Here is a 144,179-nt window from a genome sequence, read left to right as displayed (position 1 = left end):
ACTGTGTGGGAGGAAAAAAAGCCTTTTTCCCTTTATTTGTTTGGAACTAGGTAGTAAGTTCTACTCAAAGTTAATTCCAGTGTCTAATAGTGCTCATTGGTCTACAGGAACTGGTGTAACTTCTGACTTAAACCACCAGTAATAAAGATGAAATAGTAAGCATTTATTGAGTAGTTAAATCTATTTTCTGGTTAATTCTGCCACTAACCACAAAACAGCTGTATTTTGGTTAATAAATAAATAAATAAATAAAATAAAAAAATAAAAAGCAAATTGTTCCCAGCATTGCTGCACTCTGTTGCTTGTATGTTCAGTCGTAAGCACACAAATTTCAAACCATTTGTGCTTCTTTTTTGGTTCTAGGTTAATGTAAGATAATGTTGGTCGTTGGTGTAAGCAGTGCAGAGGAAATACTGAATAATACTGAATACTGAATCACTCTTATCATTACTCTCAAGTGCTGCTGTTTTGCAGTACCCTGTGAAAAACAAAGTCTCCAGTTCTCCAGGGTGTACTGCGTGGACATATTAGTAGTCCCTTTCCAACATGGCTCTGTGTCACTGTGGATGAAGGCAGCTGTTTGGTTAGGTGTTTCTGCTGTTTTCTCAGTGATAAGCACATCCACTGTAATTTCTGCAGCAGGCTGAAAACTAATTAGGCAGCAGTGATATTCTCCCTCAGTGTCACAGAGAGAGGAATATTCAAGAGGCTTTTTTTTGGTGTAGGATTTTTTTTGGAATTTTTTGGAATTTTTTGGAATTCTGATAGAAAGATAAAGCCTTAAGGTGGCAGATATCTGGCTTTCAACCCTCACTTTGAGGTATGCAATTTACTATTATAGATTGTCTCAACACTGCCGTACTCCTTTTGTTTTGAGATATATATATATTTTTTCCATCACAATGTCTGCAGACAATGGAGAGATAGTTAACACACACCTAAAATGCATTTTTCCAAGGTTTTTGCCTTCCTATTTTTTATTATTTGGTTAGCTTTGGGGAAAATGACCACAATCCAAAAACAAAACAAGGACAAAACAAGACAAAGACAAAACAAAACAAAACAAACAAACAAAAACTTAACCGGTCCTTATAAGGATTTAGTGAAATCAATGGAAAAAAAAATTTAAAAATTCAAAAGCCAAGTTCGTGTGTGTTTGCTCATAAGAAGGAGCTTGCAACTTCCTTTACCAAGTAGTTTTCATGGGGAGTTCTGCAGATATTTTTAACAGTACCAGGTAATTTTTTTGCATTCATGAACAGAGATGCATATTTTGATATGTAACACATATGAAAGTAGCACATTTGGTACAATTGTTAAAAATAGCTCACAGGCTCTTCTTGAAATGAGAATTGATTTCCTGGCTTTTTACATGTGGGGCAAAGAGACAATAAAATACTATCAGCCTGATCATTTTATGAGAGTTGATACTGAAGTAAGAGTGAGGTGTATGCTAAGAGACGCACTGAAATATGTTTGACTTTGTTTGCCTTTTAAATTCTAAGAAGTCAGTGGGTCCGAGAGCAGTACCACAAAAAACATGTCTGGACCATCCATTTTCTCTCCCAGCCTCCAGCTCATGTTTTCAGTTTAGGTTTCAACTTCAGTTTTTGTTATTTCCTACTAGCCAGCAGACTTTTCGTGGCCTAGAAACCCACAACCTCCCTTCACTGGCAGTACATGAAAATGTTCTCCTCGTGTAGTGTGCAAAACTGGGGGTGGAACTTGGAATTTGTAAAGGGGCTATTCAGACAGAACATTTCTTACAAAGTTCTTCAGTTAACAAACATAAGCAAAAAATTTTTTTTTAGGTGAAGGTTTTTCCAGCTTCTTTTCCTTCTCCCTGATTTAGTGATGTAAACAGGAAAGTAAATCCTTGATTCTGTGTAATAAAGTGAAAGAAGCAGCAGTCAAAGTTTGCACAATCTGGAACAAACCAGAGAGGCAGATGAACAGGCCTCAGGGAAAATGACTGTTTACCTGAAGCAATACGAGAAAGGAAATGAGTAAAGCAAAAGGGGAAAGGAAGAAAAATGTCTTTAAAACTTTGTTTTGCTGTGCTGCCTTTATCAACCGTGCAGAGCCATCCACTCTGTTCCTGTCCAAACACACCTACCCTCTTTTATCCACCTCTGTTTCTCATAATTAAATGGTGAGTGCACTGGAGTAAGATTGATCTTCCTGCTTTGTGTTTGAACAGCACCTTGCACAAACTGCTCCCACATCTTTGGCTAAGAACAGTAAATGCTACAGAGATAAAAACAAAATCTGGGCTCAGACACTTTGATAAAGAGGTCTGATCATGACTAGGCCCAACATCTTGTAAACCCTTCCCATGGTACGTAGGTCTGCGGTGATGGAGCTGCCATGAAGGCTGTTCATGGGAGCCAGAGGTGCTGGGCTATGGAGCCATGTGAAGAAGGCACCTAGAGAGCTGGTGAGCAAATGTGTAGGGGAGGCCAGGATTAGGCTTGGTGGGAGAAAGGAGATCAGAGGACTTGCGAGACCAGTTGCAGTGCACTGAAATTCAGTGCTGGAACAGTACACGTGCTAAGGATGAGGAGAACATGTGGATATGCAGCACTGTCCTATCTGGTCAAACCCTTTGCAAGCAGGGTTGGAAGGAGAGAAGAGAGGGGTGATGGTTACTAGAAGAAAGGTCTATGTACATACCAGTAAAAGCACCTTTGGCTCTGGAGTTCAAGTATGTAGTCCCTACTGACTTCAGTAGACTTTTACCCTCACTGGTATCAATTGTATATTTTGCTGACAGAAATTTTTACCACATTTGTTTATTTATGAACAAAATTCTTTTCGCCTCCCCAGGTTAGACAGATTCTGCACTGGATTCAGGAGTGAGTTATGCCAGTAACCTACTGAACAACAAGCCTACAGCGTGCTGATAAAGGAAGTAAAATCACTGCAGCAACCCCAAAGCAGGCAAAAGGTGATTCTTGTCCTGCACACAGAAGAATTGGCAAGCACAGGACTAGATAGATTGAAGTCCTCAGGCTCTGGAAAAGAAATCAGCCAAAACACCCATAAAACCAAATAAACCTAGAGCTTCAAAATCAGTCTGATTAGAACACTTGAACCCAGTAAGAAGCAAAATTAATCAATTATTGCTTCTACATATAAAAATCCTTTATCATTTCCAAAGAAAAAGCAAGACACCCATTTTGCAAAGACTTGCATGCCAGATTTCAGGTGCGCAGTACTATTTATTGCCTTCAATAACCATTGCCACCTATGTGGTTAGTGTAGGATCCAAATCCATACATGTAGTTTGATTCTGGAGTATATTAAGCATATTGAAGGAGTAATAGCACTAGTCTTATTACATTTATGGCAGAAATACACTCTGATGTCCTAGGTGTTTAAATAAACATAGTCTGTACAGGAAGCTCTTATTATTCTGCAAACAATGGGGCAATTTCCCGGAGTGAACAGTGCTGTGACCTCTGCGTGATTGATAGCAAGGAGCAAGACATGATATTGCCAGCATCCAGACAAAAGCAGAGTATTGGCTAGGAGAGACTCCAGCACTTTTTCATCCAAGATTCAGGCTGTCTCAAAGAGATAGAACAAAAGTAATTAAATATCATAAACCAAAATCTTTAGGAGCAGTGTTGCAATGTGCTGAAGTAACACAGGAGCTCTGAAATGCTCTCTGAGGTAGCATTTCTCCCCATCTCCCTCTCTCTCTCAGGAGCTCAGATCCCTAACTGTGGATACTGTCAACAACACGTTACTTAAATGCTCTTAAAATAGGTGCCTGATGAAAACATATTTAGAAATCTTGGTGATAAATACAGGGGTCCTAATTAATGAGTCCTAGTGATGAGCAACAAGTTATATGATCCTGATCCTGTCTTAACCTGAGCCAATGGAACCCTGATTTTAGTGGATTTAGGCTACATTTTTGCTCTATTTAGCAGCTAGTTCCAGCCCACCATCAGTTAGACTGGGACAAAGTTTTAGGTTTCAGGTGTGCTCCAGTGCACTGACACCTCAGAGGAAATAACTTAAGCCCACAGTGTTCCTTGTCATAGCTTGTTGTCACCCTGGATTATTGAGTTGGGTCCACACACATACTACTTGCGATGCACTCTGTTGACAGTATGGCACCGTACAGGGCTGTCAGGGTGCAGATGGTGCATCTTTTTTTTTGGCATATACTGCAGCTGAAGTACAGTACAAGCATGGACCGCAGCTCACTGAGGCCAGGGTGTGTGCTTCTCAGTGTCCCTGTGACCACAGTTTGTCAAACAATGATCAAGGAAGAAATAAAGACTTATTTCAAAGATTTGACACACTGTGTTTGTGTTTTGGAGCTACAGCATTAATATGTTTACATTAGATATCACAATTAAGGCTCACTTTCTGTGAAGTTATTCTGGAACTTTTTGTGACATTTTAACCCCGAGCATAAGTCCACTGTGCTGGTGTTGTTTTCCAGGACATGGCCGTGTCCTTCTGGTGTAGTTTATTGCACTTGGAATGAACCAAGTGCTCCTCCTTTGGAGTAAGGGTGGCCCTACTTGCAATTGTCCAAGAATAGCAATTTCTTTCTGAATTCACTCTCTAATCTGAGCCAACTTTCAAGCATAGCCAAGCCATTTAGACATTCCACAGGGTTGTCAGGAGGAAGATACCCTCTTTGAAGAGAGGTGACCTGGCTGTCATGCCAGCTTCCACCTGTGGCTCAGATAAATATGCAGACTGACAATCTCTGGTGTGCTGTAAGCGCCCCTCTAGAGCAAGCCCTTTTGCCATTGCAAAGAAATGCTGTGACAGTGCTGATATTCCAGTACCCAAATACCTCCATTCCTGTGACACACGCATGAAGAGATCAAGCTAGCAATATATAAATGCATACAAATATCTCAGCAGTGGTTTTACAGGAATAGCTAGGCCTCAGGAATTTCCCTATATGCCGTGCCACAACTATTGAAATTCTGTGGATGTAGCTCAAATATTCTGAGACTTTCCTTTCTCCCAGTGTCTGCAATTCTGTGTGCTCAAATATGGGGTAAATTTATAGATCTGGCATGTGGTTAGGATTAGGAGAGGGTTCCTGGCATATGGCTGCACCTCTGAGAGCAGAATCTCACACAGACCATGGGCTCCAGATGCAACGCAGATCTGCAGTTTCTTCCACCCCCTGACTTCAGCCTCATCTACTCAGCACGTTGCAGGTCAGGCCAATGAAAAGAATTTGGTGGACAGAATAACAGCAGGAAAAAAAGTGCTATGCTCTACTGCTCTAGGCCAGAGATGCCAGGGGGAAATTAAGGCAGGAGCTGACTGTAAGCCTCATGGTCAGTGTGAGGGGGTCAGCATGAACATGCCCCTGGATGTTGTGAAAAGTGCCTATGATGCTTTTTGTTGTTGTTGTTGTCAGCCAGAAATTTCCATTATTGGTGATTTTCAGTGCCTACCATGAATCTTGTTGATCATGGTGGCAGCAGCTTGCAATGTCTTCTGTAAATTGGGCCCTTCAAATGACTACACCCTCAGGCACATTGAGTCACTCCAAAAAATCATTACACCAACACTTCCTGTGGCTTGTTTAATTCTCAATTTGTCTCTAAATTATTAACAATTTGTGACTGGAACAAGTGATCAGAGAACTGCTGGGGAAAAATGTCTTGTTGTGTATCTATGCACCAGCTGATTTGTATCGACTCACATCCTGTCATTAAAAACAAGTTAAAAAAATTGTGCTTGATAGAAGTTTTGTGATTTTTTAGTGAGCTCAAAAGAAGTTCAGGTGTATCAGCTGAAAAGGATATTGATATTGGTTCAGCTGCAATTTTTTTTTTCATCAGAAGACTGGAATATGCTTGTATTCAAGTGCACAATTCAACCACATGTTGATTATTCTCAGAGTTGCCCTTCCTAGTTTATATGAATGCAGCAGTGATCAGGTAATTAGGTTCTTTTCTCCCAATAATTTATGTTTTTACAAAATTTGAATCTCTAATTTTGGATAAACATAAGACTACTTTAATCTTTCTGTTAGTTAAACATTATTTCTATTTATTGTCTTGAATATAGCTTGTGATTTTCTTAAAAGATGCATTTGTGCAGCTGTGTCAGTACATCCTTATGTTGTACTGTTGTACAGTACAAGGCTTGGATGCATAATGAATGACATTTATAGTCCAAAAAGGAGATTCCCAGGTAACTTTTTTGCTTTAAAATTAGTGATTCAGATTCATGATACAATTCTAAATACTTCCTCACACAGAATTTAATGTATAGCACATATCCAGGTCAAATATAAACTACCATATTCATATGAATTAAAGGTATGGACACATCTTTAAATCTCTACAAAATTTAATATGAAGCCAGTTCAATGTCAAAGATGTCTGGCTGGAAGTACTACCAGTCTTACAGAACACAGTCCATTAGCTGAAAATATAGTACATTGGCTGGAAATACTATCAGTCTTATAGAACAAAGTTCAAAGCAACTGCAGTTTCTGGACTCATTTTGCACAGGAAACTTGTATAAGATGCTTTCATAAAAGACAAGGTGGATTTGATTCAAAGTAGAGAAATAGGGTTATTTTTGTTCTTGGAAAGTAGCCCTTGTATGTTCACATTTGTGGAATGTGTCTCCCCTGCAATCAGGCTGTGGAATTGTCTTCATAATTCAAGTCAGTGGGGAAGATATGAAAGACACCAAAAAATTGCATCCATTTATCAACAAAATGCAATTGATTAATAAATACAGACCTCAGTCCCTCTCAACCTCCCTCAGTTCCTTGATTGTCATTCCTGAGACCAAACTGAAGAAGAGTTTATTTTCTTGTCATCACCATTAAATATTTTAACAAGTATGGTAGGTGTTTGTGGGTTGTCGCCAGCCTTATTTCATAATGCAAAACTTTTCAGAGCTTGGAGAAATGCACTTCTGGGACAGTATCAGACTAACATAGTCCCAGACGCTCTCTTTCACCCATGACCAGTTTGCCAAACTATGCAGGAATTTATTTAGAGGCTCTGAGACTCACAGTATTCAGCTTTTTTGATGGAGCAGATGGCTTGATTGATTTCAGCCTTCACAAAAAGACTGAATGGCTTTATGTCATGGTTTTTTTGTTTGTTTGTTTGTTTTTTCTTTTTTTTTTTTTTTCTCTCCCAGCAGATGACTGATTCTGCGTGTTGTCATGGGCAGGGCCGGTGTTTCCAGAGATACAAGAATCCTGGTGCAAGGACAGCCAGAATTTTTGCAAGTGTGCATTCAGTGGGTAAATGGGTTCTTCAGGAACCTCCAGATGCTGAGCAAGATAAATGCAAAGTCCATCATCTGGAAGGGAACACGATGGGTCAGAGACTGGTTTGGGAACTTGTGGGTCTGAATCTGGAGCACTGTGTCCAGTTCAGGTCTGTGGTGTGGTGTGATTATACCCTATAGAGAATCCAGTACAGGACAGCTGAAGTGGTTAAGAGTGGGGCCTGGGAAGGGAGGTATAGAGAAAGTAAACTTAATGCTGGTGGGGAAGTGAGCTAGTGAAGGAGATCATCCAGCCTCGCTGGTTCTTAAATATACCCCTGTGTCCAGAGCCACTGCATTCTGCTGCTTGCTCTGTCTCTCTCATTGAACATCTCTTCTGTACAGCTACTTCTATCCTTCATTTGTAATTTCATCCTCCCCAGGGAACTGAGAGCAGCCTGTGTGCAAACATCTGACCTGAGATTTAAGCACAAGCTCAAACTCTAGCATCGCCTTGTCTAATTGGCCCAAGAATATAATTTCTTCACTCTTCTACATAACAAGGATATCTTATCCAGAACCACTCTTGCTAAAATGGCATGAAAGACACACTAAATCACTGGCTTAAGCTTCAACCACCTCTCAAAGATGCCAGATTTCCATGCATCCTCCTGACTGCAACTTGCTTTAATCAGAATCCTTCCGTACAAATTGGTGTCAATACCCACCGGACTGAAAGCAGGGGCATCAAATTCCCTCTCTATAACCCTTTGAAAATCACGCTGATTGTTCTCACAGGCTTTTCTATAACTGCCTGTATCTGAGGAAAGTCAGAGGGACGGGACCCCTTGAAGCAGCTTTGCCGCAGGTGCGAGGTGCGGACCGGCAGTGCCATCCAGCGGGACGCGGTGGGGTTGCGGGGAGCAGAAGGTCCCCGCCGGGGCGCTCGGCACCGCTCGAGAAGAAGCCGAGAGACGCCAACCCGGTCCTGGGGCACCACCGGTGTCCTGTGGACTCGGCAGGTTCCTTCACTCCACCTTCTTTGGAGTAGACAGCAAGCGTTCCTGTTATTCTCGATTTCAAAGACTATGAAAACCAGCGCCCCCACGGCCACTTCCTTTTTTTTTTTTTTTTTTTTTTTTTTTTTTTTTTGCTGGGGGAAAGCTGCTCAGAGGAGGGCCCATTAACAGATCTATCATAAATTAGATTTACTGTCAGTTTATTCTTTTGCTTTTATTTTGTGAACGCTTTTTAAATAAGCATCCTGTGTCAGTGGACAGGAAAATGATTCTCTTTCTAGCAGTGTTAGAATCCTTCTTCTCTGCGAGAACAGGATCTCTGGGAAACAAATTGCTGAGTTTTATTTCTCACAATCTCATCACAGTCATAATTGCTGCTATCGATACAAATGTAAAAACCATATTAAAAACAAACCAACAACAAATTAAAAGCTTGTTTTAAAATAAATTTTAGTGACGTTCAAATATTCAATATCCAACTACTTTTATCCAAACCTAATTGCCTTATCATGCTTCTAAATTCACCAGGCTCAGGAATTTAAATAGTGTATTTTCTAGGTGAAATACAAAAGCCACTTCTAAATGACATCGGCAGTGCCTCTCTGCAATACTTATTTGGCGTATGAATTCTCAACAGGCTGATTGCTTATTTCATGGCATATCTGCCTGCACCCAAGCCGTTGATTTGCAAAGCACACACTCCACTCATCATCTTCCTTAGTCGTATTGATCTGCCACCGACTGCACTATCATGCAGGCTGCCCCCCCAGCTCTTGGGATTCCAATGATGCAGCTGCACGGACTGCCAATTTCCATGGTTCCAAGGCTGTGCCCTTAAAAATCTCAAGATATTCTAAGTTAATGTAAAATATGTCCCCCCGGTTATGATAAACTGTATTCCCTACGTTATCTTGACCTTTTAAAATGACAATAAATTAACATCTATTAATTAAACATTTAATAACATTAGTCACTGATGAAAGCAATGCTGCAATTATAGTTATCTGTTCTGGCAGCATGACTGCAGACAGTGCATGTTTGTGTGTTTGCAGACGGGGGGAGAGCTTAACACAGAGAAAGACTGGAAATACTTTTTAAAAAATAATTTATTCCATACGAAGAAGGCAGAATAAAGATCTTGCATAAACAATCATTTGTAATAGCTAACACAGGTTTCTGCATTCAATTCTCCTTAACATAGACAGATAACAACAGAATTATTATAACTAGCAGGAAGGTCACAATCACCCAGTCACAAAGTGTCAATTTTTTTCTCCTATTGTTCATGTTTTGCATACTATTTTAAAGCACAGAGTACACATATTATATTAAATTCAGGATAATAAACACAGTTAGCATAGTATTGCTTGTCACAGATCCTCCCTTAGAACATCTCCTGATATGAAGTCAGACAAAAAGCCTAGAAAACTGTTAATCCTGTATAAAGATGAACAAAATAAGATTACAATTCCTATCTCTGTATTAGTTCATTAAACAAACAAACGTAGACTTCTCAAATGGAATGTTTCTGAAGTAGCTGTGTTAAACATCAAACGTGTATACCAGAATGAAGGTAGTTGCAAGCTGGATGTGCACCATGTGCAACATTTATCTATGTAACAACAAAAAACTGTTTTTGAGACTATGGCACTTTCATGTAGCAAACAAAAGAAAAAAACAAAACAAAATAAAACAAATACATGCATAGGCAAAAAAAAAAAAAAAAAAAAAAAGCCAAGGGAATTTTCTGAACATTCATCCAATTATTAAAAAATATTAAAAAGGTGGAAGAATAGGAGCAGAACTATGCCAAAATACACCAATATGAAAATGACATTTTGGATCTAAAATGTTGTCTACTTTTTATAAAAATATTTACAGCTCTGTAGAAAATTTCAAGCCCAATACTTCACATCTGCAAATGGCCACAATTATCTGAGTAAACAATAGGTCCTGGAGATCTACGTATTTGATAAATCTTTTGAAATACTAATAACTCCATTTTACATTCACTCATGGCAACGTGTATGTCAGTTCAAATTAATAATTTCACTGCAGCAGAAAGCAGATGTTGAAGGGTTTCTGTAGTCAATTGATAAACAAGATCACAACCAAGAAATAACTGATTCATGCAAGGTATTTTGCTTGTTTGCTTGTGTGAGTTTTGGTTGGGGCTGTCAATTATGCCTCAAGCACTATTTCTTGTCAAGGTCTTGTGGTTTCTGAAGAAAAAATAGACAAAAAGGAAAATCTACACTTCTGAAAGAGATACTGTCTTTCTGTCAATCTACTACAAAAGATGATGAGTTAGGAGCATAATACAATGCACAGTGTATTTTCTTTGGTTAGGAACTGTCATTGTCGAGACATCCACTGAATGTATTTACTAAATGTGTGATGCGTGCCATACAGCTGCATTGATAAACTAACCTAGTTCGGTATATTTACAGATGAGATTAGATTATCAGATATACTGAGAAGAGATTGCACCTTAAAGGCCTCATTTTAAAAGAAAGAAAACTAACTATGTTAATTATTTATGTGCAGTGAAATGTATGCAGGTTTGTCTTTTAAATCTCCTTTCTGATGCGTCTGTGTCAGGACAAGATTCTCAATTCATCTAACTGCCAAACACCAAAGTCTCTATACAGTAAACCAAAGCAAGTTCCATTATTGCGTATTTTTACAATCTGCTTCCTCTAAGAGCCATTCGATTCCACTTAGCAATCCAGTTAAAGTTGCAGCTACAGTATCTTGCACCTGTAAAAATAAAAAATGAAAAATAAAAAGTTAATGTATTACAAATAACAGGCAACGTAACAATATTTTAGTAGCACTGCTTGTCTATCTTTGAAGTCAAAAACACTCCTCAAATCTAAATTTTCACCACTGGCTTCTATATCCCTTAAACAGGGTTCCTGAGAGTATGGTACAAAACAAAAACACTAAGGTTTACAGAATGAAGTATAAGACCCATTAAAAAAAGCCTTGCATTGATATCCAGGTGAATTTTATCTTAATCACTCCATTGGCTATTCTAGACAATTTTCTTTACAGATGAGAAGCCACTTGCAAATTCTTCTCATAACTCTTACAGGAAAATTGTCACCGACTTTAGAATTCAAGGCATTACTACTTCTCAGATTTTGTAATGTATTTTAAAGCATCTATTAGAAATGGTATACTTTTAAAGCTTGTGAACGTTTTCTTTAATGAAAACAAAGGAATTATCTCAAATTGGGATTTGATCAGCTGGTCAAGAGGTGATTCTCCCACTATATTTAGCATTGGCACAACCTCACCATGAATATTGGTTGCAGTTGTGGTCTCCACCACATAAACAGGGTGTTCAGGTCCTTGAATACATCCAGAGGAGAGAAACCCCCTTCAAGACCCTTCCTTACCTTGTGGCTCCAGCTGAAGTTTCTTCTGTGTACCTAGGCAAGCCACTTACCACTTACAGGACCAGAGAAATTAAATTATTCATTTAAGTGGAGTGCTCATATAATACTAGTGTTGAAAGCTTGCTTAGGTGGGTACAGTTCAGGAACTACAAATTACTTAAATTACATTTAAGCCACATGGAAATGGAAAATAAAGGTTAAAAAGCAAGTACCATCCAGGGCTGATTTAGCAGATTTAGTTGCAACTGATGTGCCACATAAACACAAGGAATTCTTTTCACATCTTCTTGAGAGATGCAAGACAGAACTAGCAGAGGTCTGTTCGGAGGTCCAAGGGTTGGATCAATCATTGCCAAAATATGAGCCAGTTCCTCCTGACGATCATGTTCTAAGAAACAATTTGCAAGTATTACATATATGCAAATCCCAATAAGAACAATTTTTTTTTGTCTTAAATATTTTTCAAATATTTAAGATCTCAGAGGTGAGGCAACACAGAACTAGAAGGGGTATAGGCAAATTATCTCATTCTGCTTAATTCAAGGCCAGATCATCTGTCTTCATGTCACACTTAGCTGTTATTTAAAGATCTTCAGAGATTTCCACAGATGGGCTATTCCAGTCCTTAATGACAGAGTATTTTCTAGGTACCTCTAACTCCAAAACAACAACAAATCACTAAAATATACTGACACTCTGTACAGCCAGCAGCCCTTCCCTAATGACTGTATTTTTCGTTTTAGTATATCCCCTCGCATTTTTTACCCTCTTCTTTCCTGAGCTAGACCTTTCCATCCATTTAAAACTAATGAATATAAAGAAAATTAACATGATAGTTGTTTGGATTATTCTTATTATAGGACTGTCCTGATTTGAGCTAATTGCATCTTTTTCTGCACTCTTTCTGGTGGAGGCTCTCTTTCCAGGCCATTATACCCCTAGCACCATTCCAGGCTGCTTCTCCTAGCCACCCCCAACGATTTTTTATTCAGGTTGGTTTAGTTTTGCTTTTTTAAAATCCAAAATCACTTCCCAGATCTAGCGTAGAGAGCAGACATATAAGTACCAGCCATAACTGAAAGAATGGGCTATAACATCTCACAGGGAGGTAACAGACTACTTAGACAAGCGACCTCTTGGACCGGGTAAGAAATGAAGAAACAGCACTAATGAAGTTGATTTTGAAATAATCAGAACATGAATGTTGATGTATTCTATATTCTGCATAAATCTTTTGTGACATGCCAACCTTTCATAAAATATGAGTAAAGAGAAAAACCTTACTTTTATGAGCTTCTGCATTAGCAACATAAATGAATCCATCAACTACTTCGCACACCTTTTTAACTTGAGCTATTACATTGTAGTGCACAGCTTGCTGATTTCCTACTACACTGTTTTCTTGGTAGAACATCTTATTCACAACAGCAGCTTGCTCCTCCCTTGCTCTCTTTCTTTCCACACTGCAAGGTATTAAAATATTTCAATAGTCAGATTAATTAAATAGAAAATGCAAAAACAGGATCTAGGCAGCATAGCACAGGGGCAGGAAAATAGTTTAAGCCAGCATAAGTTTCATTCCTCACACTTTTTTTTTTCTAGTGTATGTATTCAGATAGCTAGCAATTTGCAAGAACTCGTGAAAATACACTCCAGGATGAGTTTATACAGTGTTTCAAATGGGAATTAATCAGGTTATCAAGATAGACAAGAGCACCTGCTATGTCTTTGTCGTATACATTTGTTATGTATATGATTTGAAAAATAAAGTTATTACTTCCATGTGAAAATTCATAGCTTGAAGAAAGGAAGGCAAAGACTGAAGGTATGTATTGAAGCTTCAGTTTATAAGGAATATCCATGCATATGAACACAGGCATAAAAAACACATCACAAAACTGTAAGGAGAAATATGAAAGAACAGAGAAACTGTCCTTTTTTGTGCAGAACAAATCTTACCTGGTGGTTGAATACAATGTCAGAATATTGAATTTTTGATTGTTATTAAACTGAAAACTGACTCCTGATCCAATTCCTACATGGGAAAAGAATGAGTATATGAGGTTACAAATACTTAGTCACTGGATATGACTAAGTGGTAGGCTGAAAATCCCAGTGGTGCTACACAATGGACATATCCAAACTTAGGTGTTGCTGTTAAGGGTAGCATATACATTATTTCACGCTGAAATTTTATACATGCTCTAAATTTGTAACACGGACTATTAATTTAATTAAAATAAATAGAACTGAATTAAAACAAGGAGGTATTTGCATGTTGTTTTTTTTTGGTTTGTTTTGTTTTTGTTTTGTTTTGTTTTGTTTTTTATATATTTAGATTAGAACCTAGAAACCTAGGTCATAGGGGAGTTAGATTTGCCTCTATTAGCCTAAATCAGCACAGAAAATGTTCTGCATTTACAACAGGCTGCATTAACAATGATACAAAACAAAAAAAAGATGACAATTCTAAGAAGTTCTATTTTCACACTTCCTGTAAATACAAAGTAACCATTACAATTGTACTGTGCTTAAAGGATATAAAGTAATGTACATTTTTGTCTGGTTTGGATTTAAGCGGAATTTAGGATTTAAAACAGAAGTAAAAAGAGCAAAATCTTGATATGGTACTGTACAAATTAAATCATTACATTTACTGCAGCTACAACATGATCACAATGTTTATTGCATTTATCGTTTTGTACAAATACAAAGGGTGATTTTTTTTATTTTTTTAAAACTATGCTATTGATTTTCAAGGGGAGTATTTATTAAAAAGCATCATTTTTGTTTTCCATTTCTCCCCAATGTTTTTGTGTTTAAAGATTTATTTAAGATTTAAATAAGAATTAAAAACAAAACAATACAAACAACAACACCACCATCATTACCATGAATTCGTCTTTGAGGTAGGCCAGCCACTAGCAGAATTTCTGGGCATGTCATCATCTTTCGCACTAAAGAGTTATCCAGCTCTTCCAAACCTGGCCCAAACATCGCAAAGCGAGGTTCTGCCTGAGTGACCAGTGACTGCAAAAAGGAAGTTACAGCCCCGTACCGGGGACGGCTTGATTTCCAGCTTCTTCTGCTCTGAGGACAGCTTTTTTTGTATCTGTAAAATAGACCCAAACTAGAAATTAAACACAAAATACAGAATAGGTAAAAATCAACGTTTACTCAGGTCCCACACTTCTCATGCATTATTACTGGTACAACTCAAGCACAGGTGAAAAATGACCGAAATAATCAGTTTTGAACTTCAGCAACGGGTTAAAGCAGACAAAAGAATTAGTCCTTCCAAATTCCAAATGCGGTCTTGTTGGACCTTTAACGTACTTCCATGGGATGGAATATTTAGTTTAAAAAAAAAAAAAAGTAAAATTAGAAACTCTCCCAGCCTCACTGCACACACAGCATTGGTAGAATAAAATCAAAGCTGTTGTGTTGCAAACAGCATAAAAAAATAGGAAAATTCTGAGTGCACTTCCAACCTTCATTAAACTGCCTCTGTGTTTACTAATTGTTCACTCCACCTGGAAAGGACCATTTCCTATTGAGGAACAGAGAACACATGTTATGGAAGTAGACAAGCTGTTGTCTGCAGCCTTATGCATTCATTTGATGGAGAAGCTGGAAGGCATGAAATGACTTTTGTAATCACAGGGAAAGAAGTAACAGTGATGGAAGAGACAGACTTCCTGGAGAAGCAGGTTCAATTTTTGCTTTGTTGGTCACTGCACTGTGATGCTGGACAAATCACTTCCAGAAAATATTAAATGTGTGCTTCACTTAAGATCAGCAACAATGTCAAGTGCTCACAGACACAATGAAAATCAGTGACAGGTGATTTCCAATATGTGATGCTCTGAAGTACTTGGACCTGAAGACATTTAAATGCAGTGCTCAAAATCTATGATATTTTGCACTTCATGTTCAAAACATCTCTTTCCCAGCTGTAAAATGGGGATGAAGGGCACAGAGACCACAGGATTCAGTGCACTTTTTGTGAAGCAAGTTTCATGAAATCATCTTTGGAAAATGTAACTGCAAATTAATTAACTTTGACTGCAAATTAATTAAAAAAAATTGAATGAGTTTTAAAAAACACAAACACCGCAGAATAATCTGCTTCTCTTGGAGGACTTTTCAATCACCCAATCATCATATTATGAGTGTTGCTGTGCTTTTCAGCTACACTGGTTGAAATTACAGGCTCTGTCTTATTGCCACTAACCATTAGAGCTAAAGCAGTATTAGTACTTATTCAGCACACATTCAAAAAGTACATTTTATTTTTTACTAGGTCTTCCAGATAAGATATAAAACAAAGCCAACAATCATTCCACTCGCTGTATTTTAAACACTTTTTAGTTCTTTTATTAAAACAATACATTATTTTTCATTGCACTGAGAGTGAAGAGCATTTTCATCAGGATCAGTGGTGAACACCGCTTCTCCAGTGCAAGATATTTCATGGCACAGTAGGCAGTTTACAAAAGGCTTTGATTTTTTTTTCGTAACATCTTACATTCCTGTTGAATTCCAAGGAGAAATACAGGGCCAAACCGTTGCAGAGCAGGAAATTAAATTTCTAAAATAAGGGGCAGGTTTGGGAACCCATCGAAATTTGAGCAGTGGCTTTCAGTTTTCTGCAGTAAATATGAAGCCTGGCTGTGGGCTGTAAATTGTGCAAGAGAACACTGAGGCACTTACATTGCCATGTAGTCATACAGCGTGTTATCGCTGACTTCTGAGAAGGCTTTATTAAAAATCTCCACATCCGGGAGCGACTTCCAGTCAACGGAGGTCCAGAAGGGGAGATCCCGCAGCAGAAAGTACCTCCAGAGCAGCGGGTCCTGCACGGCCGCCCGCCAGTAGCAGCTCGTGCTCCCCAGGTGGCACAGGTCTTGCGGCGAGAGGAAGGACATGATGTTCAGCTGCACGTCGATCTGAAAACACCGACACCGGCGCATCAACCCCGGTAGCCCGGATGGCTGCGATAAGGAAGAGGAGGAGGACAGGACAGCGGGTCCGAGCTCACCGGCAGCACCTGCAGGGCGCTCGCTTCCTCAGCCTCCCCTTCCCCTTCTCCGCCCGGGGGGGCCGGCGGTGAGGCGGCCTCAGCCCGCTCCCTCAGCCCCCGCGCCCAGCGCTCCTTCAGGCCCCGCAGGCGGCCCCGCACGGCGGCCTCCAGCCCGCCCCGCTCCGCCGGGCCGCTGCCCGCCGCCATCCCAACCCCGCTCCGCACCGCCGCGGCCCCGGGCGAGGAGGAGGAGGAGAAGGAGGAGGAGGAAGAGGAGGAGGAGGAGGCGCCGCTGCGGCCGTCCCCCGGCCACGCAGGCGGAGCCCCCGCGGCTGGCGTGGAGGGGGAGGCTGAGAGCACGGCGAGCTCGTTTATTTCTTGGTCCCGAGGTAACACAGCATTTGCTTGGCGCTGCTGGTGCTCCAGCCCTGGCCGTGCAAAGGTCCCTCGCATACAGACACATACTTCGTCAGCATGCTTTTGCCCAGTTCTCGGAAATCCAGGGGTGCGCTGTGTGATCTGCAGCCCGGGCCGCTGTCGGGCGCTGGGTCTGGGGTCTCCAGGCTTTCCTGCTCGCCCTCGCCACAGAGTTTCAGTCCCCAGTAGCACATTTCTCCACTGTACACCATCGCCAGTAAGTGAGTGTCACTAAATATACCTGCAGAAATAATTCGTATCAAGCTCTTTATTCTTCTGCTGTGACCAAGTATGCAGCTTGTTGACTACATCCTTTTCTTAGAAACACAGCAAAAAATTAAAAAAAATGGTACAGACAACATAAGCCTATTAAAGAGGTACACCAAAGAGCAATTTTCTGCCACCGTATGACCGATGATGCCCACAGGACAACCTGGACTGAGGTCTTGCTCATTGCTCCACCTATTTTGCCCTTCCATAATACTAAAATATTTAAGGACTAGCATATACATATAAATAAATAATATATATAATATAAAATATAAATAATATAAAAATGTAATATAGATAGGTAAGATAAAAAATGTTTGCCTATTTCTCTTAGACATCTTCAGTATTTCTGAATCCATTAAGTGCACGTATGACCATGTATTAGAATTGACCACGAGAATACCTCTGTGCCTCCCACAGTTTAAGCCTACTAGAAAATAGCTTTTTGAACATCATCTTAACTCAGGTTAAGCAGCAACAGCTTTTGTATTTGAATAGGAAACACATTAAGTGTCCGTGGTCATTCAAAGCAAAGAAATCCTACTGAATGAATGTACAAAATCAGTTACTGAATTTGTTCAGTCAAAGTAGAGCTGAACTAGAGCAATCCCACTTTTGGATGAAATTAAACAAGATGTTTTGCTGCCCCCGTGAGCATTTGTTGCACAGAACCAAAGTAGAAGTAGTTTTGATAAGGTATAATGTGAACATCCCATTTGTATCACCAGCTGTTTTACTTTGGAAATCCTCTCCTGCTCCACCACCATACCAGCACCACTGATGTAGTCTCAGATGCTCACATAATTGCACTACAGTAATGTAACTTACATGAAGCTACAGTGGATGAGAGAGAAAGTTTCCCAACTCTAACCATCTTTGGTTATACTTTCTACATGGGTGAAGTCAACAATTCATCGTATCTTCTTTTTTCTTCTAGATCTAAACAGGGACATTAACATGGAAACATTTTGTGCCCTCTGTAATTGTGTTTGTGCTTTCGACATTTGTCCACTGACAACTGTATGGTTATAAACCACAAACACTGTGCACACAGTGTATAAAGCCTCAGTTCACTTTTCTTCAGTGCACTCAAAAATACAGAGAAAATGAATGTTACCAACTCCTAAAATCCATTACTCAGAAGAAGTTATAGGGGATGAGGAGGGAATCAGGAAAGCATGCCTGCTTCTTATGTCTGCTAGTTTTTGATTTGCTGTAAAAAGATAGTTTTGAATACAAATGAAGTCAAATGACAAAAATACACAATAAAGCATTTCAGAAAGTGGAGTAGTTATTGGGGGCGGGGGTTGTGCTTTTTTGTTTACCTTCACTGAGTAATCTAGCTGTGTCTTTATCCTGAAGTGAGTCATCTTCATTTATTCGAAGAGGGCATCTAAAGCTAAGCATCTTCATCAAGTAACGAACTCCATCATTAAGACACTGAACGCAGTTACAAAATGAGGAAAAAAAACTTTTAGGTAAATTCTAATTAACTTAATGATAGCCAGAAATATTTCCAGACATGAATTCCCCCAAACCTTATTTAAAATTAAAAAAATGTATTTTAAAAGAAAAAAAGAGTCACACTTTAAAACTGTATTTATGGACATTCACATACTTGTAGCACTTTATAAACTCTCCTTTACCTTTTTAAATATGGCAACGTTTTCTTGTAGCCATTCACTCCTTTCTTTTACTGTATGACAATACATGTAAAGCAGGGCTCCTCTTCTCCAGTAAAGACATTCTACCAGCTCTGTACCAAGGATGTTAATAGGCTGGAATAAAATCCAACAAATTGTGCTAAGCAAAAAGTAAACCATCTACACTACTCATACACACACACACACAGTGTCATATTAAGCCTCCAGCCTTAGAGACTGTACTTAACAGCAGAGGTCACAAACACAGACCTCATACTTCAGATTTGTATTGCTAAAAGCTTCTGTAATCATGAAACATTAGAAAAAATGAGTGTACAACATGTTCTTTGAAAGGTTATTTTGAGTTGTATTTAAATAGTAATCCCTAAGACATTATTTGTTTTCCAAATATCTTAAACTTTGTCCATTAAAAATGCAAATACTGCTATCCTATCCGATTTTAGATTTTTGATTTTTAAATAATATTTAATTCTCTCACTGAGTAACACTAGTACTCACATCTTCATTTATGCTGCATTCTGTCACTAGATCTTCTGGTTCTGACAGAACACTAGTAAGTTCTTTAACTTTTTCCAAAGAAGTTTGCTCTGGAAAATCTTCATCCACAAGCTGGCTTTCCTCAAAATATGTAATGTCTAAAACAGCCTACGGAAACAAAAAGATATAAAATGCAATACTACTACCTGCAGACTAATCAGATGGTAGCGTGCAGTAACATATACGTTTGAGTTTATGAAGTATTACAATTTTATAGTAATTTCAGCACTTAATTTACAAAAGTAACAACCTCAAGGTATTGTAAGGGTGTTGATGGTGAACATAAACTCATAACCCTTTCTGTCTTCATGGTATCAGTACAATTACTATCAACTTTAACTTCTCTTCTACTCCAGACAAAAGCAGCGCTGTACTTCATAGATGTTCTGTAATTACCACAGGAGTAACAGAAATCCCTCTCTGTTACACCCTCTCTCATACACCAAACCTTCTCCTATACACAGCGGATGTATTTAAACGGAGCTCTGAATGCTTTGAAGGCGCTACCTGTGTATAAAGCTGCAAAAGCTTGGAAGGGTGTGTGTTCTCGCTCCCTTCACCACAGAGTGCCTCCAGTTTCTCCAGAGCAGCAGAGCCCTTTGCGAGGAAGGTACCTGAGGGAAGAACACAACGCTCCCTTAGCGCTGACAGCCTCCCACCGACAGCCCTGCTTCCTCCTCTTTTCCATTATGTTTCACCCCCTTGGTAACAGCAGCAGAACAAAGCACCAAAACCGCCCCGCTGCCACAAGCCCCGACCGGACCGGACACCCTTGGTGCCCGTCTCCTCCTCAGGCACACCCCGGGGGCGAGCCCCCCTCACGGGGGACCACCAAGACGACCACCGCCACCATCCCGCCACCGCCTCGCTCCCTACCGCCGCCCCTCACCGTCGCCTCCCGCTCCCCTCGGCGCCTCCAGACGCCGGCCCAGCGCCGCCAGGCGCCGCCGCAGCCCCGGCACCGGCCCCGTGCCCCCCACCCCCTCGGCCGCCATCATCCCCGCCGCCGCCGCCGCCATGGCCCCGGCCGTGCCCGCGCCTGGCACCACGTGACGCGCGGCGGCCATGTCGGGGCGGGGCGGCCCCGCTGCCGGCTCCGCGGGGGCGCGCGGCTCCTGCGCGTGCGCGCTAGCGGCGGGGCCGCTGCTTCCCGTCAGGGGACGGGAGCCGTTAGTGGCGGTTGGTGACGTTACGGTTGAGCATTTTTACTTTTTTTTTTTTTTTTTTTTTTTAGGTTTCAGTTTGCCGTCCAACTTAACAGCAGCTCTCCTCCTGACCTCCGGAGATGGGCAGCTGTCGTGTTGTGAATCGCTGTCAATCGTCTGTTGCTTTTTATATTCAATAAACGCAGCAATGTTTGATCTCAGTACGTTGTTTCTCTAGCTCTTAACTGTTTCTCTTTCTGGAAAAACTAATGCATCAGCGCTCATGTGAGCACTGCGCTCATGCAGTGCTGGATTTTATTTTAAACATTTTAAGAGTGACTGGAGACATTTTCCCCTTCTAGCTCGCAATCTCTTCCCAAGTTAGTTACTATGTTAGTGCTTATCTCCCACAGGGGTGCGCTAAAAAGCTGCCTGCAATTTACTGTGCTTGTGAACTCGTAGTGGAAACCTGCCTACATAGAGACACCAGTGGTTTTGCTGTTGCCTGTGCTATGTGCATTATGTAAGAGTTATCAAACAGATCAAATACAATGAAAAAGTAAAACCAAAAAGCCAAAAATACCTGCTTCCAGAAATGGTTTGGTTTTATTTTATTTTATTTTTTTTTTAGGAGAAATCCTTTAATATTTTTTGTGCATACTGTTATTTACTCCTGCATAGTCCACATCCAAGCACAATTTTTTCATCTAAAGAACCTTTTTTAAAGAGCCTTAATAGTGAAAGTATTAAGGTAAATAATTGCGTCATTCCTGAGAGTCAAGGAGATACTGCTTCATGTTTAAAATGAAATGCAATACTTGCCACGTTGACAGCCTGGGGACTGAAAAATGGCTGCATGTCATTAAGTTCCCTTCTGCTGCCCCAGATTCTCTGCTTCCGTGGTCCTGCCTTCAATTCTTTGTTTCAACATCCAGTTATGATTTATATTGCTTTCCTCGTGGCTTTCTTTACAACTTGGCAAGCGGGTGAGCTCTTAATAGTGGAGGAGATGTCAGGTAGTCTTTCAAGATGTGCCTCGTGGAGAAACAAACAAACAAACAAACCTGTAATGGTTGTGTGTTGACTCATTTGATGAAGGAAGTGGTATGGTTCTTCAGCCTGTGCTTGGGCACTGCTGCTTATTTTATCTGTATCTTGTTTTAGCTGTATCTGTTTTGAAAGAAAGCTAAATGTATATGCAGTGACTTCTGCCCAGAAACAGTTACACATTGTTTCTTTACTTTTGTGTCTGGATTTGACCTTTCTCAGCAGTGGTTTAGCTGGAAGAGAGGTGTTTCTGTTAATACCAAGCTGGCAAAGTAGAAAGCTGCTAGAAATGAAGAGAAGAAAAAGAAGAAAAACAAACACTGGAGACACACACTTCTGAGGAAAAGAGTACCTCAAAGTTCTTTAGTGTTATAATCTATTTATTTTTCTCCCAACCTGGTTTTGCCATTGATGCAGTCTGTGAGTGGAAGCTGTAATGTCTTTCAAGCATTTCGCTTGTTCTGTACCCTGTTGGGAAGAAGCTTATAAACACAGAGGGTGTCAAGAGTTCTGGGCAAACACCCGTGGAGCTGGGAAGAGAGGGCTGGGCTGAGCCTGGTTGGGATGTTGCTGCCGTGCTGCTATGGACAAGCTCAAACCTCTGCTTGGGCTCAGCCTTGCTCCTGGCCAGGGTGGCCTCTGAGCAGCTCCAGCATCCGTCTCTTCTCCAAGCTGCATTCCCTCTGGCAGTAGACTCCTAAGATGTGTGTTGCAGCTTGTAGAGCTACTGTACTAATCTTCGCCACACACCCTGCAGAGCTCTTTGTTCATAAGACAGATAAAAGAATATGCCTGATTTTTTGAGAGAGCAATGATGTCAATATGCCTGATACTTTGTTTTTGCTTAGAACCTCCTGGGATAAAAGCCCTGACAAATGTTTGGAAGATAATGTCCTGGTTTTGGGTTTGCTACCTCTCCCTATTATTGTCAGGGCTGGGAAGTCTTAAAATCTAATTTCTCCAAGCTTCCCACAAAGAAAGTTGCATCCCATATTTTTTGGAAAATTTTCCATGTTTAAGAAGAATGCTCTTCCAAGATGACTCTTAACATACATTTTTTTTTTGAAGCAAAAAACATTTTACTGTGTAGAGCTACTTTAAGGAATCGTTGCAGTATGGTAAAACAGTCTTAGTTAAAGATATTTAAGTGGGGTTTGCAATAATTTGCTGCTTAGCATCTCCATTTTTAAAGCTGCTGTTACTACTAAGGGAGGACATGTGGTGTTGGCCATTTAAAAACAGTTTCTGCTCTTAAATTGATAGAAGCACAATAGGTAAATTGAGAAATATCACAGTGTGTGAACAGTTTAGGTTGACAGAAGCAGGAGACCTGTTACTATTTCATTCTTCAGAGCCAAGCAAATGGCATTGCCACAACTGTCCTGTCATTTGGGTTTTATATATAAATATGTGTGTGTGTGTGCAAGTACATATGCAAAGTGTCAATGTACATGCATGAAACACATGTTTAAACATTGGTTTTGTGCAGTATCTGTAGAATTACGTAAGTAATAAATATAGCTATGATTTTTGTTTTGCAAATTTGTAGCTCCAAAATATACACTACCATCTGTTTAAATTCGGTATGTTGCATTATTATTATTATTAGCTACAGTAGAGTCTACAGCTGCTTTTCTTCCAAACCACATTCTTTTCAATCCTTCTGAGATTTGTGTGTAAATGTGCATGCTGTTAGAGAAACAGACTATCTGTAACCTAGTTACCAGTAAGGAATTATTTTTGTCCTGTGGTATTCCACCAGCACTCCTAACTATCATGATAAACATGGCTGGGAAACAGGGCTTGCCTGAAATCTCTGAATATGTGAAAATTTTGAACACATTAGAACAACTAAGGTCTTGAATATACAAAATATACTTTGCTTTAGTGACCTTCTTATTTCTGGAGGTTAGGGAAACAATAGTTAGACACAAGTGCATTTTTCCTCTCTATGTTTAGTGTTACCCAAACTAGAATTTAAAGAGAGGAACTGGAATACCATGGAGGCAGGAAAATATTAGCTTTAATTAAAAATACAGACTTCTCTATGGAAAACAGCTTTGTGCAGCAATGAATGGTATATTTTTATCATTACCAGCAGTCTCAAGAACTTTGCAGTTTTGCAGACTGTGCAAATTTTCTCGAACTGTGGCACATAAGTGGGGTGATAAAGAAATCATGCTAATTCTTGGAGAAAATATCCTGAGAGGAACTTTTTGGATTAAGTGAACTGTATATTTTGATTATGTGGTGTTCTGATCTCTAGAAAGAACATTGGAAGAAAGAGGCTTTCCTTTCATTAAATTTGTTGCCTGACCTAACGTTACTAAATCTGGTGATGAAGACAGCATTGGGTTACTTATGATTTGCTTTGGTTATAAACTAACTCTTCATGTGAAGGAGAATAAAAATAAAAAATAATAAAAAATAATTTTAAAAAACTGTGAGGGAATGAAAGCAATTTACAAAATTTTTAAAAAATAATAATAAAAAAAAGAAAAGATAAAGTTGCACAGACTGGATTGAACCTGATCAAACAAGCTACCAGACACTACTCCTTATCCAGCAATTCCTAGCAGTTTTAAAGTCTGTGGTCAACATTTGGCTTTGAAATGAAGACTGAACACAACATGGATATTAATATAGATGTGCTTGGCTGATTTCAGTTTGCAGCAGCATGCTTCAAGTCCTGTAGAATCTAGAAAGGTTTATAATACAGTATTTGGTAAGTATCTTAGAATGACAGTAAATTACCATGACTTCAAGGATAAATCTATGCTTTTATTTTACCTGGTAAATTACTGAAGCTTGCTGTATATTTGTAAAATGTTAGGTAGGAATGGCAAATTTTCAAGAACAAGGAAATGAGAAGTGACTAACTTTTTTTTTTTCTTTTTTTTTTTTCCTTTTTTTTTTTTTTTTTTTTTTAATGTATATATATATATATATATTTAGGTTACAAACTTTACAACATACAAAAGCACAATAACCCAAATTAGGGACAAATACCATTTTACTTGTTGTCAGTGTAAATTCAGGATTTATGTGTGTGGTGGATATTAGATTGATTTATCTGTCTTATAAAGGGTGCTCTTCTAGTAAGTTGTGCTTCCAGTAACTAAGAGGCATTCTATAAAAAATAATCCAATGTACTTGCTCTTTCTACTAATTTGTATCAATGATATTTACTCACACTTATCTGCTATGGGGCTGAATAATACAAGTTTGCTCAAAATGTATTACTTGAGGTCAGTCTTGGTTTATTTATATGAGCATATTTGTAGCACATGAGCTTCATGACTTTGTTTGTCTAAAAATATCTATAAGAAAGCTTCTCAATATTGTAGTACTGCTTTTCAAATGTCTTTCTGATTCACAAAGGGTGGTGTGTGCTTTTGCTCTGTTTTATAGAGTGACGTTAGAAGTACCAGGGAAGGTGAGCAAAACTGGAATTTAATCAGAACAGTGCTAAAAGAGTGGAAAGTAGTTACCAAAAATTTCCTCCATACTTCTGTGGAATTAAACTCTATGAAAATGATTTCCAGAGTTCAAAGTCATAATGGATAATGTCATGTAATCGATTTAGGAACTATCAAATTAAGTCAGCCCTCTTAAAATGAAGCTATATATTCAGTCTGAAATACATTCAAGATAGAGCATTTGATATTCATATTGATGATGCCAAATGTGAAACTGGGCATAAGGGTGATCTGTAATGGAGTTGTACTTTGTTCGATGGATGTGAAATAATTAATTCCGGAGAGGCACGTGACTGCCAACTATTCATAGCCTCCGTAGGTGTGTCATATTTTTCTTGTCTAACCTTGCATGACTGTTCTTTGTTCTACCTGCTTCCAGTCTGTTCATATTTTGGGTGGTGCACTGACAAAACAAAAAACACCTGCTTTCATATGATGTGGTCACCTGCGTGTGGGACAACATGGTACCTGACCTGCATTTAAGTTTAAGTAGGCTCAGAAAATATAAGATGATCTAGCAGTCTGATTATTGGTTGTTAGGAAGTGGCACGTGCTGAACTTTGAAGTTGGAACTGCTCTCTGGAATGATCTCCCTGGAAAAGGAGAACGTTAGAGCCTGACAAATAGGGATGGTTTCTTGCAGCTGAAGACAGAATTTAAGTAGCTTTTTAAACAGCTTTTCCATTATATGGTTAATGATCAAAGAGCTGTGTGTACTGTGGACAGCTTCATCATTCTGCCTGGCATATCTAATTTATGGGTTCCTGTAGGTGTCAGGCTAGGAGAATTTGCTTACAGTAAACTTCACCCCAGCCTCCAACTGTTACAGATTACTACATTTGTAGTTCAGGGTATTATTTCACAGTTGACCTTTAGCTAACATAGAAATAAGGATATTTGGTCAAAAAAAAAAAAAAAAGTGTCCCTACTCACATCCCTACTTGCATGTTCCCACCACTTCATTGTATTAATCTAAGAGTCACATAATGGTTTGGTGTGTGAGGTTAGCTAGCTTATCTGACTAAATGTTGCCTTTATTTATTTTCCCTACAGACTGAGTATCAAGCTTATCTGTGTGGCTGTAAGCTGCATAACTGGCAATTCTGATGACTGTCCCCCAGACAGAGACTAACTTCCTTTTGAGAGTGTTATGTGAAACTTACCTTTGGAGAACCTAAGTCAGTCGTGTAGTAAAGTTTTGTTCCACTGTAAGAGGCTTTATACCGTTAATTCCTTTGGATCATAGCAAAATTAAATCTACTAACTGGGATTTTATATTAATCATTGTAGTATTTAGTAATAAAGCTTTCCTGGTTATTTTGGGGCTGCTGGAGGGGGGGGAATTCTGAAATGGGGTGGAGAAGAAGAAACATGCACTTGATAAACTTTTAAACAAGGCAGAGGTGTCATGCCTTATTTCGGCAAGCATTTCTTTTGGAAGAGTGCTAGTTTAAACAGCTGCTCTGCTTTCTTGCTCCTTCTGTCCACTCTTTTTAGGCTGCCTTGTAGGTTGTGCTCATGCAGTAGTGCATGATGGACATGGCTGGGAAGCTCGTCTGTGTTCAAAGCCTCCCCCCCCATTTTCTGGGCTACACTGAGTGTTCACACACGCATGTGCTTGCTTTACCTGGAAGAGTGACTGCTGGTACAACCTCTTGGACCTATGATTAACCAAATGCCAAATCTTTCAAACCCATAAGAAAATAAATGCAAGCATACTGATTTTGAAGACCAGTTCTTGTCATAGGTAGCTCTTTCATTATGGCGCACAACTGTTGGAGTGGCAAGCCATGATAACAGTGATCAAGGTTTTATTCTGTGTGGTATATAGGAAATATAAGATTACTATCCCATCATAGGTTTTCTGATTCCTGTTGTGGATAGCTTTCAAGTTGAATGAAACTCTGGAAGTGCTTGCTTAAAGATTTTAACACTTTAAATACACTACAAACAAGAAGCACAACATTATTTATTGGATGAACAATTGAGAGTCAAGTGAATTATATATCCTAAAGGCCTGTTAATGTCTTATGGGAATCTGAGGCTCTTCTTGCCATTCCCATAGCAATAACTTTCAGTTCAGTATGCCCAGTTACTGTGGTTACTTAAAGACCTCTGTGCCAAGCTTGGTACAGATGTAGCACCTAATTGAGGCCTTATAGTTTTACATGAGGACAGCCGTTGTTGTTGGAGGAAGATAAACGTCAAACTGCTCACTCTGCCTGTCTGAGAGTTCAGCGGGATGCCACAGGGTGTCTCCACTGTCCTCAATCCACTTCAGGCTTTAAATGGGGATGTTGCATAGCACTGATGTCAGTCTCGAATGAAAAACTGTACAAACCCCCTACAGCAGAGTAGTGAAGTCCCTATGAACTATTGCAGTATGGCTTCAGGCTGGCATCTGGAGAGAGAAAAAAAAAAAAGTCCGGACCTTTGAAAAGCTGTTTGGAGCTGGTCAAATTAAGAGCAAGAGGCCTGAGAGCTTCTCAACAAATATCTGTGTGCTTGCAAATGCAGGAAACTTACCTGCTGTTTAGGTTTAACAGGCATCTAGCTCCCTTTTTGTGTCTATTTGTGGGACTGTATCTAAAAACAGACTGTTATATTTTGCCAAAACCAGGGGAGAGCTGAAGGAAATCCCCAAATTTTATGACTAAACAATTCTAAAAGGCCTTTTAAAAAGTTGGATGAGTGAATAGTAAGGCTTATTTTTAAATCACCTGATAAAGAACTTATAATAATATTTTCAGATATTGCCATCTATCCCATGTGTAAGATTAGTTGCCTTCCTAGTTCTTCTGTTCATTTGATTGAGACTAAGAAATGAAATCTAACAAGAAATGACTGTCACATTTTCCTTTTGCATGTTCAGATCATGCTTCCCATGGAGAATATTGACCAAGCTATTGATGGACTGCTCCACTGTACAGGGAAGGTCTGCGCTGCAGAGAGTTGTTCTTCCAGCAGCTGAATTAGGCAAAGCAATGCAGATGAAAATATATTGGCACCTGGTTTTGTCAGATCATGCAGGGAGCTGGCTCCCTAGAGAGTGGATGATAAAATCATTATGTGGGCTTGGACTGTGTGTGTGGATTTGCATGCCAGACTCCTGTAGCCAAGAACTGGTGCTTGACACTTAAGCACCACACCCACGAAATGGATGTCAAAGTCCAAGTTTCACCTGTAACTCTGTTTTCCTCTTTGAAATTTGCAGTCTAGGCTTGTTGCTTTTCTCCATTTCCAGCTCCACTGGCTGTCCTGTAGTCTCATGGTGCAGGACTAGATGCACTGAGTTTGAAGGTGTGTGATTTGTTTACTGCATACCATGTTTGCAAATGTGGTTCTGTGTTAGAATCACAGAATGGTTTGGGTTGGAAGGGACCTTAAAGGCCATTCAGTTCCACCCCCCCGATATAGGAAGGGACACCTCCCATCAGATCAGGTTGCTCAAAGCCCCATCCAGCCTGGCCTTGAACACCTCCAGGGATGGGGCACCCACAGCTTCTCTGGGCAGCCTGTGCCAGTGCCTCACCACCCACATAGGAAAGAATTTCTTCCTTGTATTTGATCTAAATCTACCCTTTTTCTATTTAAAAACGTCCCCCCTTGTCCTATCACTGTATCCCCTGAGAAAGAGTCCCTTCCCCAGCTTTCCTGTAGGCCCCCTTTAAGTACTGGAAGGCAGCTGTAAGGTCTCCCCAGAGCCTTCTCTTCTCCAAGTTGAACAACCCTAGATTCCTTATCATGTTAATGTTTTATACTTCTTTCTATCATTTACGTATCAAATACAAGGAAACTATTTCATCAATAGTAGTTCAATAAAGTCTTCCTGGGCTCTGAGTTTTAAATGCGTACTGTTTGCTTACAAGGTTTGCTTGAGCATACCCCATGCAGCTTATTAATGTAACGTTGAGTTGCAGAATCTGGAAAAGCCTGTTACAGTAGTGCTAACAACATGTGCTGACACGCAGAGTGTCAGCTGCTCAGGATTCCTGTTTCCAATTTGTTTCTGTAGCCCCTTATGCTGTGTTTACCTTTAACCCTCAACAACAATAGGATTGGAGTGTAAAATAACCCCATTCTTTCTGCTTGGCCAAAGGGGAAAAAAAGGACTTTATTGTTCTGTTACACTCTTGCAGCAAAAGCTTCTTCTCAAAAATGAAGAGTGAGCAATTAAAAATAGCATTTACTGAATAAGGATTTAAACCATCCTCCTTAAATATTGATAAACAAACATATGCCACTTCTGCAGAGGATGTCTGCCAATATCTGCTTAATTAACCTTTTTTTTTTTTTTTTTTTTTTTTTTTTTTTCTCTTTTCTTCTGTAAAGGAATGATAAATCACTTATCCCCTTTCCTGAACTAGGAGACATACTGTCAGTCACTGTTGAAGGTTAATATGCTTAACTAATTAAGACAGTGTTGATAACAATTACTAAATATGCATTACTAAAACATGAATAGAAGTGCCAAGGATCATGTTGAGTAATAGACTTTTGTTGTTGTTGCTGTTGTTTGTTTGTTTGTTTGTTTTTAATAAAAATGATCCCAATTTTAACTACTTATATCTTGTAAGTACTCCAGTGTTGAATGGAGGAGTAGCATTTCCAGTGATCAGAAGGATTGAAGTTCTTTATTTTTAAGACTATCATATTGCATTTGAATTTCCTTTTTGGTCCTAAGCTTTGGCCCCTCAAGAGAAAATGTTGGCAGAGTTAGTTGACAAAAGGATTCCTCAGCAGCTCCACAGGTTTTCCATCCACAGTCTTGGCACTGTGATTCTCTCACTTCCTTTAATTTCCATAACTCTTTAGAAGGTGGCTTTTTGTTTTCCAGTTGATTTTTGCCTTTGGTTTAATTTTATGCATGAACTTTCATTTGCTAACTCCCTACTAATTTTTATCATGTATAGTTTTCACTAAACCCTCAAGTGCCCATTTTACTTTGTAAAGAGTGTTTTTTTTTTTGTTTGGTTTTTTTTTTTTTTTTTTTTTTTTTGTAATTATTTCTTTTCATTTGAACCTTATTAATAAGTTGAATATGTAAGTTCACATTGCTTACCAGTGTAATTATTGGTCAGGCAGGTGGCAGCCCTTTTGTCTTCCTCTAGGTAAATACATCTCCTGTAAATGCTATGAGTGTATCCTAAAGTTTTGAATGGTTTTGCACAGGAGCTTGCAGTTATTTTCATGTTCTTAGATGAAATTTATTTATAATTATCCAATGCTATTATGTAATTCTCAAAAGGTGTCTTCTTTTTATTCTTCCTCTAATTGCTTTTCCCTATGATATTCCCCTCTTGTAGGAAGATGGTGATGTTATAAAATTATCTTGTTGAAATTTTCTTTGACTTTCCATACGAAGGGATTTAGATTAATTTCACTATATCCAAAGATAAGTTTCTTGTGCTCTTGAATGATTAATGTAAAAAATACCCCAGTATTTCAAGTAAAAGTATTTAAACTCCAAACTCTTGTTTCAGAATTGGGAACTATTAATGCATTGGAGGTAAGTTCAGGTGTTCTATGTGTATTCTAGATGCTGCATAATTTAAAGAACATTCCTTTCTGCATGGTGCAGTGTGTGATTTTTTATGCATCAATAACTGTGGGGTTTTGTGAAATTTTAATGGATCTGAAAGAAAGTAATTTGCTAATTTTTAATTAGCTAAAATCTAGGTCAAGTACAAACATTACAGAACTTGTATAGAAGTTGCTCATTTCAGAGCTCTGGTTCTCCACCCTGTATAGATGGATGAAATATATAAAAAAAGTCTGCCTATTTGCTAACTTTGATAGCTTTTGCTGGAGTTGGGGAAATAAGTATTTCACTGTATTGTAGTGCTGACTTCATCTTAATATACTTGATAGTAGTATTACTAAGCTGGCTGTATAACGTTATACATGATGATTAACCTCCAAAATACATACCTACTGGCTTGTTTTTGGCACCAGGTGCTCAACACTCTCCCTCTACCCATTCATAAATGTAAAAGTGACAATAGTTTGACTTGCATGCTACCACTGGTACTTGGTTTACTTCATTGAACAAAATAAGATCAAACAAACTACAGTTATCTTTGATTATTTTGGAGACTTTGGCTATCTGGTTATAGTCCCTTGTGTGAAGAGCTCGAAATCATCTAAGAAATCAATACAAAGTAGATTACCTACCATCTTTTATAAACTACTCCAGAATAAATTATCTGCTCATTCAGCTACGTCTGGAACTTGCCAAAATAATATGCTTATGCTCAAAAATGTGCAGACCTTGCACAGTCTTTTTTGAATAAGTTGTTTTTATAAAATCTATAGCACCTCATAAGTAAAAGTTATATCCTCCTAAATTCCTAGTTCATTAACTACTTTATATAGACAGGATTATCAGCTTGGCATAATAGATGTTCCAAGGAGGTATTATTACTCATGCACTTTTACCTACTGCATGCAGTTAGCCCCCTTTCTCCAACCTATTGATAATACCCCCTTGGAATCTCCAATAGTCCAAAACCCACGTGAAACTAGCTGAGTATCTAACACCTTCTCAGAAGTGAACAGTTTGGCATGTTTGTAACTGCACATTGCTGGTTTAAAGGAAGGTACTTACTGAACTGAAGAGAACAAACATTTAGATGAATAAGTTTTGCAATACTTAAAGGAAAAAAAATCATGGAAGGAAAAATGACATTAAGTATTTACATGTCTATATGAAATTTACGTAGAACTGAGGTGCAGAAAAACAGTTCTGTAGAACTTGCCTGCAGATGTTTAGCCCTGAGAAAATACAGACCCAACTGTTCCTGCAAGTTCATCAAGCCCCTGTAAATGGCAGCTTTTGCCACCTAGAAGTGCCCCAGACCTAGCTGTCTGGCTGAATCCAGTGGCCTGGGAAGGGGGGAGGATGCTAGTGCCCTGGAGCCCAGCAGGGACATGACCTTCACCACACACTTCGCTGGTGTCTGCAGGGTTTGTGTTATGGGACCTGTCACTACGGGTGTCCTTGAAAGCGTGTAGGGGGCACTTACACATCAGGGTGACACGGCTGTGCTCTGCTCGTGGGCGCCAGAGGCCCGTGTGTGCGAGGCTGGACCAGCACTCTGAGACAGAAGAAATGGATGTGCAGGGAACAGCCCTCTTTAAAAACTTGCCTCCTTTGTGTTAAATTACCCTGCCGCGCGTTTGCACAGTGTGAGAAACACTCCGTAGCCAATAACTTAGGCTCAGGCAAGGATCTCAGTGAAGTAGTAATTTATTCGCGATTGCAATGGCGGGCGCCCCACAAGCAGGAGAGAGCGCATCTACTAGTTCCAAAACACAGTTTATATACCTTTTGATGGCAGGACCCTCCCCTGTTTCCCCACTGAGTGGGTAATCCAGATTCACAGTCTATCTGATGCTTCACAAACAATGCATGGCCTTCAGTCGCCGGCCTGTTAAATTTCAAATTTCTTTTGACATTTTTACTGCTTGAAGTGGTAATGTTTCTTCACTTATCTGACTTGACTTGACACCGTGATTTTCACCTAATTGTCCTAAGGAGTCTGATTGTCTGCATTTTACAAGGTCGCCTGCTAAACTTTCTTATCACTGTAAGCATATCTCAGTACCACATTCCCTCCTTCTAAACAATGTAACTCTGCAAAAACAACATTTCTATTCCCACAATTCCCCCCTTTTCTTTTTTTATAAACTGTTGATTTTTGCAAAAACTCTTTTTATTTTTATTTATTTATTTATTTTAAGTGTAATTTGGTAAATATCTTCCTCTTCTTCACTTTCTTTGCTCTCCATTTCCTCTAATATCATTTTATCTGAGTAGGGTGGTGGATCTATGGTCATTTGTTTCAATAATGTGGTTTCAATTAACCGCTGGACAAGTCCCCTTACACAGGGGATAACGCAACAGCCAATAGCTGTCAAAACTCCTGCTACTATAATCAAGGATGTAAATATGGACATTACCATCCCTTTCCATTTACCAAACCAAGATTTCAACCATCCTGTGATGGAAGTGTCTGCTCCCGAATTTTCTGCCAATTCATTGGCAAGGGTGGTAAGCCCTTGCAATGCTCTTGTTACTGTGCCATCCGGGGCAGTATTGTTACGGATAAAAGTACAACGGTTGCCCAGCATCACGCATACACCACCCTTCTCCACGAGCATCATATCTAATGCTATCCTGTTTTCCCAAGCCATTTTGCTGATGGCATCTAGTTGTTCAGCGATTCCTCTCATCGCATCCTTGGTATAATTGATGAATCTCTGCTGATTATAATAGAAATAATTAATCCAATCCACATTTTTATTGATTGTTACCCACCAGAACAGTAACTCAAACCCTGCAGCAATTTAATTTCTGGCTTTATGTTCATCCGGAACTCCTCTAGGTACCCCAATAGAATCTATGTATACTCTATCATCAAATGATACTCCTAAGCCTCCTTTACTTCTTCTGGGTATTTGTGATGTTTCTCTTTCAAATGCCAGGGTGAAGGGTATAGCTGATTGAACAAGTGCACAAGTGCCTTCCCAATTAGATGGTAGGGTGGACCGTAAGATCTTCCCTCCACTGTACCACCAGAGATCTGCCCTGGGGATCTCTAGTCTTGAGCAGTTTCCCATCAAGTCCTTGGTAGCACAAGGCAAATTCTCCCAGATGCCAGGTAGCACTCACACCCTGCCGTGAGAGGCAAGCTGTATGGTTACCTATAGCTGTAGAGAATGCAGGGGGAACTGTGATATTGTTATCATGCAAGAAACAGCAAAGAGAGACTTACAGGCCTCATTTCCCCAGGCAGTCTTTTCTTGGTACAATGCAATCATACATCGCATCCCTTGGGAGTCTTTGGTCCACCCCCATGGGAAGGGCACTATCTGGGCAATCGGTCATCCCGAGGCACAAGCATAGCAGTAGCTACAGTTGAGACTCTGGACAGTATATTTGACCCATTCTATCCAGGCATTCACATCCCCATACCCTGTTTGAATCTCAAATGTTTGAACTGCCACATTTCAGAGGGCCTCCTGTTTACTCTCCTGTTTTCTCCTTGAGTTTCTCCATTTCTCTGATGGCAATAGAGGATTGTTTCCATACAGCTATTCTCAATCTGGCTGTTGTGTCTCTCCCAGTTATTTGTTCTTTCTGCTCAATTGTCATTGGGCATTTAAATCTCCACAAGCTAACACCTCACAAGCATCAAACGTGACGGCTTGTGGTACATAACCCTCTGTCACAGTCACCCATATTTTGATGGGGTATCCCGTTTTTGCTATTATCTGGTCATGCCTTTTCCAAGTTACCAATTGACCGAGGCCTTCTCTGAGGCCTAGAATCACTAAAAACAAAATTAGTAATCAATTTTTCCCTGTCATTATTTTTAAACCTTAGGTTTCCAAATAATTATCGATACAAAAATAAGGTGTACACTACTACTATAACAACCCCCCCCTTGGGAGCACTGCAGTTCGCTATAGGTCTGTCCTTTCTCTCAATCACAAGTCACACTCGTTAGTTACCTGTGAAAATAAAAGGTTAGTTTACAATTGTAAGCTCTTATCCTGCTCAGAGTCCACTACGAGATTTTTCTCTTCAATTTCAACTTCCAACAAGTCTTTTGTAGGAACAGCTTCCCAGGTACTAGTGTCGACAGATGCCTTCACTCAAGTATAGTGAGTCCAACCTTTTTCCGCAGTTCTTACGGCTGTTTCAGTGGTCAGTAATTGTCCTTCCCATTCAGGCCGGAGTTGACTCTTTCCAGGTCCGAATCAGGACCCAGTTTCCTGGATGATGGTGGTGAATGGGGAATTCCAAAGGTGGGGTTTGAGCCAACAACCCACAGGTCCTGAGAGATGACAAAGAAGAAGACAACCCCAGAATACAGTTCTTAAGGAAACTCTCTTGTTTTGAATTGTGGTATCTCATCCCTTCTGCCCAGATAGGGCAATCTGAACAGCATCTCATATGGTGAAATTCCTATATCCTTTCTTGGTGCTGTTTAAACCTGTAGGAGTAAGCATTTTACCAAAGGAAGTTGGGTTTCTAACACTAGTTTAGTTAATTGCTTCTTTAATGTCTGATTCATTCGCTCCACCTTCCCAGAAGAGGAGGGGTGCCAGGGGCTGTGAAAATCCCACTCAATCTCTAAGGCCTGCTTTAACCCTTGCAGGAAAGCTTACACCCATCTAGTCACGTGGTCAATTAGGACAAACAAGTAACTCAGTAAAGTTTACCTGTATACTTTGGAAAGGTCAAACCCCTGGCTCCCGTCCCCCTCTAGATGGGTTACAGAACACTTTTTTATTTACCTTTTGACATATGGTACATCCTCTGCATATGTGCTTCCCTAAAGTGTATATTCCTACACAGACATACTTTCTTAGCACAATATCACACATTGCTTGCACCTCCCAATGACTCTTTTGATGTAAAACAGTTAATATTTGCCTCATTATCACTTTATTCAGCATTTCTCTCCCATCAGGGAGTATCTGTTTTCCTTCAGACTTCATGGCTCCTGATTCCTTAAAAAAATCATTCTTTTAAAACTTTTTAGTTCTTTCTTAATTTTCAACAATTCCCTGAATCCTCTCTGGATTTATTCTTCATTTTCCCTCAGACATTAGATGCCTTAAATACCTGACTTCTCTTTCTCCATATTGTAACTTTTTTTTTTTTTTTTTTTTTAATACTCTCAAGCCCTGCTTTCCCAGAAAGTTGAATAGCTTGTTAGTAGCTTTCTTCACAACTCTTTTCTCCTGTCCTGACAATAGAAAATGATCCACATATTTGTAACATTAATACCTCCTTGGGAGGTTGTAATTGCTCCAAAATCTTTTTTAAAACTTACCCATATAGATAGGTGGCCCTGTAAACCCCCCAAGGTAAAATTGTCCACCTATATTGTTGCTTCCGCCCCCATTTCAGGGTCTTTCCAGTCAGAGGTGAATATACATTTGCTCTCAGGGCCTGAGAGCACTCCATTAATTACACTGTTATTCCAGTCTAATAATTTACTAGTTGAATGCCCAATTTAATCATCAAATCCCTTCCCAACAGATTAGTCCTTGCCTTGGGTACATACAATAATTACCCAGTGATCATTTTATCCCCTAGTCTCAGCTTGGTATCCCCCCCAAAGTGGCACTGTTATCCCAGCCCCACTTTTTAGGGTTTCATTAGTTAATTTAATCCCTGATACTTTACAAGTCAGTAATGACCTAGCTGTTCCCCAGTGTATTGGGTTTGATGGCAAGGTTCGGGGGCTGTGAGTAGGGGGGTGGGAAACTGCAGTGGCAGCCCCCGTGAGAAAAAAAAAACCGGAAGCCTCCCCGTGGCAGATAAGGGACAATTTCATCTGGCCCTAAGGGGCCCACTGCTGCCCAGAGCCAAGCCATGAACAATACAGTCCGTGCCTCTGTGAGAGCACATCCACGAAAACAAACAAACAAAGAAACAAACAAAAACCTGCTTCTCAACAGCAGTTGAGAGAGCGAGAAACCCCCCCGCAGACACCAAAGTCAGTGCAGAAGGAGGGGGAGGAGGCGCTCCAGGCGCTGGAGCCGAAACCCCCCTGCGGCCGCTGGAGAGGCCCCTGGTGGAGCAGGCTGTTCCCCCCTCCCGGATGCTTGGGAAACTGAACAAACACCACAGCAAATATGCAAATATACCAAAACTTCTAGACTGTTACTTAGATAATGCCTACATCCTCTTTCCCTGCTCATTCAACTTCAAACAGCTCTGTTAAATATTACATGCCACACCTTTAACACCTTCAGCAACTCTTTTAACACTTCCTTTATCTTTCTCCAGCCCGCACTTTTCTAATACCAGCACCAAAGGCTCAGTCAGAGTCCAACTTAATTCCATACCTTTTCCCTCCAAGATACTGAAACAACATATCAATATAGCATATTTCATCCCATTTTCCTTCTTTCCTCCTTCTTCCACTCCAGATATTCCTATTCGAAGTGGCCAGCCTGGCCACACTTAAAACATCTTATCAAAGCCTGTCTCTGCTAGGACTCGGGCCACAACACAGGCAGCCCTCTTTGCCTGCCATTCCTTCATCTCTCTTCCTCTCCTTTCCATCCTGGCACTGACTCCCCCTGAAGATTTTCTTCATCTTTCTCCAACCCTCTGCCTCACTACCCGCTGCACTGTCAATACCATTAGTTTCGCTCTCTGCTTTTCCTTCTCATCTCCCCTCCGGACACACACCTCCAGGGCCTCCCGCAGGAGGGTCCCCCAGTGACTGTTCACTACATCCCCCCACCTTCTGAAGCATTTTCTGCATATTTTGCAAGGCTTTAATCACACAATGAACTTTCAAGAGCCCTTGGGATACTGGGTCCTCAGGTCTCATCCCCAAGTACTTTCTCATTCTGACCCCAAGTCTCTCATATGATTTCTGTGTTGCACACTATTATTATTCCAGCCAGGATTGGCAAGTGGGTATTTCTGCCCTGCCGGTATTACCCCTGGTCCTGGAGGATGAGCTCTTTCCCATTCTTGTATAGCAGCTCTCCTCCTGATCATTCCCATTTCTTTCCCTGTAAACAACATACTTATAGACATAATTCCCTCCCCCAAGAGTATAAATCAGGTCGTAGGAACTGGTCTAATTGTTCAGCTAGGCTGTTGGGGTTCTTGAATAAAGACTTCCTCTCCTTCTTAAAAGTCCTAACCTCTCTGCTGGTAAGGAGGAGGGGGTAGTTCACCTAAGAGGATACACAGTTAGTGTTAGTACTGTTAGTATCAGGGAAGGCAAAATTCTCAACATATCTTCTACCTTGTTCTAATTCTTGCCAGAGCCTAGAGTACGATCCTTCTTTAGGGACAGTGTTAATTACAGTCCCTGTCTCCCTTCCTGGAGTGACTGCTGCTGCCACCAGTTCAATATTAAGATTATAGGGAGCATAACTTGGCTCCTTCTCTGAAAAAGGAATCTCATTGTTTACACATAAATTTAAAGCCTGAATTTTCATCAGACCCGTATTTTGGCCAAAATACTGCTGTTTCCTTAATTGGTTCTTTTGTCCAGACTGATACACAATATTTAACCCTTTTTTTTTTTTTTTTTTTTTTTAATTACTTTTCTTTTACAATCCCTCTAATTTTGGGATTATGTTTCCAATTTCTTATCATTTTTCAGGAAGAACTATTAGTAGGCACTCCCCCAGGGATATCTCCCTGTCCCCTGGAACTCATATTTTCCCATTTTTCCTAACCCTCGCCAGTATGTGCTACAGAAATTTCCCTTCTGCAGTGTACCACACACCAACGTACTGAAAAATGGGGGTGTACCGCCAAGCACTTCCCCGTGCAAGCGTTACCGCACACCTATGAGTTTACCAGATTCCCTGGAACTCGTACTTCCCATCTTTCCTAACCCTCGCCAGTATGTGCTACAGAATTTTCCCTTCTGCAGTGTACCACACACCAACGTACTGAAAGATGGGGGTGTACCGCCAAGCACTTCCATGTGCCAGCGTTACCGCACACCTGAGTTTACCAGATTCCCTGGTGTACTTCCAAGCACTTCCCCGTGCAAGGATTACCGTACACCAGATTCCCCTGGTGTAGTGCCAGCACTTCCCCGTGCAAGGGCTTACCATACACCAGATCACCCGACCCCCAAGGCAATACTTAATATTTCTTACCTTGGTCTGTGCACAGAGTTACCGGATCGATTCTTAAAAACCCGGAGTGCCTACCTTCTTCCTTTCCCCACTACTTCACGGATCCTGCCTCTTTAACCAGTCTCGGGCCCTCTGTCAGCTTTCCGCAGAACCGCCACCGTCGATGCACAGGACCGCTGAAATCAGCGGGGCATGCCTTCCTGCTGCTGCGGCGGTGGGGCTCCCCAGTAGGTGACTGGATCCCGGACGAGCCCCCAAATTGTGAGAAACACTCCGTAGCCAATAACTTAGGCTCAGGCAAGGATCTCAGTGAAGTAGTAATTTATTCGCGATTGCAATGGCGGGCGCCCCACAAGCAGGAGAGAGCGCATCTACTAGTTCCAAAACACAGTTTATATACCTTTTGATGGCAGGACCCTCCCCTGTTTCCCCACTGAGTGGGTAATCCAGATTCACAGTCTATCTGATGCTTCACAAACAATGCATGGCCTTCAGTCGCCGGCCTGTTAAATTTCAAATTTCTTTTGACATTTTTACTGCTTGAAGTGGTAATGTTTCTTCACTTATCTGACTTGACTTGACACCGTGATTTTCACCTAATTGTCCTAAGGAGTCTGATTGTCTGCATTTTACAAGGTCGCCTGCTAAACTTTCTTATCACTGTAAGCATATCTCAGTACCACATTCCCTCCTTCTAAACAATGTAACTCTGCAAAAACAACATTTCTATTCCCACACACAGCCATAGCTGAGGAGGACAAGGCTGGCAGCTGCGCTGGAAAGGAGAACAACGGCGGGGAGCGTGACCTCCCGTCATGTGCCGGGGGCATTTCTCCTCTCCTGCATCCCAGCCGCTGCTCGCATTCCTCTGCCAATCTTTGTTCCACCGGGCATCGCCGGCGCACGGGCTGATCCCCGGGGGTATTTTTAGGAAGCGTCAGGCACGGTGGAGGCGTGCTTTGAATTCTCCCCCTCGCAGCACGGCGAGGTGCCAGCGCTGAGAGGTGCACGCCATGTGACGGCCGCGGCCGGCGCGCGTCTATTCCAGTCACATTTTCCACACAAACAGCATCCGACGGGGGACCGCGGGGGGCCCGGCCAACCTTCAGGAGCCCCGTTGGCAGCCCACGCCCCGCTCACACCGCCTTATCGCCGCGGGGCCGGACCCTTCCTTCCCCCTTCCCTCCGCCGCCGGGCCCCGCCTCGGGCGCGGCCACGTCAGTGGGCGTCGGGGCCGAGCCCCTCGCCCTCCCCCGGCACGCCTGAGCCCACGGCAGCGCCTCTCCCGGCCGGGCCTCGCTCAGCCGGCGCCGGACAGTAGCACCAGCCGCCCCCTCCTCCTCCTCATCTTCCTCCTCTTCTTCTTCTTCCTCCTCCTCCTCCTCCTCCTCCTCCAGAAGATGGCGGCGCACAGACTCCTCCTGCCGCCGCTCGCCCGCCGCATCCTCCTGCCCGCCGCGCGGACACGGGGCGCCGCCGAGGTGAGGGGCGGGACGGCCTCTGTCTGTCCGTCCGTCTGTCCGTCCGTCCGTGTCACCCATCCATCCATCCGTCCATCCGTCCATCCGTCCGCGCTGACCTTGGCGGAGACGGGGAGAGGGGATGCGGGGCTCGGCCCCGCAGCGCGGCTCAGCCCCTGCCCGCTCCCCTCGCTTCCCCCTCCCGCCCCCCCCCTGCCCTCGGTATCCCCTTCTGATCCCCTTCTGGGTGTATTTTTGGGGGACACAGCGCCTCACCTGCTGCCTCCTGCCGCACGTGTCGGCTGCCCCGCGTGTCTCCGCGGGCAGGGGGGCCCGGCTGCTCCTGCCTTTGTTTTGTCGGGTTGTGGCTTGCCCCTTCTGCGAGGCGTCCTTCCCCTTGGCTGGCCGCTCGGGTGTCCTGGTTTGGGCTGGGGTAGCTGATTTTCGTCATAGCAGCGAGAAAATGTTGTCATGCTTTGGCTCTAGGGTAGGAATAAAGCCATAAAGCCACCGATGTGTTGGCTGTTGTGCAGTGCTCACACACAGCCCAGGGCATTACAGCCCCTCCTGCTGCCCCACGAGCGATGAGGGGCTGGGGGTGCACCAGGAGCTGGAGGGGACAGGGCCAGGACGGCTGGCCCTAGGCTGCCCAAAGGGATGTCCCACACCATGCGGTGCTGTGCTGAACGATAAAATGGGGCAGAATTGGCAGGGGTCTGCCATTGCTCAAGGACGGGTCGGGCAATTGCGCTGTGCATCGCTTGCTTTGTGTATTCTTTTTTTCCCCCCACTTTTTCTTCCCTGTTAATCTCCCTTTATCTCGGCCCACCACTTAATGCCCGCCTTCCTGGTTGTGTGTCCCCCTGCCCCTCGGCAGGGGACAGCGGGTGGCCACCGTGTGTCACCAAGCTGCCAGATCCACGGCCACCACCTGGGGTTTCGGCTTCGTGCCCTGGTGTGCAGGGACACACTTTGCAGTTCTGAAAATGTGTTTCTGAAGGAAATAGCCATGGGGCTACTGAGCATGGGGAAAAGGGTCTTATTTTCAACCAGTACGGTTCCCACTTAATAATGTTTTTCTGAGCCCCTCAAAGCAGAGGAGCATCGATGGCAGAGGAGCATTGGGAAGGAAAGAAACCTCCATTTAAAAAGGTTTTCTTAATACTCCATGCAAACCCTTCTAGCCTTAGTTTTATAAAGGAGGCGGTTTGTGTAGTTTTGAAACTGAGCCAAAATTACTGCACTGGTTGTAACTGGATCTTAAGACAACTCTGCAGGGAAGAATACTGCCATTCTCTTTATGTTGTGCATACATTAGCTCGATTATTATTCATTTACCCATTCTTCTCCTCCTTTCCCAGTCTACAATTTCTACTTCCACATCAAATTAGAAGTGGAAACAACATCAGCTAGTATTTTGACCTCCAAATATGCTCAATTTTTCAAGACTCTGTAAGTATAGTGTAGTGGTTTACATGTCAGTTGCTGCTGGAGCACTGACAGTACTTCATTAGTATTAATCCATGATAATATTACTGTGAAACGCTTCAAGGGGAAAAAAAAAAGTTTTAGGATAGCTGTGATCTAAGAATACAGCAGAGGATTCATGGTGGTTACTGTTTAATGGGTTTGCGCTATCAAGTCTTGATTTTGGGGTGGAAGTCCTATTAATTTCCCTTTTGTCCTCCTATTTCATATGTTTGTGGCAGTCTCCCTGACTGAGGGTGGTTCTCCAACAATGCATGTAGTGCTAAGAATGCAGGACGAAGCTGGGCATCCCTGCTTACTACACGGCCAGCACAGTGCTGTACTTCACATTGTTCCTTGGCCTCCACTCAGAGTTTGTGGTGATGTTGGCCCTCTGCGTCTGCGCCTACTGATTATCCTTGGTGTCCAGATACTTCGGAGCTACAAGCAGTAATGTTGGGTTGGAGCAATCTACATGTTGCTCAAACTCATGTTGAGGAATTGCATTTTTGAGTCTGTTTACACTAAGTCACGACTTCTCAACAGTTTAAGATGGAATTCAGAAACTGTAAATCTGTTTGAATATAGTCTAATGGATGCAGTTTATATTAGTCCTAAAGCCTTTATAACACGCATGAATGTAGCAAAACATGGGTGATATGATTTGGGGGATAGAGAGACAGCAGAGTCCTTGTTCTAGACAGCCTAACCCATATATATGTCCCCCTACCCTTCTATCCCTCTTTCCACAAATATGGAAGCTTAGTCTTTGTCTTAGCAGTGTCTTTTTTGTACATCTTCCCCTTTAGTTAGCCAGAGGAATGGTCGTTATTACAGAACTACCATATAATACATCGTATTCACTCACTTAACCTCTTTTAATGTTGTTCTAGATTTCTGGATGCTATTTTTCTACCAGCTCTCAACGCAACACCAAATTTTATACTGATCCTGTTGAAGCTGTAAAAGACATACCCAATGGGGCAACTATACTCGTTGGTGGTAAATATTTAAATTCTTTATGGATGAAAACTTGTATTCTATTAATGAGATAATTGTGGTTCTTTTAACGTTATCTAATTTGAGAATCCATATCTTTTGTGTAGGTATTTTAAACAAGTCATTTCCTACCTTACTAATCATGGGACAGACCTTATCAGTAAGCAAATCTTGGTTTCTTAGTTGAAGGAAATATCCTCAGGAAAAAATCATTAGTTATTTTTCCCCATTAATAAAGCGTTAGACCTTAATTGCGTCAATTTGAATGCAGAAAGTTAATTTGGTCTTTTGGATCATTACTTCAGATGGTGAAGAAAGGCATTTTAGCTTGATTATTTTTATGCATTCTGTGCTCTGTATTTGCCTTTTCGCTGGCTCTCTGTGACCTTGAACAAATCACCTGAGCTGTTTGACTGTTGGAAGTCAAAATAACTTACCTATTATTCAGTTATACTGAATGGTTATGTGTAATATTTCCAGAAGAGTCAAGAAATTGTATCATACTGGCTTTCAACACGACTTGAGCTCTTAAATATTCTAGATGTTTTTCACAGTTTCATGCTGTTTAACCTCCTGAAAGAAAAGGCAGTCTCTTTATTTAACGTACCATATCTGATTTTTAGTACTGAAGAAGAGTAGTGAATGTAATGTTGTAAAACATGGGAAACATCACTAGAGATCTGTAGTAAGGCAAAGAAATGATAATTCTTCCTATTTATCATTTTGCCTTACTACTGTCTATTTTTTTGTTGTTGTTTAGTAGGAACAAAAGAAAAGATGCAATGGTTGCAAGTAAAATGCTAGTAGTCATAGTATTAAGAGTAAGACTGGTGCTTCAAATGTGCTATACTTCATTTTAGGAGTATGAGGTTCTTACACAATAGGCAGGGGTGTGAGGTGCTTCAGCCTGGGTGGAGATCTGGGTTACTGTGCTTCCAGTTACTGGTCTTACCCAGAAGTTTAAGATTTCCAGATTCTTATCACTGACTGTAGGTTATGCTGTATGGGAGAACTCTTTGCTCCTCTTGTTTGACAATGTTAACCATTCATTGTTACTGATGGTTAGTTGCCTGGAAAAAAAAAAAAAAAAAGAGGAGTAATGTATATAAGGGCACAGGGCATGGATAGGACACACACCAGGATAGCCAAGGTCTTGGAGACCTTATCCAAAGGCTGTTTGCATATGAGCAGGTATCTGATATCTTCATTGCTTTAATATTGCTAAATTGCTTTAATCCAAACTGGGAAGCATCCAGTGACTGGGAGATTACAGTACTAGGGCACACCACGCTTTCCAGAAGTATTGGTTTCTTTAGTCATCTAAAGTGCTCATTCTATTCAGGAAAGACTTAACTAACCAGTGCTTCTGATTAAACTGTTTTTCAAACACTTGTGACATATTCAATTTTATTTCATTATACACAGGTTTTGGATTGTGTGGGATTCCTGAAAACCTCATTGGGGGTTTGCTGAAGACTGGAGTAAAGGGAATTACAGCTGTCAGTAACAATGCAGGGTAGGTATACGTGTATTTGTGGCTTAATTCTGTTCATGTGAGAAGGCTGGTATGTTTAAAAAAAATACTACTTTTCATCATAAGGTGTCTGAAAATTAACATGAAAAAATAATATAAAAAAAATGAAAAATCGGTATGAAAAATAGCTGTGTCAGTTTTATTTTTGGACTGAGTCCAGAGAGTACAGTCCTGTGTGTATATATACCCCGATTTGTCTGGGAGCAATTGTTGCTGTAGAACATAGCAATTACGTATATTTACATATATTTAACCGGTTGATTGTAACTGAAAATATCAGTCATTTGTGTGTCTGTAAATTTCGAGATGGGAATTTTTAATTACATTTTGAGGCTTTCTGACAAAATTTTATTATAGCTCCGTTACTTTAAAAAAAAAAAAAGGGGGGGGGGGGAGGAAAATAACCCCACAACAATAGAGAATATTTATGATAAATCAATGGAGAGACTTTTTTTGTGAGTCTAGAAATTATCATTTTGTTAAATATTTGCCCATTAAGAAATTCATGTGAGATTGACAAAATAATTTTTACATGCAATTTCCCAGCTTCTCATTATGGTTATTTTTTTTTTTACACAAGCTGCTCATCTAGTACACCTAACAGTCTTCATGTAGAGAAATACAGCCACAAGTGCATTGATGGAATAGAAACAAAATTAAATAAAAATTCTGACATGCAGAATGTAGTGACGTGTATTTGAAATTTGCCAGGTCAATAAGATGGATGTTCTGCTCCTTGCAGCATGTTGGATGAGTAGCATATGCAGGTAGCCCTAAATTTGGTGCAGTAACTTATCATATTAAATATCACCCACAGCAACAAAATAATCTCAGTATAATTTGGTTCACTGTGGATTTAAAGAATATTGAAAACCATAAAAAATCCTCATTTACTATTTCCTGTCAAATGCAGCATACAAAATTAAGTAGTTCACAAAAAAATGCACTAACCTGGGATTTTCTAATTGCTGAAATTACACATCATTACAGAAAAGAAAAGAAAAAAAGGGAAAGAATGCTCATGCACCATGCTCACACACCAGCTTGCTTACCACCTGGGGTGTATAATCCTATAACCCCAGTAGATCTAGCTGTGAAAACACTCTTGTTTCACAAGGCAGGAGTTTAGGATGAGCCCTCTTAAAAAAAAAAAAAAAAGTTTGCTAAAGGTGCATCGAGATACTTGCACCAGAATAAGGGAGAGATGGGTTTATGTGAAACAGAAAGGTTGTTTGGGTATGAAGAGCTTGGTTCCTAGTGTGAAATGAACGTAGATGTCAAACACTGCTTCCTCAATTCCTCCAGCCTTGCCAAAGAAGTGAATTAAGTTTGATTTATCCAGTAATGCTTTGTGCTCTTGTCATCTGTGTCATTACATCTCTCCTATGGTCTCCTACGTCTATGGTTTTGTATCCCAGTCTGTTTTAACTAGACTGAAATTAACATGATTTAAAAACAGAATATAATTAAAAAATACAGATAAAGTAGCAATTATAACAATTAATAATTAATAAAAAAAAAATATGTTTTGCAAATCATTGTCTCTTCTCACTTAAAATATTTCAGACATGGTTTCTTGGTCATAGAACAAGGAAACACCTGAAATCTCCATGTGGTCTTTTTCACTACCTTTTCAAACTCAGATTTAAACATTAACAAGAAAAAGTACTTTCTTCTGTTATCTACTGTTATCAGCTTTGTTTCCTGGTTAATAAGATAATACCAACCTGTAGATTGAAATTAGCAGTGGTAACAGGGAAAAGTGTTTCAGAAAATGTTTTTTCTTTAAAAGTTTGATATTGTAAGGGAAAAAATGTGTTGAGCAAAATCAGGCAGTATTTTTTTTCTCAGATATATAATCTTACGAATTTTGGAATATTCTGTTGAGCAATCATTATGGCAATAGTGAAGTTTAGTTGGAGTTTTCACTTCCAACTAAATTGGCAAAGTATGTGGCCCTCCTGCTGCATCACAAAACTTCCGACGTTTGATACAAGGTCACATAGGTACTGATTGAGTTCTGCTAGATATAGCAGAGATATTTAGTTCTGCTAAGGTTCTCACTTCTGTTTTCTCGTTTGAGTTCTTTGGACCCCATAGAAATAAGCCACCAGTTTTATTTTTATGTTTACTTTAATTAAATACAGTTGTGGTTCTCTTTTTATTTATTTTTTATTGCTTTTAGAAGAAAATTTGTTCCTATATATGTAATCCAGGCAGCTGAAGTTCACAATATGTTAATCTTATTTTTTTCCAGTTCCTCGTGCTTGCCATTGTGCATGCATAGTAATGGATATAATTTGCATTAGCACATAGGGAGTCACACTCAAACCCTTCACTATCCTGTTGAAAACAATTTCTGTTGGATGCTAAAAAGGAGACAAAGAGATAGAATTTATGAAAGATCAATCATGTAGAAGAGATCAATCACTTTCCTTATACCCTTATTTCTGAATGACATGCATATGTGTCAACAGAGTAAGTGCATAGATGCTTCTAGCAAGTAAAGGTTTAAATGTGAAAAGAGAAGCATTGTGGAATGGAACTCAGAAGCAGACACTTTGTATTGTATTTTATAATATAGAATATTGTTGTGGTTTAACCCAGCCAGCAACTAAACACCACGCAGCCGTTTGCTCACCCTCCCCCCTCCCTCTCTGGGATGGGGGAGAGAAACAGGAAAGTGAAGCCTGTGAGTTGAGATAAAGACAGTTTATTAAGACAGGAAAATAATAACAATAATAATGATGATAACTGTACTACTACTACTAATGTGTATGAAACAAGTGATGCACAGTGCAGTTGCTCACCACCTGCTGACTGATGCCCAACCTAACCTTCACCTAGCAGGTGAAAAATCTTTCACCAAGATTTTTGATGGTATTGTAGGCCAGGCTGGATGGGGCTTTGGGCAACCTGCTCTAGTGGAAGGTGTCCTTACCTTGGGCAGGGTTGGAACTGGGTATTCCTTAAGGTCCCTTCCAACTCAAACTGTTCAGTTCACTAATTCTGTATTAGGTTGGAATTAATTTTGCTTGAAAGAGTTGCCCTGAAAATTCTTTGATCTTTGAAGCTGGAGAGATTAGTGTCAAACGTTTTGTTTTCCATGAATGTTCATGGAAGTCTGATAAACACCTCACAGAAAAGTATGATGATCTGTGCTTCCTTTTAGGCATACTCAAAGTGTTGGTATTTGAATTTGTCTCCAGTGCAGGCTTCCACCTCTACAGATTTTAAAGGCACTTCAGACCTGCATCCTCATTTCTTGTTGTATACCTGCTAATGGCTGTTACCTTTGAGGGGCTGTTGGAGCAGCAATTGTGCTAAGGCTTTCCTTGTAGGTGGTATCAGATGACTTGAAAATGCCCAAGAACATCTGGGTTTTTCATGAAAGCTAGCTTGTAAAAAGCCTGGTTTTAATCTCATATTAAACAGTATTGTCTATTTTGAAATTAATTTAAGAATATGGCCTCATCTTTTGTTTTTATTTCTTAACTATTATATGGAATTTAGCCTGCTATAATTTGATAGGGTTTGACATCTGAATCAAATCACAGATGTTGTCAATAATAAAGTCAAAATCCTCATCACAGTGAGTGAAACCATTTAAACATATTAGAATACCATAGCAAAAAGCATAATGATACTACCAAGTATCACAATACTAACAAATAGATTTGAAAACTGAAATAGCAGAGCATTCATATGCCCTGCAGCACTAGTATTCAAAGGGTGAGTTGTTTTTTTAATCTTGGGATGTCAAGTACTTTGTGAAATGACTAACTTGCCACTTTCCAAGATGCCTCAGGATTCAGTATTTTGCTCTGGTGCTGAGTGCTGTGCTGTAGCTAATACCCTGCTGTGTTTCATCTTCCTGACTGCAACTGCTTTCTGTTCTCCAGCTCTTCCAGCACACAAGAGGTAATTGGCTGTGGTTAGTGTTTTTTTTTGTTTTTTTTTTTCATCCGGCAGTGGGGTTAGAAGGCAACTTGTAATTGGAGCAGAGAAGGAGCCAAGTATGCAGACAGGCAGCCTCTTCTAGAGAACAGTGCAGCAACATGGTTTAAGTCACATGTCTTTCAATATGTGTGAACCACAAAATGTTCTTACAGAGCGATCTGTTTGTGACTTAAAGAGCAGCAAGGGGGACAACGTTTCACTTGCATCTAGGAGAGAGCAAGAGGAAGTCCTGTCGCACTCTTACCAACTCCTTTCTTTGAGCTGGAGAGGAGGTTCAGCCAAGTTTAGAAATGCTTGGCACTCTGGGGAAACAACTTCAGAGGAGTATGTGATCACAAATTCACACCTTATTGTGCTGTGCTACAGTGCAACAGGGAGGAGATTCCTCCTGCACGTCCTTCCTCGGTTCATATGGCTGCTAGCAGGTCAAGTCCTTGTTTTGAGCTGTGAAAGCCTTGCCAGGGAGGGGATGTACAGTCCTGTATGAGGTGCTCTTGGGCACCTGAGTTAGAAATATGATCCTGCTCAACACACGGCCTGTTGCTGTGCGCTTCTGTAGTGCGTAAGCTATGCACTAGCCAGTGAAATGGCATATTTAAGAGTAGTTACTCTTTTGCCAAGCCAAACAAAGCAAAGCGTTTGAAAGGGAAGCAATACAAATATTCCGTATCTCTGCTATTTACACAACGTGCTGCGGATGAAACTGGGGCTTGTGAACCATGGGAGATACTGAAAGGTACTATGGTGGGCAGGTGTGCTTTTAAAATGCATACTCTCACACCTTCCCTTATAACTTGTTTTGCCTGTGTTATTCATATTTTAAGTATTTCCTTTACAATGTATGATTACATGCCCGTTAAATTTAGAAGATTCTATTTCAGTAACCTTCTAGAATCCATTTTATTTTGTCTTTGCTGCATTGTTTAAATTTGGTTAGCTACATATACATCAGTGCACCCTTATTTTAAACCTTGACTCAGTGAATTCCCAACATAGCTGTGATTGACAAACAGTACCTTCTTGCATGTGGCTGTTGTTATCTGCACTATGACTTCATAGTACCTGTTGCATACTGACCAGGTTATAGTAGACTTGGACATTTCAGGTCATCTTACACCAAAGCTTCCATTTTGCAGGTTTACAGGCCTATTGTTTCAGGATCTGTGTTGCAACAAAACTAATCTTGTCATTAACAGTTAACAAAGCCAAATATTTAAAATGAAAGTTTAAGGAATTGGCTCCAAATTGTTATTTTTCATTAATTATGCTTCATGAAATGGTTAACTAATTTTGGGTATAATCACATTCTGAGATGAACACCTTTATTCTGTCTGTACTACCTCAATAGACTGACTTTGTGCTAGGTAAAAATGAAGTCTGTTAGTTACTTGTACTAGCTGCACATGTGGTCTGACTGTTGTTACAAATGGTCTGCTTCTCTCTGAGTTTTGTCTGCTTGTGAGATTTAAATATGCATTCTTTTTGAATGCAATAGTATTGAACAGTAGGTTTTCACTTACAGTAAAAATAGAAAAGTCACAGCTAATATATCTTAACTACTAATCACCTGGGTGACCATTTTAAAGGAGATTGACCGCATGCTGTCAGATTATCAGAGGTTCAAGCTATCTGCTAAGAAGGCATTAGCAGCTTTTTAAACCTTTAGTTTCTGTGCTAATTTAGGAGAAGTTATTTTTATGTTACGATATTATGCATTTCTAAGGAGAAGATAGCCTTGTGATAAATATTTGGTCAATGTGCCTGTGTGCACTAAGTTACTCATTGTATGACTGTGCACCCCATATTAATTCAAAAGTATGAAAGGTACTTTTCTAGTTTTAGCAATTAAATATTTTGTTTTTAAGGCAGGTTTAATAAACCTTAACATAGATAAAATTTATCTTGTTTGTCTGTAATTACTTTGAGCTGTGTGCCATCTTTGACATAGACTTCCTATTTGTTCTTGTGTATGTAATTCCTATGCCCTAATTCCTTCCTTGTATATTAATGTATATGTTTCTTTCCTTTTATGTTTTTTTTTTTTTTTAAAAAAAAAGTTTCCTGGTAGAAGTCGCATCCCAAATTCACAGAAAGTTGAGAAATTTTTCCATGTAAAATATCAATAAGGTGTTGAGTACTTCTAACGATCATAAAAGTGACAATCACTTGATTCAGAGTGAAAAATGTAACTGAAGAAGTTTATGGAAGAGTGTGAAGAAAGCTTGTATGTCACAAAGATACAATCAAAATAATGCTCAGAAGATCTTACATTGTGATGTAATTTCTGCATATATAAGAAATTCTTTGAATATCTCAAACATTCTTTCACAAGTGAAACACAAGGTCACCAATGACTCTTATCTTTCTTGCATATGGGAGGTTGCCACAGTAATGGGGGAAAGGTCTGTAATTTATTTTTAGTGTTAAGATGAATATTTGGGGCAGTTTACTTCTTTTTTCCTCTAATCTTTTTTTTTTTTTTTTTTTTTTTTTTTTTTTTTTTTTTTTTAAGAATCTATTTGGATGCTTTATTACAACCGTTAGATTGTTGACCCTCTTTGAACTGCAAATCACTCAAGATCTGAAGATCTGACCAGGTCATCTTGCTAATTTTAGTGCGGAGGTTATTTAGGATTTTGGCAGGGCGAGTTGTACTAAACTTTGCACTACATAGAACTATTGAGAAATCAGCTCAGAGGATGACTTGCAGGTTGTGATTACAAATGAAGAGGACCAAGTAGGTAAAGAATTCAGTGTGTTTGAAGAATTGTGTCAACTTCATTTTAGAAAAGTGTCAATAAAAGTTAAACTTAGCTTTCAGCCAGGAGATTGGAAGTATGATGCATACACGATGAAATTCAAATATTTAATGGATTAAGTGTATACTATTTAACTTCACTGCAAAGGAAAAATAGGGCAAATTTTAAAAGCTCTGAATGGAATTTGCTTTATTTGTTGTATTAGAAACATGATATGCTACTTCATAGCAAAAAGAAAGATGGAGAGAGGAGTCCCTGCTGCTGACCTAAGTTTCCAATGTGCAGTACCTGTCTTTCTCAAAAATTGTCTGCCTTCACAGCATTTTGATGGACCTGGCAGATATACATATATATATGCACTAGTCATTCGTACAAGCAGTGGTGCATCTTTTTTTTATGGAAAGGAAGGATGGCAGAGGAACAATACTGTTATTTTGCTGTGAGGTTGAAGCTGAAATGGAGTTACTGGAGCAGAGAGGATGGAGTTTCCCTAAGAAGGCTTTACTAGTGGAGGGAGAAGAGTGCAGTGCAAGCAGTGTGTAGAGTGAGTGGAGGGAATTTAAAGCTCAGTCATGCTGATAGCTTGCCAGCAGGGCTTCATGATTTCAGCAGCCATGGGCTCCTTTTGCTTTCATCTTTTTCCCCTCAGAGTGAAAGGGGCAGTGTCAGTCTGCTGAGCTGAGAGAGGTTCAGTGCATCATTTTTTTTTGTCCTTTGCCATGGGCTAAAAAAGGTGGTGAGACAGATGCTATGGGTTCTGGACCCTGTGATCTGCCCTGCTTTCTGTCCTGCCTCTTCCTTCTGACTGGGAGTGCTTGAGCATACTGAAGCTCCAATACTTCTCTCTTCCTCCTCTCTTCTCTGTTATCTTCCCTAAGATAGATTCTACCTCTCCTTTCTGCCTTCCATTAACCAGTTCTTAGATGGAAAAATGTCCTAGGAGAAGGGAAATAAAAAAAAAAAATTACAGTTTCCCTCTCTCTGCTAGTTGATTCCCACCCCACCCCTCATGTTCCTCTCATTCTCCATGTACTTTCTTGGTAGTGCAGGACAGAAAAGAAGCAAAACCAGCATATTGGTTTATCTGGCTCCTCACTAATCTTTTAACCTAATGTGTAAGGGATTACTGTGGGACATGCTCTTACAGCTAGATGACTGGACAATGCAAGACATCAAGTGCTGCTAGATGAGTGCCCACATTTATTTTATCCTTGATTGCGTGCACTTAGGTGTCTTCTGGCAAAGGCCATTCACTCGTTTTCTGCACAAAGGGTCATGTTCTGATGCTGGCAGGATTGCACTTTGATGACTTTTGTGGGGCTGTGAATGTGCATCACTAAGAACTTGGACGCTTTCTTCAGCCTTTTTTCATGTTGGTCAAGTTTCATGCTGTAGTTAGGGCAGTCCCTGAGCATGCAACTTTAAGGCTGTATTACTGACAAACAGACAGTGGTCAGTACATAGCTCTCAGCTTGGGAGCCTACCTGGGCTTCCCCTGGAAGTGTGGACCTAGTGGGAGACATGATCTGTGTAACTTGGAGCAGATCCTTTTAAGGACTGTAAAGTTAAAGTTACAAAGTAAAAAGAGACTAGATGAATCCTCTTTTAAGTGGACAGAGATGGAAGAAATTATTTCTCTCTCCCACTTCTAGCCTCTTGCCAGGAAAATTTCTAGCTCTGGAACGGATCTGTACATTATCAGGTTTCATGCGTAGCTGTGCAACGCTGTGACCTGCCGAATGCCTAGAGAGAGACTGCTCATGTATCTCCAGAAGCTGACTAGTGTTTTCATATAAAGCACTCTTTAGAAAAATATCTCTGTCAGAAACCTTGGGACTACAGAAGGAATAACCAAAATAAGAGGACGAAGAGAAGTATGCTTTTTTGCAGCAACAGCAAGTTTCAAGAAACTCTAGTTTCTGCTTGAGGACAGTCCTTGCCTGAGTATTTTTATTACATGGTTTTCTTTCTCAGTCTGTGTTCTCCAGGGATGATGTAGTTGCCCTCCTGTCCTTCCAATCTCCAGACTGTAGGAGGAGGAAGGTCAGGTATGTCATTATGTTAGCTCCTCTTTGGCCAGCATATTTTTATACTACAAAACCCAAATATACACGTTAACCTTTCATATCCAGTGACTTCTGGTCTTGGTGAGATCTTCAAGGAATATCCACCTCAGGTCCCGGAGAATTCTTGTGCAGCAAGAACGGAGAAAAACTTCTCTTTAAGAGACATAGAACAAAGCCATGGAGTTAACTGATGATGCTCACTAGCAGTTTCCAGTGTTCACAGAAAGAGCAGCCAGTCCTTTATACATATACTTGTGCTTTTCTTTGGTACATGTAAATGTCTCTACAAAGGCAGAGAGGAGAGTGTAATTAGCACTGTTTACTCTAAAGGAATGAAAAGCCATCTCATGGCTTGCCAGAGCAGTGTGACATCCCAACTCTGCCTTTTTGTCTGAATAATAATGCAAATTTCTGTTACCTGCTTCATTGGGCTGTGTAGGGCTTGTTGGTGTGTGAAGCTTGGAAACTTCATGAACTCATCTTCCTTGTGATGCTGTAGAATGTATTTTATTTGAGACTCCAAGGAAATAAAGGTAGTTTGCAGTTCTCAGACCTTTATCTGGAGTGCAACATAGGCATGTTGTCGAGACTATTTGAAGTGTATTTGAGATTTGCTAGATCTACCTGGGAGTCTTCTTTGGCTAGTTTTCTATTACAAAAGCCTGACACTGGTTTTTGACAGGAAGATTTTGTAAGTCTGAGAGGGACAAAACAATAGAAAGGAATTCATTACTGGACAACAAGACCTGCTGAATTGTGATTATGTTTTCCGGTCAGCATTGGCAAAACAGAGACCGTGAATTTGGGTCACCTGTATTCTTGATCAGTGTCATGTTAGATCTCCTTTGCTGTATTCATTTCATGTATTCTACAGATTCAGATTTCATCCTAATATAGAACAGGAAACTTAAAAGAAATCTTGATGGCTATGAGGGTAAAAGAAAACATTCTCTGTCTCTGTACTTTCCTTCTTCTGACAGTATACGTAAAAGCTGTAACAACTTCCACCACGCCTCTTTCCTTCCTGCTCAGAGCAACACATTTTTATTACACTCACCTTTGTTTAAATTGTTAAGGGACTGAACCCAGTTTCGGGATGCATTCTTTCCATTCCCTCAGTGAAAGATTTTTCTTCTTATGGCTATTATCTGATAGCAAGGGCACTGCCTGCAGGAAAGATATTTAGGGATAACATTCTCAGTATAAACAAAGCTTAAAAATTCAAAGCAACTTTTGTGCCCAAAACAAAAAGACCAAGAAAGCAGTAGAACATGGAAAGGAAGAACAAGCAATTAACAATTGCCCTAAAACAATCAAAAAAGTTACACTTAATGAAATTTCCCTAAATCAGAAATTATTTTTTACTTTAATTCCAGAATAGAGATATTAAGTAAAGGGCAAAGCATGGGGAAAAGGGGAATGATAACAGCTTTTTGACAATTGTGTGGAAATTTGTTTTCTTAGGATATTCTAGTATAAGGAAAAAAACAAACACAGAAAACAAATTAGGATGAAGTGTTCCAAGTGAGATTTTGGAGGGAAATGAAAAACAATGTGCACGAAAGGTTGCTGATGTGCTTGAAAGGTTATACAATGTCCGTGAAAGAGAGTTTTTCAGCTGGAAACCTGAATGCATGTTGCATATAATTGACATATGATATAAACATATAGGAAGAGTAACAGCAATTGGATTTTGCTTCTCTGAAGATGAAATCCCTGGGAATGGAAGTAATTCTGTGTGGCAGGCAGGCAGAGCATGACTGTCTGAAGGCAGAATGCCTCTTCTCATTGTGCTAGGAAAAAAAAGGCTGCATGGCCTGTGCGCTCTGTGACAGATCCTCACTGCAGTTTTATTTTTGAATAAATTGACCTCCTTTGAGATATGGAGAAAGAGTGACTTAGAAATACCTTGGTTTGAATGTGACAGAATAACTTTTTGTTTAATTCTCACAGGGAGTTTTGTAACCACAGAGTTTTATTTGAGAGGTGATACTTTCCTGCAGTACATGAGAGAAGCAAACATATCTGTATGGGATCTTGCATGAAGATATTCAGAGTCCTGCTAAGGACCAGAGCGTAAGGACTATATGCTCCAGTAGCTGCTGCTTAGCCTGTGGAAGCAGAGAGTAGATGTCTTGGTGAAATGAAGCAGAAATATCTTCATAACCATTACAAATTAGCTTTTGGCCTTCTGCTGCAATTCCTTTCCTATGTGCATGTGCAAGTTTGCTTGCATGCAGAAATCTCATGTCTGCCTCTTTCTGTCGGATAGCTTGAAATTTCTGAAACATTAAGTGCTGTGTTACCCTTGTGGATGATACACAGGAGTAGCAAACTCCAGTTTGTAGACAGTTAAATACACTGCCCCCAGTAAAGCTCTGCAGACTGTTACTTAATGTACCTTCTTTCACTGTGCAGTACTCTAGTTATACAACCCCTTTAAACTGCTGTCAGATATTATCTGGTCTGTTATATTTGCTCATTATTATCTTTTATAATAATAAATCGGGGTTTGATGGTTTTCTTTTGAGAAGGATTTTCCTGCTTTGACTGACACAACAAAGCAAATTGTGGTGCTTGTATTTTTATTTATTTTTAATCCCTTTCTTTGCCTACAAGATTTCTTGTTTTACTCTGTTCTCAGCTTTTTTAGTTCCAAGCCTCTGGAATCTTTTCTTGTGGGGAGTTAGAAATATAGGTTGTTTCCATGTGGCACAGATTTTATTCTCAAGGCTTTGGCATGCTGGAACACTTTTGACATTGTATGGTATTGCATCAGAGCTGGATTTCTTTTATAGGTTAGAGTTAGAGAGTGGAGAAAGCTTTTTTTTTTTTTTTTTTTTTTTTTTTAAGTCAAATTCTTCACATCTACAGAGCAAAAAGTAAGCTTGAAGAATCATGCAAGAGAATTTTGTTTTACTTCCTCATGCATCGTTTCCAAATTGCTTGTGTATGCATAGAAGCAGGCTGCCAAATCTTAAAATAGTTCTCATTATACATGCAACTGGGAAGTCTTTCTGACTGCACATCTTGCTCTCTGCAGCTGTTGCGAGCACTGTGATAGGGGGGGAATAGCTGGTCCTGGTACTGCTCTGCTCAGCCCCTTCTCACTTTGCATGCAACACTGCAACAAATGCTGCAGTGCTGGCAAGCAAGAGGGTAGTTGTGCTGTTGTACGGAGGGCAAGCTGGGCCTGGTACAGCCTGGAGAAGAGACAGCTTGGGCTCTTGTGAATTTGGGTTAATCACTTAGGAGAAGAATTCAAAAGCATCCCCTAAGCCACCTCATTCTGCTTGAAACTTAGACTTTCAACGCCTCAGTGTGTGGAAAAAACAGCCACTGTGAGATAAGCTTATGCTCTGCATTGATCTGTGGAGCTGTCTGAACAGTAAATGCTGGGAAATACTATATATTATGTACCACAACAGGAATACTGCATTGGTCCAAGTTAATTAATCAGAATTAAATTTAAGAATAAAAATGTATAAGCATGTGGATTATGTTCACCATTACTGCTTTTCTGTTAGAAAATAAAGACTGATGTGCTAACTTCTTGAATCTGGCCTTTTGAAAGGATGCCAGGAGGTCACAACTGAGGTGTGTAAAATGGAATGTTAAGGGGTGGAGTATTAATATGAATTGAATGAGGTCCAGTGGGTTATTTCATTTGAACTATACTATTCATTGTGCAAAACAAATAACACTAGGCACACTCAGCATCAGTACTCTTTTTTTTTTTTTTTTTCCCTTTTTTTTTTTCCCCATTGCCATACCAGGGCTAGGGGATATACTTAATGATAATTTGGGTAATGTATAAAAGAAAGTGGTATGATGCATTAATTTCTTCATGTGGTCATTAGTGGAAAGAGTTCATTTCTGACTATCTAGAGAAGGAAGAGTACTGTAGACATCATCATGTAAGAATGCTAAGAGTGTGAGATTAGTATTGGGAAGTGATATATTTCATTAAAGCAATTAATGTAATTAGAAAATACAGACAAGCTTTTGGAATCTTTTTCAGGAGTGGTGTTTTCAGTAGGATGCCTATATTGTAAACACTTGCATGCTAAGTACAGTGTGCTGGGTACTGGCTTTGGTTTCTCATAGAACACTCATTCAGTATTTCTTATGCTCCGCTGTGTGGATAATCTTGTTTTACTGAATTGAGACAGCTGTTAGCAAATACACCTCACTTTTGTGAGGTGCCTCTGGGTTGTGGCATCTTTCCCATGTTGTGTGTGGAGGGTCTGAGTTCTCCACTCATGTTACAGAGATCAGCACAGAGGTAGAGGAGCTTCACACACATGTACCAGTCTGCTGATATCCTGCATAATGTGGGAATGTGAAAGAAATGTTTATTTGTAATATGGTTTCTGTTTATTTCCGTTTTTATATTGTCACAAAAAACCTGAAGTATGTTGTTGTCCTACCAGTACACAATACATGTTGGCAAAAATCACAAAAGTGATAAAGACTAATAAAGACCATCTTTAGGACATTAGAATTTAGGAATATTTTGAAGCATTGGCACAGGAAAACATCTGTTACCTTTGGCATTCAGTTTAAGCTGGCATTGTGACAGACAAGAATATCTTGACTGCAATTTTAATGTCCAATGCAATGTTGCTGGAGTAGGTAATTTCTTAATAAGAAAGTGGAATACTTACTGTAGTAAGAAAATTTAAATATAAATATTCTCTTGCTTTGGGTATAATCCAGCACTATAAATGTGAATGCACCTTTCTCCTTGAGCTGCTAAACAATCACTTTAACTGGTCTTCTCCCTAGGGAGCAAGAGTTCAAACAAAAAAATAAGTCTCTGTTTACTAAAAGCCAGGTTGTGCCTTGTCTGAGTCTTTCTTAGTTAGCAAAGCTTTTTAAAGGTGCATGTATGTAGCATAACAGCACTTGTTAAGCCCATATTTGTAGCTGTGACATAGGAAATGTCATTAAAAATGAAGTTTTGGGTTTCTTCAGTGCTCTCGAAGAGAAGAGGTGTGAGCAATAGACTCCTACATTTCAGTTTTAGCTTTGATGCTTTTTTTTCCCCATTAAAGCTGTAATTTATCATTATTTTTTTAATCTACAATTCCTTATGGCAGAAATGGGGGAAGATAACTTTGTCCTGTCTAGTTAAGTCATAAAATTTATCAGATACTTCGCATAAAACAAAACAGTTATAAATGCCCAGTATTGTCTTCTGTTTTTCTACACAGTGTTGACAATTTTGGACTTGGTCTTCTGCTTCAGACTAAGCAGATAAAGCGCATGGTATCATCGTACGTTGGAGAGAATGCTGAATTTGAACGCCAGTATTTATCTGGTGAGCTTGAGGTTGAGCTTACACCTCAGGTAAGAAGACTGGTGATTTATTTTCATCTAAAATACTGATTTGAATGTTCCTTAAGTGGTCTTTTAAATTAATTTGTATTCTTAATGTTTTTTCTCTGTGCAGATGTGCAGTAGAGAAAGATGGCAGTTGCCAAGTTAGGGTCATGAGCTGTAGACTGCAACTGCGCTGTTAAGATCTAACTGGTCATATTGTGTGAATTTGTGTTATGGCGTGGTACATTGCATTCATTTCAAGTAAATATAAGTACACTCATACATATACACATATATGCATGTGTGTAAAACATATATAATATGTTTTACTGTACAATGTCTGTCCTTGGTAGTTCCTCCTGGGTGACAGAAAAACACATGAACTATGGCTGGCCTACTGCTGTGGCCCATATAAGGGGAAAAAAGTCAGAGAATCCCTGGATTGATGGTAGCTGTGGTGTGTTATTTGGGGAAGTTGTGTATGCAGTGTCTGCCATCTAGTGGGTAAGAAACAAAAGAGGAGACCATTTTTTTCTGAGATGATGTTTAGAATACATTGTCTTTTGTTCTTGTTTGTTAAATCTCAGTGAGTTAGTCTACAGTGTTATGATCCAACATATACAACTTTTTAGCACTGGCAAGGTACCTCCATAGCTGGAATATAATGAGATCCTACTCCTATGAGCATTGGTGTTCCACTGGGAACTTGTTTTATAAAATAGGTACTATAACTTTAAAACCTACAGCATGTTATTGGGAGGCATTTCCAAAGGTGATGCAAAGCTTTTGGACTTGAAATAGCCATTAACTTAAGTCTCTAGGCAAAGCTACAGTATAAAGATTTTACAGAAAATAGTCCCTTGGGCTCAATCTCTTGGGATTGTGTCTAAGACTCCCAGGGATGAACAGGAAATATCCTTTTATACCCAGTCATGGAATGAATCTTCCTGGAAACGATGCTAAGGCACATGGAAAATAAGGAGGTGACTGGCGACAGCTTATGTGCCTGACAAATCCGGTGACCTTCTATTAAGGGGTAACAGCTTTGGTGGACAGGGAATGAGCAACTGACATCACCTACGTGGACTTGTGCAAAGCATTTGCACTGTCCCCCATGATATCCTTGTCTTTAAATTGGAAAGACAAGGATTGAACAGATGGACCACTCGGTGGGTAAGGAATTGGCTGGATGGTCACACTCTAAGAGTTGCAGTCAACAGCAAGTGGAGATCAGGGATGAGTGGTATTCCTCAGGGGCTGGTATTTGGGACCGGTGCTATTTAACATCTTTCTTGGTGATGTGGACAGTGGGTCAAGTGCACCCTCAGCAAGTTTGCCTATGACACCAAGCTGTGTGGTGTGGTCAACAAGCTGGAGAGAAGGGATGCGAGGACCTGGGCAGGCCTGAGAGGTGGGGCTGTGGGAACCTCATGAGGTTCAATTAGGCCAAGTGGAAGGTCCTGCACCTGGGCCAGGGCAATCCCAAGCACCAATATAGTATGGCTAGAGAATGGATTGAGGGCAGCCCCAAGGAGAAAGACCTGGGGGTGTTGGTTGAAGAAAAGCTCGACATGAGCTGGCAATGTGAGCTTGTAGCCCAGAAAGCCAACCTTATCCTGGGCTGCATCAAAAGCAGCATGAGGTGAGGCAGCTGATTGTCCCCCTCTACTGTTTTCTTGTGAGACCCCACCTGGAGTCCTGCATTCAGCTCTCAGGCCCCCAGCACAAGAAGGACTTCAACTTGTTAGCACAAGTCCAAAGGAAGGGCACAAAGGAAGGGCTGGAGCACCTCTCCTGTGAAGACAGGCTGAGGGAGTTGGGGTTGTTCAGCCTGGAGAAGGTTCTGAGGAAACCTTACAGAAGCCTTCCAATACTTAAAGGGGGCCTACAGGAAATCTGGAGAGGGACTCTTTGTCAGGAGGTGGCTTTAAACTAAAAAAGGGTAGATTTAGATTAGATGTTAGGAAGAAATTCTTTCCTGTGAAGGAGTTGAGGCACAGGTTGCCCAGAAAAGTTGTGGATGCCCCAACCCTGGAGCTATTCAAGGCCAGGCTGGATGGGGCTTTGGGCAACCTGATCTCGTGGAAGGTGTTCCTGCTCATGGCCGAGGAGTTGGAACGAGGTGATCTTTAAATTCTCCTTTAATCCAAACCATTCTGTGGTTCAGTCAGCTGACATGGAAATAGCCAGGCACTTGTCACTTCTCACATTTCAAAAGCCTCAAATCTCACCTCTCTATCACCTTGCAATTCATTTTTTCCATCTTCCTACTTCATGCTCAGTAGTTCCATCCAGAAGACCTTCAACTCCTTAGTCATGTGATTTGCTTTGTGGACTGCATAGACAAGCTGTGTAAATCTTCATGGCAACGGTAGGTCTACAGTCTATGTATGTACACTGGTGAACAATAAAGTGAATTAATAACATGCAAGGAAATACAGGGGTCTGAAATATTTATGTTAAGATAAATGTTATGTTTCTGTTTTGGAAAGTGCCATTTAAATTTAATATGACTTTAGACAAAATTACTAGCTCTTGAATGTGTTTTCCCACAGGGTACACTCGCTGAACGTATTAGAGCAGGAGGAGCAGGAATCCCAGCGTTTTACACCAGTACTGGCTACGGGACACTGGTGCAGGAAGGGGGCGCACCTATCAAATACAATACAGATGGCACCATTGCCATTGCCAGCCAGCCAAGGGAGGTAAGATCTGTAAATCTGTTTTCAGGATGCCTTCTGCTTTGAAAACTGAATTTCATACTATTTCATACTATTAATCCAACATACCAAGTTTAACCTTGGTATGTGTTTAACCTTGGTATGTTGGATTAATAGTATGTCTATAGTACCAGGTAGAATAATTTTCCTCCCCCTGCTCATTCCTGCCCCCTGTAACTGATAAAAGCAAGATGGGGAAGAACAGGTTCTTGAGGAAGTCACACGTGGCTGTGGGATCTTGGATAGTTTCAGGCTCCTCGACAGAGAACATGGAGAGGGCAGAGACCTAGTCCAACTAACTTCTCTTTGGTGGATTTAACTGGATACATAAAAGCACAAAAATGTCCTCATGTTTCTTAAAATTTATCTAATAACATGAAGAGGAATTCCTTTTGTCTACTCCATTGCTGTCTGTTTATTCTTCTTTTAAAGATCTAACAAAGTCCTGAACTTTTTACTTCATATCAGTAATCTGGTGGATACAAAAAAATATATCTTGAGTTTGTGCATATTGAATATTCCATTCGGGTTCAATTCTGCCTCTGCCTTATACAGTGGTTCAATAGTGAGCTTTACTTGTGACTGCAAAGAAAATGCAACCATGTATGAGAAAACCTAGTGATAAGTTTGCCAGAATACTTTTTTAGACTTAATTTTCTGCATGGAATGTAACTTACCTGCTTCCCAAGCCCAAGTGTGTTATGAGTGAGCTTGTCAGTGAATCAGAAGAATTTTTACCTTGGTTAGAAGAAATTGTGAATTTATTCTTGAAAAATGCATTTCATTTTTACGCAGCTGTTAAAACAGTATCTGTTTGTCAGTTAGTATTCAGGCTTCATGAACACTATCATTACAAATATTAATCATAAAGGGAGACAAAACAAAATTCAGCCTGTCAGATGATCTGAATTCAGTGCTTTGTATCAAATTGTCTTTATTTAAATTTGGATTTTCTGCTGATAAGCAGTCATTAGGAACCTTTTCAACAGTTCTGCTTTAGCAATTTGATTCTTAATTAGCTAGTAGATATACAACAAAAAGCATGTCCAATACCGGTAGATGGAGCAGCAGGAATATGTATCTTGTTCTGTTCTGTATATGCTTCACTAAACACACACTGGGATAAGCCTGGGATTTATTACAAGCTCTGTGGCTACACACACAAGCTACAGTTTTTCAGATAGAATTGTACATAGTGCAAAAAGACCAGATAAAACAGTCTGTAAAATTAACCTTGTAAAATGAAAATTACATAAGATGATTGTTTGAAGAAACCTATATCTCAATAGTGTACTTTACCTCTGTAGGTGCGAGAGTTTGATGGTCGTCACTTTATCCTCGAGAAGTCAATTACAGGAGACTTTGCCCTTGTGAAGGCATGGAAGGCTGATCGTGCAGGAAACATCATTTTCAGGTATGACTTGTTTATCAGTTGGAAAAGATTCTTTAATGATTTTGATAATGAAAGTGAAGGAGAATCCTGTCTTGTGTGTGATGACAAAATAAAGTTTTACTGATTTCATTTTAATTCATATTACCTTTCCCTAATGTCAAATTACACTTATCACACTTATCAAAAATTAAAAACAAAGAAACAAAAAAAAAACAACCCTTTTTTTTTTCTAAGGACTTCTGAGAATTAAAATACAGCTGTTCAATAAAATATTGGTAGTTAAAAATAATGTATAGGAGAGTCATAGCCATAGTATCATCTGTGGAGAAAGGTAGTAACATTGTTCCTGTCAGTTTTTGTGTTAGTTTGGGTCCTTTTTCTTGTGTGACTGAAGGCTGACACAAGTATCATATATGCCAGAATAGAAGGGAGTTGAGTCAGTCTCCTGACCAGTCAATAATGGGAAAGCTTGATTTTGTCCCCAGAAAAGCGTGTTTAAAGTCTATTTGATCTCAGTGGTGTAGGGAGAGGCATCACATGACTTTAAACATCTTTTATAGTGAAAAACTTGGGCATTGCACTAGTGATAACATTTATTTCGGTAGTTACATCTGTCCTCTGGTTTGTCCTAAATTGAAGCAGAAGAGGTTTGCTTATGTTTAATGTCTGGTTTTTATTTGTTTGTTTTATGGCTATCAGATGAAAAGGTAAGCATTATAACAATCAGTTGCAGTTTATTATATGAAGGGTCTGAACAATGTAGTCTGACTGTATGTATTGAGAAGAACAATGTGTTGAAGAAGCAACTGAAAAATATGGGGATAAAAATGGGGAAAAAGTACAGTTGCTTTATAGGTGGCTCCATCAACAGGATAGAAAGGAAAATTTATTTTTGGCATTGTGACACATTCTGGATTTGTAGTCACTGTCACTGTGACCCTTCCATACTTACTTCTATTATGCAAATTCTGTTTTTATTTTCCAATGTATGCCAAGATAGATGTAGACTCTTCATTTACTGGCATCTGCCACTGCTTTCACAACAGTGTGGCACTATTTATAGTTAATTTCCTATGACTCTGATACCTGCTGAGCCAATAGGAGTGGAATAACTGCCAAACTGTTAGTCACGCTCAAGCTAAGAGCTTCTTTTAAATATAAAGGATATACTTCAGGTAGACTTATTAGAATCATGCAGGCCAGTGTGAATTTTTTGTCTGTTCTCCTGCATGAAGCTATACAGTTTTCTTGGGATCCTGAATGGCACTAGTTCCTTTAGGAAACAGCTTTTAAAACAGGGTTTTCTTCATGTGACTTCAGGTTCCCTAGTGCATTTGTTCCATACAATATGCTGTCTTTACTTTTGTTCAGGCATCTTTACGGTGAGCAGACAGTTTTGCATCACAGCTCTTTCATTCTTCAATACGATACACCACTACCAAGACAAATAATCCAAAACTCCCTCAAACATAATGAAATAACTTCACCTTGTTCCTGTGCTAGCTGTAAGGGTGTATATCTGAGCATTTCACTGTGCTAGTCTGATGCAGGTACTGGTTTTGCTTAGCAGGGGCATGGATCTTAAAGCTTCCATGGGGCTTTGTTAGCAACAGCAGGCAGCTTCACTGCTTCTGTGAATATTCCACCTGATTTGGCTGCACTTCCTTTTCATCTGGTTGTATTCAGTTTTGGAATTGTCTAGCCCAATATACTCTCACACAGTCTGAGGTGTGGTTTGGTGCCCATAAAAGTACACTCCTGACAAAAGAACAGGGCAGTGAAGAGGATGTCCTGTGTTAGGCCCCCTGCTGTCACAGCCAGCCATGTCAGGTCATCTCTTCACACATCAAGCGGTTCTGTAATACATAAATTCATCAAACAGCTAAAGTGTCATTTCAGCTTGGCAGCACTAGGTGGATGTACTTGGTTATTCTAGTTCTCTGTGAATTAGTTTGCTGTCTTTTGTCTGTGGGGGGAAAAGACATTGCCATGTGTTTGGATCAGTTTATGAATCTAATGCTGGAACAAAGGAATCCATATGCTTGCAGTGTCTAGATATCTAGAAATCTATTGTAAAATGAGAAGGTAGCCTTTGCTAGATAGTTTTTGTTTTTCAAACTCCAAAAACCAGAATGCTATTCTGTGTTGGAAAGTAGGATTAGTATTCCTGAATTTTCTTCTTCTGGATTGATGTACCCGTTAGAAAATACCTTTCATCTCGTAAACTACAACTACTACTGAAACATTTTATTAACCAAAAAGCACTTTCAGCTTTTGTAAATAGGGTCAGAATCAAGCCCATTAACTCTTCTTCATATGACACTGAAATGTTGCTTCTAGTACCTCCCCCCTCAAGTGACAATAATTTTATATTGGTTTCTTTTACTGGCAGACTAACCAGTACAATCTTGAAAAGGTCTTCGGAAAAAAAAAAAAGTCACTTGGGATGAAATACTGAATTCTTTGTTTCCACATCTGCTTATCCCATCTGTATTCATTCTCCTGCTATTTTAATTATATTTTTCTTCTCATCTTATACTCTACCTAGTTTAAGGGTATATTTCTCTACATGACTTCTTCTAGTACTGCATTCAAACATTAAGAAAAGGATATAAACTCAAAGGCTTTTTTTTTTTTTTTTTTTAATAGAATCATAGAATCATTTAGGTTGGAAAAGACTTCCAAAATCACGTTCAGCTGCTAACCTAGCACCGCCAAGTCTATCAATAAACTACAGCTCTAAGGACCATGTTTACATGACTGTAAATACGTCCAGAGATCAAGAGACTCAAGCCCTTCCCTGGGCAACCTGTTCCAATGCCTCACAACCCTTTCAGTGAAGACATTTTTCCTAATATACAAACTAAACCTATTCTTGCATTTGTGTTCATGCAGCCACAAATCATGCCTTCTGCAGCCTCTTGTTAAAGACTTCACAGCTGCCATGTATTGCCAATAAAACAGGATTGCTCAAGATACATGTTTTGGGGTATAGTTTGCATTCTGTAGGTCTTTGCATTAGGTCCTAAATGCATGGCAGATGAGGATTTACACGTTTCCATTTTCTTCCTTCCCCAAAGCCACGAGGTGGCAGCAGCATGCCAAAGTTCATTAGGGTTGTAATGATAAGTATGGCCGTTAGACAAGAGGGTGCAAAAAAGAGGGCAAGACGTTGGGAAACAAGGATAATCTGGAAAAAAATATTTGTGTGGAAACGGGAAAAAAGGTCTTGAATTATTTGGAACTCTATTTTCTTGTATTTTGAAGAAAAAAGAAAACAAAAACAAACAAAAAACCACAACAGAATTCTACCATTACAATAAGTGGTACCCCACCAATATATGTTTTTTTGTTTGTTTGTTTGTTTTTCTTACATGTTATACCTTACAATTTTGTTTGTTTTCTGGAAAATACAGAAGCACTGCAATGGGTCACTTGTTTATGCTTGTGTCCAGTATGATCCAGGTGCAGTTATACATACCATGTCTTACCTTACTTCCTAGCAGTTCTTTTTCCTTGTAACAGAAATATGGTGTGGGAATACTTAGGAAGAATGCCAGAGTCTTGAGTGAGTGCCAAAACTGGCACAGCTTTTTTAATCAAGAGAATTGGATTAAATTTACTACCATGCAAAGTGTTAGCCAAAGTCCATATAGCTGCCTAGTCTAAATTATGAAGGCATATGTGGGATCTGGGAGGTTGTTAGGCCCTGTGCTCACTCCTCCGTGGAGATGAAATTCATTCTTTGTGTGGTGAAGTAATGGGAATGTACCTTGTACACAGCTCAGCTTGCTGCTTCTCTTGAATCTGATAAATGAAGATATCAGTAGCATACCCAATTTCAATTAGACAAAGTGCTGATTAAAAGTCAAAAGAGCTGTAATAAATACTCTCCGATGTAGGAAAATATGATGTAATTTCATATGCATCTTATACAATTCCACAGTACTTTTTCTTCCTTCTTGTTTTTATTATTCTTCTAGCTATTTGGCAGAAGGATTTGTGATGTTCATGTTACAGAGATACTTGATGTAACTTAGTTCTGAAATGTCTGTACTTCTACAACTTTTAGTATTTACTCATTTTCTGTTCTTTTGCAGGAAAACTGCAAGAAATTTCAACCAGCCAATGTGCAAAGCTGCCAAGACAACCGTGGTGGAGGTAGGTAGTTGAAACGTAGTAAGCTCTACACACCTGTAGGCAGCAGACCCCTTCGTTTTGCATGCCATTCTGGGGACAGAGTTCCTTTTCTTGACTCACTTGGTGAATTTTCAATGAGGGATGGTGGTCTAATCTGTCTTCAGATTTTTCTGAATTCTGATTTTTTTTTTTCTACACTGTGTTCAGTTGTAGTGATTAGTTTATCATCGTTCTTCAGTTTATCACTTTTCGTCTGATTATGACCAGGACTTCATTTTTTGTGATCAGCCTTTGAAAGGTTTTGCATTTGTTAAATAAGACAATAAATATATGGATGAAAGAAGAAACAATAGGCTTAGGCTGCATGTGAGAAGATTCATGTAAGACCTTATGCAAAACTTCCTGATAATGAGGATAAATGTGTAACAACATAGATTAAGCAGATCATGAATCTATCACAGTTGAGATCTCTAAAAATAAATTATATAATTAACATGCAGGAATTAGATATGAGCATTTGATTATGCCTTGAGAAAGAGGATGGGCTAGGTAATCTAGAAGCTTCTTCCAATCTTTTTGTCTTTTTGCCTTGTAGTCTGAAACCATAATGTTTGAAAACATGGAGGAGCCTGTACTGGAAATATATTGGTGACTGGAGAGTTGTTAGGGTATAGTAATATCTGAAAGATAGACTGTTGGCTTTTTCTCACTGCCTTTTTCTCAACTGACTGTTGGTTTTTTCTCACAACAACTGGTAGTTGTTGTTGTTGTTGTTTTTTTGTTTTGTTTTGTTTTGTTTTTTTTTATATGCCTAAAAAAAAAGCTAAATATGATTTGAGTAAGATCAAAAGAAATTCTTCTAGACCATTTTCAGTAAATTCAAAACAGAAGAGCCTTGGTCTCTTCTGGGTTCATGTGCTTTTGTTTGTTTGTTTTTGTAAAAGCATATCTGGAAAATGTTATATAAGCATCTCTACATAATGCATTTGGGAAGTTATTTCTTTCTGTTGTACAGAGCTATAGCAAAATATACCATAGAATTTGTTAAATGACTTTTAGTGACCGTTCGGCAATAGTACATGAATTTTCACAATTGGTTTTCAAGAAAGGCTTAAAATATTTTTCCATTTAAAAATGAAGTAAAGAATCCTTCATCATTCCCCTTCATTCTAGTCGCTCACCCTTCATACTTTGTTCACTGTCTGGTGCTTAGAGAATTTGAGTAGATCAAAGCCTTCCACCTACATTCCATCTCATTCTCTTTCTCTGCTCTTCTATCCACATTTGATAGGGTAGAATTTTCTTGTCAAGGAGCAACAATTATGTGACATCCTTCTTGCTATAATTCCACTTAATCTTTGGAATATCTGTCTTTAACTTTGTCCACCTTGAGTCTTGTTGCAATTTCTATACCATTTTAAAACTGCTTTTTGCAAGATAGCACATTAATGTTACTTTACAACTCTAGCTTTTTATCAATTAATTAATGGGTGAAAAGCAGAGATTTAGGACAAATAGATATTTCAAGCCAAATGCAATGCCTTGGGTTAACTTTTAAGTATTTCTTCCAAAGTAGAATTCAGGATGCTGTGTTAGGATTTAAGAGTTCAAACCCAGGGAACAGAAAAGACCTATCTCAGTATACCATCTAGTACATCTTTGGTACTGAAGATTGCCAGCCGTGCAGCTGCCTAGAGCAAATTGCTAAGTAACTGAGGCGACTGCAAAGAGTTTCATCAGGCTCCTTAGTTTTGTTGCTCAAAGCTGAAGGGTAAAATTCTCAATCCCACTTACAGTGAGAAAGAAAAAAAAAAAAGGGGAAAAAAAAAAAAGAAAAAGAAAAAAAAAGAGGTAGTCTAGTAATCCGGATACTTCCTTGGCAGCAGGGATTTCTGAGTTCTGGTATCTTTCCCTAAAGCTCTGTTCTTTTTTCACTCACAGACCATTTAACTTAATTTAAGCAGACAGTCTTACGAGTACAGATTTGAAGCCATCCCTGCTCCTTGCTGTCACCACTAGCTACAGGTCAGACTTGTCTTCAGAGTCATGCAGTGATTTGGGATTTGCAGGATTATAATTTCTGTTTGGCACTCATATTCTGAGTTTGAATTTGTAGCCTTGTACTTGTTATGTAACCAGACTTCTGCTGGCAACATCTGCTTGTCTAGAAGTACCAAGCTGAGGCAGGTAACTAGCACACCCTCCACACACCCCTGCCCCATGTTTCTAGTTTTTAAGCTAGAAACTATTTTTTATGGCATTCATTAAAATTTGATGCTGTAAATACAGAGGCAAAGGGATTTGCTATTTCTGGTAGATACTCTGGTGAGTTACTATTTTTTTTTCTCTGCTTTCTTTTATACATCGAGCTTTACCCATTCCTTTAGAAGCAATCTTTTTTAGAAACAGAACTTAATTTGCTAAATCATTAGGTTACAAGCACAGATACTAGGCTATTGAATTCAGTTTGTAATAAGTTCAGTAAGTATGTTGAATCAGTGTAACTTGAATTTTGGAAGGTAGGTTTCATCAGAAAATTTATCCTGCCTTGTTTTGAATGAAGCAAGAAGTAGAAAACCCATCCTTGTTTTTGTGCCTGTTCCTGTGGCAAATCATCCTCACCGGTATAAATATGTCTTCGTACTGTAATTAGTCTGGCTTTAGGTTCTTTCCAATGCTTTTGCTCTCTTTTGCTAGATTAGAAACCTTTCTGTAGCTGACATTTCCTTCCCACGGAGTGACTTCTCAGTGCTGCTGATATGATAAGCAGATTGAGGTCTTAATGATTCTAACAGTAAAACATTTTCAGCTCTCCTATACATTTTATCTCCATCTCCTTCTGCCTCTGTTGTTTTTCTGAAAATTTACAGATGTTACCAACACGAGTGTCTTCACATTATAATGCTGATACCACTACTGTCACCTGCAAAAGTAGAGTTACCCTTTTGTCCAGTCCTGCTGCGGTCATTTTTTGCACACCCATATTTCTTGATGATCAGGGGTTTCCTTTAGACCCCTTACAGAGGTTTCCTTTAGAGTTAGTTGTGTACACCTTGTCAATCCTTTTCTGGCATACTTCAGGAAAGGTGTAATCAATGATTTCCAGCATGCATTCTGGAAGTATGGTAGCTATTCCTTGTCCTTAGTTGTCTAACTTTGTGTTAGAAATATGTTAAGTTTGAAAACACTCATTTTACCTGGTCTGGTAAAATTTTTAAATTTTACCACTCATTTTGTAAAAAACACTCGTTTTACTCAGTCTGGTACTGCTGCTTCATTCATATGATTTCTTACTGCACCGGTCTTTCCGCAGATTTATTTTAGTTTCTGTTCATTGATAAAAATATGGAATGAAACTGGATCCAGTGAGATCCATACCAAGGGAAATAAAAAATACTGGAAATTCAATTTCAAGGTATCTGTGAACTTGGTGAAACTAGGAAGTACACTGGGAATTGGTTGGATCGGTTATTTACCCTGTCATAAGATATGCTGTGGAGCTGTGAATCTCCACATGCATGCCTGACATGCATATACAGTTCAAAACACATTGTTCTTTAATGTATTAAACGTTAATACATTAACATTTAATATATACTCTGTTTTGAGTCAGTTTGGCATTTTACACTGTCTTTGTTAAAGTATGGAGAGACTTAATTTTTGTAGGAGTTCATAGGTGAGAAAACTTGGCAGCATTTGTGGATAAGAAGAGTAGGAGCAGAGCCACACACATGCAAAAACCAACATTCACAAATCCACAAACTGATAGCTATTGCTTGCTTAAAATTTGTTTGCTTAAAAAAGGCATAGAGTGTCTGTGCATAGAGTGGCTTTTGAAGGAGGAGGAAAAAGTAGTAGCCTTTCTGGGATTGGAAATATATTGGTTGTAAACTAATGAAATGCAAGAGGTGTTTACTGAACCACACAAGTATTTTGAACTGTTACATATATTTCTTTGTCTTTCGAAGTGAGAGGAAGTAGAACCTGATAAGATGCTTGATAGCAAGGATGATTGGTGAAGCATAGATAACTATCTGGACAGATCCAACTGTGCTGGCTAGTGGATTTTCTACTTTCAGTTACAGATGACCAATACTAAGGGTCAAAAAGAAGTTTTAACTGAATTGTGTGATTTCTGTTTTTTTGATATGCAATTGTTACAGAGAAAAATGTTAAATAATCCAGTAGCAGAAACTTTAGTTAGTTTGTCCTTATCTGTACATGAAAACAAAGATGACACAGGAGTTTGATTGTTTTTTATTTCTTCTACAGTGCTGAGTTCCAGAATGGTTCTTTATTTGTTACATCTATTTGTCACTTCATCCTGCAAAACTCACAGAAATCCATCATGCAGTTAGAGCTGTAGCTTTGTTTGGACCTGAGGCCTCCAGTGCCCTTCAGTTGTTTTTTGGATCTATGAACACTTTCTTGCTCCTGTGAGGAAGGCATTCCTACAACAAGGGTAGGACAGTTGGGGAATCAACCAGTCTAAAAGGATTTTACTGGCTGTAAAGGAGTCACAATTTACAGACCAGTCATGGAGTCTTGTAAAGGTGCAGAGGAAGGGCTTGTCACCTGGAGAAACATGAGGGCTTGTGTGGTCTTACATCTGCAGTAACCTTTTCCAGATATTCTCTGTTACATGAGGAACTTGTCTGCTGAGTTCATCATCTGGCACTGCTGTCAGGCTTCCCAAGAGATTAATTGAAATGTGTGATAGTAAATGGAACATGTAGCATCTTGAAGTTACAGTGTTACCACCTGCATGTGTGGCCCGTACTGCTAGGGCAAGGGCTGTGGTGTTAGGCTGCCCTCTAAGATGTGCATCTTCCTGCAGAAGCTCTTGAGAGCAGAGCCCCACCAGGAGGGACAGCTCTGGTGATGATTTTGCCAGGGTCAGGCATCATGACAGTACTGAGAGGTGAAGGGTGATTTAGGCAGAGGCTAAATTGTCTGTGCCCTGCACAAGTGCATGGACATCTGTAACAGCCTCAACACCACTAAGCTGCTGTCTGTTCGCTGCCACTGTTATTCTCTGCTGTAAGACCTCCTGAATGGTTGTCCCTGGCAAAGTGGTTTTAGATCTCAGCCACTGCCACAATATAAGTGTTTGAGAATGGTAATAGTCAATGTGTTCAGAAATATTTATTGACTGGCTGTTTGAATATCGAGTTTGAATAATTTTCTTGTTCAGACTGCAAGAGGATGGCTAAATATATCTCCCTGTGTAAACAGCATTTCCACCTCAAATAATATCATAGGAGGAAAAAAAGAGAGTGTACTTTCTCATAAAAATACATTAAATAAAAATCATTAAACCCTGCATTTTATCTCTGGTTGCCTGGTAACAACACAGCCACGTCAGTGAGCGTCATTATCTCAGGTACAATGAACTGTGCTACACTGAGGGACAGAAGCAGACTGAAATAAGCCATTTGTACCCTGTTATCTGTGCTAAATCATGGCATTGTGTTTTATTGAGGAAACTGAAAAAATAACTTTTTTTTTTTTTTAATGTCTACTCTACCAAATGTTTTAACACTAGCAAAACTTTCCTCAGATGCATAGCTCCATTCTGAGGAATTCTTCAGGGTTTTTACACAGTGACAGTTTGTTGCAAAATACCTACAAGTGTTGTTTAAGGTGGAAAAATAATCTTTTTTTTTTAAAAAAAAAAAAAAGTTTTTATTTGCCTGGATGCCACAGCCATGGAACTCAAAACCAAACCTTGGTACAGGAAGCAATTCTCAGTTTGGGATGGGCACTGCCTATGCATTAAGATGTCTTTCTGGAAGACTTCAGTTTAGGGTTTGAGGTCCAGTTTAGGGTTTGAGGTCCAGGAAGACACAGAACCAAGGTGTACCCCCTCCTTCTGAGCAAGTGCTGCAACACCAATTTGCATTTGATAGCCATTTTTGATAGCATTATCTAGGTACTCAGGGATGACCGTGTATGTGCTCAGTGGACAACTGCAGAAAGCATTGGAGGCGACTGCAGGATAGGAACATTTCGTTTGGCACAGGGTGGGTACTGAACTGCTTAGTCCTATGATATCAGCAGCTTTTGGCACAAATTACAGTAGAATGTTAGTTTCCATAATATATACACTTATGTATGGAAGTCTTTGTATCTAAAGCATCTAAGTGTTAGTCAGCGACTTTGACTGCATGACTGGATTTATGTCCCTAGGTTTGGGTTAAATCCCATATCAGGGATATTTCTAGATCTGGATTTAGATAAATATGAACCCAGGTATAGACTACAGACATTGCAGTATCCTTTCTCAAAGGTAACTGAGATGAAAAATTTGAGTGAATAAAAAAAGATTTGAGTGGGATAGTAACTATGAAATGCAGGCTCGAGATCCTTAGAAAGCACAGAATGGAAAATGGCAAAATATCAGGAATGGCTTTTAGGAAGACAGACTTTGTGAGCTCATAGATTTGGTAAGTGAAAGCTTCTGAGACATCTATTTAAAAAGAAATGAAATTAAAGAAGGACAGTTAAGGGCTTGAAAAGAAACTTTTCTAGGATGGAGAAAGCTTTGGGAGAGCAGTAGAGTATCACCTTGATCACAATCATCACTATCTCAAATGCAGAAAAGAAAAATGACAGAAAGTGAAAACAAGGTCAGATAACTGAGGCTGAGCATTGCAAGAATACAACCAAGCAAAAAGGATTATGCGTGTAGAAGCAAACTCAGAAAGCTCCGGTACAGTACAAAATAAAGAAGACTTTGAAATGCCAAGAAATCTTTAGGAGTACATACATAGTGGGCTAGAAGACTAGGGATGTTTGTATTTCACTTTCTGATGAAGACAGTAAAATTCTCAATGCAAAGTATTGGACTGGGTTTATTTGGCAAGGATTTGATAGACCCCAGCAGTGGACTGCAGGGGTGGCCTCTGTGAGCCAGCAGCTGCCCCATGTTCGATCAGAGTCAGCTCCAAAAGGGACCTGCTGCTGCCCAGAGCTGAGCTGATGAGTGACACTGGTTGGGCCTCTGAGAGACTGGACTGAAGAAAGGGAAAAAAAAAAAAAAAAAACAAACTGCTGCACAGCAGCAGCTGGGAGAGAGGAGTGAGAACCAGCCCTGCAGAGACCAGGGCCAGTGCAGCAGGAGGTGCTCCAGGCACGCAGCAGGGATCCCCTGCGACCTGTGGGGAGGCCCCTGGTGGAGCAGGCTGTCCCCCTGCAGCCCATGGGTCCCACATGGAGCAGATCTCCACGCTGCAGCCTGTGGAGGAGCCCTGGTGGAGCAGGTGGATGTGGCCTGGAGGAGGCTGCAGCCCATGGAGAGCCCCCGCAGGAGCAGGCCCCGGGCCAGAGCTGCAGCCCGTGGAGAGGAGCCCACGCAGGAGCAGGGGGTCTGGGGGGAGCTGCCACCCACCCTTGGGGCCCCGTGCTGAAGCAGTTTGCTCCTGGGGGATGGACCCCGTGGTATGGAGCCGTGTGGGAGCAGGTCTCGAAGAGCTGCTGCCTGTGGGCAGCCCCCTCAGGCTCAGTTCAGGAAGGACGGCATCCTGTGGGAGGGACCCCACAGGGAGCAGGGGCAGAGAGGGACCTGAAGGAGCGATGGAGACAAAGCGTCAGGGACTGACCACAGCCCCTGTTCCCCTGTGCCACTCAGTGGGATGGGGTGGAAAAGGGTGGATGGGAGGGAAAGTGATTTTAGTTTGCTTTTAGTGCTTACTGCTCTAGCTTGTTAGTAATAGGCAATAGACTATACTAATCTTCCTATGCTGTGTTTGTTCTGCCTGTGACAGTAATTGGTGAGTTTTCTACCTGTCCTTATCTCAACCCTTGAGCCATTTTCCATTATTTTCTCTTCCTTCTACACTTGAGGAAGGGGAATGAGACAACCATGTGGTGTTGGAGTTTAGTTGGCCATCAGTGGGAAACCACCACAAGTACCATGAAAGCTGAAGGGCTTAAAGTTTTTTCTGCCTTGTCCTTCAGTAATGTTAAAAAGCAGTTTCACTGTTGTGGTGCCATATACAGAAAGTTGAAGAACAAGTTTGAGAAGGACTGGAAACTACTTTTTTTGAAAAGTAACTCATAGAAGCTGTTGCACACCATTTACTTCCACAGTAATTTTAGTTTGCCAAAAGGAAGGCCACTGCCAGATTTTAATGTTCTTTTGTTGTTTTTATTGATTTGATTCTTTGATTATTTCATTTTGTCTGTACATGCATTAATTGAGAGAGAGCAGGACAGCAAAATATTTTTACAGCTGTTGGGCAGACCATATTGAAATGTTCTGAGAAGCATTAGAATAGACTGGGCTAGAAGAGATTTCAAGATGTAGTTCTTTTTGTGTGCTTCTGATTTTCAGGGAAGGAAACTTCTTTAAGAGTTAATTTAGCTGTGGGGTTTTCCTACTGGTGATTTTATTTATTTTTTTTAATCTATAACTTTAAATTATTTGGGTTCAGATCTGACACTTTATTGCTGGAGTAGTAAATGCTAAGTTGTTGAAATTCAGAGCAGATCAAAGTGTTCAGACTTTTGTTCAGTCACTTTTACCTACATGTAATATGGTGCTGAAAGAGTTGAATTTGTTATTCTTTTATCCGTCTTTTTTTTTTTTTTTTTCTTTTAAAATTGATAATTTCTGGAATGAATATCATGAGCATTCTCCACATTCAGTTTCAGAAGTTCAATGTAGATGTGTTGAATTTAATATTTAATGAAAAAATCCTTTTATCCTTGTCATGTATGTTAAGAACAAATATGACATTCAAAAAGAACAGTCTAATGCAAGTCTGTGGTTGATCAGTAGATGCTGCAGATTGCCAGGAAGTTATTGTGCTGTGAAAAGCTCCGTTGACTCCTAAAGCAAAGTTCAAGGTGGTTTGTTTGGTTGGTTTTCTTGTAACAATTTTTAGAAAATCCACTATGCTGTGCCTTAAAACTGTGCATTTTGAAGTACATGTACATTTATTTTACCATACTCATGTTCTGTTAAGAGAACCTGAATAGGATTTTAAAATATTATAGACTAAACTTTTCATTGTATGTATTAATATATACAATCAGTTAATGGTAGTTCTTATGCTCTGCTTTGTGCTTAAGATACATTAATCAATGTATGATTTCTGTATTTACATTTTAAATCACTTTTTACATAATTGTATCACTGAAAAGATGCTGTGGAGAGAGTCTTAGGGATGATTCAAAGACTATATGTGCATGCATATTTCTATTTAAGTCTTAAAGTTAAAATTTGTTTCCTATGCTATTAATAACTTTTTGTCAATTCTGATGGAGATTCCTAGTATACAAAGTAATGAAGATTTGAAGTTCAAACTAATAATACAAAAACTTAGTTCACAGTGTGAGTAATACCTACTGGCATGAAACAGCATTTCATTAGGTGGCCAAAATATTGAGATTAGAAAAGCTGCATCCTTGTAACTCATACTGGGATGAGAATTTTGGAGTCATCACTTGAATCTGTAGCTCAGATTTTATCTTCTCTTGCAGCATCCTTCCCTGAAAATGCTTTAAAATAGTATTATTAAGTGAATATGAAAATGATGATTTAAAGAGAAGTAAAGGATCGAGATACCAAGACTGTCTTGACTTCATAGCATACCGATTTTTCTTTTCAGGTGTGAGTATTTATTGCTGTTCCAGCAAGCTGTAAAAGATAGTAAAGTAATGAATGCAGGCCATGAAGTAGTTCTTAATTACCATTTCACAAACAGGCTAAATTTCGTGGTGTTCATTTGAAAGTAGACTACTCTTGCATTTTTTCTCAAACTATGTTAAATTGCTGTATAAAAAACTTGCACTCATGAAGTCCACTGTGTGGAAATTCAGTCCTTTGAATTAGATGTTCTTTGCCACTTGTGATTAAGCCAGAGAAAGTGACAGATAAACTATTTCTAAGTCATGTTTGGTATTTCTTTTTTTTTAAAAAAAAATAACTGAAAAAAAATAGGGACATTTGACCTCCCCCCTTATGTGATACGTAGCAAATGGGTTGTGTAAGCCAGTATGCTAAGGACCACTACTGCCCTCCTGGTTCTGATGATAAAGTTGTAGGTGCTGCCTCTGACTTAATTATGCATAGATATATATGAGTATATACATATATATTCTGAATTTTGAAAGCAGTATTACTTTAACATAGATTCTAATTGGCAACTTCAAATTTGGAGTTCCACATTTAAGATTCAAAGTGCTGAACTTCACTAAGCATCAAGAGCTGCAACTGAATGGACAAGCACATCTAATAGTTTTTAAGTAAACAACTTTTTAATAAAAAAATATTTTCAGATACTAATTTTGTTCCCACAAATAAAATTTAGACATTCAAATTAGACCTTCAAATTAGACATTTGCATTTTTATGCAAATATTTTTTGGCTATTTGAAGTCCAGGCTGATGGAAAGTATACTGATACCTCACAGTTCACCTTAATTTTCCTAAGTGGATTAGAAAAGTTTTAGTCACCTTTTTCTAGTTGCTTTGCTTTGCTCTCAAGGTTTGCTGTTATTTGCTATTTATTTATTTATTTATTTCATGTTTGTGTCTTCCAAAGAGTCTCATAGCTTTTGCAGAATCTTGAGATGAGGCCAGCTGAGAAACGTGCTTTCTAGCTTGGACAGTTGCAATGTTTGGTCACCTCCTGTAAAGCATGTAGGATGGGTTATGTGCTTTGTATTTGTCTTTGCCACCAGCAACTAGAAGACTATCCCTGCCCTGAAGTGGGCCATCTCTTGATTTCCCTGAGCTGGCTATGCAGGCATTCAGTTTCTCCTGTCATTCATACAATGAGTAAAGCAGTTTTTACATGTGTTTGTCTCTACAGGAATTACATTTTACAGAAAAGTGATGGTAGATGCAAGGTGCTTCATTCATTCAAAATTAGATCTAATCTGGGATTTAAAGAAACTCCAGATTTAAGGAAGTAAATTGAGCCATGATAAAAGTAGAAATGATCTGCTGTTTGTGATGAATGACATCAGATTCCATCAGGGTTGAATATGTGCTAACCAAATGTTAGAGTTAGACATCTGCCAGGAAGTTTACAGGAAATGGAAGAACCAGATGAATTATATGAAGTTAGCCACTCAACCACCCCTTCAAGGCAACATTTAGACTTTCCATCACAAGAACAAAAATGGCTAAATGAATGCATAGTTTTCTGAGAGTCCTACATTTTTATTTGAATAAATAGTTTTAATTAGAGACAGCAAAGATATCTATGATGAATGTATTTCTACTCTGAGGTCGCTCGGGAGAGGAGGATTACAAAAGCAAAAGGTAAACCGGTTTGCAAGAGTTGTATAGGAGTTCTACTAGGAATTTTATGGCAATCAGTATTGCCTTGATCTGCTTCGCTGGTTATTCTCCCTGATCAATAAATACAGAGACAGAATGGAAACCCTGCTGAGATCAGGAGATCAGAGGTACTACTTCTTATAAGTTACAATATCAGACGTGCTAAAGGCAATTCTGTACACATGTTAGAGGGAAGGAAATCAGAATCAGAATTTTCTCATTAGAGTAAGATAAAACAAAACTACATGTATTTATTACTTCTGAAGTGAAAGATTGATTTAATATGTCTATGTCAGTTTCGGCCTCAAATAATATTTTTTGATTCTGTGAAGCACTTATTCCTGTTCATTATTCATATACATGTTTAGTGTTCTCCTTCCCAGGCAGCATTCAGGAAGGGTAGTAATTAAGTGTAAGAGAAGTTTTATTTTTCTTAAGAGTTATAACTTAAAATCACTTGATACTCAAATTCCTGTGGTTTCTGATGAATCTGTGGAAACTGTCTAAACCTCATCACATACTATCTTCAGTTGTTTTCTTTCTTTCAGTATTTTCCTTGAAAAACACTCTGGCTACTTTCTTCCTTAAAACTGCAGAAGAGTTGGTCTTTAATATTTTGGATTGGTTTTCTTTTTTTTGGATCTCTGCTATGGTCTTGGAGGTCAAATATATCACACTGATCCCTCATTGAGGAGGAAAAAAGCAGTGGTACTATGTATTTTTCAAAAATCTTTCTGAACTACCACTGTCTATAATGAACTTCTGAAATAAGGATAAGTAATAAATACGTGTACGTAAAGTGGCATTTCAGGATGATGTGTTTTTTTGTCTTTTGTATTGAAATAGCTCAAGGTTTCTTTTTCTTACCAGAGAGAACCACCAAAACAATCTGTTATAAAATAGCTGCTACTGCATTGTTTCACCCTGATTACCATCCTGTATGTATATATCATGCTTAGCATGCTCTGGGCTGATTCTTATTTAGATGTATTCGAGCTTCAAAGGTATTTAGAGAGACATGCATAAGCTGGGAATTATAAAGAATTCCTTCCTGGATGCTGCAAATAAATTTGTTTTGTATTTGGTTGTGTGGTTTTTTTTTTTGTTTTTTTTTTTTTTTAAGTTTTCCTCCTCTTCCTTCAGTACTTAAATTCCTCTTCATTCATTTTTGACAGTAAAGCCTAAATTTGTCTCCTGACCTTTAAGTTAAATTTTCTTTGAATGCGTGGGAGATAAGATCTTTTTCAGTCTCTTTTCATTTGTCATTTCTCTGATATGAATAAGAAAATATAATCTTTTGTTGAGATTAAAGATAACTTCTTTAGGTTTCATTTCTTCTTGATAATGTATGAACAATTTTAATAATAATAATAAAAAAGCCTGTTACTTATTTTTACCTTCTTATCAGTCCAATAGTTCTGAATCTATGAAAATAAGCAGTGAAATACAGGAATAATGTATTTAAAGCAAAGTAAATTTCATTTTAAAAAATGTTAAATGATATAATTCCAGTAGAGTTATTATGTTAGCAGCTACACTGTTCAGGAATGGAAAGATATGGGATGTGGTCAGTAACCTTATTCCAGCAGATGTACCTGGTACAGGCTAAACAGGTTCTTTTGCCATTAACAAGCCCTTAACAAGTGAATAATTTGTTCAATGTCTGCTGGATTTAAAAATAAATAAATAAAATTACCCCCCCCAAGCTCTTCTCCCATTATTTTAATTGTTTGAAAACTATGTAATGTAATCTAAAAATTTATTTTCCAAAATTAACTTTTTCAGAGCTGAGAAAGCAATTTTATATCAATTCAATGGGAATGGTTATGTTCCATTTATTGTCAAGAATTTAGATACTGAATACAAATTGGGTGCTTTATAATTAAAAGGTGAAAATATAATTAAGTTCCAGTTTCTGTTGTCACTACTGTTATTCAGTTCAGTGTGATATAATTAAGAATTGAGAACTATGAAATCACTCGCTTCAAGAAAGCACAAATTGCAAAATCCAATCACTATTAGTGTGAGTTTATTGATGACTTCAAACTATCAAAATATGTTTATATCAAAACAAACAGATTTTAAGGTTTTAGGAAGCCTGCTGAGGTGTGCTTACTGCAGGAAGGTGGGACTTCTGGCTTGGTGTTAAAGCAATCCCTCATACTTTTATTTCAGGTAATGAATTTTACAGTTGAAAAATAAGGCCAAAATTCAAATGAATGAATTTAAGATGGCAAGAAAATTGCTGTCATTTATCACTTTTTCTTGTTGATGCATACAGAATTATATAGACAAACTTGTGCAAATAATCATAGAATCACAGAACGGTTTGGGTTGGAAGGGACCTTAAAGACTGTCCGGTTCCAACCCCCTGCTATGGTCAGGGACACCTCCCACCAGACCAGGTTGCTTAAAGCCCCATCCAGTCTGGCCCTGAGCATTTCCAGGAATGGGACATCAACAGTTTCTCTGGGCAACCTGTGTCAGTGCATCAGCTCTCTCATAGTAAACTATTTCTTCCTAATACCTGATCTAAACCTGTTCTTTTTCAGTTTAAAGCCATTCCCCTATCACAGTCCTATCGCTATACTCCCTAACAGAGTCCCTCCCCAGCTTTCCTGTAGGCCTCCTTTAGGTACCGGGGCAAACAACCAATCAAACAAGTATTTCCATCAATTTAAGGGAGTATTTCAGTAACCAGTAATATCTGGCAGACGCTGGTTTTTTTTCTTTGTTACCTACTTTGCAAACATCATGAGGAAAAAAACCTGCAAGTTTTAGTTCGTACATACAGAGTCATTTTTACAGTACTTATTTACAGGCAGTATTGATTACAGGCATCTATTGCTGAAGTTGCTACTCTTTATAAAAGCACTTCTAGAGCATTTCAGTGAGTATGCCTAAAGTGATTATTTTGGATAAAACTGCCCAGTTATATATGTATGAAAAAAAAAATAAAGGCAAAGTGCATTGTTTAAGAATGTTATGGTCTTACTACTTTTCCTTTGAGAAATTTTAGTATCTTCTCTCTCCTTAAAACTTAAGAATATTGTGTTCCTGGTAGTGCTAAAAGTTGAACAATTTCTAAATTTCTGAAGTATAATTCTATGTGTGCGATAGAGCTTTTTTGGAGGCCAGCAGCTAATTTATTCATATTTTTTTTTCATTCATACATACAAGCACACAACTTTACAGATAGACAGTTTTTGTAAATAATCAAGTATGCTTCCTCTTTTCTTTCAAGGTGTTATGCCAGAACAGCTATGCATGAGTACCAAGAGCAGGTAATTTAATGCAGCCTATATACTTCTTTGCTGTCACTAGTACAGCGTGGAGGAAGAGGTGAAGTACATGGAATGGAAAGTGGCTGTTGCAGGGAATGGAGGCAGCAGATACAGAGAAATGTGAGAAAAGAGATTAAGCCATAGGCAACTAAAAGTGAAGGTAATTGAAGAGATACAGAACAGAGAAAACAAAGGTGAAAGGAGTATAATCTAGCAGGGGCTCCTAAATTATAAGAATCTATAGCCGCATGATGGAAAATGTAAAAGATTCATGTCAGTTTTGCTTCCATAATGTTCAGATATAAAATACTGGCAACGTCTCTCACTGTTTTTCTTCTGTGCTCACAGAGGACAAGTCTGCTAGAAACCAGAAAATACTTCAGATACATAGAATATTCATTGGCACAGAATAGACGAATCAAAACCAACTGCCTCCTATTCCTGTATTGCAAGAAAAGGAATTACCCGGTGAAATCACAAGAATATTATCACAAATATTTTTCATGCTATTTAAAACTGAGAAATGCAATGATATGATATCATTTGGGTGTTGAGGAAACTATTAGACGAGTTTGTGGTCCATCAGAAGCTATGAAGCAAGGTGGTCTATGTGCAGCCTCTGACTGAAGAGGTTCCTAAACTGTAGGTGCTAGAAACTGGCAGGAGATAGCCAGGAGTATCATGCTGTCTTTTAAGCTTCTGTTGTTTGCCAAGATGGAGGCTTACTGGACTAACTGGACCTTCAGTGTGACGCAGATCAGCCTCATTAGCCTAAAGGTTCTCTAATAAATCTGCACTTTACAGATTTTTACTGTTCCCGTGTCTTGATACGCTTATGAAGAAATTTATTCCAAGTCTGACATGAACACAACCTGGCTGGTTATGACCAAGACATACCTTTATCAGACTACTGAGTAGTTGTTCACTTTTAAAGTTGTTGTAAAAGTCTCTTCTTCAGGATGGAAATAGACTGATGGTTATTTCATTACAATGGAAACTTAACAGGAATTGAAATTTCATGGTGTGGCTGATCTCAAAACCAGAAAAGGACAGAACAGAATTCAGAACATCTATTTCATCTCCCTGCATTCAGGCAGAACTGAGTAAATAATAACCTACTTTGCTCTTCCCTCTAGCCCAGTAAGTCTGAATAGTTTGTTCTTAATTTCCAATGACAATTTTCAGAGTATATATTCCATCGTTTTACAATATCAAAGGTTTTTGTTATACTCAGTCTAAATAATTAAAATCAATTAAGACTGACTTTTTTCTTGTTTGTATTAGCTATGGGGAATGGTTTATCACAGTTCCTGACTACCTTCAGTCTTCTCTGGAGTAGACAAACAGACACATCTTTTTCTCATAGCTCTTTCTTTAAACTTTGTATGAGTTTATAAGTGTTACAATGGATTTTGGAACTACATCCTGACTCTTCCAGCAGTGCACTGAAGAAGCATTCTAATAAGCTTGTCTCTAGCATCTAAGGGGTAAATTTGTTTTATTTCTTCTGTTTGTTGTCATGTTTTTGCTAGTTATGTTCTGGTGGGTGTTTTTATTATTTTAGTTTGATGAACTGAAAGGTACTGGGATAGTGAAGACAGTGTTAGAGGAATTTAATAAAGCCATTTTAAAAATAAGTGCATAGATTTTGTTAATCACCTGCCCCCAGCCCTCCACATTGTCTCCCCCTATCTTGTTGTTGATCATAATAAGGTTTTTGGTCATAATAAAAAATTATGTTTACATGTGAGGCTGTGAGGCTTAGTATTATTAAAACTGAGTTTTAAAACAGATATAGCTAAGAACATTTCACATATCATAAAATACCTAATTAGACAACACGAACAGGTTAAAAAGTGAGTTCTCAAAGTAACCATTTTTTAAGTTTCAAGTTGTTTTGACATGAAAAAATGTGTCATTATAACTTCCTTTCCAATTTTTGTTCTAGAACTGGTGTTTGTTATCTTACTGGAAGTTCATAACCTTGAAGGTTCCCTTTCTCTCTCTAGAAGCCTTTAGAAATTCTGAGTTAAAAGTTCAGAATATTAGCTGAATTTCCATAAGCAAAATTAAAACTTCTTTAAAAGAGAAAGTGGATGAAAATTGCAGAAGGAAGTGATATTTTGAAACAAGTGACCATTGATTCTATGAGTGCAGATACCAAAAAGAATGGCAGAAGGCTCTTGTGAATCATAGCAGAGAACAGCTTTTGTGTTCTGCTTGTACTTGCAGATAAACCAGTATTCAGAAATGTTTGAAATTATTCATTCTGCTCCCATTGTCAGCAATCAGCAAGATTTGCAAGGATATTTACACCAAGGAAGGAAACTGATATTGTGAAACTCTTGAACCAATGAAAGGATGTTTGAGTCATGAATCAGAACCTTCCCAGAAGAGAGAACTCAGCCCATATGGTCACTCTTCAGCTTCACCTGTAAAAGATGTGTGAGCAAAGATGTGTGAACTTACTATCACTTTGAGGTTAAAATTGAAAATGAACATGTGATCAAGACAATATCAACAGTACCAAAGTGTCTGATTCACTAATTCAAAAAAGTACAAAAGGTGGTCTGCCCTGATTAGTTCCCTATTTAGGCTTTGTCAGACTTTTTTTTGTGTGTCTCTTGGGCAGGATGTCATATATGGATTTCAGATGTTTACACGGGTTCTTCTCTGTGACAAAATAAAGCCTGAGGCAAATAGAGGAAAGACAGAGCAGAAAGACAAATAAAATTGAGAGTAAAACAGGGAAAAAAGATATGTCTTATACAATTCATACACATCCTTTTAATTTTTAATATAAGTTTTCTCCTAGGTGTCTGCTGGTGGTTGAGAATTAGACTATGGATGTGTTACAGGAAAGACTTACAAAATAATATGCAGTATGAGAGGGAACTGAATATGCCCAGCTGTAGAGATGTTTATTTTTTGATTATCATTCTTATCTAGAAAGATGCTTATTAGGTTATGTCTTGCATTGGTCACAGTAGTGCTTAGTAGAAAGTTATGTTGCTGTTTCCCATAGCCATCAGACTTCCAGTTTCAGTTTTGTTGGCCTGTCTTCATCTGTGGTAGCAGCACTGGCAACACTGATAGAGGTGGGCTGCCAGCAACCTCCAGCGTTTCAGCTGGAGCATCATCTAGTTTCTCTGTGAGCACAGTTTGGAAGGAGAGTTGGAGTAATCAGATCACATTTGTACTTTCTCAATGAGAGTTCTTACTTTTCCAAAGAAATGTGCTGATTAATTTTACTTGCAGAAGTGGATGATTTGTATTCTTGCAAATTTGTGTTCTTGTATTACAGGCAAAATTACAATCCCTTTTCAAAATTCCATTTTATTGTTATATGCATATTTCAAACATACTTAATTTTAATTATACTCGACGCTCATTTGACATAATGGTAGTACATGGAAATTACAGGACACCAGTAAGAATGGTAGAGGGCTGTCTGTGATCACAAAGGTGTTCCAGTCTGCAGGGATCCTTAGGCTCATTTAAAACCCTTAGGGCAAAATACATTTTGTCAGTGTTACACTCATTTAGGATAATGTACTGAGAAAATAAATAATTATGTTGATGGTTCTTGTGAGGAAAGGCTATCTTGCTGATGGCTGTTTCCAAAGAGATAAAATGCTAACCAATTAAGGGAATGGGGTGACTAATAACAAAATCTGGTATTGTTGGATAAATTATTTATTCTGTGTATTCTACAGGGGGAGGGATGCAGTGTGTCAAGTTTTCTGACAGCATAGTTCTGTTGAATTTGGTTGAACTGTGCTAGCAAAGATTTTGATTTTATAACCTCAGCTACTGAAGCAAATAAAAGTAGTTCTTTTTATGATGAAGTTCAAATCAGTAGCAATTAGTATTCCCCAGACCTAATTTTCAACCTGATAAATGAAGACAAACATAATTAGGCAAGGTGAATTTGGGAGTTCTGCTGATAGCAGATCATCTGCTTATATATAGCTTCATTTCAAAGTCAGTCTCCTGATTTTCCTCCCTTTGAGCATGTTATGGTAGTAGTCCCAGCTCTTAGAGAACATCTTCAGCTGTAGGATTTTTCATCTTGCCCTGTGTTTGACTTGGTGTCCTTATTAACTTTAAAATAAATGTATAAAGTAATAACCTTCAATTTAGTGAGACAATTTAGAGAGGACATGGATGCAATTGCACCATTTTTTTTCCTGAATACAGTGGACTGAGTTTTTAAAATACTGATTTCATCATCTCTCCTCCTTTTGTAAAAATTCAGGTAGCCTTGCACTTTCTGGATGTGTGATTCTGATATCTGTGAGCCCTGTGTTTTGTGTCACTGGCTGTTAAAACCTCCTCTTTGCAACCTTTGCCTTACAGCATTCACATCATTCACATCTTGTCTCCTCCTGCTTTTTTACCCCATCCATGGCTTTTTTTTTTTTTTTTTTTAGGGATCATCTTTTTCAGATCCTGTGATCTTCAGTCTGTTAATATTTCTTCTCCCTCTGCTGCTTTTATGGTGGATTTGTTTTTGTTTGTTTATAGCCACACTGCTTGGCACAGTAGGGAGGTAGTTGTCTATCAGATGCGCTATAGATTTTATTATTGATCACATTGTGCAGTAACAGTAGGATGTTACATTGAATTTTAAGTTCTTTAATGTTGCTTCTCTGGTGATGGCTGCCAAAAGATGTAACCCTACTGATATGTCACACGCGGGGTCTTGTTTGGGAATTCTTAGACTTCTTTCAGATATTCCTGAAAGCTTAATTAGCTTCTGATGGCAACAGAAGACAGTTTGGAAGCTATTTAATTTCCTTTCAAGTAGATTATTTCAGATGCTATCTTAGATCCGTTGCTTCAACATCATAAATTTTCTCTGTGGTTTGATGAAGGTAGAGTCCCATCGCAGTGTTTGTCTTTTGAGCTTTGTGACAGAATGAGATGTACTTTATGCACCTGAGATTTTCCAAGAAAAGCACAGTTGTACAACTAGGGTGGTTAAAAAATCAACTACTTCAAATATGTATATAGAAATATCCTTTGAAGGAAGTGTGCTTTTTGCTGCATATGAAAGAAAAGGAAAGATAAGCAGTAAAAATAGCCTATTTTAAATGGAATATCTGTTTTGTCCCATTTCTTGGTTTTCTTCAGTGATTTGATCTGCTGTATATTTGACTGTAATTTAACAGCTAATGAACTCTCTCATTTAATATTGTTTGTAAATATTTTCTTTTTCTCTTTGTAGGTAGAAGAAATTGTTGATATAGGAGCATTTGCCCCAGAAGACATTCATGTTCCCAAAATCTATGTTGATCGCCTGATACAAGGAGAGAAGTTTGAGAAGAGAATTGAAGTAAGTAGCTCAGCTTCTTGGCCATGATATATCTTATCTTGGGTTGCATTTTAGAATTTACAGCACTCTTACTGTAGCCACTAAGTGGTAGCAGTGAAAACCTGTCAAACCTATGTACTGGAGCTTAGGTAGGTGCTTAGTAGGTAGATGAGAGTCTGAGAATTGATTTTTTTGTCTCATGCATCAGCCTCTTAGGTTCAATCCCTAAATAAGCTAGAACAAGTGCCTGTGGTACTTGATGACTTTATTGCAGTTGAAAAATCGTTGATAGAAAATCTTTCTTCATTCTCCTTCTTTCCCCCATTTCTCCGTCTGTAGACAAAAGGGGAACACCAGGACTTGACAATAAGGTGCTTTTTTTTTTTTTTTTTTTTTTTTTTTTTTCCTATTGGGAAGCTTTTGATATGGTAGGGCCATTCTCAGCCCCTTCCATGCCTCACAGTGAATTACATTACATTGCAGAGGTCACAGAACTTTTCTTTTCACTAAATGGGAACTTTTCTAGGCATTGGCATTTCTGAATAAAATATATCAATAGTTATTACAAATTGCAGGAATATTATTCAAACACTGAAAAATTCCAAGAAAATGACCATTATGTAATTGTTCTTTGGGCTTTGCCTCACTCAGGCTATGTCTCTCCATTCATCTTGGTGATGTGACAATGCTCTTAAAGTCCAATTAAAAATTATGTGTTTCTCCAGTGTATCCATAGCCTGGAGATGGGAATGATTCAAAATCTTATTAGAAGAGCTGGTGGAGGGTGAACTACATGACACAACAACAACAAAGAAACATTTGACCAAAAAAAAAAAAAAAGTGCAAAAAGGAATTGTAATAACTAAACTTTTACTATTAAACTGAAGTCAAAAAGTCCTATGAAGTCATAAAAGGCCTTTTCTCTAAGTAAGCTTGTTTAGGTTAACATTAAAACATGCTCTTGGTTGTTGTTGCATCTGCTCATTCTGCAAAAACATTTTCCCTGTTGTTGAGTATTTGACTGGAAAGAGAAGTATCAAACCTCTCATATTTTTCCTCAGGTGTGTTGTGTTAGACTGCTCTATTTCATCCTTTTGAATTGACACCCTATTGTAGAGTTTAAAAGCTTTAAACTTGCAGGGGAGAAACCAATTTTGTATTTAATAAACTTCTGTTCTGATTACAGTTTGGCATTGGATAAAGTGGTGATTCTCTTCCAAGGAGAGACCTTTAAACAAAGTACATAAGCTACTTGATTTTCTTTGACTTGTCTGTGTAAGGGGGGGTGGACACCTAGTCAACTGCCCTCTTTCCTATATGCTTAAGAAAAAAAAAAGAAAACAAGAGAAAGAAAAATGCTACTGTAAACTATGCAACAAAGTTGTAACAGAGATTAATTTTATTTGTGCTTTTTTTGTGCTTCTATGTAACTCTAGCAGTGCTCTTTAATACGTAGGGGAAGAAAATGGCAGATTTATGTACTCATCCATAAGAGATTATCCATAAAAGATTAGGGATGAGAGATTAGGAAGTGTTTGTCCATATGAAAACATTGAGTATAAGTGCTAAGAGGGAAGAAAAGGAATAAAAAGAGCAGCAAGCCTATCGTAATTCTTGCTGGTAGTGGTTCCTGCCTAACTGAGCTCAGGCTTGTTCCCTCTGTTAGGGACAGTGTTTGTGTCATACTTTCTACCTGACTTTCTGTTTGGTGGAGGAAAATCCTTGGTGATTGATCCTAATTTTTCCATAACATATAAGGGAAGTGATCCTAGAAAAAATAGCCAAAGCATAAAATAAAGTCATCAGGAACCTCAAGAGGACTAATACTGTTCCTGACTGCCGAAGAGGAGACTGACCTCCAATACAGAGGGAAAAAAAATGATGCAAAAATTATCTTGTGGTGATGAAAAGGAACAGATGATAGTTTTGCCAGATTTGTCAATTATGTCCTAGTGAGGAGTGAATGTGAGGACACAGTGGGTGCAGGATGTGATTTTGTCCAGATCAGTCTTATACCCATGGGGAACATGCATGAAGAACAGAATTTCTGTAAAGAAATACCTACAGAAAGGATCATACAAAAATCTTGAATGCTGGGCATTTTTCACATATATGTGATTTTGGAAGCATCAATTTAAGGCCAGGAAACTTCAGGAAAAAGACTTCAGACACATTTTATGCAAGATTGTATTGACTTATTTCTGAAAACGTACTTGCCTAACTCCCATTATCTTTACATGACTGGCAATTGTCTGTTTCATGCATGTAAATCCAGAATAGCACCACTGAATTAAATGAATGCAGAAAGAGAGCAGTATGTGAATTTTAGGCTGACATTAAAAAAAAAAAAAAAATCTATTTAGGTATCTCTGGGGCAATGAATGTCAAATTTGCTAGTAGCTGCACTAATACTTGGTGCCTTCTTTCACTCTTACTCTTCTTAACTAGTTGCATCTATGTATCACATATCTTGACAATAAGAACAAGGTACTTGGCAATGTAGACAAAGAAATAACATTATGCTCTAAAGATATCATTGGGGCTGTCTGATGACTCTGTTGGCTTGGGTAAGATTGAATAGATAGACAAAACATCTTTCTTGTAAGAGATAGATAAATAACATTATTCTTAGATGAAGTATCTCAATGCAATCACAGATCAGGCTTTTGTGTTTTGAGAAGCAAGAATCTGGATGTTAATTTTTGCTTATGGTTATTTTTTGTTTGTTTTGCAGCGCTTATCAATCCGAAAACCTGAAGACTCAAAAGCCAAACAAAAACAAGGAGACAATGTGAGGGAGAGGATCATCAGACGGGCTGCTTTAGAGTTTGAGGATGGCATGTATGGTATCCTCCACCTGTGCTATAGGTTAAAATGATGACTTGATAGACGAGTAGCTGCAGCTGTTTTTGTTTCATGAAAGTTAATTAACATGCTCTTTATTTGTCTTTCCAAGAGTCTGGAATTCTTGCATTTTAATAACACTCTGTTGAAATAGAAGGGATGTTAAAGCATAAGATACCTGGAGTATTTATTCAGGCATATCTGCAGAGCTTGTTGGCAGTTGAAAGTTTCGTAAGAATTTCTTTTAAAATTTACCTGCATTATCAATGGAGCTTCGTTGGACTGCTTTTTTGTTTGTTTTTATTTAGTATGTTGACTCAATGCAATTAGTCCAAATGACAAAATAATTCAGCACAAATGTGAGGCATCCTGCTAAAAATTGAAATGTTTATGAAAACAACAGTTCTAATGGTAGTCCAATAATAACTTTGTTTAATTTACTAGTTTACAGTAAATATATTCCTTTTTGCACCTTGACCGATTTTTTTCAGCTAATCTGGGTATTGGAATCCCACTGTTGGCCAGTAACTTCATCAGTCCAGACATAACTGTTCACTTACAGAGTGAAAACGGAGTCCTGGGTTTGGTAAGGATGTATCATAGTCCCTTATCTGCAATACTTACTTTGCTGTGCTGCTAGGTTTTATTCCCTGCTGCTGTCCCCATCCTGATTACAGTTTTACTAGAAATCATATTCAAGCAATATTGCATGGTGATAAAACTTAAAAGGGAATACTATTTTTGCTGTGGTAAAGCTTTACCATATTACACTTGAATACCTCTTTCTGAAAAATGTCTGTCAGTTTGGTTAGGAAAAAAAAAAACGCACAACAGCAAAAAAAAAAACCAGTCTGGTTATTTAATGATTCTAACAGCCTCTAAACAGTATATCCATCACTCTTGATACATTAGTTGATGTAAATTTTGTCTTGTACCATCATGGATAGTGTTGTGCTGAAGAGGAAAAAAATGGATGTTTGTGATGATCTGTTTTCTGCAATAAGCATTAGAAATAGTAAAGCAGTCATGAATTGTATCTCAAAGATATTGTAATATAAAGCTGACATATGTCTGTGTTATTGTCAGGGTCCTTATCCACTTGAAAGTGAAGTAGATCCAGACCTGATTAATGCAGGTAAAATCTTTTAAGTCAATTTAATATATCGAAAATGATTCTTCATTGTTAATTTAGAATTTTTCTTTTGATTTGGCATTTGAACAGACTCCTGGTTTATTTACTTATAAATATTAACATATTTGGCTTGGTTTAGTCTTTGAAATGAAGGTTGGCTTTGATCAATAGAGATATTTAATATTCTAGTTAGAGAGCTTATGCTTTTGTTCATTTTAGTAGCTGCTGAAGGGAGCTCTTTTCCAGGCCAGTCAGTAAAGAGTACAATTTTCCTTTTCAGAAGTGAGGTTGTTTAGTGGAGCTTTTACATGAATATGGATATTTTTTTCCCTGTTCCTTTTCATGTTCTTCTAGAAAATGTTTTTCAATGATTTATGGGTGGGACATGTTTTTAAAGATTCTGTAAGTAGTGCCCTGGCTTCTTTCTGTACAGTGAATTGTGTACATGATGCCTGATTGTATGTTTGGGGAGGGAGCTGTAGCCAGGGCTGGGGGAAGGAGCTTGCTGAGGGATCAAGAATGCTGGAAGGCTGCTTTCCGTTCGCTGGGGGTGGAGTGTAGGTCTCAGGTTATGAAGTGAAAGCAGGGATGGGGAGGCACACAAAGGAGCAGCAGGTCTGGGACTGCTCTGTCTGGAGGAAAGTTCCTTTTCCACATGTTATCACCTGCTATGGCTCCCCTGTATTTCTCCATCTGAGCTTCATATTGCTTCCTGCTCTTTTGGGGCATTTCACCTCAGAAGCAGCCACAAAATGCGAAAATACAAACTTGTTATGGTTTACTGCATCTGCCTGTGATCTGATTTCTGTTGTCTTAATAGGAAGTTGTACTCACATCCCTTCTCTCTTTCTATATAAGACTAAACCTATATATTACATTCTGACAGACTGAAGTAGGCCTTATATATTCTTATATGACACCTTATGAATTCTCATTCATTCTAATGATACAGAATGTAGACCCATAGCTGACAAGCTTAGACTTATTTTTTTAAGTCTCTCTATCTTTCTGTATGCATGTATATAAGTGTGTAAATATATATATATGTATATATATATATGTAGAAAGCACCTTTCTCTGTGTCCATTAGCTAGTCCAATTAAATTCTGAATAGCCAAAGGAAATAAAGCACTGACATCAAATGGGCTTTTAATTTAATATCATGGTGCAGTCCAGCAATTGTTCACTGACTTGAAACATTTGCTACCTGGCTTAACTAATTGATACTGTTATGTTATGCTATGTTATTTCTCTGTTGCTGAATTATGTTTTAAATAAGGAGCTATTTAAGGCCATCTTCTGATCAGAAATTAGAAATTATTAAGGAATTGAGTCCAGTGTTTCAACTGTTGAGATACATTTTATGAAGAAAAATATCAGGGGTACATGGAAGCTGAGTTAATGATTGAAGTTATTTTCAGGATTTAAACAAATACTGAAGGTGTCATTGTAAGGAAAAAAATATTTAGATAAAAATACTTATCATAAAAGGTAAAACAATATAGACCCTTGTTAGAACTTAATGGTAATTTCTAATACAAGTGCATTAGAAATGAACACAGTAACAGAGTAATAATGGGAAAAAAAGCCAAGAACTTGATAAAGACTGAAAAAAATGTTCTGCTTTTATAAGGATATCAAGATGATCTTGTTTATGACAAATATTTTTGAAGACAGAATCTTGCAGGTAGCATAAAATGTTAGAATGCAACATGGAAATCAGATTGTTCTGGTATTGGTAATTTAAAGTTAAGCTCCTTAACATCTTTCTCTGAAGTTGCAATAGACAAAACACAAGATTAGGTGAATCTCTGTTCAGTCACCAAAACTATTATTGGTATCATTGCTGAAACACGCAGAACTGCTAAACCCCACTGATACTTACTTGGATTATGACCACTCTAGGTGCTTTTCCGCCAAATTTATCAAAACATTTAGAAGAATAGATCCTAAATTACAAAGAATAGAAAGAAGAATAGATCCTAAATTACAAGGGAGTAAAATTTAATTCTGTTCTTGCTCATAGCCTGAAAAGTAGCAGTATCAGCCCCAAATTCCATGTTTTCAAAACAAACTCAAGGCTGGGCTCTTGCCATTTTTTTTATCAAATGTAATTGCATTTTTCTGAAATAAGTTTTGTTGTCTGTTCCATTTTCTGAATGTCTCAGTTAGAGTCAGGTTATCTTGACAGTAATTTCAAGGTAGATTCTGTCCGCCTTTCAGCAGATGTGTTTACAAGCACTGACTTCTTGAAAGCATTTTCCAGAACTGGGTAACATGGTGTTCTTGTTACATTGTTCGTTGGCCCTCAGCCTTTTTTTTCTCAGCACTGTCTTAGCTCGTCTCTTTTTCCTGAGGTTCTCACTCCATGCATCTTCTGCATCATCTCTCCCATTCCTTGATTGCCTGGTAGGGAAGGACATTTCAGGCAGTCTCACAGCTGCTCTGGGTGTTTGCATGATGAATTCTTGTGATCTGACTGCAAGACTGCTTGTATAACCTTAACTCTATTTTTTTTCTATTAAGATTTTATTTCCTCACAGTATCTTGGTGTATGTAATACACCAGTTGAACTCAATTAATTATAACAGGTAACTTAGGTCTCGGCTTCAACTTGCCTGAAGTGTTTCCTTCCCCTTTCCCATCCTTTTTGTTTCCTTTTTGTCATCTTTTTCCCAGTTTTCTGGAAACTGTTTAATGATGTCTCTTCCCTGCTGTTGTTGTCTAACTTTATCTTCTCAGTGTCGTCTGGTGCTAAAGTCTGTTTTTTTCTCTAAAGTATCTCATGTTTGGTGGATAATTTTATCCACAGTTGTGTTTCTTTTGACTTTCTATGGGCACCCTAAATACATGGTTGATCCTCAGACTGTTTCAAAGTACTGGCAGGAGAGGAGAGAGACGGCTCTGGACAGAGTCAAAAAACAACAACAACAACAACAACAACAACAAAAAAAACATTTCCAAGTATGCTCCATTGTTTAACCCAAGAACAGTGAAACACACAGAAGCCCTTTTTCTTTTGCACTTAAGGCAAGGTTAGACTAGATCATTTGTTTTTGTGTGTTCTACATCATTATCAGTGTAGACTGTGTTGTGCCTGGTCTGCTCATTCTTCTTTGCAACCTGCCTATCTCCTGAAGATGCTCTTTTTCAGTTTTGGTAGTGCAGAAAACTGAAGTCCACAGAAATTTCTTAACCTCTTGTCTCAGTGCTGCCTTGCTTGAGACTGCTGGTGGTCAAACACTGGCCAACCCTATTATTAAAAACTGTCACAAACTGCTTCCTTGTCCATTATGATTGATTAGGTTTACATTCTTAATTGTAATCGGGTCCATAGTTGTACAGAATCCAACTCGGTGTTCTTGGTTAATAGCTGTAGCTTCTTTTGTCAAAGAAACAAAATATGTACAGGCAATATCTTATTTCTTTTACAGGTAAGGAGACAGTCACTGTTCTTCCTGGTTCTTCTTATTTCTCTAGCGATGAATCATTTGCAATGATAAGAGGGTATGTAACAACACAAACCCTGATCTTTTGAAACATTAAAAGAATAAACTTAGTCAGTGGCTGAACTCATTAGTAATTCTTTGAAATGTGGTTAACATTTAACAGCCTGCAAAATGATCATGGACTTAATCAGTGGTGGTTTATAGAGTATTAGGTCTAGCTATTGGAAATTGAAAAACACTAACTAACAGATACCATAGTGATGTTTGTGTCTACCACCACCTGGACATATATAAACACATTTATAACTAGGTTCTAACAACTACTTTTTGGTCATTTCCAAGTATCTAATCTGTGCTTGCACATTGTGTATTCTCTTTGTTCAGCTTGCAACTATGATCCTCATTCCTCCTCCCTAATGGAAATTCACCATCTGCACCTGTTTTTTGTTTGTTTTTCGGGAAGGAGGCTGGATGCAAACAAACACTAAATCCTAATGGCTCTGAAAAGATAATGAGTGCATGTAAATATGTGAAGGAGTGTACTTAAAAGTATGAGTTCAGAGCTGATTGTCTGTGCATGCAATTAACCAAAACCAGACAGAAACAATAACATTTCTGAGGCTCAGTAGGCAGGCAGGAAAATTTGCAGCAGTGATGTATCTAGAAGAAAACAAAAACCTATGAGTGACAAAATGGTTGCTAAGTCTGTGGTATACCATTTTAAAGGTGATGCAATGAGACTCTGGGAAAAAAATGTAAAGTGTTGTGGGCTGTTACTTGAACATGATATGCTAATTACACACTTTGCTTCTCTTGCCAGAGGCCATGTTGATTTGACGATGCTTGGAGCTATGCAGGTGTCTAAGTACGGTGACCTGGCCAACTGGATGATTCCTGTAAGTAGACGTTTGTATAACTGACAGTGCACCATATTGAGGATAATATAAACATATTTGTAACTGAGAGTCAGGGAAAGGAGAAAAGGCTTGAAGCAAAAGCAGCATTGAGAAGATGGGTCAGGGCAGACCCAAGTACAAATACAGACTGGGAGAAGAACTCATTGAACTCTGAGGAGAAGGACTTGGGAGTATTGGTTGATGAGAGGCTCAGCGTGAACTGTACCTGCAGCCCAGAAAGCCAACTGTATCCTGGCCTGCATCAAAAAAAAATCATGGTCAGCAGGTCAAGGGAGGTGATTCTCCTCATCTACTCTGCTCTTGCGAGAGCCCACCTGGAATCCTGCATTGAGCTCTGGGGTATCCAGTATAAGAAGAAAATGGACCTATTAGAGTGAATCCAGAGGAAGGCATGTTAGTGGAGGGCTGGAGCACCTCTTCTTTAACTCTCAGCCTCTCTTTATAGTTGTTCTGTCTGGGGAAGAGAAGGCTCCAGGGAGGCCTTACAGTGGTCTTTTGGTACCAAAAAGGGCCTACAAGAAAGCTGGGGAGGGATTTTTTGCAAGGATATGTAGTGATAGGACAAAGGATAATGGTTTTAAGCCAAAAGAGGGTAGATTTAGATTGGACATAAGGAAGAAATTCTTCACTCAGAGGGTGGTGAGACACTGGAACAGTCAGCCCAGAAAAGCTGTGGATGCCCCATCCCTGAAAGTGTTCAAGGCCAGGCTGGATGGGGCTTTGGGCAACCTGGTCTGGTGGGAGGTGTCCTTGCCCATGGCAGGTGGTTTGGAACTAGATGATCTTAAACAGCCCTTCCAACCCAAGACGTTCTGTGGTTCTAAAAAAAAAATAATAATAGAGGACATGCAACCTTGAGGTTAACAGTTTTCCTTGGATACTGCTGTCACCAAGCAATAAAATACAAGAAGTCAGCCCTCTAAAGTTATGTTGGTGTGAAGTAATGTGAAAAACTAAACTTGATTTATGTAAGCTGGGTTTTATTCCTTTTGGGTCTATGCCTTTAAAATGTCAAGTTTTCAGCTGAGGCATGATGCTTTTTCTTCAGTGAGCAACAACTCTTGTATAGTTGTAACTGAAGAAAAACCTTTAAGGAAGGTGTGAAATAGTGTGGAGCTCATCGTATAATGATAGAAAATAGCCTGCATTATTTTTCTCAGTATTTCTGTCAGTCTCAGCATTACCATTTTGAATACACCTAGAAGGAAGAACTCATATTTGTGCAGATAGTTCTGCAGGTTTGAATCATAAAAATATAAGCCAGTCTCGTTATTATTTAAGCAACTGATAACATTAATCCATTATTTGAACACACTTTAGATTTTAACATCAGATAACATATGTATTTTTCATATCACTTACAAGTTGGATATTTTCAATGGCTTTCATTACGGTACTATTTTTATCAGAATTACCTACGGAAACAAAAACAAAACAAAACAAACAAAAAAGCATTTTTAGCCTGGTTTATGGTATTTAGAGGTACTCTCATAGGCATAGTTTAATATATATATTTTTTAATCTCTCCATATTTTTATTTCAATTGTCAGATAAATTCTTTGTTCTGTTCTGCTTGGTTGCCTTAGACAGACATTCTCTTTATGCTTTTGCATAAAAAAAAAAATCACTATATTTACATGTCCCTATACTTGTATATTCAAGATTACTTAAGTCTTGAGATTTTCTTCTTTCCCAGTCCTTTGGTTTTACAAAAGCTCTGTTAAATGTTCCTGCACCTGGTAAAGCCTTTTTTCTCAAGTTATTTCTGAAAGGCCCATTAGAAAGCAGAAGGGGGTGGGCTAAATTTTAGGTAGGAAGGATTGCTTTTTTTGTGCTTTTTTGTGCTTTTTCATTGCTTTTGTAAATTGAAGAGTCTAGAGAAGCATTCTTCAAAATATCCAAGTGAAAAAATATTAAATGATCCCTACTCTATAATATTCCTAGGAAATAAGCAAAATGCATGTGATAGCCAGTAAGTTGAAATGGTCAGGGGGAAAAAAAATCTTACTGATTCATCAGTAGATAGTTTTTTTTTCATTCCCCCTCCCCCCCAAAAAACCAACCAACCAACCGAACAAAAAACTTTAATTTCAACTGACCAAATTGATATCTCAGGATATTAAATTTCACACGGTTGCATCTATGCTGAATCTAAAAGCTATTAACTAGAATCTTTATTCTTGAAAAGAGTTATCATGACCAGGAGCAATTCACCACTTGCTTTGTTGATTTCTTTCATTTTACTTGTTTTGTTTATGTTCCCTCCCCCTACTTCCCCCCTCCAAAAAAAAAAAAAAAAAAAAAAGCCTATTATGCTACATTCCCATACATTCCCAGCTTTATTTTTATTTTAACCTCATCTCCCATTGGCTTTTGGTAGGCTTTTCCTGGTATATTCTAAAAGTGCTTTTTAAGCAGTATTCTGGGTTGATAAATCACATGTATTTATAGTTTATACAACAAAATATGCTTTGACATTGCTTAAATATTAAATCAAAAATATTTTTTGCACAGGGCAAAAAATCTCTTCAAAATAAAGCTGTTAATTTTTTTTCCAGAAATATTTTACCACAATATTTAGTTTATTGTCCAGAGCTTCTTTGATTCCTGTCAGCATCAGTTTCCAAAGATAAGTCATGATTGGAGCCTATCAGAATTGTTTCTGGGCATCAATAGAAAAGCGTTTTGCATTAGCAGAAGAGATGCATTCACAAACATGTTTCCTGAAACGTTGGAACATTAAGTTGTATTCTAAGTTTTTCTAAGGACCCTGTAGACCTGTGTATTCTTTCTTTCATTGCTTTGTTCTCCAGATGATTCTGACTTTAGATTTTGTATCCCTTATGAGGGTATTATTGGGCATTATTTTTCATATCTGGCATTGCTTTTGAAGATGTGTCTCCATTCTGTTCAGGTTTAGGCTTCCCTCAGATTCGTGAAAAAAACATGCTTTCAAAATTGGAAAGCAATAAAACTTTGGGTAGCTTTCTTTTTTTTTTTTTTTTTTTTTGTTACCTTTGACGTGTACCTTTTTGCCATCATACACCATGTAGACCACTGTGACATTTTTGCTGTCCTCATTTGGCAGTCATATTTAACTTGGACTGTCTGCAAAGTGAATTTGTATTTCCTTGCGAGTAAATACATTTGACGCTTCTTATATATCCAATCAGAAGCCTTTCCAGTCAGCAAACATTTTTCTTTTGGTTACTTTATTTTGAGATCCATTGGTAAGGTGATTCTTAATATGCTTTTCTGTGCTATTACTATCCTACAGTATGCGTTTTTAAATTTTACATTTTTAAATATTGTACATCTTGAGACAGATAGAAATACTTTAATCTCTCATATTACTCATCATGATGACCAAATTACACTAGCAGCTGTTGGGAGAGAAGGCGTTAACTGAATGGGATTAATCAATGTAGGCATTCGGGTCTCTCTACTTCTCCTGTAAATACGATGATAAGTTACACTCAATTGATTAGAGTGAGATGAACCTATTTTTAACCAGAAGATTTGTGTGGGGTGATACAAAGATCAAAGATGGACTTTGCTAATAGCATAAGACTTCTTTAAGCTTTACTTCATTGTATCATTTTTCATTCAGCTTTTCATTTAGGATTAGTTTGTGTGATTTTTTTTTTTTTTTTTTAACATGCTGTAGCTTTTGAGTTCTTGGATTGATGGTATTTGCTATAATTTTAAAGGCAAGTAATAACTCTAAATTTCATGTTTTGAATAAGTACTATCATGAAACTATCCTTTCTGTCCCATACTTGAGCTCTAGTAGATGCATATTATGTATTTACTTGCACTTGTTAATAGGAACTGAACTAGGAAGGCTCATTGAAATAATTACAGCCCTTTCATATCTGCCAGTTTCTAATGATGAGGAAAGCCCTGTGACTGAAGGAAAAAAGAATATGTTGAGCATGTGCAATAAACAGTGCTGTTCGCTTGGTTACTTACTGAAGAAGTTACTTCCTAAACTGGCATTTATAAAGAGATTTGTTGCATTAAACAAGACTTACGGTTTTTTCTCTTCCTCCTTCTGGTATTTCTCAGACTAATCTCCCAAGGGGGAATGGGCTAAAGTTGTGCCAGGGGAGGTTTAGGTTGGATATTAGGAATAACTTCTTTACTGAAACGGTTTTTAGGCATTGGAATGGGCTGCCCAGGGAAGTGGTTGAGTCACCACCCCTGGAGGTCTTTAAAAGATGTTTGGATGTAGAGCTTAGTGTAGAGTTTACTGGAGGACTTGTTAGTGTTAGGTCAGAAGTTGGACCAGGTTATCTTGGAGGTCTCTTCCAACTTAGGTGGTTCTGTGATTCTGTAATGAGAGGGTTTCTGGGGAGGGAAGGAGAAGGTGTCAAATTTCTGAGGAGCCCCTAGGAACAAAGTGCAGCTGGAAGAGGGTGTCCAAGATAGGTGGAAGGGGAATGCTGAGGAGAAAGCTGTGGAGCAGAGCAGACACATCAGAGCAGATGGGAGCCATGGCTGCTGCAAGCTACTGGTTGGAGCTGTGCTTCACGTCATGGATTAGGACACAGTATCTGGCCTTTGCGTTTCACTCAAGGTATTGCCAGAAATTGCTGTAGCAGAAATTACTGCATCTTTGCAGAGTAGCAGCATAGGCTGTTGTGTTCCAGACTTCCATGCCAGCATCTTAAAAGTTGTGGTATTCTCCTTGTCCATATTTGCTTTACCTGTAGTTCCTTTCTACCTGTGACTTTATGGGAACCTCCTAACAGAAGGATTTTATGGGAATTTCTGTCACCTCTCCAGTGGCTACAGCTTGCTAAGCAATACAGCTTTTTTTTCCACAGCCTTCTTGATGGAAAGTGTATAACACTAATTGCCTCTTTGACATGTATTAGAGGCTAGGCATAGGTTACCAGAAGTTCTGAAATGTTGCCCTGTGATACCAGAAGTTCTGTTTTATCACTAATAATTATTAATTATGAGTATTAGTGCGCATTTCAGTAGATCTCCTAACCATTACACACCATTAGTAAAATAACTACTTGTATTGCTGACATGGTTTTCCAGCAGAAAACTGTTGTACTAAAACTGGAGAAGCCCTGCAGCTAGTTCGAATATGAAAGTAAAATGAATGAAATTTCTGTGACATCATGTTTCCTGAGGCAGAAGTTTACTACAGATGAAAGGGAGGAGTATCATTATAAAGCTCATCATTCATGAGAGGGTAACATACTCTTGGCTGAAGGACACAGAAAAGGCTGAGGTACTCAGCATCTTTGCCTTGGGTTTTAGTGGCACAGTCTCTATGGTTGGTGGAAGAATTTGGGGGAAGGTGAGTAATACTCATCATAGAAGATAACTGGTCAAATACACATATTCCAGTCCATGGGGCTGGACAGGATACATTGGATGGTGCCAAGGAAACTGGCAGTTCCTCAACCGTCAGGCTCAAAGGGCAATAATCAGCTGTTCAGTTAAAAAAACAGCAGCCTTAGGGACGATGCTGGGACTGATACTATTTTACATCACTACTCCTTACAAACAATAAAGCCAAATAAAATTTTAAGCAAGAAAATTAACTCTAGCTTTGTATATTACTCTGCTGGAGCATAAAATTCATATTTGGATAGCTAAGGTAATGCAGTTAAGGGACTGAGCAAGAGGGCAATGTAAGTTGTTCCGGGTAGCTCAGTTTGGTTACATAAACACGGTTCATTCTTGGAAAAAATGAATAAATCATCCTAAAATTTAGGAACAGGAGCCTTAATTTTAATGCTCAGATTTGGAGTATCCAAACTTAAAAGGATTAAGGAGTTGATAATTAAATAAATCAAATCAAAAGTATGCAAAAATTGTAAACTTCATCAAAGAAGACTTTCTGAAAAGAAGAGATGAGGAAACCCAATTCAGATTTAGTAATAAATCATTTAGTTTGCTAGCTGTAGAGGTCAGTATATCCTAAGACACTAGGAATGTAATTTCGTATGTTGTTGGTATGTAGGCTTGTTTGTTTTTACAGGGCTTCAGAGTACATCTTTTGCAAAGTTTTATACTATGTAGGATGGGAGAACTGCATGTTCACTTATGTACTACACAGTATAAGGGGAACTGCGTGTTTGTTGGTAAAAACTTTCATTTTCAAAGGAAGGTATACTGTGGCAGAGGGTAGCTGAGTATGTGATTGCAGGAGTGAAAGTTTTTTTGTCGTTGTTTTTAAGTTACTATTTGTACCATCTAATCTAAAAGCAGAAGGCTCCACAGCAAGAGCTTTTCTGACTTGAAATGTTCACTGTTAATGGTGGGAGAAAAAAAAACAAGTATCCTTGGAAGCCTAAGAACAATGTAGGTTCTTCTCTAAGGAGCCCTATTGCAGCCTGTCTGCCTCTTTCTTTGAATAGAAGAGTTGTTGAACAAACTTTGTCTTCATTTTGAATCCAAAGACACTGTCTGGTAACTGTTGCACAGAGTGCAATCAAACTGTCTGTTCTGTTCTAAGTTGTACAACATGTTGTTGTAAGAAAATTTATGAGATTTTTTTTTTTTTTACAATTATTGTTTATAAAATGAATAAAGCACTACAAATTAGATAAATTCTGTATAAATAGAAAATATGCAGGTTAATTAGGCTTAGTGACTGTGGCTGTGTCTGAGTACTGATCTGACTTCAGTGTGTAGGACATGACTGAGTAGAGCATATGCGATAGCAATTTAACACAGAGGAAAGACAGGACCTGCAGTTACCTAGATTTTCCCTTCAAATCTAAGTTTCAGCAGGATATCATTTTAATATGAAGTTAGTTTTAGATACTAGTTTTTCATGGACACCTGTCTTAGAATCAAGACTACAGTAGAATACCAGTTCACTGTTTCTCTCCCATAAGCATAGGAAGCCCTGGAGAGCCCTTCAGAATGTGGCATGAAATTACTGCCATTGGAAGAGTCCTGGAGCCTCAAAGTAGAAAGCGTGTGTTAGCTCTACTTCTCCTTCCACTTTTCTGAGGGCATTTTCTGTCCAATTTGTTTGTGTTTATTCCTCTTCTGCAGACAGCATAATGGAGGGAATATAGGAGCTCACTGTTGGTATTTTATCCATATTCTCTCTACATTTTCAATGTGGGAAGTGTCAGCTATGTGTTAGGCATCTGTATAATGAGAGCAGCTGAAGAAATTCTGCTTGTCTCAAAAATATGAGCATATGTCAAAAGGCTTTTGATCTGTGGGTTAGTAGTAGCAATTGTGACTGCTGTGTGGAACCGTGACTTTCAGGTGAGACTAGTATTATGTTGACAGTGATATTTAATTATTGCACAGTATGCTGCGTGCTTGGGGACTGGAATGCAAACGTAAATGGAAGGTTTAACTGCCCCATTACACTGAAATAACATTAATCATTATAAAGCCAATCCATTTCAATGAAGCATGTCACAGACTGTTTTGAGGTGCTCTTGAGATGCAATTCATTTGAATTTCTCTCAATCATTTGAAACTGTTGCCAACAGTTATTTGATGTTAGTTTTACAGGAAAATAAATGAGCAAAATTTGACTAACTTTCTTTGCATATATCCCTTGCTATCTTAATTTTCTGCTCATGGAAAGTAAAATACAAATTTAGTTACTGCACTTGTGTATGCTACATTTTAGTGAAAACTTATTAATAAATTTTGCCAAGTATTATAAGTCACTCGAGTCCGTATTTCATCCTTTCAGAACTTCTACTTTAAAATTTTGCTGTTCATTGCATATGTTAGGATATATCTAGTCAGCATTCATGAAAATCAGGTCATTTTCAGCATGGGTAAGCCCTAGAATTAAAATATTATTTTGGACACTCTTAAAATATAAATATGTATATGATCTTCAACCTGTTGTGCATTTGGGCTGGGCTCCATTTATTGCATTCAGCCAGTATTAACTCTGCACTGTTATTCCATTGCCCACACCAATCAAATCCCATTAATGATTTCCTGGATTTTCTTGGTAATGTTTATTCAGTCATACTCAGTAAAATCTAATCTAGCTGTCATAGTTGGCATTCAGAATATTTCATGTTCAGCTTTCTCTGTTTCTCTTGAAAGTCTTCATCTAGTCTTTTTTGCTGAAGAAATTAAAAATGAAATACAGGATGAGTTGTGGCTATCATTTTATAATCAACTATAAGTCTACCTTTCCTTTAAACACAGAACAAGGCCATTAGCAACGGGCAAAGGATTGTGATCTACATTCTGTTTACTTAGAATAGATCTGTGCATATGTATTTTTGTTACCTTCTGATTGACATATTTTTATTTATTTTTTTTGGTGCAAATCTAAGGTCTCTGCTAGTATGCAAAAAAAAAAATAAAAAAATAAAAATCTACACCCACAGCAGCTGTTGAGATACTTTTAAAATATTGCATGTGGCTCTGATGACCTGTGCATGTCACTTGAAGCCACCACATCTGTGAAGACAGACAGTAGCTGCAAGGAGAGGAAGACCTGTGCAACTAACATGTGTTAGGAGTCCAGAAGTACTACTGAGGAGAAGGGCAGAGCAGAAGGGGTTTATCCTTTGACTGCAGTACTAGCACCACTGGCGGTGGTGATGGAGTAATTCTGTATCCACTGCATTACCTTCATTTCCTCTTTTCTTTGTGGAGTTCACACTGCTCTGGTTGCTCTGAATTTTAGTAGCTTTCCCTGGCAAGACATGATTATTTCTTTCATAATGAAGCCAACATTAACATGGGTTCTGTACTTGCCACCTAGTCCATGTCTGTATTGTCTGTATCTGTCAGAGATGTTACGGGCACTCCCTGTAAACACTGTTGTGAGGTGTGGAGCATCTGAATAGCTTTGCTTGTAGATGTGTTTAAGGTCTGTAGGTTTGTTTTTTTTTCGTTCTGCTTGTAGTCACTCCAGGAAGGTGAAGAAGGCACCCGTAAACTTTCTTTCCACCTTTAAAATCAACGCAAATTTTAAATATTGAAAGCTTAATTCTCTCATCTTAGGTAATTTGTTCAAGATCTTTCCAGGGACATGCTTCAAAATTCAGATTGAATGGGAAGCCTGCTTGAGGAATATAGTTTAAACTGGAAGCATTCATAATCTCATTTAAGCTTTTTACAACAGATATTTTACTAATTTTGAGCAATGTGTGAGGTACATATATTCTTTCTTCTACTTAATGGACAGAAAGAAAAACTTCTCACTAAATCCTGCTTGTTTAATACATTATTAGGTCAGCTGGCAACATGGACAGGGAGATGGCTCAGTTCCTTTTCAAAGTGGTATACATTTTCACCTTACCTCTCCTTTGATATTAAATTTTAAATGGAATTATTTGAGCTTTTATTTCCATCTGTTTTCTCATCTTTAAAACTCTGCATTTAGCACTGGTAAGTTTTTATGTTTCTTGAACACATCATTAACATCTGTTTTGCTGCACTGCTGATGGGATATCTGTTTGTCTCAAAAGATAATTTTCTTTTAACTTAACCATGCCAATTCAGATGCCTTTTATCCTATGATGTTGGGAGTAGCTATAGAATTCAACTATGGAAAAATAGCTCTTGCTGCCAGAAATGCAGAGGAAAAATGCAGGACAACAGGATGGGTTCAAGACTTTAATAGTGTTTGAAAGGCTCCTGAAACATTTTATTTTCTTTCAGTCACCTTGCTTTAGTCTGTTTAGATTTTCCATATAAATGCTGCTTCCTTTCCATATAAATGCTGTTACCTGCTTCCTCTAGTATCTTTCTTGCAGCATCATTGTAGAAAAACTTCATTCTCTTGAAAAAATTCTTGACTGTCTCACCTGCTTTGGAGTACTCACAAGTTTCTGTTGGAATCCTATGGATTGCCTCCATCTGATCAACCAATGCTTAGGAATTACTATTAAGCTGAATGACTTTCTCAGGCTCTTTAACATCATATTTTGACCACCCAAATGTTGTTCAGATATGAAGACATCAAATGAGAAAATATGTAGCCTTCTATAATGTTTTCTTTAAAATGCCCCATCACTATAGTAATCAAATAAATTCCCCCTTCCATTTTTTTTTTAAATGTCTGTCACAAAGCAAAATTGCTGAATATCATTGAAATAAACAAATAAAAATCCATCAGGTGCATGACTGTCCTCCTTTTGCACCTGAAGATTACTTGGTCTGAGATGTAGCAAGAACTGCTAAGAAGGAGCATGACGCAAAAGGCAGAATTCCTCCTTGCAAACTGGACCTTTTAACTAATGGCTTGAACAATATAGCTGCAAGGGAACTGTCAGCTTGTTTCTGCCTTCTGTGTTACCCTATTTATAAGTATTCCCAATGCTGGGCCTTTCAGGAAGCACATGGCAAATTCAAAACACATTTTCTGCTCACTTCAAGCTCTTGCTGGTGAAGTAGTCGTCTTTTTTTTTTTTTTTTTTTTTTTTTTTTTAATAGGGCACTGATAGTTTGAAACACGGCCAATAAACTAAGTCTTTCCTTCTGGTTTCTTAAGTGAGCAGCACTACTGTGTTTGGGAACTTAAAAAGCTCACCTTTTGGAAAAACAAACATGCAAAAGCTGGGCTTTAGCATGCTTAGAAGGTGCAGGAAACTTGCAAATGCACTTCAGTCATTCCTTATTTGAAATATTCTTTTTAATGAGTTACCTAAAACAAGTGAGCACTATGTAGGTTATTAACATTGTGATTAAATGCCTTACCAAGTTGACAAGAGCAAAAAAAATAATTACCATCTGTAATTTGGCTTGTTCAATCAAAAATAAATAAAAATGATCTCTACTTTTTTAAAGTGAAATGTATAGCTCTCAACCCAGTTAGTGTTCAGCATTGTCAAGCCAACCTAGCTGTTATCACAGATTTTACATCAGTGTTGGTGGTTGCAGGCAGTCTCCAGGAAGTGAATATGTTTTTCTATGGCAGACTGCCTTTATACATGTAAAGAATTGAAATAAAAGCCATACTTTTGACAGAGGCAATTAAATATGCTATTAAAATTCAAAAGAAACAAATTGCTTATTGCTTGGAAATGTGCAGTGTTTATAAATATCAAAACTGTTTTGGTCTGTATGTTTCTCTTAAGCAAAAAGAAACAAGATGTCTTTTGGGAATCACATCTTTGACTGGAGTGTTTTAATTCAAATTTAGAATGCAGCTGGCCCTGTCCTAATATGGTGTGCAGGACAGGGCACTTAATGGGAGTTTGGTAGCTGCAGTGAGAATAATGTAAGGCTCTTCTCCCTTGAATATTCCTCAAAATAAAAGCATGCTCGGCTATTTGGAGATAATGCTTAAGTAATTTACTTTACCTACCAGTCACCCTGCAGTGATGAGAATGTTTGCCTGAACAACAACAGATACAGTGATTTAAAGGCCCTCTCAAGTCCTTCTTTTCAACTCTACTTGGTTTTTCCTATTCCCATGTACATGAAGGAATGAAATCTCTTGTCAGAGTCCTCTATGACAGCTTCTTCAGCAGTACATTTGTCATTGCCCTTTATCTGCAGCTATTTCTTCAGATGTTTCCTAATTGCTGTAGCTCTTTACTGGGTAGTAGAACTAAGAGTCCTGAAAAGTGAACTAATGGTGTTGCCAGGGTAGGAGTGTTGATAGCATAATTCTTGATGCAAACTTATTTTGAGTTACTGGGGAGATAATATGTTGTCTTCAGCTACTCTGCATTATCTTGTCAGTGACCCTCTGGCAAGCTGATGAGAAGTCACTGCGGTCTCTGTAAGAGCTTTGTATTTCAAGGTGGGTTTGAGAATGATCAGAGCTGTGCCAGGAAGCCAAATACAGAGATAAATCCTGTCATCTCTTTTAGGCTCGTGTTTGCAAAAAAATATTTAATAGGAGTGTTAATGTAATTAATATTACTCTGATATAAGAAAATCAAAGGGGCTTGTTTATAGATAAAGGAAGATATGCTTTATTCTTCACTGTACAAAACAATTTATTTTTTTTATGTGTATTGCCTTCATTATGATGAAGACGTTTTCAATAAATTGCTGTCCTGACAGCTTAATGAGGCAAGTTTCTTCCATGTGTTCTGTGTCATGGGCCATAGCTGCTCATGGTACCGAACTACATAGCTAATAAACAAAAGGATAAGAGAAAAGCTTTATGCTAGGAAGTTTCCAAGTTGTTTAACCATATCATTTTAGGCCTAAAATAAAACAGAATGCAATATATTTCTGTACTTCATTGATTTTAATGACAGATAACAAGCAGCTGAAACAGAATGAATACAAAATATTTGAGACAAAATAGTTGATTTTAATCTCCAAAATTCCTTGCCTCGTGTTTCCTGCTAACTTTACCTATCATGCAGGTCCCCTCCCCAGCAGCTCAGGAGTGACACATGAAGTTGTTACTTTGTGGTTTTGGGGTGGGACTCTGGTGCTTGTTGTTCAAAAATGACTCCTCATACTAGTAGAAGATTGTACTCAAGGTCATTACCCATCAGAAGTTTGTTGAGCTTGGCAAGCCAAGCAAGCCTTGCTGCTTACCTTCCAAGATCAGATGCCTTCAGTTTAAGATGTTGGAAGCAGTCAGGGGTTGAATGCCACAGCATTATGAAAACCAGAACACCAAGCCATAATACAGCTCTTGTGATGACAGGTGCAATTGTGACACTCTTTAAAAAAAGCGCGAGTCACAAAGGCAGAAGGCATTTCTTGGCTTGAAGGACAAACAGAAGTGAGTACTAGTTAAAACTTATTTATTGCCCCTGTTCTGAAATGACATCCAAATACACCTGGAATGGAATAAAAAGAATGGTTTGTGCTTATCTAGTGATACAAGCAATGTCTGAACTGGCAGGTGGAGACTGCTCTGATGTTCTTGTTGTTAAATTTAAAATCAGTTATTTACTTTTGAGACAATGAGATTTCAAACATTGTGAGAATGAGCACTTTGTTTTTACAGTATTAGAACCATTGCAACTGGCTTAATTGCTCATCAGCATCAGGGCTCCCACAGTCACTGTTCAGGTGTAAGTTACACCCAGGATGCCTCACAGGGCAGTGGGTCCTTGGCAGTGGGTCCATGGCAGTGGAAACTCATTGTTCTCCTCCTATTTGCATCACGTAGACCCTAAGATGACACAACTGTTTCCTCTTAGGGGAAGCTCTGGTAGTGTTTGAGTACAGTGGTCATGAATAATGTGGGTTTTCTACACAGGAAAAAGATAAATACCTTATTCTGTTGTTGCAGCCAATATGTTATTTCTGTGTTTGTTTGTTTGTTTGTTTTTCATTTTAGTAGAAATGTTACATTTCTATTTAAAATCTCGTTTTAGGGTAAAATGGTGAAAGGAATGGGGGGTGCCATGGACCTGGTATCCAGTGCCCAGACCAAAGTTGTTGTCACCATGGAGCACTCAGCCAAGGTAAGGTGCCACTTATTTCTATATATGTCTTGTGCTGTAGCTAGAAAGGAATAATAATAATAAAGACGACTTCTTACATTCATACTTCTGTCACTTTGTGAGGATTTGACAGTTTTGCTGTCAAATGCTGCTGAGGGGGATACAACAGGAGGATAGGTTGTTAGTATGGTTCCTTGCCTCTTGTAAGTGAATCATTCACCATGGAAAAAATGAAATATTAATTTGATATTTAAAAGCTGCACACATTTTTTAGTTGCTTCATGCATATTTAATGAGAGTGGTAATTGCCAGAGCTACAGTAGATGCTACCCTAGAGATTTTACTCTTCACCTCAGAATAATTTGAGAAATGAGGTTCCCCATGGCTAAATATTTGTTATGATGGATAGATATTTACCTTTAAAGCTGTCAGTCATATTGGTACTGACAGTTGATAAAACAGATCTTTTTGGCATGATACAATGCAAGCTGCCTTTCATATTATACCATTACGTGCTAGAGGTTAATCTAGAGATGACTTTATGGAGGGAGACTTATAGAAATAAGCAGTCTCCCACAGAAGGTCATAGGAAACTTGTCAATTGAAACTTCTAGAGTGGGACTGTCCAAACAGAGAAAAATGAGCCAAAGGACAAAATCTTCTATTCTTGGAGAACTAAAACAAATGTTTAAAAATTAACTTCCTGTTTTATTTCTGTGCTTGTTATTCCTATTTTGTCATGTGTCTGCCATAAAAATTAGCTGTGTGTATTTAAGATCCATATTCCTGCCAGAATTCATAAGGGATTTGCATGATAAGCTAAATATATTAATGATTGTGGGGTTGTGTGTGTAGTGTTTTTTTTTGTTGTTTGTTTGTTGGTTGTTTTTTGTTTTGTTTTGTTGTTTGTTTTTTTTTTTTTTTAATGTGATTTAGGGAATGAATCTTCATTTTCCGTGTTTTTTCAACTTTTTTTTTTTTTTTTGGAAATTGGACTATTTATACTAAGTTGTGTCCTCAAGTAGCACATTCTAAGCAGCAGGACTGGGTTTGACCCAATAGTTATTGTGTGCACATGTGTAAATAAATAAAAGTGCAAAGCATCCTGACTGCATCCCTATCACAGTCTCTCCTCCCCCACCAAATTGGATGTGTAATTATCCATTTGCGCAGACACATACTTCAGGTATTAATGTCATTTGAATGAATATTTATGCTAGACTTCAAGTTACTGTAGAATTCAGTTAAGGGTCAGAGTCCACACGCTGTAATTATTTATAACAATTTATCTCTTAACAGCACTATTACCAAACTCTTTTGTCAGTACAATGTTTGGAAGTTGTTTAATTGTTGTTTTTAGTCAATAGGAACACTGAAACTTAAAAAGATAGGAACACAGGTTCACTCTTACATGTATAAACAATTCAGGCATAGACTTATTTATTTTGGTATACATATACATAAGACAGGCCTTTATATTCATGGGGTGCCTGGTGTGCGCTTCTAGAAAGCCTATTCACAGAATCACAGAATTTCTAGGTTGGAAGAGACCTCAAGATCATCGAGTCCAACCTCTGACCTAACACTAACAGTCCCCACTAAACCATTTCCCTAAGCTCTACACCTAAACGTCTTTTGAAGACTTCCAGGGATGGTGACTCCACCACTTCCCTGGGCAGCCTGTTCCAATGCCTCACAACCCTTTCAGTGAAGAAGTTCTTCCTAACATCTAACCTAAAACTCCCCTGGCTCAACTTAAGCCCATTCCCCCTCGTCCTGTCACCAGGCACGTGGGAGAACAGACCAACCCCCACCTCGCTACAGCCTCCCTTGAGGTACCTATAGAGAGCGATAAGGTCGCCCCTGAGCCTCCTCTTCTCCAGGCTGAACAATCCCAGCTCCCTCAGCCGCTCCTCGTAGGACTTGTTCTCCAGGCCCCTCACCAGCTTCGTCGCCCTTCTCTGTACCCGCTCAAGCACCTCGATGTCCTTCTTGTAGCGAGGGGCCCAAAACTGAACACAGTACTCGAGGTGCGGCCTCACCAGAGCTGAGTACAGGGGGACGATCACCTCCCACGCCCTGCTGGTCACACTGTTCCTGATACAAGCCAGGATGCCGTTGGCCTTCTTGGCCACCTGAGCACACTGCTGGCTCATATTCAGCCGACTATCCACCATCACTCCCAGGTCCTTCTCTGCCTGGCAGCTCTCCAACCATTCCTCTCCCAGCCTGTAGCTCTGCTTGGGGTTATTGCGCCCCAGGTGCAGGACCCAGCACTTGGCCTTGTTGAACTTCATGCAGTTGGCCTCAGCCCATCGGTGCAGCCTATCCAGATCCTCCTGCAGAGCTTTCCTACCCTCAAGCAGATCGACACACGCACCTAACTTGGTGTCATCTGCGAACTTACTGAGGGTGCACTCGATGCCCTCGTCCATTACAGACTTTCATAAATTATTTCTTCTGCTTTTGTAAGAATGCACTGCAAAACTAATCTACATAGGTGATTTTTCAATTTTATCCTTATTTTAATGGAAGGCTCACAGTATTCTTAGTGCTCTTTCTTCTTACCTGTCCTCTTTTGGGGCTGCTTCTTGTTGGTCCAAAAATGGACAAGAGGTGAAGTATAGAAACCTAGCATTCAACAATCACAATCTGCTTTTACAGCTTTTAATATGCTCCTTGGAAAGGCAGGGAGGTGATGAACAAGCAAATATAGCACCTGTGACACCAGTTCTGAAAGTCAGAAGCCTTCTGTTGAGGTGACTGCTTCTTACAGAGCTGATCTTATATTTACACCTTTTTATTTCTTTACCACAAAGGGTTTCTCAAACTGTTATTTCATCCATATGTAAGCATCAGAGGAGCCCTCTTTCCTCTTCCTCAGAGCCCATTGTTCTACAAAGTGAAAAAAAAATGTGTGCGTGTACTGTCAGAATCTGTTATGTCTGCTGGCTTTTTAGATTAGGGACATTTTTGTCATTTTATTTTCCAAGTAAATAATAAGAAATCTATCATTAGACACCAAAGCCTTCTGTAAATCATCAGGAGTCAAGACTTGATGGACTGAAATACAGTGGAAGGCTACAGGATATATGCAGTACCTTCAATGAACACATTCAAGAATTGCAGCAATAGGTAGATCTTGCAGTTAGTTTTGTCTGATCTGTCATGTTTTAAAGGATCTTTTAATCCCCTTCAGGTGTTCTTATAATAGTGACAGCTTCTTAAACACTAAAATACATTTTTCTAAGAGTGTAATCCTTTGAGTATACATTTTGCAGTTTTCAAGGACAGCAATAGGCTGAGTCCTTGCAATGCATGCAAAATACAATTTACACTTACTTATGGGGGTGAAACTATTATCTGTCTTCACATTCAAAACAGTACTCAATTTTCCTTTATTTAAAAATAAAACTAATCACCCTTTACCCTAAAGTGTTTAAATTTTTAATTACTAAATGTTTATATTAAATTAAAACTGAAAAATATGGAAGAAAAATTACTTAAATTACTTTTGTGGAATAATTCATTTTAAGAAACGTCATTAAGGCAGGGTAGCATAGAACTGTATAAAACAATAAAGACAGGGATGCAGGATGGCTAGTCACTGCCTTACAAAAGAAATAAGGGTAGCCAACTGAAAAGAGCAGTAAGCACGTCTCAAACAGCAAGAAGTATTTTTCATAGCCAACTAATGAAGTTGTGGATCTTTGGCAGGATATTATAGGAGTTCAACATATGGAATATATATGAAAGGTATTAAACCATTTTAAGAATTCAAGTTCATCAGTGACAATTAAATAGCATTGACCAGAAGCAGTCTCTAGCTCAAGAAATCTATATGTCACAGCATCTCAGGAACCAGAAGGGCATAGCTATTGAGGGGTGGCTCTATTTTTGTTCTATGCGCTTAGGCCACTGTGAGCCACTTGGCAAACGATCTTGAGTCTAATTTGTTATGAAAGTTCTTAATGTATTTTTTGCTAAATTGCTTTTTTTGTTTGTAACTGTGAAGAACAGTAATAGAATGTTGAGCTGTTATTTAATCTCTGAACAGTCACTGCACACCTGTGCCCATTTGGCTATACTCTGCCTAAGAGAAATAAAAGTCCTTCACCCCCCATTGTTGACATGTTTTGCAAAACATAATAAAATAATGGCTGGTGATTGTTTCGTGCTTTGAAATGAGTTGTCTACACCATTCAAAAAATAGAATGGAAACTAGTTTTAAACACGTGGCTTGGATGTGGCTGAAACATAAGAGCACTGAATTGAAAACTTTTCTGTCATTGTGAATAGCTTTGATTTTTGATGTGTTTGGAAAATTATGGGCATTTTTGGTTCTTCATTAACAATTTAGAGAAAGCAGACTGAAACACCTTAAGACTTTGGATATCTACATGACAGTCTTTTCTTTCTTTATCTGAGCAAATCCTGTATAAATTCAGACAGGAAAAAAAAATGCAATTCTATTTGGATTCCCATTCTGATAGTGTCCTGATGGATGAGTTCCAAAAGTCACCTTTCATGGTAACTGGTAATACAGTAATGTTCAGCTCTTCTGTTAAAAAGCTGGAACATATCAGTTCCTAGGGTCACAGGAGCCATTCAGGCTGTCAGCTCTTCAAATTCATTTTATTTCAGTCTCAACTAGACACCAAGAAGAGATACTGCAATTCCTTAGAATTACACCTGATATGTTACTGAGGATACTACAGATAGTGCAGGTTAACCTTGGGTCTTGAGAAAAATTTGCAGGAAGGTCCTTAAGATAGACAAGATAAAAGTTGATCAATTGAAAGTAACATACTATCACAAGTTGTCATTTTTGTAAAGAGTGATCAAGTTTCATCAAAGTAGTTGCCTTGATACCAGATGTGGATCTTGCCAGTAAAATTATAATTATAATGAAAAAATAGTTATTCACTGAAAAAGATAAATTGAAAAGCACATAGACTGCTCCTTTTGTTATCACTTGGGAATCAAACTGGCTGAGATATGGTTTCCCAATTTATATTAAGCCTTAAGGAAAATTGATGATTGTAAATTTTAAAAGTATTGCATTCAGAGAGTTAAATGCAGTACTCCAAGAGTTTTGAAATGCACAATTGAAAATTGATAATTAGAGGAAGAACTCATATAATAATGGGGAAAATGTGCACTTAATGCTACCTGTGTATAATGCTCACAAAATCCTGACTAAAAACATAGTAATCTATCTTTATTGTATCCATTTGGAGCTATTGCAGATTTAGAAAGATCTAAAGCCATTTGTGAACTATTAAAAAAAAAAAAAAAAAAAAAGAGGGAAAAGAAAACCCTGCCATCCAAACCTTACACAGCCAACTTTGTGACAGAAGCTATGTTTTTTCATTAGGTAATATTTTTCCCAATATTTAGAGTAGCTGCTGTTTGATGCCCTAAAAAAGGAAATGCTGTAGAGTAAATCCTGTTTTCTTTATATACATTCTTTTCTACCATACATGCAGGCTAATCTGTTCTGTCTAAAATAAATAAAATGTAACTTTTCTATAGTACTTGAAGATCACAGAATTTGTAGGTTGGAAGAGACCTCAAGATCATCGAGTCCAACCTCTGACCTAACACTAACAAGTCCTCCACTAAACCATATCACTAAGCTCTACATCTAAACGTCTTTTAAATACCTCCAGGGATGGTGACTCCACCACTTCCCTGGGCAGCCTGTTCCAATGTCTAACAACCCTTTCGGTAAAGAAGTTCTTCCTAACATCCAACCTAAAACTCCCCTGGTGCAACTTTAGCCCGTTCCCCCTCATCCTGTCACCAGGCACGTGGGAGAACAGACCAACCCCCACCTCGCTACAGCCTCCTTTGAGGTACCTGTAGAGAGATGAGTATATCTCACTCACCTCTTAGTGTGCTTCTGTGCTTTCCTGGAGAGATGGAGGAAATGGGAATTGAATGTGGGAAAAGAAACTCCATTTACTAGTTTCAAAGCATGACTGGGCACTTGAGCCCTAGGGATTTGAAATGCCTGTGTGTATGTCTGATCCTGCACATACTGTTCATAATAAAGTATAAGACAGAACTGTCATGCCCACAATGTCATTTTTTGTCTAATATTTGTCCTTTATATGTCATCAGTGAGGTCCCATGTGTATCTTATTCTCACATTGCAAATCATTAAGCAGAAGTATCCAGAAGTTCTAAACACCACCCACTCAGTGATGCAGTAAGACTCCTATTCGTCATCTTCCCATATCTAGGGTTTTAGTTACAACTGTCTCAAATTGCCAGAGGTATAATCTGCCTAAGAAATGAATTCAGAGAGTATTCTGAATACAGTGAATGTGTCAGTAACACTCAATGCCTACAGCTGTGATTTTCAAGTACATATTTGCATTCTGAGTTAGTTGCATTGTTTTTTAAAATTAACATTTGTCTGTATATTGTTTAACACAGGGCAATGTCCATAAAATCTTGGAAAAATGCAATTTACCACTTACTGGGAAGCAATGTGTAAACCGCATAATTACAGAGAAGGTAAAGTACTTTTCTTGTCAATACTTTGCTCCTCTATTGTGAAGAAACGCAACTCAGTAAAAGCAGTAAAGCTTAGTAAAAGTGAATAATATGTTCAGTAGCTGTGACCAGTGAAGGCTAAAAATTCCCTTGGAGTTCAATTTCAGAGACCTGGTGGCTCATTTTTTGTTTTAAATCTCTCACCACTGACATCAAGCATACCAGATGATGTTCTTAGACACCTTCAGAAGAGAAATGCCATCCATGAGAAGTATGCAAAGTATATATCTGCTTATTTTTCCCAAAGAATACTTGAAAATTTGCCTCATGAGGTGCAAATCCTGAAATACACATTTTCCTCAAATATACATGCAGGGCAATGGTTCTATAGCACATACATGTCAGACAATTAGTATCTTCCTTGGTGTATACTACAGACTTTGAGAGAAATATGACCTGTAGCTGAAGCAGGGCTTTAATTCTTTTGTCCTTACTTGATTCCACTTTTGAAGCAATTTACTGTCCAAGTCCTGGTGAGCATCTGATATTACTGATGCTCAAAGTACATTAGTGGATCTTTTCAGCAGAGGATAAGTGACTTGGGATTCTTGCTGTAATCATACTCCTTCTATTATCAATGTTTACATTTTTAAAGGCTTAGAGTAGTCCCTCTGTGAGCCATCTGTCATGCTAAGTAGAATACTTCAAAGGTGTGGATATAGAATTTATTTTTACCCAGTGGTATATTGCTACTGTCACTTTAAGTTTTCCTCCACTAAAGAAGGGAAACTAAGTGAAAATGGACAAGTTATGATGCAGTTTTCTACTAACTGGCCACATACAAATGTAAGGTACAAAAAAATGAACTGAATAAAGGCTGACAGAAAATAAACAACATGCAGAAATGTTCTGAGTCACCACTCATCAAATCTGTCTGTTTTATTAAAAGATGACACAAATGTACAACAGTACTTAGATTGTATTCTAAACTGTTTCTGCTCTAACTTCCTAGTATGGATGTTCCTTACACCCAGCCTCTCTTTTAAAACTCAGAAGAGCTATTTCAGTCCCAGAGAATGGTTTGGGTTGGAAAGGACCTTAAATATCACCTAGTTCTAACTCCCACCATGGGCAGGGACACCTTCCACCAGACCAGGTTGTCCAGAGCCCCATCCAGCCTGGCCTTGAGCACTGCCAGGGATGGGATATCCACTGCTTCTCTGGGAAGCCAGTGCCAGTGCTTTACCAACCTCACAGTAAAGCACTTCTTCCTCATGAATAGTCTAAATATATCCTCTTTTAGTTTAGAGACATTGCTCCTTGTCTTATTGCTACACGCCTTTGTAGAAAGTTCCTCTCCAGATTTCCTGCAGGCCCCTTTTGTGTACTTGGAAAACTGGTATAAGGTCCTCCCAGAGCCTTCTCAGCTGTTCTTCATAGGATAGATGCTCCAGCCCTCTGGTCATCCTCATGGCCCTCCTCTGGATTCAATCCAACAATTCCACATGTTTCTTGTGCTGGGGGCCCCAGAGCTAAGTGCAGGACTCCAGGTGAGGCCTTGTGAGGGAAGAGCAGAGGGGGTGAATCACCTCCCTCACCCTGCTGGCCACGATGCTTTTGATGCAGCCCAGAATACAGTTGGCCTTCTGGGATGCAGGTGCATGCTGCTGGCTCATGTTAAGTTGAGCTTTTCATCCACCAGAACCCCCAAGTCCTTTTCCACAGGGCTACTCTCAGAGGGTGCTCCCAGCCTGTCTTTGTGCTTGGGTTTGCCCTGGCCCAGGTGCAGGACCTTGTCCTTTGTCTTGTTGAACTTTGTGAGGTTCTCATGGGCCCACCTCTGAAGCTTATCAGTGTTCCTCAGGGTGGCATCCATTATCAACCACACCACACAGCTTGGTGTCATTGGCAAACTGGCTAAGGGTGCACTCAATCCCACCCTTTATGTCACCACCAACGATAAAGTAGTGCTGGTCCCAATACTGACTCCTCAGTGACATTGCTCATCACTGGTCTCCACCTGGATATTGAGCATTTACTGTAACTCAATGAACGTGATCATCAGGCCAGTCCTTTATCCACTGAGATGTCCATCTTTCAAATCAATGTCTCTCCAGTTTAGAGACAGGAATATCATACAGGGCAGTGTCAAATGCTTTGCTCAAGTCCATGTAGGTGACATTAGTTGATTTTCCCTTATCCACCAATGCTGTAACCCTGTTTTAGAGGGCCACCAAATTTGTCAGATGTGATTTACACTTAGTGAAGCCATAAATCAATCCCATACGCCCAGAGGCCTATTGAGTTTCAGCACACTTCTGTGGGTTCATAAGACTTCATTTTCACTCCCAGTTCAATCATCACTGGACTTTTTCTACTGATTGCATTTTAGAAAAATTAATATAGACCTTATGGTTTCCCTGGCAACTAAAGTGCAACCTATATACTTACCTCTGGCAGGCACCATTACAGTGCATGCTGTTTTACAGGTGTTCTTATTTGATGTGTTTGTGAGCCTCGGAAGTGTAAAGCACGTCTTGTGAAGACGTCAGAAAGAATAGCCTTTGCTCCTTCAGCCACTTCTTCCCAGGCTTCCTATTGAAAATAAAAAAAAGAAACCTTCTTGTTCATTGCTAGCTTCTGAAAATACTAAAATTAGAACTGAGTGTTTAATAGCTATTGGAGAAGCTCATCCAATAAGGTGATCAGCCACCCTGTACCTCTCTGCTGGCCTAAAAACAAAACAGAAGGGCAAGGGAGACAATGGCTTTCCCTATTTTCTTTCATGATCTCTTGATAGACATTGTGTTGCAGCAGAGAATATCTCAGCCCTTTGTGCCAGATTGGAGCAGGAGGTGCAGTCTTTATTTCATACAGCAAAGAACAGTTGCACATTTTTCCACAAAATCAACATATCTTATACTTTAGATTCTTTTAGGTACAGATAAATGCTGCAGAAATCATTATTGTTCATAAAAACCAGTTAAAAACCAGTTTTTAACAGCATAATTTGTTACTGAAGTAACTCTTTTCAGAACATTAATTTGTACAGTATCACTACTCACTTCCTCCTTCTTTTATATACATTAAAAAATTTAATTGTGTGCTATTTGAACCTGACAGGCTGTGTTTGATGTGGACAAAAAGAAGGGGCTCACCCTTGTGGAAATCTGGGAAGGACTGTCAGTGGATGACATCAAGAAAAGCACTGGCTGTGACTTTGCAGTAAGTCATTTCACAAACAAATATATACAAGTATATTCCCAAACAAATATACTCTGGTGTCTGAATGAGTATTCACAAATAATCTTCCCATGAAGACTTGTAGGTACAGTAAGTTTCTTCCTTAAAGGTGAGGCATGGGTAGATTTACCCAGGAAGAGAGTTTACAGGATATCAGGATATTTTAAGGCTAACCTAATATGATTATATTAGGTATAATGGTGTTAGAATCCAGGTCGAAAAAAAACAAAAAAAAAGGGGAAAAAAAAAAAAAGATGCAGGAATAGCTAGGAGTAAAAAGGGCAATGTAGAAAGGGAAGTTCAGTTCCCTGAATACTTTGAAGAGGGAGTCTGAATGGTGGTTGAATATTTGTACTTCCACTGTCAAAGTTTACTAATTCTCTAATTTTAAGTTTTCATGTTATATTTGGGTGGGGCTGTGAGTCTTCTCATCAGGGATCACTACATACATGCATCCACCCTAGTTACTACTGCCAATCAATTAAATCATAGAATCATAGAATCACAGAATGGTTTGGGTTGGAAGGGACCTTAAAGATAACTAGTTCCAACCAACTGCCACAGACAGGGACACCTCAAAGCTCATGTTTTAGTGGGATGCCGAACTGTTTCTTTTGCTGAACATCCTTTCTTTTCCAGTGCCTCGTTCTTAATCCATAAACCCACTGCAATTTTACTTTCACTTTCTGTTTTAAGTCACATTTAATGCTAACACAAAACTGGCTTGTTAATGGAAAAAACGTAGTGTACTGGAGTGTAACTGATTCTGTAGGTATAGCCAATAACAAATACAGTTATGTCATGGCCTTCTCCTACATGGATATCACAAAGCTTTTTCTTCTGCATTGTAAAGTTGGGGCAGGTCATCCAGACCTCTTTTGGTGAGGACATCGAGTCTGACAGTATACCTTGTGTGCTGTAAAAATGGTTTAGAAATATTTGGTATGAAGAGTAGTATCCTTTTTGGTAGTGAAGTGTAGTACTCTTCACAGAGTTAAGAGAGGCAGGGCTAGGGCACATAATTGCAAGATAAAAGAACAGTTGTTATGTGAGAGTTTGTTATTAAGGCTTTGAACATACAATTGGCAATAATTAAAATATTCAGACTAATGAACACGTGGAATTTAATTCATTCCATGTCCTTTAGAGAACATTTTTGACAACCAAATGTGATGGCGTATGCTTTCCTTGTGGAGTTTTAAATATTTTAAATAAAAAGCTGTTCACTTGTAAGAAAATATTCATTTATCTGGAAATAAGAAATGTTCTGTTAAACATGAGTGACCTGCAACTGCAGAGTGCAGGAAATTGCTACAAAATCACTTTGCTCTATTATTCATTTTCTATGTAACATTTTGTGGAAGTCATTTTTATTTTTTTACTTTACAGTAGTAGCAAGCTTCTATATTTAGCACTTCTGTGTGCAAAAGAAATTATTCATTCAGCTCCTGTCTATGATTTTGGAAAAAAAAATGATACATTTTTTAAAATGTCAGTATCAGGGCTTCTTTTTCTTCAGCTGATCAACCTCTCAAACAGATAGCACCCAATACCAAAGCATAAAAATGACCTTGTAGATTTGTGTCTGTGGCAATCTATTATATAAAATTATATATTTAATTTGAGGATTAATTTGGGGCTGGATTTGAAAAGTGTCGTGTTTAGTAACCATTTAAATAGACTGAAACTACAGGAAAGTACTTTTCTATCAGAAGACACCATCCCTTACATGTTCCAAACCTGTTTGTTTGGAAGGAGTTGGTTTCTTTTTGGTTCAGTTGGCCTAAATATATAGTTATATATGTATATGTTTAATTGAGTATGTATTACCTGCTGTAAACTCCAGAAGCCTATGTTGAAGGCAATGGAAGAAATGGGGACCAATGAGTTCAAATAAATTTTTGTTAGGACTATTAGCAGACCAAAGACTGCTAAGACTATTAGGACCAAAGAGAAGATTAACGCCACCCACTATCCCATTAGTACTTTCCTGTAAATGTTACAAAAGAGTGGTATAAATTTTGGATCCTTGGGTTAGCACTTGATGAGAGGTATAGTGCTGTCTGTGTCTCTGGGATCTGTCAGACCAGGTTCTGGAAGGGATTCTTCAGTGCCACCCCGTTTCCTGGTTCATGAAGACAAACTCTAGTGCAGTCTGCTTTGTACAGCTGCCTTGGTCATGCATGAAATCATGAGCTGCACTAAAGGATCTGTGGGCATGAAAAATGTAGATGCTGCTTGGTTTATGCACTTTAATATATTTATCTTGAAAGCATGCAGCTTCCATAAACTCTTGCAAACCATGTACTGTGCTGACCTCTGCCTGGGTATGTGCATAGGTTGACTTTGCATTCTGGTTGGTAGCTCCTTAAAAACTCCTTTAATCTCCACAGCTCTGCAAATGGAAGGAGTGAACTAACATGACTTGTTTATTAAAGTCATGGCATGGAAGAACAGTAGCTCTTCCTTTCTCCTATTTTCTTTCTTTCTGCTTTTCCTCTTTTCCTTTCATCTTTCTTTGTTTCCACTGAGCATGTTTCCAGGTTACGGTGACCCAGTCCTCCTCGTCTGATTGAAATCCTCAGCAAAACTGATATTGGCATAAGTGACAGTAAGACTGGGTCACTGTTGCATGATGTTCGACCCTTGAGGGCCTGATTCTCATACACAGTGAACATCTATAGCTCCCTCACTTAATTTTGAAGTTGGGAAAATAAAGAGATTTGAGCACTGTGGTAGCCAGTTGTTTAGAAAGTAGTATCCTTGGTCTGTTTTTCCAAATTTCAAGACTCTGCCTAAGGCTTCTTTGCAAGAGTGACAGTTGTGCTTGTGATTATGTCCACTGAATGATGTATCTTGTCTATATTGATGACAAGAAACTTCAGTGATACTGTAAAGCTATAGTAAAAGCTGGGGGGGGGGGGGGGAGAGTGGGATTTTCTCATATGTTTTAGTAGTTTGGAACAGGACTAATAGGTGGAAAAAGAGGAGCTAAGCCTTTTCTTGCAGCTTTTCAGTGAATGCATAAAACGATGTGAACTAAATTTAGCATATCTCTATGTTTGTTACTAGTGAGAATTTCAGGAATGACTCCGCCTTCATATATAACTATCTCTCCCTGTGCAAGCTACTTCTCTTTGGGAGAGGAGAGCTTTATAGTCTTTGTGGCTTTTGAGACACATTTGGCTATACATTCCCATTTTCACAGCCTGCTTATTTGGGAAAACATCAACTAAAGGACATTTGCAACATGAAAATGACAAAGAAAAAAGGATTTAGAATCAACAATCTTGATTTTAGACTGGCATCATATCCAAAATAAATGATTCAACCTCAATTTTACTGCACTGTGAAGACAAAGTGTTGGCTTATCTCATGCGCTTAAATCATATTTGTTGCTGCCTAGCATATAGGTTACTTTGGCAGGTAATCTGTTTTGGCTTGTACTGGTTTATAGCTTTGATGAGACCATGTAAGAACAGACAGAAACCATACTTTTGCAGACGTAAAAATCATTGTAAAGATCATCAGGGTAAGTCTGCTTGACCTGAAATAAAATAGAGATAAAAAAATCTTTTTTAAAATATAATCTGAGAGCTCAGTTTTCCAAAAAGAGATTCTTAAAAGATAATGCAGAGTTTAGGAAAAGCATCTGCTAGGACAAAGGAAAAATTAGGTAGCTGAGCAGTATTTGACTAGTGTATGTTTAAGAATAATTGACTGTCTAAGCTCAAGCCAGTGAGTGCAAAATACCAGAGGACATGGCTTTAGTTTCTGGAAATATATTTTACTTTGAGGAAATGGGCAGGATTGAATCCATTTTTAAATGGATGTTGTGTTTTTTCCTTAATCAGTCATCCCCACTACAGAACTCACAGTAGGAACAGATTTTCCTACAAAAGCAGATGTTAGAAATATGGTTTGCATTTATCTGCAATTTCAAATAATTAAGAGTTAATAATGGATAAGCTACTTTTATTATTTTAACAGTTATGCTAACACTGCTTCTCTTCTCTGCTCTGCACAATAACTTGCTTTCATACTCCTGATGAGATCATTAGAAGTAGCTGGGACTTAGCATCATTCAGAATCAGCCCTTGAAAGAGCTGCTTGCTGTAAATAAACATAATGAAATCAGCATAGAGATGTCAGTGTAGCTGAAAAGTGTTGTTTGGGGCTGGAAATCAGGAAGTCAGCAAGCTTGAATTCTAGGGAGTCCCTGAGGCAATGTGTCCTCAGCTAGGGTCTTCCTCTTAGCAGATCTGGGGCTGCATACCAGACTGCAAAGGCAAGCAGCTCCCAGTACTGCCTGTTCAACATTAGCAAAGCCTGTTGGAGCTTCCAAGATCAGCTGCTCTTCCTGTAAGTGAAATAACATTGAAAATGTATTGCTTAGGATGTACTGCAGGAAAGTAGCAACTATGCATCTGTGTACTGTGAAATAGTCTTTGTCAAGTGCATTCAGCTCTTATCAAATGCTGTGCTGCTAGCAGAGTGATACCGAATTGACTGAGTCTGCTGGGATTTAAAGTAGCAGATTCAGGAGGCTTTCTGCATTTCAGACTTGATTATTTATTGTTTTTCAAGCCCATAACATCCCTTTCTTTATGTTAGCATTTTTCTGCTCATTTAATCACATTTATTTAGAGCAAACATTTCTAATTGCATCCAGTTCTTAGTGGTGCTGGGCTCTTGCCACCTCTGTTCAGCAGGCACAATGGTACTTCTGCACTCCTGGGGATCAGACCCTTTCAGACAGGAGTAGTGGTACACACAAATGACAGCTGCTTACATGAAAAGTGCAGACATTACATTTAATGTAATATACTCATTGAATTGTAAAACATTTGAAGCTTTGATGGTACCAAAATCTAGCAGAAAAACAGCAATCTCCTCCATTAACTGCCTTTTGTCTTTATTTGTAGGGTACAGATTTTAATGGCGCTGTCTTCATCCTCCAGTTTTTTTCTTTATCTCAGTAGCACCATCCCTAGGTGAGGCAGAAACTGGCCCAGATAAAGTGAGGTGCATACCCACTTTGAGTTGGAAATGTTGAAGTATGTCTGGAACTAGCTCAGGAATGTTTATTTTTTCTAGCTCCTTTGCACCTATAGCTGTTAAATCTTTTTATTATCCTTGTTCACACAGAACTTTCAAAATCAATGAACAGTTTACATCTACTGAAAACATGTCATTAACGTTTGATATATTAAACACATTCTTCACAAATTAAGCATTTCTCTGTCACTGTTCTCATAAAATTATAGGCAGTGACATTTTGTGGCTGGAGGAAGGCTAACTTAGAAATCAAACTGGTATAGGAAATACAATCCTATATGTTTGGAAATACAGCCTTCCCTGTGCTTGGAAAAGGCCCATATATATCGCTCTTCTGTAAGTTGGCTTGTTCAGTACTATTAAGTGAAAAAGGTGGGATAAGGAGGCAGAAGGAGTGCAGTATGTGATGTTTCAGTGGGACATGCTAACCAACAAGGAGCCACATATCTGTGGTACTGTCTTTCCTCCAGAAAGAGTAAGATCACACAAATTGTTTTTGATCTTCATCCTAGGGCATTTAAATAAGGCTGGGAACAGGATATATTTAATGAGTCTTGGAGCTTCTGCGGAGAGGTTTTCCTCAGGGTGTTACGTAGATCTGCAGTCGTGGTTCAGACGGTTGTTAACCAATGCTTCTCTTTGCTCTGAACTCTTCTCTGCATTACTCCCATTTATACCTTCTGTCTTCACCCACTTCCCTATTTAGGCTTAATATGTTTTATTTTTGGTCTACTGGATATCTTATAATACAACTAATGGATTTTATGACTGTATAGAATTAAAACAATAGAATATATGAGTGTCCTGACATGAGAATTAATGTGAATGGAAGAAGGTGACTTTAAAATTTAATAACAGTTAAAATTAGAAGTATTGAATTATACGTACACTACACATATATTATAATGTAGGTATATAGTATATTTATACATTTGATTATACACTGCCTGCTAATATGCATGTTCCACAACTTTGGTTGACTACTGCTGTGCAGACCTACCATTGACACACAGCATCCCATCTCCAGGTGTGTTGGGAGGAAAAAACAGGATGAACTTAGCAGCTGAGCAAAGAAAGGAAAATACTAGTTTAGGATTCCTTGGCATGCTTGTTTTAATAGTGATGTGGTGGTTCAGGCAGGTATTAAATATCATTTGTGCTGTTGCCTGTGCATCATTCAGTGTATTGGTGAGTGAATGCAAGTGGACAAGGTGAAGGCTGAAGCACCAGCCCATCTCCAGCTACCTCTGTTATTGCTGTTCATGGCAAGCACTGCCCCACTCTGCACAAACTATGACCTTTTATGGTCCAGTATATTAACAAAGCCATGGCCTGTTCTTGAGATGTTCACATGCCATGTGTTGTATAATTGAGTTGCTGCTTCACCTGAGCTCAGCTATCCATTCTGCTGGCACTGGAAGCCCTCCACAAAGACCACACAGTTAGCAGGGGCAAGTACAGGTTCAGCTCTCCAGGATTAATCTGCTTGCATTCTTAAATCAATAATCCAACTCCAAGTAAATGAAATTTAGAGGCTGGGTAGTAGCACTACATGCATCTTGTACTTCTGCATCAGAAATTTAGTGGTGGCGGTGTTTCTCTGAAATGCAGCAAATATATGGGTTTAAATAAATACAGTGTCTCTATTCTTCAGTGGCACATTGTTAATAAAGGTGGAAGGGAACTGCGGGTTGTACTGCTATATCTGTATGTTAACTATTCTGTTTTTTCCCTCCTTCTTGATAGGTTTCACCAAAACTGATACCTATGAGGCAGATTTAAACCTGCAGCACAGTCTGGGCCAGAAGGCTTGTTTCCAAATGGGAGCTCAGTGAAGAAAAATCGATGACTGTTTTGCAATTTTCCTTTTTTTTTTTTTTTTTTTAAGGGCTTTGTAAGTAGTTTCCAGATAGTTAAACTCAGGCTGTGACTATCAGCCTAAACAGAATTTTACTTTCATAGCATTACCAATTTTAATAGAAGGGTGAATTTATTCCCTAAATTTCAAATAATGTTATACTAAAATGTTAGTGAACATTGTCCAAAAAATGCCTTTTAGTCTCTCTGCCAAATAATAGTTTTTTTTACACAGATTCAGGAAATGACCATGCAAACTTACAATTGCCTCTGCTTTTGCTGATGTTGCTCGTTACAAATCACTCTGTTGCTCTTTAACTACAGCATTTACTATTATGTTTCTTTTCCTGTAACGTGTCTTTCTTCTGGAGTGGTGTATAGGAAATGCATGCATCTTTAGAGAGCCATCATGAATATGGACTTCCCTTTTCCTGAACCTTTTAATGAGTCTGTGACAAAACTGTTTGTATCAGTTGGGCCCTTATCCCTGAATGTGTCTGCTGCTTCAACAGTGTCTGTTGGCGTTAAGATGCCATGCACCACCCACAGTCCAACTCTCACCCCTTCTATTTAAATTGTACAAGCCAGAATGGGGCTAGTTTGCAGGAGGAAGATAAAAATATGTTTCCATTCCCCTGCAAACAACTGATAGCTGTACAGTTGTCCCACATGAACTGCTCTTACTCTTCAGATCTAATCCTTCTCCTCCCTCCCTCCATTCAAAGGCAAATGAAGGCTGTTTCTGGAGTGAGGTCTGCCCTTCCAGTGTTATGTATGGGAGGAGAATGCTGTGGGCATTTGGAAGATTGCTTCTGAAGGGAATACAAAGCAGTAAGTTTGCACCATTTCAGAATCAAGGCATCAGCAAAAGTTAGAGAGTTTGGAACCCAAACTCATGATAACTAGAATGCACACTGTGAGACAATCAATATGAAAAGCCATTCTCTCATACTGGTTCTGCTATTTGGTAAAGATCTTACTTTCCCTGTTCTAACTACAAACCAATGGTTTTTGCAAGCAAGCAACACAGTTATGACAGCATCGGATCTCACATCCCAGATTAGCACAACTGATCTTCATTATACAGAGCATTAATTGATTAGAAATACTGGAAGTCTGCATCAGTTAAAATACAGTGTTCTTTTACAGTGTTCTTTCCAGGTATGATAGTTTCCATCATTCATCTAAACAGGAATGCTTAAAACACTTTAGTGAAAATAATTCCTGACATATATTTGATGTTTGATGTTTGATAGAAGGAAATTAAGTGACTGAAAAATATGTAAAATGTATATGCACAAAGAATTATATAGATATGCCTATCATAAATGTGATAAGCAGTGTTGGGATATGGTGTAGAAGGGAATTTTGATACTAGATGGATGAGGTATTCAGTGTGTGTTTGGAAGGAATGTAACACATTTCTAGGGAACCAGATATGAAACTCCTGCAATTTTAGCTCCAGTACTAGCCTTTGTACTGTACTAGTAACCTTGTATAAGAAATACTAATTTTTCATGGGGCAGTTATAAAATTCGTCTTATCCCACACACGGGTTTTACAGCAGTAAAACTGCTGATTAGAGAAATTATTTTTATTGCGTTATAATTACTCTAAGCAGTTCCTTGATAGTCTCTTGTCAATACCAGAATATGTTGTTGTTCTCACAAAGGAATAAACAAAATACTTTTGTAAGCACCTTTACATTAGTACAAAAGTACTCCTGTAATAACTAAGCTGTATGACTTGAGCTAATAGGTGCTAATGGCTGTTGTATAGCCTAAATGTGTAGGCAAGACCTTAATGCCAAGCACATGAGAAAGAAATGTCTTATATGAGAAATGTTAATTTCATTACTGAACATATACAAATGATTTGATTGTTAATTTGTATGCAAGACCTGAAACTGCATTGATCAAAGTGCTCCAGAATATCCAGGATTAGCAGCATTTTAACCTAGCTTTATTTTTCATATTTTCTCTATTAATACCCCTGTACATATACCCTCATTCCAAACAAGTTATTTTCTCTATGTTTGGCCGTTTCTACTGCTGTGGAATGATCTAAGTGATTCTACTCAGAGAGGTTTTGCAGATTAAAAGTCTCTATATTAAAAAGGTGACATTCAGATCTGTGAAACAATTTTGGTTTCAGACAGAGCAGCCAAGAGATCTCTGCCATGCTCCACAACAACACTTCAGTGACAGTTCTGACCCTTGCAATGCAGCACACAGCAAAATGTGCCTAGCTTTGCCTTCAGGGTCAAGGGTGGGTGAAGAGCTACTTTAAGGGGATGGATCTGGTCCCTGAAAGTTTCTTGTCCATCGTCACTTAAAGCTCTCATAGAGATCGACCAGAATGGATGATGTTTTTAGAGGGGAGTATAAAAAATATTGTACAGGGGAGGAGATTTAATAACTTATCCAGAAATAAAATTATTTAAATAGCCGGGGAAGTTGTAAAGAAATCTAGAAATGAAGCATTGATCTATTGCAATTACCTGTGTTATATTAGTCATAGTACTGATTAGTTAATTACAGCATACTTTATTGGCATATATAGGGCATGGGAGAAGTGTCTGAGGGCAGCATCAAGCATGTGCTGCTTCTTCCATTGAACTATGCTTTGCTGGCATACGCACAGAAGCCATAATTATCCTTAATATATGGCTTATAAAAAGACTGATGACCTGATAATGTCTGGGAGTTCAGGACCTTGATTTCTGACACAAAGAATTAGGAGCCATGAACTCCCACATTTTAGCTTTTCCAATTCTCTAAGTATTGCCTTGAATATTGTCATCTGTGCTCTCTGTCTTGTTTCCTAGAAAAGGGGATGTTTTTCTTCCTACCTCACAGGGGTGTTGTGGGGAATAACCAGCTATGATCTGTGCAACAGGTTATGCTTTCTCTTCAGCTTGCATCAAGAGCATGGAAGAGTGCTTTGAAGAATGCCATACATGCTAGATATTTGAATTTTGTGTCTACTCTTATTTGCACCAGTGTAATGCAAGAGGGCAAAAGTCAATATGGTGCTGAAGACCAAGGAAGTGAGGAAAACAGGCACTCTAAGTGTATTCCAGTGGTGCAAGTATCTGTATGTCACACTTACATTTTTTATCTTGAAGACATTATGTTGTGGTAGAATACTGGTATTATGAAAATGTCATGTGTCTGCAGAAGCTAATTACAACAAGCTCTGATTCTGCTGTTTAAATTGAGATTTGTAAAGTAGGATTAGAAATTAAAACACTCCAAAGTATTGCCTTCTCTGTGGACACAAGTCAGGTTTGTAGGTAAGGTATACTCTGAGCAGTAGTTGTGATGATGGGTATTATGGGGATGAGAGATTCTCATCCCTCTTTCTCTTCCATGGCTGTAAGAAAGCTGGTATGCGTGAAGGTTTATGGTTTATTGGGACATCACTGATATTATGCCTGCTTCACAGCACTTCACAAGACAAGGACCGCTGATGCTCTTTGTCCTGAAGATGATGATGATTCTACTGTTATCATGTTGGACTTAATTCATTTTGTATTTTATTGACTTTTGTCCCTGAAAAAGCGAAGAATGAATGATGATATAAAACGTAGTTGTACTGTAAGCTCTGCAAACTATACATCAAAGTCCCACTATGTATTTGCAAAACAATCAATAAAGAAAAGATTAAAAATCTCAGGTTGCGTCTATTGTTACTGTTTTCCATGGTGTTTTGTTCTGCCATTAGGAGCATTAAAGGATTAACTTCTATTCACACCAGCATGTCATACCTCAGCACACATAAAATCCTCAAGGTCTTGGCTGAGGGCAGAGGGATTTGATGAACAGAAATAACAAAAAGCTCAAAACTCAGCCAACAGCCACATTCTCCATGTTCACTCTTCTTACTATTTTCCATGTCGGGTCAATCTCAAACGTAATTATCACATTCATTTTTGTAATGACTTGTTTTTCAATCAAGTCAAATAATGGACTACATAGATTGTCCTTAGAGAAGTGTTTTCCACCTTTTGATTAAAACTGCTGTAGAAGTGATGGCATTTGAGATGTTTATTATTGATGTTAGCATGTGGCTACACTCCGAAAATAGCACTGGGTGACAAATGAAGACAAATTCCATTAACCACGTAGTGAATGATAAATTGGATGGTTGCGAAGTGATGAAAATGCTTGTCTGTGGATAGTGAGGTCATCTTTTCAAACAGAAGTCATGCTCTTTTTGAAATATGAGTAGATATGTCATAGTATCGTTTTATCTCCTGCATCATAGGAAAGCAGGTTGATGAATGTGAGTAAAAATGTTTAATAATAAAAAATATAAACAAATAAATAAATAAAGCAAACAAACAAACAAAAAACATGTTTCACTCAGAAATTGGATTCTTCAGTAATTTACGCGTCTGGTCAAAATCCAGCATTCTCTCATCCCTGTGAATAGGGTCCAAGGTAAGTGCCAGCACCACCAAGAGAGTACTTGAGGCTCTGAAATCCGGTTGTACAAATGCAGAACGTGAAGTTCTCCTGCCATTCAGTGTGGTTCTGACAAGAGGAGAAAGAAACCACTTAATTACTGGAATGTCTGAGTAGCTTTGTGGCAGCTTACCTATCTTCTGTTGTTGCCTGCTTTACTGTATCCCATTGTCTCTGATGCACTGCAGTCTTCTGCCCTTGTTTGTTTGCTGCTGTAGACCGGGGGGCTTAGCTCAAGATACCTGCACGGCTGCTGCCCGCACAACAGCATGTGTGGTGGTTTTTAACAGAACAACCTTGGGACAGCTTGGGGAGAAAGAAGTTCCTTTCCTGAATGTACATAACATCAGGCTTTGAGGCTCCAGCATCAATAAATGGTAGCTATTTTGTTTGTATTCCATAAACTTGCTATGTCTGGTTCACATATTTAGGTATGTGTTGAGAAGTGAGGGCAGGGGAGAAGTCCTTGCCTTCAAACCCAAAGGCTTCTGTCTATGCCTCCCATGGTAATTACATTTTATTTTTATTTTTGGTTTTGCTTGTTTATTTATTTATTTATTTATTTTCATAATGTCTGGCAGAAACAAGTAGACAATTACTCACATGTGAGAGCAGTAGAAATCTAGGACTAGACTTTCCATTTCCATGCTCTTAATGCCGTCCCCTGGGCATGCAATCCACAGAAGAAGCATTAAATTTCTGTAAACCTGTGATAGGTGCTTAGACTGCAGATGCTACAATGCAAAGCATCATGTTTGTCCCAGGCTTATGGCTGTATGAGATTCACGAGCTGAATGTTCATCAGCCTGACTGATGAAGGGTCTCACTCAGCTGGTAGGTAGGCTTGTGTGGTTTTCAACATAACAAGTGTCACAGCCACAATCTCTTTAAAAAATGGTGATGGTGCTTCTTTCTCCACGTGAACCCAGTGAGGAGACTGTCAAGGTTTGGTTCCTAACTCTGCACAGGATGGTTCAAAATGCATCAGGTTTGTCCAATATCAATTATTCTTTTTCCCATTCTTTTTGTCTTTCTTGCTTTCTTCCTTTCTTGCTTTATATATATATATATATATATATATATATATATATGTATATATATATGTATATGCATGTATTTAAGTTCCTAAATATTCCCTTTGGATCTCTCTCAGCTGGAAAGTACGTAGTATGTGGGCTGAAAGTGGAAGTGAAAACTTACAAATGCAGGAAAATACATTACAAGAAGCAGTGCAAAAACTGCAGCCAGGAGGAGAATTAAAGTATTTGCATAAACAGCAAAAGCGATATGAGAAGCAGACTTAAATGTTACCCCCCAAAAAATAAAGGCAAGCCACAGAAGGAGCATGCTGGTACCACCTACAGAAAGTATACATTAATTCTAGGACAAATTCTGCATCGTCTGTTTAGGTGGTGAGTGAATGAAGGCTAGAAACTGGATCTGATGAAATCCTGCAAAACTGTCCTTCCTCCACCCCTGTGGGTAATGGTGAAATCTGCACGAGCAATTAGCACTTTCTCATGTCTGCCTGTGAATAAAGTAAGCTGTGCAAGGCTGGGGCAGGCGAAGTCCCACCCAATAAGTATCCCGAGAAATACCAAATTTAAAAGCCATAATCAGAAGTTCTAGATTGCCAGTCAGTTCTGTCTACTTTCTTCTTACATTTGCTTGAACAAAGCCCATCAAGTGTGCTCTGCCCCATCCCGCTTTCAGCTCTCGTGGCACCCTCGTAAGCAGCAGCTCCCTGTGCCCGCGGTGCTGATGGGGCTGTCGCATGCCTGCGGGACACCTGCTGGCCTGGCTGCTTCCTGTGTTGGAGGCAGAAAGGCAGAAATGTGTGTCTGTGTGTCCGTGTGCTGAGCTGTGCCACAAGCAGAAGAGCAGAGCTGGTCTGTGAGCCTCTGTCAGAATCACAGCACCACACCAAGGCTGGAAGGTGCCTCTGGAGGCCACCTGGTCTGAACCCTGCCCAGGCAGGGACACTGACAGCAGGGTGCCCAGGTCCATGTCCAGGTGAATTTTTGAGATCTCCAAGGAAGATCTCCACAACCTCTCTGGGCAGCCTGTGCCCAGGCTCCATCACCCACACCTGTAGCAGTTTCTAACATCACACAGGACAGGGCTGTGCTGCATCTGCCTGCCTTGTCTGTCAATAGCACAGGACTCTTCAGAGTAGAAGGCAGGGCTGAGGTCTGGGGCTGAAATGGCACAAAAACACTTCTCTGCCTGCTTTTGCTTCCACGAGAAGATGCTCCTCACAGTACCACTGCTATGTCCTTGTTCTTTCATCTCACAAGCTGCTGTTTGCTGATGCTTTGCTGCTGTATTGATTCATATGGACATTTTCAGTTCTCTTCCTCAGGCAAATGACAGCCTGGAAAAGAAAAAAAAAAAAAATACCAACTGCATAAATCTGCTAGCTGTAAAACTGAAAGATGGTGAAATTAGTCTGCAACAGCATATCCATGTTCTCATTAAGAGCAATCCAGCATTTTTAGGACATGTTGATTGCCACGGCGAGGAAAGGAGGCTGCAGATCAATAGGAAATAAACCACTGCCTTGCAGAGCCCCATTTGTAATTTGCAAAGAAAACGGCACAGACCAATTTGCATATGGAGTGCAAAACTGTTGCAACCTGAAAAAAAACAACTCTATATGTTAAAGAAGGCAAAAATCTTTGCTGTGGTGCCTGTGGGAAGGGGAGACCAGGCTGGTCCCAGGGCCATGAGAGGACAGTGGGCTTTGGGCCTGAGCTGCTGCTACTGAACAGGGTGAACACAGCACCAGGCTGCACCTTTTTGTTGCTGATAATGTCACAGAAATACTTTAAACCAAGAAGTTGTTTCCTGGGTGAATTAGTTATTTCCCCCCCGCCCCCCTCCCCTTCATCCCTCCTCTTCCTCTTTCACTCCCCCTGCTCTGAACTTGTGGCACAGCTATTTTTTTTCACAGGCTTGCATGATTATGTGCCCACAGCCAGAGGTCAGAGACCCAGTTCTTCACCAAGCTCTTGCCACTGGAGGTCAGGTTTTGTGCCCATGCAGGCAGCACATAACTTGGTGGAAGGGCTGGTGTGGATGTGCTTGGAGCTGTCTGCTCTCTCATAGGCTTGCTTTGGTGGCGAGGGCTGTGCCAGAGCTGGCTTTTGTCTCCCATTATCTGTCCCTCTGATGCTGCTTCCCAGAAGGCAGCAATGAGGTTGAGGACCACATGCTGCCGCTCCTCTTGGCTGTGGGTTTAGTTGGGATCCTCTTCTGGGTGAGCTTTACAATGGCATGTTTAATTCAAGCGTATCTTCAAAACTAATCAGGTTTGAGTGTGTGCTTGGGGACCTCCTGGAGCACAGGCTTTCCAGCCAAAGCTGGAGCAAGGCAGGTGATGGCCATCCAAAGCTGAAGGGCTCTTTGGCTGCAGCAGCGTGGGCTCTCAGAGGCCAGGTGGAACCTGCCAGCAGCCTGGGCACAGGGCACTTGTTTGCAGCCAGTGCAGGACAATGTCCCCAGGGCACAGCAGGTTTCTGTGGGGTGGGAGAGGTGGGAAGCAATGGGCAATGCTGCTGCCCCCGTTGCCCCATGTCATTAATATGCAAAGCAAAACCTGTTTGATGCTGTGCAGAGCTCACCAAAGTGGGGAGGCACTTCAGCCTGCGGCATGGAGATTTTGCCTCTCTGCATGGGAGGCTGAGCGCTGAGCCCAGCTCTGGATGGGACACATCTGAAGGCTTTTGTGTACAGAACATTTCTCAGATTTTGGAGCTAGTTGATAGTTTTACCCAAAATGGAGACAAATTTTCAAGTGCAAGACACTTAGGCATAGCAAGATGTTTCAACTGGGGCAGATCTGCAGGGAGGTGGAGGTTGCCCAGCACAGTTTGAGCTAGTTAAGCATTAACTACTAAACACATAGCAATGAAGTGAGATTGTGGCCTGAAGATCCCAGGCTTTCTGCTCCTGGGTGAGGGCTCTCACCACTGGGTCACAGTAAACGTTTTTGGCCCGTGGCTTTCAAGTATTGAGGCAGATTATGCTGAAGCCTAGAAATTATCTGAGAATAATAAATAAAATAAAATAAAATAAAATAAAATAAAATAAAATAAAATAAAATAAAATAAAATAAAATAAAATAAAATAAAATAAAATAAAATAAAATAAAATAAAGTAAAATACTAACCACCAAATTTAATTTGAGACATGCTGTAAAAAGCTAGTAAGGGGCAGGAGGGGGAGCTCCTTGTTGAGGTCCATGCCACCATGTGCCAGCACCCATAGGAGGCATGGGTGACAGCATGGAAGTACAGTGCCTGAACAGGCTGGAAACAACAGAAGGAAAGGTAAATTCTTGGCTGGTTCCTGCCACGAAGACCCAGGTCTTTGTGATAAGGAAAGCTGCTGTGTCCTCTTGGGTGAATTAAATTGTTTTCTAACACAGGCATGAGTTCCTTTACAAAGTGCAGTTCTCCATTGTGGCATGACTCAAATTAAGATTTAAGGGCTATTTGCTAATCCCTATAAACAGACAAACAAAAAAATCCCTGCAGCTGAGAACCATCTCCAGAAAGCTCAGGCAGAGCTGGCTCCCCCACACCTTGTCCCATGGCTTCCCTTCCCTACTGGCCATGTGCAGACACACCATGTCCTTCTTCCATACTCCCCTGCATGCAAAAAAATAATATTGATTTCAAATTCTCTCTTGGAACAAGATGGAGAGTTTATTTTTGTACATCTTATTCCACAGATGCTACCAGCACAGTCTCAAGATCCTCAGCATACGCAAGATAATGGGGGACAAGGCGGCAATCAGGCACATCACAGTGAGGCTAAGTGGCATGAGGCTAGAAGTGCTGCAGTACAAGTAAAAATGAAAATCTCTTTGGCCAGGTCACTGTCATGTTACTGGCACTGAAAAAGGGACCCTGCATCATATTACAAGCCACAGTGCCTGACAATCCCATGATTTGGTGTTGAAGCCACTCTAACACCTTGAGTACAGTGTTCAGTTTTGGGCCCCCCGCTACAAGAAGGACATCGAGGTACTTGAGCGAGACCAGAGAAGGGCGACGAAGCTGGTGAGGGCTCTGGAGAACAAGTCCTACGAGGAGCGGCTGAGGGAGCTGGGCTTGTTCAGCCTGGAGAAGAGGAGGCTCAGGGGCGACCTTATCGCTCTCTATGGGTACCTCAAGGGAGGCTGTAGCGAGGTGGGGGTTGGCCTGTTCTCCCACGTGCCTGGTGACAGGACGAGGGGGAATGGGCTTAAGTTGAGCCAGGGGAGTTTTAGGTTAGATGTTAGGAAGAACTTCTTCACTGAAAGGGTTGTGAGGCATTGGAACGGGCTGCCCAGGGAAGTGGTGGAGTCACCATCCCTGGAAGTCTTCAAAAGACGTTTAGATGTAGAGCTTAGGGATATGGTTTATTGGGACTGTTAGTGTTAGGTCAGAGGTTGGACTCAATGATCTTGAGGTCTCTTCCAACCTAGAAATTCTGTGATTCTGTGAAACTGAAGTGATGGTGAGGGCACAGGGCGTGGCGGTGAGGATGCTCAGCCTGAACTTGGTCAGGGCTTAATCAGGCTTGGGAATAGTCCCCAGGGGTCCTGGTATGTAATAAAAATAAATAAATAAATAAACTAACAAACAAAGTTATTTTTCCACCTCATATCTGACAGGATGGTTAAAAGTTCATCCTCTCACTTTACCTTTGCTCCAGCTCCTAAAGAGTGTAAAGCAGGTTTGGTCATCTGTATATTCCCCTGTTAAATATCCTTTTCATAATAAATTCAACAGTAAGTCTGCCAGGGGTGGCAAGTTGGGTGCGGTAACAGTTTATTCCAATGCACCTCTTCTTTTGGTGAGAAAAAACCTGCTCCAGGAGAGTTGCAACAAGGGGCAGGGCAGAAGGCTTGTTTCTCTGATGTTAACATATTTGTTCTCTATTTATATCAAAGCTCAAGATCATTTCCCAGGCTGTGCCTGACGGAAGACCTCAAGTAACTGAGGAAAAAGATGGGAATATTGCATGACTGTTCCTTGGAGTATCTCATGCTGGACCACTAGGTTGGGAGGGATTTCAGGCCCGTGGTTCCCTTTCAGGCAGCGTCACTGGAGAGGTCAATCATCCTCCCATCTGCTCTTAGAGCAGTTGGGGCAGGACCTTCTCCAGAGCACTCTCCAGGGTTCACTTCTGCTGTCATCTGCAAAGGGGCCACACTCAATTTTCATCAGTGTTTCATGAAATAGTATTATTTATAGGCCTGTGTCCATTCACATCATCTTTACTCCCTGACAATAAACTTAACAATGCCTTTGCAAGCCTTTGTTATTTGCTGAGTGCTGTGGGGTGCTGTGTTTCTGAGCTAACAAGCTTTTTAAAGAGGCTATGATTTGTCTCCTGGGTATGTTATCTTGCTATTAGCTGTAAATAGGGATGTAGATAATGCTTTACGTCTGTACCATTAAGAAACAACAAATTAGACTCTTCCCCAGGCTCTTCCCCTTGCTCACAAATCTTTGTTAATTCCAGGAAAAAATTGAATGAAAAATCACAGTTTGTAGATACAGACAAAACTATGCAATTCATATGCTTGTGAATACAACAGTTGAGATTTTTTAACAAGATCTGCTTGAAATACAATACTCCTTTTCCTGGGAAAGCCCCAAAATGTTGTTGTTTGTTTTCATAACAAAGTGAAAAGAAAGCCCAAAGCATCCAGGTTTCCTTTACAAAATTAGATAAAAAGCAATTAATTTCAAATCGATCATTTAGAACATTTTTGTTTCGATGAAATAGATTTTCTATTTTTAATAAAGTGCAATGCAAAATAAAGAAGAAGCTGAAAGCCACTTGAGAATAGGAAATATCAAGATGCTCCTCCTCAATGAGGCCAAAGCATTTGTTTTCAGAGTGTTTGCAAAGTAAGACAAGCAGCTTCCAGCTATGCTCCGCGATGTCCTGCTTCCAGAAGTATGTGAGCTTTTCTCTCCTCAGCCAACCCCCTGGGACACTTGTGGGCTTCCTCCAAAAAAAGAAAGTGCAGAAATTGTTCCTGGCTGTGCCCATGAGCTGCTTGTTCTCCTCGAGGACCCTCAGGGAGATTTTGGCCATCTCCTTGCTGCCTGCCCCAGCACACCGATGAGTTGCTTGTACCCTGTGCTGATCAGTGCACAGCCTGCTCAGTGAATCACTGTCAGAACCACTGTGTGGAGGGGCTAGGGCCCAGCTCAGCACTCCAGAATCAGTTTTAAACATCATACATAGTTTTTGGAGACACAAAGGGGTTGACACTGTATCATTGCCTGAACTCCATCTTCTTCCAGAGCTTCTGCACCAAACCAGCAACATCCCTTGCATAATTTGGTTAGATGCCCATGGATCAATCCAGATGAGTTTGCTGTCAAAGGCCCCCTGCTGGTGTTTTGCACTAAATCACGTCGCTTTTTGAAGCTGATTTTGTTAAAGCAGCACAACTTCTCACACACTAAGTTCCCACAGCCATAACCAGGTGGCAGCCTGCCCGTAGACTGCCTCATCCCTGCTCAGCTCCTGCCTTGTACCATACCCCAAAGCAGCACGGCTTATATAGAAACTTCATTTAAAGAGATTTCTTCTTGCACACGCAGCAGAGCTTCTCACAGTAGTGCAGGACATCTTTCTCCATCAGGGCCGCGGCAAGCACAGGTTCTGGTGGTGCTCAGAGGTTCCCAGACCAGCAGCGCTTGGCCATCCCTTAATGATCTTGGCCCTAGGGGCTCCCCATTGTGCTTGCTGAGGACATAATCACCACACCATTAGTATTTGGGGAGTTCTCTTGACAAGACAAAACATCAGTTCTCTACATAAACCACTTATGCAGGTGGGACTGGCCACCAGGGTGGCATGTGTCCGAGCATACATCAACACTATGAACACCTCCTTCATGGATGGGCTTCTTGTGAGGGCAGAGAAAAGGGGAGCTAGCATGGGCACACTTGAAATGTGGGGCTACGGCAAGCCCCCGTGCAGCTTTTATGCCTTATTTCATTCAACCTGCTCTGCTGTTAGGCACTTTGAGGGACTTGGCAATTTCTTTCTGGTCTCCTACCACAACAGCCAGGTGCTTGTCCCCTTCCCCAAATGCTGGTGGCCATGGCAGAACGGACAAGGCTGATCCAGGCTCCGCAGTGATGGGGAGGGAGCTTCAGGATTTAGGAGTCTGCCAAATTTATTAAGTGCCTGGTGGCCAGGCTTCCTGTGTGGAGGTAGAAGGGGTCCAGCACAGCTCATCAACACCTGGTGGTTGTAGGGACTGTCCTCCGTGAAGTCCACCATGGGCATAGTGCAGAAATTGCAATCTGAACTAATAGGTCCTGATGAGGAGTGATATGGTATCCGCTGTACCGATGACTGATGGAAGCAAATTAAATTTCCATGTAATATTCATAGCTTTTTTAATTGCTGCCTTCCTACCCCGAGGTGATTCACCTATCCTCCTCCAGCTTCCCACCTGCTGATATACAGGGCTAATTTTCTTGTATTGGTTTCACTTCCTTCCAGTTTTCTCTGCTGAAATTCACCTGCTTGTTCCACTGCCTCCACGAGGGCTTGTCTGCATTTTGTGAGGGATATCTATTTAATTGAGTAAAATTTTTTAAAGATGTGGGCCTGAATAATTAGCAGATGCTGGTTGTTAGATTTCAAGGTGCATTTTTGGTTTACCCCAAAGCTGGTGGGATTGGCAATTTCCATGAAATTTCCATGGCACAATAATCCAAATTTAGCTATCTTATGAGAAAACAAGAAATGCCAGGGAGAAGCAGCATGACGACATTTTTTGTCCACTGTTAATAAGACGTGCTGAAGTTGTGGCTGGCTGGTTGTTTTTGCTGTCATTTATTATTACTATTATTATTACATTTTTATTTTATTTTTGAAGATTGTGTCAAGAATCTTCCTAGAAACCACACGTTTGTAAAGGAAATTCACAACAGGCTTTGTGGAACATTAATCTCCTCTGGCTGGCACTACTGTTGTCACAGTGTGATGAGAAAGAAGTGGTGCGATGAAAAAGAATGAAAAACTCAGTGAAACTCCATTATAAGTGGTAGTTTAAGACAAATATCTTATTGGTTAGGTTAAAAACGTGAATGAAACAATAGTGAACGCACAGAAGAGTTTTAAAACAGAAAAGGTGTTTTTACTGAATGTTATGTCAGATTAAAAATTATGCACACTTTTAATAGGGCTTTTTATGCTCACTTTTAATAGGATTTGTTCAGTTCTTGATTTTATGCAACCAACCAAAGTACACACATTTTCATTTTAATAGTCTGAGCAGGCAAAGGGGTGCCTGTGAGGAGGCTGCAGGGGGGAAGCAGGAGAGCACCCGAACTGGAAACACGATGCAACCAGAGCAGAGATACCTGCAGCAACACCACAATTATGGAAACTCCACCAGAGGTGGAGCACAGGGCTCCCAGGGGCCACGAGCATGCTCCCAGGGGCACCAGGAGCTGGGCAATAATCCTGCCCCACAGGTTCAGCCTCTGGTTCAACCTCACTTGGTGCTGCTCCTCACTAAGCAGAGGGCCCTCATGGTTGCTCCTCAGGAGGTTTCCCTTTTCTTACTCCAGCTGTGCACAGTGCAATTAAGAACAAGAACAGGTGATACAGCTTCAGCCCCTCATCTTTAAATCCTGTTCCTGCCTTTCTCTACTGGGATAATTGGCGATTCCTGGTGTTTGGGTTTTGACTCAAAAAAACCCTGAGAGCTCCTAATCAGAAGTGGAAAGAAATCAGGGGAACTCAATCAGGGGAAGGAAGCCCAGCCTGTGGTATAACATATATGTATGCAGTAAGAAAAAAAATCCAATTTTCTTCACAGAGCTATCTTGTCCATAAGCTGAGTTACTGCACTCTGTGTGAACATCATGGCGCTGAGCTTGCAAAAGCATGGAAACTGAAATATATATGTTTTTTGATCCTGGGGGTGCTCAAACAAAACTCTGGATGTCAGCCCGTAATTGGTGTGTGTTAGAGCAGGAGACACCGGGCAGATACACCTGTTTGTTTGTTTTTGTTTTTAATGAGTACAGATAGGCTTCGTCAAAGTGGTGCTGCTGAGCATCTCAGGGAAGTAGGAGTCAGGACAGGTGCATGAGTAACTCCAGGTTCATGCACCGCCTTATCCAAATCTGAAGGCAAAGGCATGACTCCTTTTGCATCTCTCTCTCTCTCTCTCTTTTTTTTTTTTTTTCTTGTTTTCTTCTTCTCCTGTAAAAATATTAAATGAAAAGATCCCTTAAAACAAATAATCAAACAAACAAAAAACAGCAGTTTGAATTCTGTGACTCAGGACTTTCTCCTGTATGTTCACCCTGGTATTTGTGTAGAGATGATCACAGGTGAGCACCAGGCATTTGGAGAGGGTTATTAAGTGGGTCAAATGAGCAACAACGGGAATTGTGAGCAGTCTGGGGTATGGCCAGCTGTGTTAAGTTGTGCATATGTGGTGGCAATGTTGCTGGGTGGTGTAGCTGTTGCCTGAGTCTCCTTGTAGGCTAATTCACTGAGTGATGCAGCGGTCAGTCTCTGGGAAGGGTGAATCTAAGCAAAAGACAAGATGCTGTGTGGGTGTACTGCGTCTGGCTGGAATGTTAACTTTCCCGGCAGCAGCCCATACAGTGCTGTACTCTGTACTTGTAGCTGGAACAGCAGTGTTATCACACCAGTGTTGTGTCTACTGCTGAGCAGCAGTGGCACAGCATTGGGCCTTTCTCTAACCCTCCTAGGGGGTGGGCAAAAAGTGAGGAGAGAAACATCACTAGGGCAGCTGACCTAAACCAACCAAAGGGATATTCCATACCATGTGGTGTCACACTCAGGTGGAAACAGGAAGAAGAGGGGTGGGGTGGGCTCTCGTTGGGAAAACATTGGTCCTCCTCTTGAACACCGGCTGCGTGCGTTGAGGCCTTGCTTCAAGGACATGGTCAATCATCGCTCATTTGTGGGAAGCAGAGAGTAATTTCTTTCCTCTGCACTTCCATATAGCCTTCATTTATTTTGTTTGTTTGTTTTCCTCCCTTCTTTTTATTTTTCCTTTTCCCCTCCCTTTTCCCCTTTCCCTTTTTATTTCCCCTTAGTTAAATTGTTTAGTTCATGGTAGTCTTTATTTAATTATTATTATTATTTCCCTTTAATTAAATTATCCTTATCTCAACCCGTGAGTTGCTCTTTGCTTTACTTCTCCCCCTCCTCATCTAAAGGAGGGGGAGTGAGAGAGCGGTTGTGGGGTTTAGCTGCCCAGCACGGTAAAACCACCACAGTGGGTGCAAGGTGTTGCCTGGTGTCAAAAAACTCGTGTGTAGGATCTCAGTGGGTCACACCAGTCATCATGCCTCATACATCAGGTTGCAGTCTCTCTCCTTGGAAGGCCCATAGCCTGACTGATCTCAGACCAGAGCAACGCGCTCTGGACCTGACCTGTTTGAGCAAGGGTTTGGACTAGATGAGCTCGAGGGGCGCCTTCCAGCCTGAATTGCTCCATGATATTATAGATGATGATATTTTAAGAGCTCTGGTGTTCTGTGCATTTCTTAGGCTCCCTCATGTTGTCTTAGTGTGAAAATTTACAGATTGGTCCCTCTTTCCCACTGGTGAAGGGCTGCGGTGGGCTTCCAGCCAGCCACAGCTGTGAGGGCAGCACTTCTCCCTCGTCATGGGTGCTGAGGTCACCAAAAGCCTTTGAACTCCAGAACTTGAGCAGCAAATTCTGAAAACTGAGGAAAAAAATAAAAAATGAGACAAAATGGAAGTAACTTTTTTTTTTTTTTTTTTTTAAATCCTTTGCTCTCTCCTGCATCCTGCATGCTGGTCCTTTATTAAAGGCTTTTCTCTCTCTTTAGTGGCTCATTTCCCCAAACTCCCCAGACTCCTGAGTGATTAGTGACCATATAGCCAAACTGTGGCTCTTCCTTATCTTGGATGAGATGTGGTCAGCCTGACAAACCTATTTTGATTTGATCAGATGGGATGGGGCTGCCAGCATATATTCAGGTTATTGAAAGAGGGCAAGACTGGAGCTGTGTTCCTGCTTCCTTTTCTGTCTGTGTTTGTGTATGTTTATTTGCACACACACTATGCTGAAGGTATTTAATCTTTTTTTTTCTTTTCTTTTCTTTTCTTTTCTTTTCTTTTCTTTTCTTTTCTTTTCTTTTCTTTTCTTTTCTTTTCTTTTCTTTTCTTTTCTTTTCTTTTCTTTTCTTTTTTCTTTTCTTTTCTTTTCTTTTCTTTTCTTTTCTTTTCTTTTCTTTTCTTTTCTTTTCTTTTCTTTTCTTTTCTTTTCTTTTCTTTTCTTTTCTTTTCTTTTCTTTTCTTTTCTTTTCTTTTCTTTTCTTTTCTTTTCTTTTCTTTTTCTTTTCTTTTTTTTTTTTTTTTTTCTCTTTTCTGCCTGAACTCACAGATATGTTTACATGCAGGCACTGCAGGAGGGTGCTTGCTGCAGCCTCTGCAGAGACTATGGAAAGGGTAGAAAAGACTTGTCTTTTGGAGCACTAATAGTTGCAAGAAACAGACTCTTCTATCTATAGGTTTATTTGATTTAAAAAATATATATCTTAAGGAAATAAATGCATTAAAGACTAAATTGATGACAGTAAGGAAGATTGACCTCTAGTCCTTTGCAGGAAAGGAATTTAACTGTTTGGCTCTGTCTTGCTTTAACATTTCTGTTAAATTACCTACTTTAAAAGTAAATGCATTAAATTGCAGTTTTCCCATGGTGTGGGGCACTGCTAGAAAAGCGTTTTGCTAAAGGAATGGAATTCATGTGTAATAAAAAAGAGAAAGTTTGACCAATTTGTTCAATAATCTGTTTCAACACATCTAAATTACAGTGTTTTCCAAGTCCAGTCAGTCATTTCTTAAAAGAAAACTATTGGCTGATGTTTTTAATCATCCATTTATTGCCTAAATTGTCTGCTCCTGAAAACTAGAATGGCAATATCCTCCAAAATATTTGGAGGCACTGTACTCTGGGTTGCTCCTGTGGTGTCAGGTACCCGTGGTCCCACTGGGTACAGCACACACACTGATGAAACCAGAGCCTGTATTAAAAACCCCAAAATGCAAAGTATCATTCAATGCCAGCAGTAAAAAAGTGAAGCAAAAGGAAGAAAAGAGTTGCTGCTGCCTGTTAGAAAACAATTTTAGTTCTTCATTTTAGTTCATCATTCATCTGTGATTTGCATTTTTAATGTATTATCTCTGCTGTGTGTAGTGCTAGAGAATTCTAAAAATGGCCGTGAAATTGGAGTAGGATTTGAATGGTGCAAAAAGGCTGATTATTATCTGAAGTTATATTATCTTCACAGTGACGTTCTATGTCCATGTTGCATCCTGTCACTAATTATTGTTTGTGTCCTCAGTACGTCTTGGAGCCCAAACCTCCATCATGTGAAAGACTTTGGTAAAAGGAATCTCATCAGTGGAGTCAGGATTAATTCAATGAGGAAGACTGTGATGGTTTTACTCAGCTGGGCAGTTGAGCTCCACCACAACTGCTCTCTCAGTCCTTCTCCTTGAAGGGAAGGGGGGAGAAAATATGATAGGAAGAGCTCAAGGCTTGAGATAAGGATAGGGAGATCACTCAACAGTTATTGTCATGGGCAAAACAGGCTCTGCATAGGGAGGCTAATATAATTTATTGCCTATTACTAACAAGCTAGCACAGTAAGAACTAAAAGCAAAGCAAAACCACCTTCCCCTCATCCATCCTCTTCTACCTCCTCCCTGCAAGCAGAGCAGGAAAGGGGGGCTGTGGTCAGTCCCTGACGCTTCATCTCCGCTGCTCCTTCATGGTCACTCTCTGCCCCTGCTCCACGTGGGGTCCCTCAGCCAGCAGCTCTTCAAGACCTGCTCCCACATGGGTCCATACCATGGGGTCCATCCATGCCCCAGGAGCAAACTGCTCCAGCACGGGTCCCCCACGGGTGGGCAGCAGCTCCCCCCAGACCCCCTGCTCCTGCATGGGCTCCTCTCCACGGGCTGCAGCTCCGGCCCGGGGCCTGCTCCTGTGGGGGCTCTCCATGGGCCTCAGCCTCCTCCAGGCCACATCCACCTGCTCCTCCAGGGCTCCTCCACCCATGGGGGGGCTGCAGCGTGGCGATCTGCTCCATGTGGGACCCATGGGCTGCAGGGGACAGCCTGCTCCACCAGGGGCCTCTCCACAGGCCACAGGGGAACTGCTGTTGTGTGCCTGGAGCACCTCCTGCTGCACTGACCTTGGGGGCTGCAGGGCTGGTTCTCACCACTCTCTCACAGCCGCTGTTGCACAGTAGTGTTTTGTGTTTTTTTTTTTTTCACTTTTCTTAAATCTGCTCTCACAGAGGTTCAAACAACATCACTTAACTGGCTTTGCTCTGGCCAGCAGTGGGTCCCTTTGGAGCCATCTGGAGCTGGCACTTATCGAACATGGGGCAGCTGCTGGGCTCTCCTGACAGGGGCCACTCCTGCTGCCCCCCGCTCCCCAGACCATGTAAACCCAGTACAGGCACTTCAGGGACATACCCCACAGCACAAAAGGCCAAATCCCAGTCCTGGTATTCCGTCCTGAGAAGCTCTAGCACTGGAGCTCAGGGAAGGGTCTGATCCTTCCTGCCTCTTCAGAGACCTGCTTTGTGCAGGCAGTTTCTTCTCCAGGCAGCAACCCCAGGACCCTGGCAAGCCCCAAGGGCAGAGTCTACCCTTCTTCCAGCACCTGTGGTCTGACCCTGCCCTGTGCATGGTGGCTTGGGCAGCATGCTGCAAGCAAGCCA

General features: G+C 39.4%; 3 protein-coding genes across 3 annotated transcripts; 1 reads left to right on the top strand and 2 right to left on the bottom strand.

Annotated features, from left to right (window-relative positions):
• Window positions 1-9,985: 9,985 nt before the first annotated feature.
• On the bottom strand, window positions 9,986-16,880 carry FBXO4 (F-box protein 4). Its single transcript, XM_032206511.1, has 7 exons — window positions 16,692-16,880; window positions 16,364-16,599; window positions 14,542-14,762; window positions 13,610-13,685; window positions 12,935-13,113; window positions 11,863-12,038; window positions 9,986-11,006 (listed from the first exon to the last, which is right to left on the bottom strand). The coding sequence occupies exons 1-7, from the start codon at window positions 16,878-16,880 to the stop codon at window positions 10,917-10,919; spliced, it is 1,167 nt and encodes a 388-aa protein (XP_032062402.1). The 3' UTR covers window positions 9,986-10,916.
• A 73-nt stretch (window positions 16,881-16,953) lies between these two features.
• Window positions 16,954-20,628, bottom strand: CZH5orf51 (chromosome Z C5orf51 homolog). Its single transcript, XM_032205578.1, has 6 exons — window positions 20,451-20,628; window positions 20,069-20,175; window positions 19,523-19,669; window positions 19,007-19,138; window positions 18,686-18,800; window positions 16,954-17,331 (listed from the first exon to the last, which is right to left on the bottom strand). Exons 1-6 carry the CDS (start codon window positions 20,626-20,628, stop codon window positions 17,045-17,047), a joined length of 966 nt encoding a protein of 321 aa, XP_032061469.1. The 3' UTR covers window positions 16,954-17,044.
• A 19,475-nt stretch (window positions 20,629-40,103) lies between these two features.
• Window positions 40,104-128,604, top strand: OXCT1 (3-oxoacid CoA-transferase 1). Its single transcript, XM_032205369.1, has 17 exons — window positions 40,104-40,351; window positions 42,691-42,799; window positions 44,222-44,312; window positions 58,332-58,467; window positions 60,996-61,145; window positions 62,468-62,574; window positions 66,654-66,714; window positions 86,500-86,607; window positions 89,321-89,432; window positions 89,922-90,016; window positions 90,517-90,565; window positions 93,997-94,069; window positions 94,832-94,907; window positions 108,197-108,286; window positions 114,710-114,790; window positions 117,893-117,994; window positions 124,817-128,604. Exons 1-17 carry the CDS (start codon window positions 40,271-40,273, stop codon window positions 124,850-124,852), a joined length of 1,557 nt encoding a protein of 518 aa, XP_032061260.1. The 5' UTR covers window positions 40,104-40,270; the 3' UTR covers window positions 124,853-128,604.
• Window positions 128,605-144,179: the final 15,575 nt, after the last annotated feature.

Source organism: Aythya fuligula, chromosome Z (genome assembly GCF_009819795.1).
Source record: "Aythya fuligula isolate bAytFul2 chromosome Z, bAytFul2.pri, whole genome shotgun sequence".
Lineage (NCBI taxonomy): Eukaryota > Metazoa > Chordata > Aves > Anseriformes > Anatidae > Aythya > Aythya fuligula.
The sequence above is the reverse complement of the archived record's forward strand: the minus strand, read 5'-3'. Positions and strand labels throughout refer to the sequence as shown.

Excerpts from the sequence above, each read along its gene's own strand:
- FBXO4 (XM_032206511.1), bottom strand. The coding sequence starts at position 16,880 with ATGGCGGCGGGCAGCGGCCCGGCGGAGCGGGGCGGGCTGGAGGCCGCC. Across the intron at positions 16,600-16,691 it reads GCGCCCTGCAGGTGCTGCCG|ATCGACGTGCAGCTGAACAT; the intron begins GTGAGCTCGGAC and ends CGGTGTTTTCAG. Across the intron at positions 12,039-12,934 it reads TAATGCAGAAGCTCATAAAA|AACATGATCGTCAGGAGGAA; the intron begins GTAAGGTTTTTC and ends ATTGTTTCTTAG.
- CZH5orf51 (XM_032205578.1), bottom strand. The coding sequence starts at position 20,628 with ATGGCCGCCGCGCGTCACGTGGTGCCAGGCGCGGGCACGGCCGGGGCC. Across the intron at positions 19,670-20,068 it reads TTTTGCAGCTTTATACACAG|GCTGTTTTAGACATTACATA; the intron begins GTAGCGCCTTCA and ends TTGTTTCCGTAG. Across the intron at positions 17,332-18,685 it reads AGCTAGATTACTCAGTGAAG|GTATATTTAGTGACACTCAC; the intron begins GTAAACAAAAAA and ends TTATTTCTGCAG.
- OXCT1 (XM_032205369.1), top strand. The coding sequence starts at position 40,271 with ATGGCGGCGCACAGACTCCTCCTGCCGCCGCTCGCCCGCCGCATCCTC. Across the intron at positions 86,608-89,320 it reads AGTTTGAGAAGAGAATTGAA|CGCTTATCAATCCGAAAACC; the intron begins GTAAGTAGCTCA and ends TTTGTTTTGCAG. Across the intron at positions 94,070-94,831 it reads TCATTTGCAATGATAAGAGG|AGGCCATGTTGATTTGACGA; the intron begins GTATGTAACAAC and ends TTCTCTTGCCAG.